Below are 131,911 nucleotides of genomic sequence, written 5' to 3'. Positions count from 1 at the left end.
AATTGTAAAGTTAAAGTAATCATCCTTTGTCAGATCTTGGAATGTATTTGTTATATTTTATTAAAAAGTGTTAATATATAGCCACATAATTCACATCTACTTATATGAAAAAGGACCAGGCTTTCATTAGGCCCTTCTAACACGTAATTATGATTTGATCTAAACCAATTGCTTGATACAAACCACTTTCAGCCTCTAACATTTTTTTCTTCCAGGCTTATCCTGTGCTTAGCTTCACGCATCCTCCCATCAACTCTGATTATTTTCCCTGTAAATGCTGACGAAATAAATCCTCACAAAATGATGCTGCAGTCATCATGTCTCATTGTGTTGAGCAGTTTTCTGTGTAATGTGTGGTTTTCATTGGTCCCATCTGACCACATGTTTCATACACAAATTGTGGCCAATTGGAAACTGTACTTCTCACCTCCGATTTTCCATTACAAACCTATTCAATAAACTATAATATAATTGAAAAGTTAGTTTATTTCAGTTACTCAATCACAAAATTAAACACACAGATTAATTAACCACAGGGTGTTTTTAAAGCAATTCTCTCTATTATGAGGATTTTTCCAATTTCAATCAATGATAAAAAAAATACATTTAAGATTAATATATTGCATCAAACCCTACATAAATTAATACAGAAAAGAATGTTTAATACCTGCCAAAAGATTGTTATTTACTGTTAATCTGACTAGGGAGCCTCAAAGGAAAGCACATTGTAGTAATGAATATGACTGCAGTGGCCAAACTCTGTGCTTTAAGGTAGTATAATATTGGATACTGTTGTACAAGATTCAGAAATATGATGTTATTCTTCTGGTTTTAGGTTTAAAATTCAAACTTTTACATATTCCAAAAAATTTTTTTAAAAACAATCCCAACAATCTTTCTTACGTAACATTTGGTGGTCCTGGTTTCCAAAAATGACATATAGTACATTGTTTTAAATTTTTTTGGTTCTTTTCTCTTATTTTTCATTATTTCTATAAGCAGAAAAGGTTTACACTTAAATTATTAAGGTTTTAAAGTGAGAGGTGCTGCTTTATCTTTACTTTTAAAAAGACTCAACTAGACAGATTTTCATGTAAGTTAGTTTTATTATCATGTAATTTTACCAAATTTCTAATAACATCTTTTTTTTTTTTCTTTTTTTTTATGAGACTTATAACAGAGAACTAATGTAGCGCAGCATTTTTAAATGAATAGGTGTTGCCTGTGGTTCTTAATTAATACATTTTCCTGTTTGGCTCTTTGCTACAGTAAATAAACCTGCACATTCCAATGCATGTGAAGGCTAATGAGATGCCAATGTCTCATTTCCTCCTTTACAAACAACCTTTGAAAGACATTTAATTTGAGGCTAGAATCTGATGGAAATAAATTGCTCTCCAGCTCATTATCTTATTTGCTATTAACTGTATTCTTGTTTTTTGTAGCTGCCACCAGGCACAGGAATCTCTCCTTAGCTCAGCGAGCGGTTACAGAAACTACAGAGGAGTGCTCAACTGGTGTGTGGTAATGTTGGTAAGAATTACTTGTGTTTTCACAACTGTAGGAACATTGTAACTAACAGCATTAAATCTTTTCTTCCTCAATGCTTGTTGGCTGTTAGGAATACAAATAATTCAGGGTTTGTTTCTTTTATAAACGTATAAAAACTATAATTGCTAACTGTTTTGATTAGCTTTTTTTAGGCATTGAGACATATGCTTTAATGGTGAAATTGCTAATATTATAATTTATTTAAAAAAAAAAATCCCATAATTAGAAGGTGCATTGTGGAAAATTTTAGTGCACTAGATTTTCACCCACTAGACATTTGGACAGCCCTACAAAATGGCATTAAATCAAAATAATTATATGTCTTTTCATGGCTGCAGAAGTTGAAAAACTATAAGATACTGCTACAGTGATGTTCTCTGTTCTGTTCTAGGTCCTGAGTAATGCTCGCCTTTTCTTAGAAAACATATTAAAGTGAGTACCTTTTAATATTATTACCTGTTATTTAAACAACTTTTCCCTGTTCTCTCTTTCCTAAAGGGTTTAGATTCAAATGAGACTATATTCTCATAAATTAAATCTAAACAATTATTTCTCACTTAGTTGATTTTATTAATTTTAAGATGTTGTCTTTTATTCTTGTTTTTTTTTCCATCCTGAAATAACAGATATATTTAATAATTTTATCAACAAAGGGTTAGTTTTGCTGTTGCAAAACTGTTTATATCCGTTCCATTAGAAAGCTGTTGAACACTCCTAATTCAGCTCTGATTTTAGCAGCGATTTTCACTTTGAATTGATAAGCTAAGTCTTTAAAGTCGTAGGGAAATCATATTTAAATGTCACATCATTCTCGCTTAAACATGTATATAAATTGACTCTTTATCAGAGGTTATTGTTCCCAAAAGTAAGACATTTCTATTTGAAAAAAAAATACTGTCTAAAAATCTTTTTTTTTTTTAAGTTATCTTATGCAGACTAGTTAGTTATACGTCAGCTTGTACACCTAATTTGGGCCAAACATATCATATATATCAACGGTCATCTGTCAATCAAATTTATTCGGTCATAGCATCTTGATTCATATCTCGCAGCTAATATACGCAAAGGTTGAAATAAGAAATAAGAAATAAGAATCATTTACTTTACCATTGAGTTCACGGGGATAGACGTCTGTTTCTTCGGCAGGCGTAGAGCTAACAGAACTGGCAGCGTTGCGAGGCAAGGGCTCAAACATGTACGGCTGTAAGCCTTCTACACCAAACCAAGCTTCTGCCGCCCTGGCGTCCTCTTCCACAACACCTTCCTCCCCGCTTTCCTTCGCTAAATAAAAATTGCATGATGGAAGAGACTCATCCAGTGTCATTGCTGAGTGCTACTTGGTCCCAATGTAATTTCCCATTGGGAACCTCCTAGCACTAAGTTGCTAACTGGTCAGCAAGATACTTCCGAGACACCGGCCACAACCAAACGTGCTTGCGAACCATCCGCCACAACAATCCCGCCCTCTTGATGGTTGACTAATCACATTCACTTTATTCACTCGTGTAAAGTCAGGCACCACTCAGGAGAATTCGGAAACGCAACCGTTTGAACAGTTGTTTCCCTACGACTTAAATCCAGTCATTACAGGACAGATGTGAAATATTTCCATGTATGAAACTGCAATTTCTAAGTATTTTAAATATTGTATATATGTTTCACAGCATTGATGACTTGTTTGCATATTTTTCCAGGTATGGTATTCTTGTGGACCCTATTCAAGTGATTTCCCTGTTTTTGAAAGACCCTTATAGCTGGCCTGCCGCATGCCTGGTGATTGGTAGGTTAAAAAAAACTTTTTTTTTTTTATTTCAATTAGTTGAAACATAATATTAAAACACACAGGATAATTTTAGACAGGTTTATGAAATATGCAAACTCATTCTATAATGGGATCATTGTTTGAAAATCAGACAACCAGTTGCATAAGTGAGGATAAAATGCTGCAAATGACTTTTTTTTTAATGTAAATTTCACCTCCAAGGCAAATTCGTGGATTTAATGCAGCATTTTTTTTACATTACAGTAGAAGAGAAAAGTTTCAGCGATTTCTTACTCAGGACTTGTCTCTGAGGGACTTGGTGAATGCTTTAAGATTGGTGAAGTTGAGAAAATCTTTGTAACAGAGGCCCATTGGTTGTGTGGATAATAAATGCATGAGTTAAGCCCAGCAGCAGAAAGGTGATGTTTGATTCCATATGAAAATAAACACCAGGTATAAAACTAAAAAAAAAGTTGAGCACATCTTCAGGACCTGTCTAATTATACTGCCTGGATTATTGAGATGCATTACGACACCACAGAGAACAGCCAGGCTTGAAAAGGAAACACGCATTTTATTACTGGTAATTTTGACATTTAGACAGAGTGATAGAGAGCTTCTAAAGGTTTGATCCAATCATGCATCAGCTAACATCTTTTCAGCCACTCCGTAAGATATATAAACTGGAGCGATGACTAGAAAATAATGCTGAACAAATAGCATAAAATTAAGCTTCTTGCTGTAAATTGAAAACAGAGACAAAGATTATGTAAAAGATTTAATATTTCACTAAACCTAATCACCACTTTGCAGAGATAAGGGAGCTGTAGTCAACAATTAATTATGTCATGTATTTGTTCTTCCCCGCCTGTGAACCAGGTGAGTCCAATCTGCACAGTTTAAACCAGATAAGAGTCACCTGGTTCAGTGGCTAGGCAGAAAAAATGACATGACATAGTTTGTGTCCGAACATCCACCCTAATCCCTAAATCAATATATAGAGCTGAGAATATATAGTAGACTTTATAATGAACTCAGTTAACTGACCATTCGGACAAATGATCACTACTTTTTACTTGCCATTGGTCACTTGACTCCCCCCGCACAGTGCCTGCGGCATATTTATTATCTGTCTCCACTGTCGGGTAGCGAAAGCTGTAGTCGACAGCGGGCTGCTGTGACAGCAAATCCCATAATGCTTTGTGAGGAAGGCTCTCCTCGCAAAGCATTATGGGATATATATGCTCATCTGGTGACCATGGATGATCACTACTTTTCAAGTTGCATTGTGGGAAATTTAGAGTCCACTACTTTTTCATCCACTAGATTTTCAGACACTCATCTAAAATGGCGTAACCATTATATAATGCCCTATATAGTGATTAGGGTGGACATTCGGATGCAGCCATAGAGATGATTTGTTGACTCCACATCTCGTATCTGTGCCACTTGAGAGAACTACTGTAAACAATATCCTGATTTTATGTAGATAGATGATTTTATTATTTGGACATCATCAAAGCTTTGACAAAAAATACTCAAAACCTACATTGAACACCTGCTCAGAGTATATTTTCAGAACCTAAACTGCTTGAAAATAATGTAGTGAAACAAACACAAAATGGTAAATTTAAATAGTTTTAGCCTTCTGTGCTGTTCCAAAAATTATACGTACTGCAGTGCAGCTACCCTTTGAGTTGTTGTGACCTATTTAGCTGAAATAGTTAAGTGAAACAAAAAATAAAATGTCTACCCTGCTTGTAATGACACTCTTGTTTTCCACTGTGAAGGACACTCACATGTTTCTTACCCAACTAGGTGCACATTGTAGTGTGCCTCATTGACAAAAATGAGTAGTTCTTCATAAAGAGAAGTACCACCTACTACTACTTGGCACCGTACACCATTATAAAATAATATGCCATCAGACATCTGGTATAGATTTAGTCTATCCATTAAATTTCAAATCCTCTATCTGAGCCATCACAGTAGAGTGGTTGAGGGGACGTTAGATATTCCTTTCTTATTCCTTGATGCAGTTGCCTGATGTTGGATTCCTGACCATGGAATGTTTGCTGCGTATCTTCTTCCTCTTTCTCTCTCGCATAAAAAATAAATAGATAAACTACATCTCTCCTTTATATTCTCTTTTGATTCTTGCTTTCTCCTAAATGTTGCTTGTGTCGCTATGGTTATTGTCAGTGCATGATTTGTTGCATCATTGCCACCACCTTAAAGATTTTGAAGCAAGTGATTATTATCAGATAATATAATATAAACATGCACAGTTCATATAATAGATTCATGCTTATAACTATAAGAAATATACAGTAAGAAATACAAAAGGACCTATGTAAGCCCGCTGTCAATTTACCATAAAAATTGCAACCATAAAAATTTTGTTTTTATGGTTGCAATTACTAACTAAAACTGAAGAACTGTTGCATAATTTTTCTGAAATGATAGAGTTATTAGGTTGATTCTACTACAAAACCAAAACTAATCTTTGCAACTGTGGGTGAAAACGATCATCAAACAAATCTAGAGGTTTTATGCAGTAGGCATTATATTTTGAAACATCAGGAAGTTAAGTCACAGTGTTTTTTAACTGGTACAAAGACATGTTGTGTTTTCTAGTATTTATTTTAGGTATTTTCACTAAGTAGTGTATGACATAAGATCAGTAACAGCAACACGCAGGTGCATGCTGTGCACTGCTGCAGTTTCTTCCATATTTATCCTTATGTTACATTGCAGTGAAGGTCTGCAGCAGTGCAGCTCACAGTGTCTCTAGTGGGACAATCAGCTGCCCTATATACTAACACTGGTATTCTCTTGCAGAGATGAGGAGAGCTTGGTAGGTGGTGAGTGACTAAGAGGGAAAAGAAGAGGTGGTAGTGGAGTCGGGGAAGTATTTAATGGAAGATTAAATTAGTTGGGTGAAGGTGTATGGAGAGCTGTGAAATGGGAAAGGGGTAAGAGATGGAAAGAGACATGGTAAAGTTCTACATCGAAACAGGGAAAGAGGTTGAAGAGAGGGAAAATAGATGGAGTTAAAGCAAATGACTGCAGAGAAAGGTGAGAATTGAAGTTTCTCAGTAGTAGCATGGACAGGAACAGAGCTAATTCCCCCACAGGGACAGTGAGTCACTGCAGCAGATTACACACACATTTTAACTCTCGAATGATGGTGCATGCCAGCAAAATGGATAAAGTTAGCAAGGCCAAGCTCAAAGTTTGCTTTTAAGAAAGTGGGCTATAAGTAGGCTTCTCTTGCTGCTCTATACGTGTTTTGCTCCAAAATGTAATATTCAACAGGTTTTACATGTGATGGAGGGCTTGGTTGTTACAGCTATAGACTTAAACAAACTTTTGTATGTATCATTAATTAGTACTGTGCTCATTTTGGGCTGAATATAATAGTTCTGCAATTTTATTTAGCTACGTGTATTGGCCAATTACAAAGAAAACTATCTGCTGTCATTTTTTTCTTGCTTCTTCTTTCTTAACACTTTACACCAGAGGTCTTCAACAGGGGGTCCGCGACCCCTAGGGGGTCCCCGGAGGTACTGCATGGGGGTCGTGAAAGTTTTGGTTGATTACTTTTTTTTTTATATTCCCTCCTGCAATTCTTTGCAGTAACTAAAATGTCTTTAAATACACATTAACATGAATTCTATATACTGTAGTAAACAGATAAATGGAAGCAGAAGATGTCTTTCAGTCATCAATGCACACATTCAGCGACACACAGGAGCTCTTTCAAACCTGGGCACCGTTTCATTCACACCTGTAACAGACACCTGTCCCATCAACCAGGAATCAGAATCAGAAATACTTTAATAATACCAGGGAGAAATTACTTTCGTTACATGACTCCATATGTAATAGAGTGACTATAGGACAAGTTTGAAATAACAAAATTTCATACAATATATATAATTAGGGGGTCCCCGCTCCATCTCGCAATCAGTTTGGGGGTCCTTGGCCTCGAAAACGTTGAAGACCCCTGCTTTGCACTAATGATAGATGATATAAAAATTTTCTTAAAACATAATGGTAATAATCAAGACTTTGATTAGGGCACTGTAATAAATTGACTTTAAAAGAATAATGTGTAACTTTTAGCCACCAGAGGTGCTTGACCCTAACTTCAAGTTTTAACTCCTGAAGATGACATTGCACTGTCACAAAATGAAATATTCTCGCTCCATGTTTTTAACTTGATAAAACGACAATGTGGACCAGCCGATTGAGAAGTCATGTAGTTACTTGTAAAGGCCAACCCACATTCATACCTCTATATATCACAAAACCAAAACTATGCCTGATCAGGTAAACATCATATCTGTTTTGTTGCCTACCAACAACTTTTAGCAGATTTAGCTGTGGTGTTTAAGGGAAGTTCAGACTGCTGAAAAGCGGCGCTCTGGGTCACATGACTCATTAAGCGATGGATCCAATAATCACAAGTTACATAGGTGAGCGCTTTTGAAAAGGGCAGCCTGCATGAAGCGTTGATATGCAGGGGTGGAGCTAGATGGGGGGCCAGGGGGGGCCATGCCCACCCTTAACCAATCATTGGCCACCCCTGTGGCCACCCTACCATTTTTTTCCTCTAACACAAACTGTGGCAGCAGTAATACTCTGAAGAGGAATGCTCAAACCTATTAAACATTTAAATTTTTCATATATTAACAACTACTTGACAACAGAAAAACTGCGGTTAATTATGCACATCAATATAAAAACATCAAAGATGACAGAATTCATGCTCTTTTCATGACTAAATTTTGAATTATTTGGGGTAAAGATAAAATTATGTGCCTCTGCAAGTCATCTAGGAGTCTTCAGTGAAATCATAGGTAATTTTTTTGCAAAATGATTATTGATAAAAGTAGGTAATGACAATGTAAAATATGTTTACCCCAGAACTCAAACCTGAAAGAATTTTTTCCAATATACCTTTTATTTACACAGCATAGATGTTTAAATATATGCATCTATTTGTTAGCAAAGGCTGCAGGAAAGGATAGTTTGTCTTTATTTAGAAAATGTGGATGTCGTGCTCGTTCCTGTTGGAAGAGTGTAGATTGACCCTGAGGTTCTGGTGCCTTTCGGCCTCCCCTCAATGTACATTGGTTATTGACTGGCCACCCTTATTAGGATTTTCTGGCTACGCCCATATCAATGATATGTACCAAGTGCTGTATATTGACCTAAAAAATTATTAGCTAAATATCAAATTAAGCTAAATATGGGGTCAAAAGTTATGCACTGTTGCTTTAATGTATAACACTTCTTTATACGTGGTTTGGCACTATGCTTAGGACCACTGTCTATTTGGAGGACCAATTTATCTTCAAGCTTTAAATTCTTGGCTCCTGTGTTAGGGTTTTACGACTATATTTCTCCATTCTTTTACTACACCTTTTGGCATTGGGTTCCTAGATCTTTTTTCCTCAGAATGTAACATCTGCTGTTGTAATCAAGTCTGCCTTTTTTTAATCTACTGTGCATTTCTTTAGTGACCTCTCAGAGATTCATCAGTTTCTAAACATGTTGTTTGAGTGACTTCTTTTTTTAGCACCAGATGGCACTAGAGCGTTTTATTATTCAAAGCCTAGGCCAGCTACAATCACCTGTCATTTGTATAATAGCAGCTATTTGGGACAGCTCTTAACTTGATTGGATAATTGTTTAAACTGATTAGATCCACCTGTATAATCGGCACGTCTCAGGAAGTCATTGATTTGCTTTCCTTCTTTCTAAGCATGGCCTTTGTGCAATGTGCACATTTTACTTTGTAAAATCACATTTTAGTTTGTTTTTGTTGGTGATTTTTTTTACAGGGCTTTGTACCTTTTTTTGAATGACTGAAATACTGAGTCATAATCAGTATAGTGTAGGAATCAAGAGAGAAAGACTAATTACCAGTTACCATTAGTAATGTGTAAGTGATCTATTACAAACAATTCTATCTGCTTTTTACATTGGATTGGAAAAATTGCAAAAAGAAAAAAAAATTGCTTGACTCATCTAATGTGGAAACTGTGTTTTTTTTGTCACTCTGGGTTTAAAACATGGAAGTAAAAATTACAATGAAGGAGGTTTCAGAACTTTGACTAGCTTAATTTCTATTTGTCAGAGATTACTGCATCAATGCAACGCACTTTGATTCAAACAACTATCCATCACCCCCTGCTGGCAAAAACTGGAAACTTCTTCCCCACCTGTCTGCATTGAAGCTGCTGATTTATTTAATCTGGATTAGATTTCACTCTCTTAATAACACATATTGTAGAAAAATTGGTCAATTTTATTTGCCTTTGGTAAGAAAGGCAGTTATTTCTTTTAGTGTCTGTTTTCTAAGAATCTATTGTAAGTTAATTATTACTGATTTGGATTAGTCTGTATAAATATATGTTACAATACTTCGGAAAAACAGAAAATTTTGACTACAATTTAGTTTTAAACCAACATGCTTGAGTTTCTACTGGTCTAAAGTTATTTAACAGCCTTAATGACATTATTCTCTTCATTTCTTCACAGTGTGCAATGTGTTCATTTTTGTGGCTCTCTATACTGAAAGGCAGCTGTCAAAGGTGAGTGTAGAAACTTTCTTTGCTTCTGAACATCAGAGAGCTTTGTAAGATTTAACTGGAATGGGCTTGTCAGCCTTTTGCTTTTCTCATAAGAAGTTTTTTAGAAAACAAGATGCCTGACTTAACCTTGCATGTCAGTATATGTTTAAGATACATGAGAGAATCCAACTTGTCTTGCTCTACCTTCCAAAATAATGGCAACAACAAAAGTTAGAAGTCTAAGGCAGTTTCTCTTGAGCAGTGGTTGAAAATGGAACAATGAATAAATGCTTTAAGTATTTAAAGTAAAAGCTCCAATGTTTTTTTTCTCTCTTTTTTAACCAGGGTTCATTCAGTGAATTCACTGGATTTGTGATCCACTTCATTAACTTGTTCATCCTGCTAACATTTCCTGCAGTTGTGGTGCTTCTGGTTCCCTCTATTACTCCAGGTAATTGTTGCTCACTATTCCTTGAATAACACAAAGCATTACCAAACATATATATATATATTATAAAACCAATCTTGCATGCATGTTATTGTAGTATATAGAAGTAAATGAAGTGATAACTTCACCCTCTCACAGAAACACTTAACCATTTAATAGCATATTAAAGGGTACGTCTTGGACCAAGTCATTATTGGAGTCGGTCAGCAGTAATGGTCTAGTTGGTCATGACTGGACTGCTTCCAGTTGGCTCTAAAGAGAGAGGGATGTCAAGTGGTGAAGATGGTGAACGGAAATGAAATGGAAGGAGAGAAAAGATGAGGAGGGAACAGAAAAGCTGCCAAAGTGGGTGTGGTTTTATTTTGTAGGGTCATCCAAGGGTCTTTGAGTCTGTCTTAATCAGGCAGCTTGGCAGGAAAAATGGCTGTTTTCCATGAGCTAAGCAGTCCCAATGGAAAACTGGGGACCAGTGTACTTGTTCTACAGATTGGATTGTCACTCACATAAAATTTTTATTTATTTATTTATTTGCAAATGTGAAGGTCTGCTATTATAACAGTGCATGTTTTATAAGTAAAATCTGAATTGAAAGCAGATATTTACAAAAACATATATTGGATATCATTTTCTTAACACTTAAAAATCATTATGCTGTCACCCGTCTTTCATAGTTGGGAGGATGCATCCAGACAAGCCTCGCCATTTTACCTCTAAATGTGACCAGTAGTCATTATAGAATACAATGTTAAGTTAATCAGTATACAGGATATTATTTTCCAAAAATATGGTCTTTGTCTCTTTGTGTTTGCAAACTTTAATCTGGCAGTTGATGGCTGGAAATTTCCATTCTGTTTAAACTCACAACTCTTTATCCGTAAAAAAACACACCTGTGACATGAAGTATTAGCATTGATGCCATAAATATATTTATTTCAATTTTCAATTAGTTGTTTAAGACTTTGTTTGCTGCTTTGGGTGTCGTTCTCTTCTGTTTTTCCTCTCATCTGTTCTCTCCCTGGGAGGTGAAGGAGCGAGGGAGTTGTTCCATCTGTCTGTAAGCCCTCCTGTCTCTGCTGCTGCTGTGCACACAGGAAGGGCAATGGCAGAGGGCAAGTGTATGTGCAGATATTTGTGTGTTTAGGTGATATTGTGTTTTAGAGACATTGATCTGTTTACATGATGACCTCAAAGGGCCTTTTAAAAAAATGTGAAGAAAATGAGGATAAGTGTGACAGTTTCTAAGAAATTGTAAAACTCTACATTGTCAATATCACTGGATAGCCAGAAAAGTAAAAGTGAATGTGACATAATTTCTTTAGGCACAACCAAACATGTCCCTGTCAGAGTATTGCCTACAGTAGGTTTGCTTTGGCTTAAATAGATAACACCCCGGGATCACCTTTGATACTTTAGCATACATCATTTGATTTGTAGCTGTGATAGATTGACCCTGAATCTATTCTGAACGTGTTGCAATGAAATGTATAAAATTAAGTGGGGTTCTAAAATTCAAATTATTTGGTAAAGTAATTTAATCTAATGCTGCACTGTCCAGACAAGGTTTGGGTTTGGTAAACCTTTAGTCCCTTTTTTTTAGTATGGTTCTGTTATCACAATAAATCTACTTTCGTTTTTTAATGTATCCTTTTAACTTTTCATAGCAAAGATTCAGTTTATTTAAATAGTTTTTATTTTTTATTTTATAACATTTCACACAAACATAGTACCTACAGTTGTTTAGTGCTACTTACCCTTATAGGCTACTTTCTTAGCTTCACCTTGTCAGAACTTGGTTTGGCCTTTTTTGTTTTTAGAAAAAATAGGCAAATTATTAGCAAAAATATATTTTCAGATACCTGTACCTATTTACAGATATTTTAAATTTAGCTTAAGTCGGCAACTTCTCATTCTCACTCAACCGTCTAACATGCATCTATATAGATAAATGAGAAAAACTATGTCAGCACAGAAAGATGCAGTTTGAAGCATTTTTGCCTTTGCATCCTATATAAGTAATGTAATGTTATTAAGTATGGAACAAATCCATAAAAATCTCAGTTGTGCTTAGTTTATTAAGATTCACTTAACTAAGTGAAAATCTGACATATTAACATTAAGGCGAGTGGGGGTCTAGTGGTTAGGGCATAGAGCTTGGAATCCTTAGGTTCTGAGTTTGAGCCCCACTTCCAAAGACTGCGACTCAGGGTCCCTGAGCAAAGGCTCTTAACCCGAACTGCTTCCTGGGTGCCGCACAATGGCAGCACACTGCTCCCCAAAGGGATGGGTTACATGCTGAAAGTGAATTTTGTTGCTCTGTCCTTGTGTCAGTGTAATGACAATAAACAAGCTGGAATGAAGGAATTTATTCAAGTGTTTATTAATGGTGTATAACTCATTAAGTTTGATGGAATATCTGTGTCTGAAGGAAGTCTTTCAGCTGCCTCATATATCCTACTAAAAGAGGATAGATTAAAATACATAATGATGGAGTAGGATTGAAGTTTTTTAATTCTTTGTTTATTCTTTGAATTTCTGCTTTTAAAACCAAAAACAGGATTGTGAACCTCTTTAGTCCTGATTTGAGTGGATGACTGTGAAAGACAAACTACTGGCTCCACTGGCATGTTTTCCCATTTCAGCTTTGTCCCCGCTGTGCGCCCATGATCGCAATCTACAGTTGCCGATTTGGACACGGTCTCACTGTTTAGAGACCACAGTGAGCAGGAGAGGCAGATGGTTAATGGATAAGATCTGCTGTAGTTAGGTGCCAGGTGTACTGCAGACCTCCTCATCTCTCTGCTGGCACATTATGGCTGTATTTATTTGTGTGATTCTGGGTGCATCCGAGTGTCTGTTTTTTCTCTGTTTAGTGTAGTCTCATTTTACAAAGGGTATGGTGGCTATTGATAAAGCTTTGGTATGAAAACCGCTCAGCTGGTGTTGAGCTACCTTTAAATCCCTTTCAACTCTGTAAACAGAAAACACAACTTGAAGTCATATGATAACTTATTTCCTGCCTCCTTTATGTTTTTATTCATTCTCTTGCCACGACAGACTTTTTCTGTCTCCGTCTGTCTTTATCCCGTCCACACCTAGACCATCAGTAAACACATGAGGCGTCTCTGCTGCTGCTGTCTCAAGAGGGTCACTTTGTTAACTGACACTTCTTCTTTTCTGCCCTTCCTGTCAGTTGGTGGTGCGTTTGCACTCGGCATTTACACAATCCTGTTCCTGAAGCTGTATTCATATAAAGACGTGAACCTGTGGTGCAGGGAGCTGAGCTCTGTGAAGGCCAAGAAGCTGGCCCGGTCACTGTCCTGTAAGTCAAACATATACAAGCAACCTGTGCATCTTATGGATTCATGAAGTCAGATTACTGTATTATGATAACATAATTGTATCATTAGTACAGATATGGATCAAATTTTAGCCACTTCTCAAATCATTGCAATGGCTCATAATGTTGCAGGGACACCTACTGGTAGACAGTATATCTGCAGCTTTTTGATCAATTATAAAGTCACATTTTGATTTATCATATTGGTATGTTTAAGACGTCATTTTAATGAATGACAATGATTTTATGCTCGCAGAAAATTAAAACAGCATTTTAAACAAGAAAAGTTACAATTGAATAATAGGAAAATAGCATTTTAATACAGAAATGTGTTTTTGACCCTTTTTCAAAACACCTAGTTGCTGTAGGTTTCTGGCATGTATTGTGATGAAGTTCAAAATGAGAAAACAATTCTTGGGCCTTTTTATAACCAATATTTATTTAATGATAAAAGACACCAGTTGTTGGATAGGCTGGGTTAATACACCTATTACATTGGCTGATGTAGCTCCAAAAATGTTTAATTTAAAATTTTGTTAAATCCAATTTTAAATGAGAATTTAACATTAATAACCATCAACAAATAAAAATTATTTTTCCCTCTATTTTTAGGAATTTGACAAATCATCTATTTCTTTAATGCCACAGCATAATTAAATGCAACCTGCAAAATTAACTTTTTAATCAAGATATGTTCTATATTATGTGATTCTGCTCAGTCATAATGCTAAATAACACTTTTCTTTTATTATAGAATATTAAAGAACATAATTTCCTTTCTATTTATTTAATTGTTGAACAAACGAACAAATAAAGTTTAAGCAAGGTACAAATATAACTATTTTAGAAGTTCTTTAGACTTTAGAAGTTCTTTATAGATGATGTATAAAAACCTACAGAGGAATTGTTAACAAAAAACAAACCTTTTCGTATTTTTCTGAATTCTGTAACTTTATTTCTCAATTATAACATTCCATATTTGGCTCTTGAGCTGCTGAATGCAGACCCCCAACCTGAACTCTCTGATTGTCTGGTACAGGTCCTTCACCGCAGCACTTTAAAGCAGCCGCACAGAAAGTATGTTACCCTGGCAACCTTACAATCAAAGGTAATGAAAAAAAAAAAAAAAAACACCTCCATTTTCCTGTTGAATGCCTGTGTCCATTAGTCTCATTCTCTGCCCCCCTCTCTACTTTCACAGATATGTACTACTTTGTGTTTGCTCCAACTCTCTGTTACGAGCTAAACTTTCCTCGATCTCCTAAAGTTCGCATTCACTTCCTTCTGAGGAGGCTGTTTGAGATGGTGAGAAAGAAATATCACTTAGCTACATTATTTTTCTGAAACAGTGCTGGATAAATGCACAGTGCAAAAGACAACAGTAGTAGACAAGTAAGCATGGCACAACGGTCTCTTAAATGTGGATTGAATTTTTAATGACTCTTCTGCCTCTCATATAAGATGGTAGAATTTCTAAACCTAATGCTTGGGTAAAGACGCATGTTAAGGACTGCTGCTCAGATTTGAAAAATGTGAAGAAATATACTCTTTAATTTATTTTTTCCCGGATTGATTGATTGAATTATAAAAAAATAAAGTTAGGAAAAAGCTGTATTCCTAGAGTTCCTCCAGATTTTAATTTATTTTTATGTGTTTCCTATGCCACATTTATCTGTCATTTAACAGATCATGTTAATCAGTGGAAAAATGTCTCTCTCTCCAGCTGTTTTTCATCCAGCTTTTAGTTGCTCTCACCCAACAGGTACAGTTTAATATTCTTTTTCTTTTTTCTTTTTTTTTAAATCTCAGATCATTTGAAATCTCTTTTAAACTAAAGCACAAGCTTTGTTACCTCACGTACAGTGCTTTGATTGGATTTCTTTCTTTCTTTTTTTATACATTAGAACCCTTTAAAGATATATTTTATATTCAAAATGTGATACATTTGAAACATGTGTAAAATGTATGTTTTTATCTTCTTGACAGTGGATGATCCCGATCATCCAGAGCTCAATGAAGCCCCTTGAAGTAAGGAAGCAAAATCGCATGTTTTAAGCACTGTTGCTCATATTTTCAACATTTGAAATCTGTTTTTAAATCTCCTCCAGGACATGGATCTTTCACTGATGACTGAGAGGCTGTTACGATTAGCTGTAAGTAAAGCAATTGTATGGCTACATTAAAGTTGTAAAACTTTGGAGATTTTTTTTTTAGTCTGTAATATTTGTGAAATATACTAATTAGGAATAGTCTATGAATAAACACGTGTATAGTAATGTTTTTACGTCTGACTATTAAACCTCGTCTTTTAGGTGCCGAATCACTTGTTATGGTTGATGTTTTTCTACTGGTTCTTCCACTCGTCTATGAATTTTACAGCCGAGCTGCTGCGGTTTGGAGACAGGCAGTTTTACAACGACTGGTGGTAGGTTTATATGTGTCTGTGTATTATCACTGAACTTAATGGATCCTTCAAGCTGCATATCAATGACCGGAAGCGTTAGTTGTGCAATGATGTGCTGTTGGTGCTGCGGTATATGCCAAAATCCTGGAAAAGGATTTGCTTAGCAATTTACACTTCAAAATTAAGATTTTAATATTATATGAATTCATTTATTTTCCAAAAATAATTATGTTTTTATTCTCTTTTGCAAGTGCTAAACCTTGTGTTTTCAAACAAAATAAACGTTTTTTTTTTTTTGTCAAAGGCATCGTCTTGAATCTCATACTATTGGAAAGTCTGTTTATCTCCTCAAAAAGGGGAAACAAACTAAATTTTTCAGCACAAATAAGATTTTGAGGTTTTAAACCATTCCAAATTATCTCTACCAATATCAACAAACTTTTGGTGAAGGTATGCAATTATATGGGACATCATCCCATTTAATCTCTTCATTTACTTTTCTAGAGCTTTAGATAAACTAAGTACCTTGCAGGACATCACAAACTGGCTCCAGAAGTGCAAAGAGACAATATAAGAGCCTGCCTGCAGTCCTGACAAGGTTCAGTTTGGGTGTACTGGTCACGCCACACTGGGTTACCTGCACCACATACTGTTTGGAGACTAGGGGTATCATCCCACTATAGCCTTAGATTAAACTGCTGACCAGAATAAATAGTTGGTATTTGGTACTGTTGCACACTTCTCTCAAGCTCCATCTGATGCCTTTAATTGTTCAACATATAAATTACTAAAGTGCCATTATGTCTCGTTTCATTAGATATCAGTCATCCAGTAGAAAAAATGAGGCTAAAGAAGAATCAAGAGCACAGTTAGCTCTATGGTACTGGGGAAAAGTATTTGAAAGTTACTTTAGGGTAAAAATCCAAATTCAGATCTTTATTTTACTGGCTTTATCCTCCTTTAGCGACTATTTCTAAGTATTAGTTGCTGGTATGACACTAAGCCTGATTCTTTTTTATGAACTGTGGTTAAATACTAAGAATTTGTTATTGAAGATGTGACGGATAGCTAATCTTTGTAAATCACCAACGTATCAATAGTTTTAGTTTCCCTCTCTCAGAAACAACATTCGGCCTGAGATGTTTTGTGGTTTCTAGAACCCATTGAAGCTTAGTTATGGTTTTGGAAAAGGCTTGAAATATTACATTTTTAAATAGCTGGTTAAACTTTAAAACCGGCCAATCCATTTATTTATTTAATCTTTATCTTAATAACACTATAGATTTTTTTTTTCTTTTTCCTTAGTTTATATAATGATGGACTTAACCTGTTGCTGTCTTTTAATATTTAATTGTTCCCTTCAGGAATTCAGAGACGGTGACTTATTTTTGGCAGAACTGGAACATCCCTGTACACAAGTGGTGTCTACGGTAAATCATCTACTCACTGAAACACATTCTAGCTGAAATAGATGTAAACATGCAGGCACAGACCTTAAGACTGACATTTTTCTGGCAATGATTTTAGCATAGATGTAGAACAGTCTCTGGATTCTCCTCTGGTTTTACTACAGAATCATGTAGGGAGTCAGTGGGGTTCATTAAATAAAGAATGCATCAAATATGTTTCACTTTCTGAGCAGGTGTTAGTGTTTTCTGTCATTTGTCCTTACAATTACCTCTGGATGTTAATTTATCTCTGTATCTGTTTCACCGTCTGTTAGTCATTTCTACAAACCTCTGCTAAGAAAAGGATTCAGTAAAATAGTCAGCCAGTCAGCTGTCTTCTTTCTCTCTGCATTCTTCCATGAGGTAAGACCATTATTCTAGATGCCACCTTCTGCTGACAGTGAAATGCCATGTCATGGATTTTTGTTCCCTGTCGGTTCCTGCATTAGTACCTGGTGAGTGTTCCTCTCAGGATGTTCAGACTGTGGGCCTTCACAGGAATGATGGCACAGGTGAGAAACCACACATCATTCATAATTGTACCCCAAAGCAAAGGTTGCAAAGCACACTAATCTTTGTTCATTGTAATTTGTTTTGAGAATTAAACAGAGAACGATATGTTTAAGCCAATGTCAGTATAGTTTTGATTATTTTATTGTCGTGTTACAGTCAAGAAAAATTCATGATACTCTTTTTAACTGCTGCCGGAGTCCAGCTGCAATATTATTCATTACAGTACAAACATGATTCCAGGTAGAATCTCCCATGGGTGATTGTTATTATCAGATTTATTATTATTGTTATTTGGGGTGGTTGATTATCATTTAAGAACTTTCATTTATTACTGTCATTTATAATTTTTATGACAAAATATTTTGTTAATTTCTTAACCAGTATGAATAGAAATCATGATGTCAATTAACTCCAAACACTAAATATAAATTATACCGTGTTACAATAAAAGCACAAATATAAATGTTTATAGCCTGATTAATTGGCTTTTATAAAATATCTACTTGCCTCTAAGCATTGCAATAAGATTTGTGATATTATTATTATTATTATTATTAATGATATCTTTATAATTACTTGAAATAGTACTAGTCTAATAATGCTATAGCAGCATTTATTTAACTTGGACACAGTGTTGGTTTTACCTTACTTTAAGAATAAAACAAATTGGTTTTGGTGGATTTATTTGTTCATTTGTATTTTTTTGTTTTGTTATTTTGTTGTTGTTGTTTTTTGCTAGGAATCAAAACGAGGGAAATGAAAACAAACTACCTGAGTAATCACACAGCCCTACTCAACAGTTTCTGTTTAATGTTGTCACTAAAATTATTCAATCTTTTACCAATTGTTGCGTTTTAAGGACAGTATTAAATCTGTGTTAACCTTTTGTTTTAATAGTCTAAGACCTTTATTTCTGAACTTAATAAAAGTTAGTAGCTTTTAATTTCAGACTAGGCTCTAACTAAGTGACCAAATATGTAATTAGGAACCTGATAAGGTTTAGTTGCTTACTTCTTTTTTAACTGTACTAAACAGTGTCTGACAGGAATGAATGGTTTTGGTAAATTATGAAGGAAATCTGGAATGTGAATTATTAACTCAGTGATTTATACATTTCATATGATTGTAGCCCTACAAACCAATCAGCTAAAGGAAATCCAGGAAACTGTAATTGTGGCTCACTAAAATATTTTTTTGGCTCCTCCTCAGCTTCCATTAGCCTGGTTTGTTGGCAACTTCCTGCGAGGTAACTACGGCAACGCTGCAGTGTGGATGTCAATCATCATCGGCCAGCCGTTCGCTGTCTTGATGTACGTCCACGACTACTACGTTATGCACTACAGGAATGGAGCGGAGTAGTACCTGCACAAGCCAGAACAGATTCCACTCCAACGTTTTTCTTCTCTTTCTTATACATGAACAAACATAAGAACTGCACTAATATATAGCCAGTTACAGATACTGTAGTCTATACCTCAGGATACTCTCATCAAATTAATGATTCTGCCATGTTTACATAAAACTTCTTATAGACTTTACTGAGGACAAAAATGTCATCATAATCTCTTAATCCTGAACTACCATTCTAACTGTAGGAGGGAACAGAAAAACTGCTGACCTCAGCTTTATACTCAGGTAATCGGTACTCTAGTGTCTTATTAGAACATATGATTGTGAGTCTGGGTTAAAACGTATGTGAATACGCAGTTCTTCCTTTGTTTTAAATGAACAGTATGATTTTTGAGGAGAATGTGTCATCATATGATTGCATAACAGGGTTTAAGTGTATTACTTCAAGTGTGGATGAAATTATCTTTCAAAGTAATATATCTAGGTTACTGTAATCCGTCCGATTTTAAAATGCAAGGATGGATGACTGTAGGGTTGCAGGATTCCGCTGTTTTTGTTTTGTTTCATGCTTTCTTTATCAGTTCCTGTGAGTCGATATGATTTCTTATTTTTAATATTATCAAAAGTGCCATATGAAAACAGTTTTTCAGGACTATTGCCAAGTCTTTTTTATAACTCTGATATAAAATAAATGTAGAAAGAAACAGGGTAGGATTTTATCCATGTTTCTACTTCACCTTTTTCACAAATTGTTTTTGTCTTTTCAGTGGTGATGAAAGTCTTTGTGTATAAAAGAGTTTGTGAATTTATAGGAAAAATAAAAATGATAATGGATTCTTACATTGCAAATGGAAAGAATGCTTTCAAGTGCTATTCTTATTTGGAATCACAGTAAAAAGGCAACCAAGAGGACAATTGTAACTGTGGAAGCGCTGCGTAGCACCACAACTCAGCCTGGAGTGTCTGTCTACAGAAAAACTGTCCATTATGCACTCCATAAAAGCTGCTTGTATGAAAAGGTTCAGAAATAAAACTGTTACTGAGAGAAAGAAGTCTAGTATGTAGTTTGACTTAAGTGACAGCTAAACATTTGGAAGAAGAGATAAACTAGGTGACACTAAAAACAGAAACACTGTGGATAGTGAAAAACCTACACTGTACATGATCTTGAACTCATCATATTTCAAAAGAAAATGAAGTAGCAGCATCCTGGCCATGTCTCTAAGATATACAGTATGGAGTTAAAGGGAATTCCAAACGAAAACATTTAGGGCTTCTACGTTTTTAAGGACGTAATTTGAAACCTTTAGATCTGTGTTAGCTTTAGCCTGATAAAATATAAAATGAAAAAAATACCATACTCAGGGATCTGTCTAAAGATTGCAGTTAGAAGCTGAAAAAGGTTTAAAACTGTGGTAGATGTTCCCGTTCCTGCAGGAAAACTTTCCACCCATCCAGAGTGGTAGATGTTCCCGTTGCTGCAGGACAACATTCCACCCATCCTGAGCTGCAATGAAATAGTTTATCACTGAATAGTGGCCTAATTACCATCCAGGTCACTCAGGAATTTAAATGAAAAATACAGTGCATGGAACACTTCACATGTTAAAAAGACTTGAAAAACATTTTAATTGATGTCCACTTTGTTGTTTTTCCAATGAAACATTGTGAGGTTTGCTGGTCCAAGGCGACAAAAGTTCAGCCTTTAGATTAAAAATGAAGAGAGTTTAATAAAAGTGGGAACTATAAATCATGAATAAACTTTGTCACATTCTCACTATCTTTATACTAAAAAGTTACCCATGTGTTATATTACAAGAAAATCTGTATGATTTGGCAGCTAATTGGTTTAAACATAACGGCAAACAACATATCACCCTGTGCTGGTGGGACACAAATCAGGTCACAGTCTGTTGCTTGCTTAGTCATTCAGGGGGATGAGGACAGAGCTGAAAACCTGCACTATGTCAGGTTGACAGAGATTTAAACAGCCAGTCTATGAGAAGCAACAATCTTCCTGCAGATGTGGGTGAGTCTCTATGAAAGGGATAGTTAAACAGTCTTAATAAGGATCAGTTCACTGATTGGAAGATCTATATTACACTAAAGGGTTGGTTTTTTTTGTTAAAATAAGATCATTTTCTCTTGAATCTCATTTTGTTCACAGGTTAACACCTAATTTAAGGAAAAAATGGTGTCTGGACAGCTAAGTAGTTCAATTTTTCAAAATAAAAGAAGAAATATTCATCCCTTGATTTGTTCTTTAGAAAAAGACAAACACCTGGGGTAAATGTCCATCTTCAATATCGGTATCAAGACTCACAGACGTGTTTCCCAACTTTTGTTCTGTTTCTGTTCCAGCCTTTCTTTTCATCCCCATCCTCTGTAGAAGATGATCCATTGACTTCTCCAGGTATCTGTTATTACGGATATTTCCCAGAAACGCTGACAGGTTGTGAGTAATGATGATCCTCCAGCCAGGAAACCAGGAGACACAAATCCATCTCATTCTGCAAGATAGATGGATCAAGGGCTATTTACAGAGGCAATGTAAAAGCCTGACTTTATGTCCTTTACTTACACAGTCTCACAGAAAACAAGAAACACGGCACAAACCTGCTTTATTGCATATATTAAATCTACTCAGATATGGAAATATTAAATGAGGTTCTTTACTTTTTAACTGTTTCTGTAGCTTAAACAAGAAGCGGTTGCTTCAGCTTGGCCAGAGCTTCTTTTAGCAAACCTGAAAGAAATTTTATTTCTTCAGATTTTTTATTTTTTTTTCCGTTTGTGAAACAGAAGATTGAGGGCTCATTTTTCCTATTTACACATCATATGGAAAACATTGTATTAAATCGTTCCTGTTTGTACTTAAGTAATTTAATACCCTTAATAATTATGAAAACCTATAATAAAATGTATAAAAGGGCTTAAGATAAACAAACTTTGTTGCATCAGAGTGAAACTAAAATATTTGCCACTCTTGGCTTCATAGCCTTTTTTAACATCCTAATCTAAAGCATGGCATATGCTGTGCGTTTTTTAAAATCACACATTGCAATGTTGATATGATTTTAATTTCTGTAGCAGCACGATATGAGATTTTAAACTGCATGCCTTGTTGCTGCTACAGGCCCATCAGAACAGTGACAGATATTAAACAATGAATGGAAAGTTACGTTTATATTTAAACTAAGGAGGAGAGAAGGGAAAGGATATCAGTTGAGGTAATCATGCCCGATGACAAAAATAAGTCAGGCTTATTTTCAAGCAAATTTTGACACTTTATGTTTGGCAAAGATGATTTTTTTTTTTTTTAATCAGAACAACCAGAGAACATTTAGCTTAGCAATTACACACTTTGGACCTGGCTTTACAAGAAAGACATTTTCTCTTTCCAATTTTAAATATGGGCTAAAATAAATGGTTAGTTGTTTGTAATCATATTTATTTTTTGACATGAAAACAAAAATATATTTTTTAAGAAAAGTTTCTATGAATTTAAAGAAATATATTTATTTTAAAAAAAATTAGACGCTTTTATTCTGGCACCATTTATTATGCAAAACTAAAATGTTCCCTTCCTAATAAGTTTATTAGGTGTCAGATTTTAACAGTGCAACAAAAGATAAACTAAATTTCTTTTTGCACATATTTTGCAGAGATCCCAACCAATGTAGAGGATGTATTACATGAATTTACCCCACTAAACTATTACTTTTTTGTAGGTATCTAAAATTGTCAGTGTCTAATAAAATAATTGAAATAAATGCACACAAAAATTCTGAATTTAAAATACAGAAGAGCCAGGCAAAAATAATCATAAATTTTAGGGGAGCATTAGTTGCCTTTTCATGTTTGCATGTTACCGGGAATTTTTTTTTTAAACTATTACATCATTTATTATTCTTTTAGTAAAGATATACTCCAACAACAGCCACTCTTATATTATGTGCGTGGATTGTGAACATGCCTTTGCAGAATGTAAACACTGCAGAGACTTCCTGTCTCAGCACCAAACAGAGGACTGCTCTAGAATTCGAGGGAGAAAAATTGGAAGGCAGGGACACTGAGAGAGACCAGAGCCTGAAAATGATGTTAACATGACAGGGGATAGAGGAAAAGAAGAATGTATGGTAAAATGAATGAGACCAGGAATCTAAAGCAGATGATCACAGGGATTTTAAATATTCCAATAGAGCAAGAAATGGTCGAGTAAGGAATCAGAAACAGTTTTCTACTGATGGGGAACATTTTTGTTGCAGCCTTTTAGGATGACTCAGAAATGTGATAAAAGAGTGTTGATTGATACACAGAGACAAGACATCAAATATTGTCTTAAAAACAAAGAGCATGAATGCTGTTGAATTGAGAATGATGCTTCTTTGGACTTTATCGAAGAACTTTTGGTTTTGGAGGAGAAGGCAACTTCATTAGGAAATAGATTTGAAGCCACGATAGGTAAGCCATTTTTTTTTTTAAATGATACTAAATTAACATAAAAATACGCTTGAAATACAGTTAGTCCTCATAGAATTGAATGTAGTCACAAACTAGCTGTTATTTGAATTACAGCAACAAGAAAACATTCATTTTGCCAAAAGGTGTCTCTAGTTACAGCTACAGTCTGATGATGTTAAATCAGCGTGAGATTTCCCTGACACTGTCTCACCCTTTGTTTCTCTTTCTCTCTGTATTTTCTGTCATTCATGCAGTCATAACACTCATCCAAACAGGACTCTCACACTGCTGGAATTTATTTGGACAGTGTTATTTTCAGTCTTCCCTTAGGCCCTCAGTTTTCCTCTCAGTAATGTTTGACAGCCACATACATTAATGATGCTGGATGTGCACTATTGTGTGGTGCATACAGTTTAAGGGGATGGGTTAAATGCTGAAAGTGAATTTTGTTACTTTGTACTTGTGAGAGCGTAATGACAATAAACTTGAATTCTTCTTCAATCAAATTATAATCATAACCAAACTGGTTGATTTAAGGGAGATAGTTTGGATCTTTGGAAAGTAAATTAATTTAAACAAAATGCAATTTGGTACCTTCTGTGAGTAATAGGGAAATTTCTATGAGTGTTTTAAATAGAAACAATAAAAAAATTTGTATAATACAAAGTGAAAATCAAATAACTGATTCAGGTTTTAAACTTCACAATTAAATATCTAGTCATTTTTTCCTTTTTTTATTATTAGTTTTCTTGTTTTACAGATCTTTTATCGCTTTTTTATGTTTTGTGTGATTTCTCTCCTGCATTCGAATCGTAATTTCCTCTTTTTAACAAACCTACCATGAAAGGTTTACAGAATGCAGAACTGCAGGCCCTATTTTTGCGTGTCACTCATTTCTCCAAAGCTTTTTTTGCAGCAGTACAGTATTACGATTTGCTCTTAAGTTATCTGTGTCTCAGGACCTCCCTCCTAAGTTACTCAATTTAGCTGGAAAGTCAATTTATTTTTAAGGCTACCGTGCTCCTGTGGGAGCTCAGTCCTTCAGAAATGAGTTCATACCCTTTCCTGATTTGTGCACTTCCACAATGTTTTTGTGAAGGACAGAGATTTACCAATAACTCAGTGAGAGGAATTTGCAACAGGCCTGTTCCACTCTTGGAAGTGCCATATTAGTTATGTTTCCCAGGTTTTACAAATAACCCTTACTAAATGAGAAAGAAAATCTATCAGAAAGAGTTCTGGTTAAGTGCCCTCATAAAATTAAAATGCTGTGCAAAAATACAGTAATAAAAAAGGTGTTTGTTATACAGCAGCATATCTATAAACTTCATATAACTACTTATCTTCCTGCTTAAACAGTTTTGCTTCTTGAGATTAAAACATCAAAGTTCAATGTTTTTGAGATTGGTAATTTGTGGTTGGAAAGCAAAGGTATTGCACAACTGTGTGGTGTGCATCTGATGGCATAGTTTGTAGAACTGTCTTTTGCTGCAGTTACAGCAGCAATATTTTGAGATCTCCCCCAGCTTTGGACATTTGGCACCACAGGAAGGACAGTATTTGGAAACAAATACTTTTGTCTTACCAAAGATTTCAAATTGGATTTATATTTAAAATGTAAGTTCGGGATTAATATGTTTGATCCGAACGAATCTGTTGTAGCTGTTTTATGTTTAACATCATGGTCCCAAGTCCGTTCAAGGATTTGGCAGGTTTTCTGTTTGGATTGCCTTTTACTGAGCCCTTCCACCTTCCCATCAGCTCTGATCAGTCTCGGCCCATTAAAGAAAGGCTTTCCCACATCAAAATCCCACAATGTTTCAATTTGAAACCTAAAGTGTTAGAAATTCAATTCTGGTTTAACCTGACCAGATCCAACTCTTCTGCATGTTCACTGCTCCCCCTATATGCAATATGGCAAACTTCAAACATAGCTTCTTTTGGCTGTCTTGCACACTAGTACTTTTCTTTGCAATGTCTTTTGAAGTGCATGACTAAAGTGTTTACAGGTCACATGTTCTCCTACCTGAGCTGTGAATTTTTGCAGCTCCTCCAGTGATTCTACTAGCCTCTTAGATGATTCTCTATTCAATGCTGACCTTGACTGTCTAGCATCCGCATTAGCTCAGCATTAGCTCAGTGACCCTGTGTTATTAAATTATTTTTCTTTTAACCTCTCTACAGCTGTCTTCTGTGTTCCTTGGTCGTTATTACATTATGCACTTAGGTTCTCTAACATATGTGCCCAAAGTGCGTCAACAAGTATGGTGTCTTGAGATCTTTTGTTGAAAGTGAAGGAAATTATGATGGTGAAGCATATGCAATGGAGATAAAAATATCACATATACATAGAAAAAAACTTGATAAATTGTCAAATAAATCTATTTGTTTTACTTTTATTATTGTCAATGTTAGTGGTTTTGTAGAGAAGTTTATACACTAACCCAATTCTTTGGATCATGAGTATATTTACATTTATTTTTGTGAGTCAGATCCTTAAAAGTTTGAGAACTCGAGTACCGGTAAGTAAACTGTATTTGTCATGCAGGAAAAATGTGATGTGATTGGCCTCTTGCCAGTGTTTGCCTAACATTTATGACAAAATTAGAATAAACTGAAATTCACACTAAAGCACCTTTCTTAATGAGTTATTCAGCTGATAAAGATACACAACTGGCAGTTTAATTCTGATAGTTGAATTATAAATATATTATCTTAAATCTTTGACAAAGACACTTTTTAAAGAGAATTTATCAAAAGCTGTGAAACTGAGAAATATGTCCTCGTGGAACATATGGGCATATGTTATCCCTTTTGCCTTGCTTTATATAACTCATTATTGTTTTTTTTATATCTTGTATCTGCCTTTATAAAAAATTATCCTTACCATAATAGCTGTCCTAGCACTAAAAAAGCTTTGGCCTATCTTATTTTGACATCAATGCGGCTTTTGCAGTTTCATCAGCCTCAGAAATGACTCTTTCCAGTGAATAATTGTAGACTAATAATCTGATATGGTACAAATTATGAATACGTAAATATCCTGTTAACACACAAACAAGTTCTGCTCAAATGCATTTGGTTTATTTCAGCTGTGAGAACAATTTACCACTTTTCTTAAAGTAAAATAAACACAACTAAGCAACTATTACTCAACAGGGCAGTTTGTTTTTAGTTACTTTAAGATGTGTAAATCTACAAAAATGGACTCAATTCAGTTTAGCATTTGGAAAAATTGATATTATATATTTTTTGTCATTCTGACAAAAAAGGAAATAAATGTGCCCATAACCCTTGAGAGATGGTTTCTGCTAGCAGGGAATGTTGTATTATATAAAAAATACCAAATAGCTCACAAATTGATTTTGAAGTGGTTCTGTCAGTGCAGCTGTGCCAACAACAACAAGCATTGTAGGGTCAAAGACGGAGAAGGACACGTCGAGGCGGAGGAATGAAAAAAAGCTATTCTTGCCTCTCTGCACATTCAACTCAAAATGCAATGGCAAGATAAAGCATTTATACCACTTGATTTTTCTTGCATTTTGTCAGATTACGACAACAAACTTGAGTGTATTTAAGTTTTATAGTAATAGACAGAGGTTGTGACTAATGTGGATGACAAACCAAACAATAGTTATAAAGAAACTTTAAAGATAAAAAGATAAAAAGTGTGCTGTGCATTTTCTATTCACTACTGAGCTCTAAAGAATCATGTTTTTGTTGTGATACCAGAGGCCTGTACCATGGAGGAAGCTCAATGTAGCAGGGTCACTTCCAGTTCATCCAGTTTAACCTATCCACAACAGTGGTAATCAGGATCAGCGGTGCCATGAAGCTGGTTATCAACTCGCCATCTCGATCCAGCTTTAACTGATCATGAATCTGTGAACGTAAACATATAAAGGGGCAGGTTCAAGGTAGCAGACCAATCACAATCATGAGTGTAGAAAGGAGAGCCCCATATCTCCCCTGTAAGGAGCAAAGACTCATCTTACAGAAATAAGAAAATAAAAAATAAGTCTCAACTAAAAGTCAAACCCAGTGGCAACAAGAAAGAAACAACAAAAGACATGGCAAATTACTGACTGTAAATGTGCAAGTTAAACTTCATTTACATTTAACACAGACTGCATCCCAATCACTGTACTGCATGTTAATCATGCCCCCCTCTGGAGTGAAGAGGAGCAGAAAACAATACAACACAAAAAAATCATTTAATGTGGTTAGTTGGACTCTTTTTGATTCAATAATGTTTGGGCTACAATAAAGCTGGAAGCTGATGTCATAACTGCATCGTATTAAATGTAATGTAATTCCCTTTATTGTCAGTGGGGAACTTCACTCCCTACATTTAACCCTTCCCCTTGGGGAGGAGTGGGCTGCCACTGTGTGGCACCCGGGGAGCAGTCTGGGATTAAGGGTCTTGCTCAGGGACCCAGAGTGGCAGTCTGTGGGAGTGAGTGGGGCTTGAACTCAGAACCTCTGGGACCTAAGCTTAATGCTCAAACTACTGGGCCAATTAATACAAGAAGTGTTCAGTCTGAGTGAAATCATCCTGAATTCTGATCTGTGTCAGAACTCAGCAGGACAAATGGTAAAATGCTCTGCTTTTAGAATTATGAAAGTCTTTGAATGCAGTTACAAAGTTACAGCCTTATTCTTGGTGGGTTTTTGTTGTTGGTTTTTTGGAAATTTTTCATAGCTCTGCCAGACTGGACAGAGAGTGTCTGTCTGTGCTTGTTTTCATAAATGAATTCAGGCCCAAAATTGACACAGCCACATAAAAAGCGGATATAATACATTGAAGGTTGTAGATGCAATGTGATAAAATGTGATAAATGCAAGGGGTGTGAATACTTTTGCAACAGAGAGTAGGAAGTTTTATTCCAGCAAGAGGTGAACAGTATAGCTTGGTAACAATAACTATTGAGATGCTGAATCCAACATTTAGAGGGATAAAAGAAAACCATTAAAAGTCATGCAGGCTGCTTTTTTAACAGATAATTTAATTGAGTGTTTTTCTCTGTTACAGTTTATGACCGAGCCACCAGCATCTCCACAATCATCTTTACCCCATCTTAATTTTCTTAATGTGTATCATCACATCTCCAACATGATGAACTGCAGCAATACTGAGTCCTGGCTTTCTATCAACACCTCATTTTCCACGCTGCCTCTAACAGCCAGACAATCAAACAGGAGTGACATGGGAGCTTATCTTGAAAGACTGGCTCACTTAGACGAAGGACTCTACAACGACTTTTACGGCCTCTGGATTGCACTGATGGTTATAAACTCTGTCATATTCCTGGTAGGAGGTCTCAACAAAACTTCTTCATAATGTTTATCCATTTGTCGCTGTTTGAAGTTTTTCCATTTGTAGTTAATAACTATTTGGCCTTCTTTATACTGATACTAGGTTAAATATAGAGTAACCAATAACATTTACTGAATATTAAAGAACAAACAGCATCATGAAGTCATACACTGCAAAACAATTACGGTAACAGTAAATTATTTTTTTTCTTAGAATAAGTGGATATTGTCTTGAGTTTAGGAGATGAGACAATTCACATTTAGAATAATAAAAGGAACATTTGCATTGTCTTATTTCAAGTGCATAAAGTTTAATTATATTATTTTAAGAGTGAAAATACTCATTCCATTGGTAGATTCTCTTATTTACCTACTCAAATTAGGGGTATATACACTTAATGTAAGACATGTTTTTCTTATTTCTAGATTGTTTTTGCAGTGTAGGGACCCAGAACACAGTTCATCAACCCTTAACATGTAGAAAGAGACAATGTAGTTTGCTAAAATATATTAACTTTACAACGTTTGTTATTGTTTAATTGATGTTTCAAATACAGTGTCTATAAAATTAATTGAAGGGTAGAGTTGCAACACGAGAAGCTGGAAAAGTCCTAGGGCATTTTCTGTTTGATTTTTTTTGTGAGGCATTTTATGTCCTCTATTTTTCCAGGTGGGTATGGTGCTCAACTCAGTTGCAATTTACGTCTTTTGCTACCGAACGAAGCAAAAGACCTCCTCTGTGATCTACACCATCAACCTGGCCGTAACCGACCTCTTGGTGAATCTCTCTCTGCCAACTCGCATCTCACTCTACTACAGTGGAGGAGCTTGTCTCACCTGCTCCTATTTGCACATCTTCAGTTACTTTGTGAACATGTACTGCAGTATCTTGTTTTTAACCTGCATATGTGTTGACCGTTACCTTGCCATTGTGCAGGTGAGTTAAACAAACATCTTTCTCAACTCAGTCTTTTAAGATAAATAGTGTCCTGCTAATCCCTTATCAGGATGTTAAAAACCTGCTGAACTTCTTTGTCTTTGCAGGTTGAAGCTTCCCGTCGTTGGAGGAACTCCAGCGTGGCCAAGCTGGTGTGCATTACGGTTTGGCTGTTTGCCATCGTGGTTACATACTCCTTCCTCTCCACTGCTTTCCAGCAAACAGAGTGCTGCATCTCAAAGCTCCTCTTCCTCACAATCACTGAGTTCTTCTTGCCCCTCATTGTCATTGTTGTCTTCACACTGCGCATTATGTGGGCTTTAACTGACCGCCATCTGATGCAACAGAGCAGGTAAAGGGCAACTGAAGAATAAAGTAAATCTGAACTTTTATACATCAGTTTAAGCTTGAGTTTCAAAAGGAGGGAAGAAGCCTGAAGAATAACTTTTGATGCTTTGAGATCCTTGATCGTTTGTTTACAGTTTTGCATTTCTCTTGTCTTAAGAAAAAGAAGGAGAAGAGCTGTCCAGCTGCTGATAACTGTGTTGATCATCTTCACCATCTGCTTCACTCCCTTTCACATCAGACAGGTGAGTCAGAGAAACATGTCTGTCCATCCATCCAGCCTTCCATCCATCCATCCATCCATCCATCCATCCATCCATCCATCCATCCATCCATCCATCCATCCATCCATCCATCCATCCATCCATCCATGCACTATATATATATATATATTTCTTTGTGTTTGTAGGTTTTGTTGTACTTCTACCCTGACATGCCCCATCAAGTGATCGTGTACCATTTAACCGTCACTCTAAGCAGCTTGAACAGCTGTATGGATCCTGTTGTGTACTGCTTTATTACAAATAATTTTAAGGTAAGTCTTGAAGTTCTGTCTTCCCACTCTTTCTCACTAACTGTATATGTCTTAACAACTGTTTATTATATTTTTGCTTTGTTACTAGTTAAATTATTTACCACTGTTTACTGTCTGTAGGCCACAATGAAACATATTTTGCGTCGTGCTGAGCCAGACCAGACCAGTGGTGACATTGTCAGTATGCAGCACAGCTCCAAGGCCTCTGGAGGGATAGTTAATGCCATCACCAATAGCAGGATCATGATGACCAGGATTCCCAGTGTACAGCAGGGGCGAATTTTGGAGAGTAATATCATACCATAAAACTGCTTTAACAAGAAGATTTAAGTTTGACATACATAAATGTTTTCTTTAAATGGTGAAAACAGCTTTACTGTGTTATGACTGATCTTCAGCTCAAGACTTTCAAAAGAATCCTAGTTTGCTGTGATCAGCTACATGGGCAGTGACACCTGACACAACTAAGCTTTACATCATGCTAAGGCATCCTCATCACCCAGGGCTTTGATTGGATGATGTTACTCAAGGACCTTTGTATCATAGCTTGTACAAAATACAGGATAACCAATAAAGTCTCATCGTTCCTTCAGACTTCCTGAGATATACCTACATCATTCACATTTAAAGGTAAAAAGACACATTTTCTTTGTATTACTTTGACTAAATACTTCCTAATGTTCATATTTAAATCCTGACTCTTGCAACTACTGAGTACAGTTATAGCAACTCTGTGAATATGCCTCAGTATTAAAATTTACCATTTAACAACAATTAAATGATGAACAGTGATGATATTGACATATTTTTAGCTGCAGATTTTAGACAATAGCCAGAAACAAACAAACAAAAAATGCTCCTGTAAAGATTATTAAGACTTTTTATATCTTCAATTCTTTTATGAGCTGATCATTGATTTTAAGTGACTAAGCACATTTCCTTACAGTATAGAAATATTGTCATATTGCAGTGTTCAGCCACATTTTTGTGTGATTTCAATATGTACAAATGGTGTTTAACAAATTTAAAAAATATTAAGGAGTGATATCTGCTGTTTTACAACTCAGGACTACCCTAAACTTTTTTATTTTTTAAGATTATTAAGGCACTTTACAGAATCACTTTAAATCATATGGTCTCACTGGTTAAAACATTTTCTATCCATAAATGCAGCACATTGCATCTAGTCAATAATTTTGCAGAATTTTCTTCTTCTAATGGGCACTTAGTAACAGTGGACAGACACCTCCATTATGTTATTGACTTTTGCAGCTCATAGCTGGCATGCATGAAGTGACATGTGGACAGGAAAACTCCCTTTTTAACAGGAAGAAACCTTACACGAAAACCAGGTCTAAGTGACCTGCCTTTTGTCAACACACACTGTTGGAACAGAGCTGACAAAAAAGAGGAATATAGTAGCACTGATTAAGTAATACTATATATATAGTAGACTAGCTCCATATATTGCTTTGTCTTGGAAAGAAAACAGTTAATCAAATGAACTCTGATCCGGTTCTCACTAAATGTGGAAAAGTTGATGCCAAACAACTTGGTCTGAGTACTTCTGAAACTCCCAATCTACTGGAATTTTGTCAACCATGTCTAAGGTTTACATATCAGGGTTTAAACATAAAATATCCAGTAAAGACCAGTAAGAAAGTGCCAGGCAGTTTGATTTGTATAGCACATTTCAGTAAGAAGAGAATTCAACATCATATACATAATCAGGACATAAGAAAATACATAGAAGACAGTACGTGGAAATGGCATAAAAGTTAGACTAGAAATTTATACTGAAGATGTTCAGATAATAGTCTAAATAACACAGCAAAATGCAGCACTAAAAGAAAAAGGTTTTTAATCTTGACTTAAGGCAAACCAGGATTTCAGCACTTTTATAGAATTCTGGACGTTTGTTCTAGATATGTGGAGTATAAAGAAACTAAACTCTGCTTCTCCATTTTTGGTTCTGGGTAGGCTTGAACTAGAAAACCTAATTTGTTTTGATGGTTGATACCCTAACAACAAGTCTGTAAAGTATTTTGTGGATTTGCAATTCAATAATTCATAAAATACCAGAAGTAGGTCTATGTTTCTCTGAAAATGGGAAGCCAGTTTAAGGACTTTAGAACTATGGCAATGTTCTTTACTTTGTAAGTTTTAGTGAAGAAGCAGGCAGCACTATCTCAGATCAACTGGAGCTGTGTGATACATTTATTTGGCAGATCCGTGAAGACACCACTGCAGTTATCAAGCTGACAAAAGGTAAATAATTGGGTAAGTTTTTAAAGATTGTGCTTCGATATTAAGCATTGAATCCTAGAAATGTTTGTCAGGTAATAGAAGGCAGACTTTTTCTTTTTCTCTATGTGTCTCTGAGGGTTCAGGTCTGAATCTATCAATACACCTGTATTTCAACCCTGATCAGTGGTATCAAGCTTAAGTAACAGAAACTAGAGATGCACTGAGAAAAATTACTCACAACGGAAAAGACGAAAAATTAAGAAGCCAAGGCCAAAAGCCGAAACCCTGAAAAGAATAATTATGGAATGATAGTGGCCTGGTAACATCATAATATAGAACTGTGTGTTTTTTGCATTATTATGGTTATATGTTTTTATTTCATAAACTAGGGTAGGAGGAGCATCATATGGATTAGGTTGGCCCCAAAGATGGAGTGCGGCATTTTATTTTTTTTTTGTGATATCAAGAGTAAAGTTACCCACTGTAAATGAAGAGTGTCCTTCAAGATGAATTAAACCGGTCAAGTGCTTTACCAGAAAGGCCAGTTGAGTTTTCCGGGTGCTCTAATAGAATCAAAAAAGACCAAAGCTGCACTAAGGTCCAACAATAAGAGCACTGTGGTTATTCCATTGTCTGAATTTATACAGCTGTACCGTAGTGTGGTTGCAAAAACCTTGATGAAATAACCCTGAGGGCATCAAGTCAACAGTGGTGAGCCTCTCATTGCATCCTAGGCCACTGTCATCCAAATTTACGTGAAATACCATCTTTTAGATTTCAATCTTTGAAGCAAATGGGTTGTGGCAGCAGAAAACAGCACAGGCTGTCAATGCACAGGAAACTGAGGCTAAAATCAGAATTAGACAATTACAGATTGTGATAATGTTGACTGGTCTGACGAATTTCAATTTTAGCTGCGACATATAGTAGTGCTAGAATTTGGTGTACACATCATATATTTATGGATTTATTTTCCCATGAATCAACAGTTGATGTTGACCCTGCTTCTGATTATGACCAGGGGGTATCTGTCCTTTTATGGCTATTTGCAGCAGGATCATTACTTGTGCCAGAAAATCTCAAAATACCTCAATGTGGTTTTTTTCAGCCAATGTTTTCATTGCACTTCAGTGACCTTCACATTTACTAAATCTCGCTGCATTTGAGAACAATAGAATAAAGGTCTCATCCAACAAAACTGCAGCTGTATTATGCTGTCAATATGGACCAAAGATTTTCAGAATATCTTGACTGCAGTCTTTATTTAATCCATGCCATGGAGGAATTCTAAAGGCAAAATAAGATCCTTGAAATCTCAGGGAAGCTCCACAGATTTTCTTATGTATAGAGTCAAACACACAGACATATACAAATTCCCATTTTACTAAGCTGTGATGACTATGTGTTGAAGCAGGTAGAGTACCCACATTTTTTTCTCAAAGGGTAGTCCTACTTTAACAACTATTTGATCAAATGTTAGAACTGTACATTTACAGTCATATGTTTACATTACTGTTTTTATATATATATATATTTTTACTATTTTTCAAGGCTGCACTTTTAAAAAAATCTAATTGTCCAGAGAGCTGTTCTAAACGAAATTTCTTTTTGTTTTACACTTGTGTAAAAAGAAAAAAAAGACAAATAAAGCTGTCTAAGTCTAAGTGTAAATAAAAGTAGTAAGTTGTCATCCAAGAAATTTTTCAAGAAAGAGTTAAAAGGTACTTGGTAAAACAGTCACTCAAATACTGGGTAAAGGTTTGCTCATAACATATGATTTGATATCTAAATTTTGTGACCTGACCAACAGTTATATGCAAATTCTAGTATTTCAAAGTATAAAATAAAATGCAAAAATGTAATTACAAGATAATATATTTGTGGATAAGGCAAACGTGTAAACACCTATCTTGGGACATTTTTGACTGAGTTATAAACTTCTCAATGTATCATATAACTGGGATTACATTCTTAATTGTATATTATTATACTGTGATAGTCTCAATGGCGTAACGACACAACCATAGGCCCGTAAGCAACATTATCTTGGTGGGCCCCATATGAAGTACAACACTCCATAACCCCCCATGTTTTTAATCGACACTATGGATTACCCATAATTCCAAGTCGTATTGTAAAAAATTAAATACTCAAATGCATTGTTCTTTTAAGATGTTTATTTCGGTTTGAAACATATTATAGGAGTGTATTTTTTTTTTTACCGACCGTCTAATGAACTATACACAGTTATTAACATAGTAATTAAAAGTACCACTGTCTGCTTTGCTATTGGTATCGTGTTTAAACGGCTCACCATCTTGTTGAAACCTGCCATTAGTTGGGGTATAAATAAGGGTCGGTCACTTGTCAAACTATCAGGTGTATTAAAGGTGAATTTTGTAAAGAGACATCCTAGTCCAGAATTGCGTAGGGATTTACCTTGGTGTCAATGGCAGCTGTTTAACATAAATTTGGTTGTACCGCCTTTACATTCAAGGTATCTCAAATTGTTTTATGACTAGACGTTTTAGACGTTTAGATATACCATTAACTTGTATGGACAAGTCAATTTAAGATATCTCGAATGAATTACTATCCGAAATACACATTTCAGATATCCACGTTACGATTAAATTACTACTAGTCATAAAGTAATTTCAAGATATCTCTATTTTAGTTTTGACTACTCACAATTCTAATTAAAGATATCTCAAATGCCACCATACTTCATGATATCGTAAATGTGTTTTAGGATAGGACATATGCAGTTTTGACTAGTGAAAACTAAATTATTGATATCTTAAAAGCAAATAATGACTAGACAAAACAAATTTAAAGATATCTTGAATTGTAATTTTGACTCTTTGAAATTCCTTTTAAGATATTTCTAAATGAATTAAACATATCTTGAATTACTCAGCTTTTTCAGTAAAGATATCTTAAATTGACATTCTGACTAGTCAAAATGTGTAATGATCTTTTTAATGGGCTTCCAGGAGAATCATTCCTTAAAAATTCCTTACTGTCAGTCTAATCCACAGGAGGAAAAAAAAAATCAGCGTGTGACGCTTTAAATGACAAATCCAGTGTCGTAATTTGAGATATCTTGAAAGGAATTTTGACTAGTCAAAATTTAAGATATCTTGAATTATTATTCTTCCTAATCAGAATGTATGGCAGTGCCCCAAAGCAACTGCACACTCTGCTTACTGATATTTACACTATCGGTTAGTGTACTGAGACCAAATATCCCCAAAATAAGCAAATCAATTGTTTGTATTCCATACGTGCGCAGTCAACCTCTAATTTATGAGGATTCAAGAAACAAATAGAGCGTATGGTAAGTAGTGCAATATGATATGGATTTGTTTCTTTACTTGACGTCACGTTAAACATCTTTGTCCACACCCCCTCCTTGTTACTGTGGAAACCATTGAAATGGATGAGTGGAGCGCGTGTGCCATACAGTCGCTGGTGAAGGTTAGCCCGGAACGCTAGCCCCATTTTGACGTTTTTATGGGGACATTTCCCGTGAAATTTTCAAAGTCCGGAAACAGCTCCGTGTCAGCAGAGATATGAGTTGTCTAGGTATGTCCTTTATTTATTGGTTTTCCAGAGACGAGTCGTAAACGTTTGCTGGCAGTTTTTATTTTAGCCTGTTTAGCTCGTCAAGGTAACATTAGCAAGTCAAACCTCAGTCAAGGTAGGGTTAACGTCAGCGTCCACCAATGAGCCGCTTTAATGGAATAACTTCTGCTGCTGTTGCCTGTTAAACAAAAAAAACTCTTGGCTTTAGTTGCGGTTAAGGATAGGCGGGATAGGTAAAGTTTGCCAAGGAGTTTTTTTTTCTTTCAGCAAAACAAGCCTTGACAAGTTACACAAGCGCTCCCCTGCATTCCTTTCAAAAGGAAACTTTAAATACTTTGTAATGAAAGTTAATGTTGTTTTTGCTTTTCGTATAGAACACGTTCTGGATATTATTCGCGCGGATCGAGCTCCTAATCTACAAGCAGCAGAAATCAAACGTCGCATATCCGCAGCTGGAAGTTAAAGCAGTGGCCTGCAGGGAAATATAGAAAAGAGTAGAAAAGCCTAATATCCTCAGAGTTAAATCACATCAGCATTCAAAGTACATGTGCTGTTTTTAGGCAGATCTTTCCATCTACATAGTCAACTCTTGCACAACAGTGTGTTGCAATAGTGGTTTATTTCTTTATGTGGCTTTTGTTGTGCCTCTGATGTAAGGTTTATTGGTTTACACCTATTAAAGGTTAGAATGTGAAGCAGCTCAAGCTTTAGTTTATGAATGGGAAAAATAAATTATGTAGCCAACCTCTGGATATATTCAGTTCCTTCTTCAAATCTACTGACATATTTTGTATGTTTATTATGAAGCAAAACTACATTTTCTTTTAAGCCTAGGAGGACTTCTTGTTTTCTATTGGGGATGCAAAAAGTACCAAATACTCGTGACACTTTATTGGAAAGTATTATGCAAAAGTATTTACACTCCCCTAGAACGTGTTCAGATGTTGCAATTCCAAATTGATTTGTTTCCTTCTCTGCTGGCTTGCAGGGGTGGAGCTAAATGGGGGGCCAGGGGTGGCCAACCCCTATCATTTTATTCCTTCTAAAGCCGGGTGTACACTGTGAGATTTTCGGGGCGATTTTCCTGTCGTGCAAGAATCTTTTGATCGGGCCGACTTTCAGCCTGATTGTGAGTCGTAGTGTTCAGGGGGTAAGGAGGGGCGATCAGCCTCTCATGAACAACTCCCGATCAGGAATCGTGAGGTCGTTGTGGGAAAATAGCTTAGTGGTCATGCGCAAACAAGGATTCTTCTTTTTCTTCTTCCTCCTCTCAGATGTAAACACAGAAGGATGGCGTAGGTGTAATAAGTAAAATAGAGTTCTTTCTGTGAAATTAACAGACCGTAGTAACCACGTTTGCTCAGTCATGTCTTTGTCCAAATATGTTGTCGCCTTTTCTTCTTTGGGCTTTCAGATCACAAAATTGCACAAATTGCCAAGGCAGTGCGTTTCACTCTAGTGAGCTTCATATTCCTCTTCTATTTGTTTGGCTTCTGGATAGACGAGTCAGAGCAGGTCCATCTCACTGCGGAGCTGAGTCCGACTTGGTTTTTTTTGTGGTTAATTACGCACATCAATATACTAACATTAAAGAACTACATTTGGTGTTATATGGGGTAAATAAAATGATGTCTCTGCAATTCATCTAGGAGTCTTTAGTGAAATCATAGATAAATAACAATTGTAATAAGAACTTAATTAATCAATTTGTGTAGATATTAGTACTTGAAAAAAGTAAGCCCCAGAATCTCAAACCTGAAAGAATTTTATCCACTATACCTTTTATCCAGAAAGCACGGATGTTTAAATATATGTGTCTATTTGTTAGCTAAGACTGTAGGAAAGTTTAGTTTGTTTTTATTTAGAAAATATGGATGTTTTGCTCATTAATTTTCCTGTAGGGACAGTGTAGATTGACCCTGAGGTTCTGGTGCCTATCTACTTTTGGCCACCCCTCAGTGTACATTGGTTTTTGTCTGGCCACCCTTATAAAACATTTTCTGGCTACGCTTCTGCTGGTTTGCCCATCTAGAGGCTGTATTTTTGCTCTGTCAGCTGTATAAAACAAATAGTTTCATTTTAGTTCTGACTCTATATTTAGCCCAATTTGTTTGTGGGAAGTTTATCCTCTGCCCCAATTACAAATTATTTGCTGCCTGTTATCTGGTTGTTTTTAAAGAATGCACATTGTTTATATCACTGATATTTCCATCAATTCTGTTGACAAAACGCATTATCATTGAATAATATCGTAATTGCCCTGCTTCACAGGGGATTTGCTTTGATGGTCTGCTACTGCAAAGCACTAAAGTTATGCTGAGGTTAAAATGCAATAAGATGGTCTACCTTGATTGCCTGGGTCACTTCTGAAGGGAGTTGATTGGTGATTTCCCTTTAGGGTATTAAGTTCTAACACCCACGTATGCAAGTCCTCTTAAGATTTTACTTGTACAAAACGGTTCTGAATACATCTATACTTTTTTTCAGTTATGTTCTACTAGAACTGAATTGGTTGATCTATCAGAGAAAAAAATCCACAAAAAAACCCCAAAAAAACATATGGCTACTATGTGACAAAATGTGAGTAAGTTCAAGAGGTATTCATATTTTTGCAAGAGACTGCATTTAAAATGTCATCTCTCCCCTACAGCGTGTTTATATATTAGCTTCTGTGCTACATGTTAAACCTTGTTAATGGTACAACTCATTTTGTTTTTTGTTTTTTTGCAGTCACCTACTGATTCCAGTCCAGCTGCATCTGCACAAATACCCCTTCAATTATTTGCTTGGTTTCTACAGACAAAACATCTGAAAATTAAAAGATGGCAACATCTTTACAAGTGTTTTTGTTTTTTTGAAAAAGCCTTTTGGATCCCTACCACTTTTAGATCACCATCAGAACCATCCTTGCTAACTTATCCCATTCTAATTTTTATTTTCCACTTATTTAGCTGATCTGCCATTTAAAAATAAAATGCATCTACTCCAATCAATGACCCAAGATGAATGTTATGGACCATTTTTTAAATTTGAATTTCTCTTGCTTCAATATACATTAGTGGAGCTTGTTTAGGGGGGATTTGCTAAAAGTTGTTAAACAAACTCACCAGAAATAATTCCAATAAAGTCCAGCCAGAAATGGAAGAAGCTGAGGAAAGTAAGGCCCTGGACCTGCCTGACAAAATAAATGCCAGCAATGTCGGGGAAGATGAAAATAGTGAGGATGAAGAGGGCAGAACAGATCCGATCCCCTGGTATCGCTGGGTGATGCATGCAGCTGTGATGTTTGGACGTGAGTTTTGCTATGCCATGGAAACTGCTCTAGTGACGCCAGTGCTTCTACAGATAGGTGGGTACAGCTCTAATCTCTATAACCAGTTCAGTAACCTTTTTTACTTTCACCAGAGAACTAATATAAGAGCTGAAAAAACACATGGTATTTTCTATTTCTCTTTATTTCCATACTTGTAATAGATGAAGAAGTTAGTCACTCTTCATCAGTAGCTAAATGTTTAGAAGAATATAAGTAGGATTACTGTATTTTACATTTAAAAGCTGTGCTCATAATTTCTTTGATGTATTTTAGTATGAAATTATGGCCGCATTCCTCTGAACTGTTTCAGGACATTAAAGCATTATGCCCACACTTTGCCACTTTGGGATTACTTTATCATCTGAATGATGGGGTTTGACTTTGTAGAGGACTATTATCATCAAAAAGACTTTGACATGTGCAGCTTGTCACCACAAAACGCCGAAAAATGTCATCTTTTTTTTAAGGTTACAGTTATCGTTAAATCTTAGACAGGCTGAATTAGTTTGTGTCCTTGGCTGCATATCTGTGTTATGTAACTTCCTTACCCAATGAGGGGCTACAGTTTGTCAACCCTGCCAGCGTAGCAGAAATAAAACAAAGGCGGCGTCCCCTGGCCAGGTATGAGAAGAATGCATGACACAGCACATTTTAGGTTTGCTGTTCTTTTCTTTTAATGTAATACATATCAAGTTAACTTCATTTACTGTGGTTATGAACAATTTTTGAAGCATCTGTTTGACTTTTCCAAAGGTTCCCTATTGGAGACCTACATTTTTGACTAAAGTTTTGACTCTTTATTCAGGATAACGTTTATAAAAAATCGTATGAGAATTTGCCATGCTTTTGTGGACAAGTCATTTCTGAGAGGAGCATTCATGGTAAAAGGAACATTTTTTTTTCATTTGCATTCATGATTGTTAATGTTTTTAACAGAAACATTAACATTGTTTGCCCAAAGGATCTAGTAACACATTAGGTTTGTGTTTTGTAAACTACAGGCATTTTTACTGCCAATTCTTTCTAAGTAAATTAACTACATGGGGGATTACCCTGGGATTACTTTTATGTTGTACAAAGTTAGGTAAAAGTTTTTTTTTTTTTTTTTAAAGAATATATTTCAGCATGACAAGTCTTAAAATGTCTGATACAAAGTAGTATTTTATGCTCGTCATGACCAAACTATAGGTGTATTTTTTGCCAAAGACCAGATCCACATAAGAGTTCTCTCACTACCAGCATGCCTCATTTGTACATGTTTATGTTTTATTTATGTATTGCTGTATTTTATAACAGTTGATGCTAAAGGTTTAACACATTCCTCAAGCTATTGATATTTAGTGAGGATAAGTGGTTCATTAGTTGTCTATGTCTTAAGAGGACAAAAATAATATGGAAAAAAGTACTATTTGTGAGGGAAATTAATATTTCATTAATTTCCCTCACAAATAGTACTTTTTTTTTTCCAGGGGATTTTTGCAGAATTCCTGACATGTAGGTCCACAACAAACTAAAATCCTATGCTTGTGTTAACCAGGCCAGCTATTCATTCACAAGGATGTTAGGTAGTCAGCTGGAAATGGGAGAAAATGCTGCACCTTATCTGGTTACTATGTCTGTATTCCGAATGTGCATGTTGGACAAACTTATTTTCCAATAGATTTTTAATGATTACCTTCCAGGAAGAAATGACATAGTTGTAAAATGAACATTTCCCTCCATTAATATTGTGCAGTTACAAACTAAAGTAGAAGACAGGATCTAAATGTGATGCTATACCAGTTCTAGAATGATCATAGGAAGATAAATTATGATGCAGGGTTTCACCGTAAACCTAGTTTAACTGCTGCGGCTGTCTTCTCTTGGCTATATTCTGAATTTTGATATGATTGACTCCATTTTGTTTTGTCTAGGTCTTCCTGAGAAGTATTATAGTTTAACCTGGTTTCTCAGTCCCATCCTGGGTCTCATCTTCACTCCACTGATTGGCTCAGCCAGTGACGGCTGCACTTTGCGATGGGGCCGGAGGAGACCATTCATTCTAGCTCTCTGCACAGGAGTGCTCCTCGGTGTGGCACTATTTCTAAACGGAGCGGTAATTGGTGAGACATAGTTTCAGAACAAAAACGCTGGTGCATCGATTACACGTCTGGCAGGTTAACTCGATGTGTGTGTTTGGATTTGTTTCAGGCCTTTCTATTGGTGACACACCAAACCAGCAGCATATTGGTATCGTCCTCACTGTTCTTGGTGTTGTGGTGCTGGATTTCTGTGCTGATGCTGCTGAGGGACCAATCACAGCTTACCTTCTTGACGTTGCTGATACTGATGAGCAAGACATGGCTTTGAATATACATGGCCTCTGTGCTGGTAAGACTTATATATAAGACTTTTTAAATGCATGTTTACTTTTTGTTTTTCTATTATTTGTTAACTTTTAAAATGAGGTATATGGCAAACACGTCAATCAATATCGTACAAGTACAACAAACTGAATAAAAAGTCACAAAGGGAATAAAACAAGAGTCCATTTATGGACAAACTATCTTTTAAGAAGTACTGGTTAATTTTGTCCAGTGCAGTTCTCAGAGATTTATAAAGGGCTGTTATTTAGCCTTCAGACTGAAAACATCTCATGTGCTTCAAAGAGGTCCAACACTTCAACCTGGATGGTTATGCACTTTGAAGTCAGAAGCACATCTAGAGCAGCGCGTCTCAACAAAAGTTTCCACAGATATGTCTGATGCTCGGTGGGAGAAGCTACCAGGTTCTTTTCCTTTGGTGGTCTATCCCATTTGGTATGATCTCACCGCTAGAGGCTGCCAGAGATTTAAAAGGAAAAGAAGTCCAGTCAGCAAGAAAGAATCAATGGATCATTATCTATACCTAAAACTAATACATTCCCGGTGATTTAATGAATTGCACGTTAATCAGTAAAAAAATTTAAATAATAATTTCTGTCGGGATCACCAAGTCTGGAAGCGGCCATTTTTGCCCAATTATAGTAACGCCTCACTCCTGATATCTCTGGCAGTGATGTCACGGTGCGGTAAGCCGAGCAACATTCGCCCCGCTTTACAAGCAAAATCAGTGGGAACTATTATACACTCCTTCAAATAAAAACAATTATTTTAGATTTCACCATTGAAATTTGCTAGAACTATAGTTAAAGTGATAATGCCCACGTGCATGGGAGTTGGATGTTTAAAGCACTTTCAGAAGTTTGAATTCAGAATATGAACAGACTTTTCTTTTAACACTGTGGTTGAGGTTCACCTTCCAGAAAGACTTACCCTAAACCTACAGCCAGAGTTTGGTAAATTAAAAGCTTCTGATCAAAGCATATGCATGCCATGCAAGTATTGTCTGAAAACAATAAAGCTACCAAAACCTGTCTCTTTATATTTTAACAGTCCTCAGATTACCGTAAGTTGATAGGAGCCACTGTGAGGGGCTCATAGAGCAACAGGTGGCAGATCCCTGAGGTATAGCATTCAATTCCAAATGATACAAAATAGTTTGTGGTTGAATTTTACACAATTAAAGGGGTCTGAATGCCTTTGCCAGGCAACAGTCTTGATCTAAAGGATTTCATTTACATTGAAGTTAGTCAGTTTTTATTTCTAATTTAGCATATCAGCATAAAAACAAAATCGAGTTGCAAATTAAGCTTTCCTTTTAAAATCCAGAACTGCTGCCAACCCTGTTGTGTTTTTGGTCTTTTAGGACTTGGTGGGGCTGTTGGCTACATGTTGGGAGGCCTCGACTGGACGGGCACAGCTCTGGGTAGAGCATTCAAATCACAAGAACAAGTCCTCTTCATGTTTGCAGCGGTTATCTTCATTATTTCTGTCACACTGCATATGTTCAGTATCCCTGAGAGGACCAATGCTTTATCCAGGCATGGGGTAGAATCCTCCAGTCAGTGGTCTTTAAAACTGCTTGGCCACACACAGACTTCTCTCGCGGCAATTGAAGAGGAGAACGCTTTTGGACCAGCCTCCTCCAAAGCAGAGAAAGAGTTGCATCCTGAGGGAGGGGAAATGGATTTCCTAGCCGTGGACAGAGTTCGAAGTAAAAGTGATTCAGTTCTCGCCATGCCAGATGCTACAATCGAGTTGGACTCGGACCTTCACCTAGACAGACAAGTTTTCTTGACTGAGACGAATTTCTTACCAAATGATCTGGACAATGCCTTCAAGCCGTCAGAAAACAGGGTGGAAGCGTCATCTCCTCCTGAAGACCCCACAGATGGGGTGGTTGTCGTAGAGTCTGAGAATACAGATGGGCCTCAGATAAAGGATCCAGCAAATGGTCAGCCTTCTATCCCTCAGATCAGTTCAGCGTCAGAGAATACACATGTAAGATCAGTAAAATCCTACACTGTGAATACAACTGCAATTTTTATGTGTGGTTAGAATCATTTTTAGAAATTGACTACTAAAGTGTGAGGATTATTCCTAAGCTTATTTGGCTAACTAAAACTAAAATACTCTGCAGAGGCATACAATCTCTGCTTGTAATTAATGTATTAACATTTAATTCATGTTTATTTATTTTTTTACCTCTTCTCTCTTCCCTTTTAGAATGATAGCGCTGCTAATGGCATTAATGCTGCATTCTATTCCTCTCGTGCCTCAAACGCTGTTAAAGATCACTCCTCCACCAAACCAGTGAACCGTACTGCCCATACTGCAGTTCCCTCACGGCCTCTTCGACCAACTTTCTATAGACAGGTACAGTTGTGTATATTTTGTTTTCACATCATTTTTCAGGGAATTGAGTTCTTAAATAAATGAGCCCCATTACAAAATCTGACTTCCCTTTGGGATTATTAAAGATGTATGTTGGTCTTTCTTCATCTTCAGCCCTCCTTTACCTTTTCATACTACGGTCGAGTGGGAACACAACGCTGTAAACTGCGACGCACAAGACCTGCAAGCCCTCGGCCAATCACCACCTCCCGCAGCTTGACAGATCTACGGAATATCCGGCAGCACATGTTCAAAAAAAAGAGGCTGCCATCTGTTAGCAGTCTTTCTTCTGAGGGCTCAAGCAGTGACGAGGAAACTGAGAGGGGCACAACTGTACGACTGCTTTGGCTCTCCATGTTCAAGGTGAAATAAATTTTGTACCTTTGTACTCTAGACCTGGCCTCCTTATACAATATTAGAGGGAAATATGCTAGTGTAGGTTAAAGGCATGAAAGAGGATTCTGTGGTGGAAGATATGTCCGACGGCTGTTTGTGTATTTTTGAATTGTGCGCATGCGTCAGTGCTCACAAAAGTTCTCTACGCTGAAAACACCTCTGCTGGTGTTATGCCAAGAAATACCTGCCTGAGAATTACCTCCCCTCTTGCATACTGCTGAGAAAACAGATTGAAATATGAAAAAAGGGAACTTTTGTAGAAACATATTATAGGAACATAATCTTAATGTTTTCGTATTTCTTTTGCATGGATGCCCAAAAATTGAGAGTTTTGATGGACAGATAAATTCTGAGAAATTTCTTGCCTGTCATAACTCTGGTGGTCTGTTTTGTTTATTTACAGTAGTACACTTGAAAATAACACCAGTTAAACTTTTACCAATACTGACATGTTATACATCCTTAGAAAGCTTAGGTTCTCCACATTTCAACCGACAAGTTCATTTTATGGACACCATGAGGACCAAAGCACAATTTATAAAGATATAGCAGCATGTTAAATCAGAATATCTTAAATAAAGCTCCGACTTCCAACCTTTGAAGCATTCCTGAGGTTGTATTATTAATCCAATCTTAGACTGTTTATATTCCATTTGTCCATAAGGATCTACGGATAAAACGCAATCCAGCATATTCGTAATAAAAACATTCCATGATGAGAAAGTGGCCACATAACTTCAGTTTTTTACCATCAGAAAAGTTAAATCATTTTAGTTGATGCTAACCGTCTTGCTAATTACCATAACTTCGACAAAAAGCTTTCTTTTACGTTTACGTTTTTCAGGATTCTTTTCGGCCATTGATGTTCAAGTTTACACAAAAAAGTGAAAAATAGCTTAAAAGAAAAAGAAAAAAAACGCAGCAGCAAACCAGCGTAGGAGTACTTCTTCATGCTTCGGCAAGGGGTTTATAAATGTTTTTTGTAAATATGGGCTTTAAACCCAGTCTAAAAGTTTAGTTCTTGTTCCACTCTTTCCACTCTTAAAGCTCATAGGTAATATTCATGATAAATTCACAATGGAGTTTTGTTTTAATTCTTTAAAGATTTTAATTTTCAACTTTAAAAATGTAGGAACTCTCTTTTCAGCTAAAAGGCTAATTGTCTCACTTTCCATCTCCTTTAGATGCCAAAGCAGCTCTGGAGACTATGTGTATGCCACCTCTTTACATGGTTCTCCATTATAGCTGAATCTGTATTTTACACTGATTTCATGGGTCAGGTCATTTACAGTGGAGACCCTCAGGTAAATGCACTCCTCCATGTGTTCACTTAACAGAGAAAACCACAACATCTGTGTGGGCTGTAATAAATTAAAATTGCATTTCAAGTATTTATTATGTTTTTCTTGTATTGAAGTGCCTGTATTCTTTCATCAGGCACCAGCCAATTCCACAGAGCTACTAAATTATCACAGGGGAGTACAGATGGGGTGCTGGGGGCTGGTGGTGTATGCTGCTACTGCTGCTGTCTGCTCTGGTAAACCAACTTTCTTAAGTCCAGAGTATGTAAGACTGTGCTAACTACTGCAATACACAAAAGGAAGTTGCACACAATGCAGTTGAGCTCCATGTTTTACATTTAGAATGTCTTGAGTAAACAAAAGCTTACCTCTTCTGTTCCAGGAATTCTTCAAAAGTCTCTGGATAATTTTGATCTGAGTATTAGGGTCATCTATGTTGTGGGCACTCTTGGGTTTTCAATAGGTAAGTCAAATGTGATGTATTATAGTTTAATGTGATGTTTGACCCCCCCTAACTGGACCTTTTTGGTTTCGTTTACATCATTTCCAGATCTAATAATTTCATTAGGGTAATGGAACACACAGATATTAATAAAACGTAATCCTAAGTTGGAAAAATATCCCATTGACATTCTCATCCGGGGACACTTAAAATGCTGTGGAAAGATATAACACTAAAAAATAAATAAATAAAATGCACATATTAAGGTCCACAAATATTTTCTTTGCTGTTACAGACTGTTGTTGAGGATTGACAGGTTTGTAACAAACTTAAACTGCTTTTTTTTAGGAACTGCAATTATGGCAATCTTCCCTAATGTTTATGTTGCCATGGTGATGATCAGTAGCATGGGAATCATTTCCATGAGTATCTCTTACTGTCCCTATGCTTTACTCGGACAGTACCATGAAATCAAAGAGGTAAGATTCCACACAGCTTCATTTAGTTTTTACATTAAAAATGGTTCAAACTGATCTTTATACAAAAAACTAAATTTAATACAAAAAAGGTTTAATGTTGACTTTTTCTTCTTTCACAGTATATCAACCATAGTCCAGCCAACACTCGAAGAGGCTTTGGTATAGACTGTGCTATATTAACCTGCCAGGCAAGCTTTACCTTTTACTTTCTATTCCTTTGTTTTAAATTAAAAGATGAACAAGCTTTAGCTCTAAAGTTAAGCATTGGATGTGAACAGAAGCCATGTACTTACAATTTTAACCTGTGCTCATGTTTTTGTTTTATTTCCAGGTTTATATCAGCCAGATTTTGGTGGCATCAGCTCTTGGATCTGTGGTTGAGGCTTTCGACAGTGTTCGTGTCATTCCAGTTGTGGCCTCTGGGGGCTCCTTCCTTGGCTTCCTCACTGCGTGTTTCCTTGTAATTTATCCCGACCCAGAGCCCGGCGGCTCTGAACAGGATCAAGACTCTGATGCTTTACCTGTAGAGGAGGATCAGAACGTTGAAAGGACGAACAACCAGAGACTAGCTCTGCTCAACCTTACAGATCACACCAGAGAAGCCTCTGCTGTCTAGGGGTAAAAAGATGCACAATGATGGGTTTTACTCTACAACTAAAACACCTGTGTGCATACATAAAGCCTTCTGGACCAGCAAAGAAACCAAAAAAGAAAAAAATTGCATAGAAATTACATTCCATCTAGTAAAATGTTGGAGATTGTATAATTAAGGGAATGTAAACGCAGTGCCAGCTTATCCTGCTCTGTTTGTGCAAACACTACCTCAACACTAAGAAAAATCATGTTAAGCTCATCAGATCACAACTAACCCCGTACAAAAAAAAAACATTGTCAAGCTGTCAAACTAGTGAAACTAATTTAGTTCAGACTTCTGGAAGCACAAAGCACTTTGTTTTTTTTAACAGTGCTGGCATGATAATGGTGCCAAATGTCACCAATGTGTCACATTTTACTTTTGCTGCTGCTACTGGACTAAGAAATGGACAATCATAATGTTGCAAAAAGGGTACTTTGTGCAACCCTGCATATTTTAAGAAGCATTACATAATGTTAATATTTCTTTTCTAGATCTAATTAATTGAAATTTTAAACGTATTTTTTCCTTTTTTTTCTTTTTTTTTTTTTTTACAAACACAAAAATAATGTTATAAGGTACCAACCTCCTGAAGTAAACTTAGTTGCAAAAACGTTATCCAATTAAACATAGGAGTTCTCTATAATTTTCAGTTGGTGTTCATAGTGGTACACTGGAGTTTTCAGAATTATTATAATTTTTTTTTTAATCAAATGTTCTAATTCAAGTTGATCTCAGGGTGTTTTGTTAAGAAAAAAAAAAGATGGACATGCCTGCTTGTTTTTTTCAGATCTTTTTGATAGCATGGCTCCTCTTGAATGCTGAAATTTTCATATCTGTAAACACTATTTTTGAAGATGAGCAAAAAAGGATGTATAGTTTTGGAGATGAATGTATTATATTTGAGAATTCCCTTGAACACCAAGTGACCTTTACCCTGCTGTATAAACAGATCAGCCGGTAGCTGTAAATCTGTCCTGTTCAAGAGAATTCACAAGGGAGTACAAAAATATGAGCATACACAAATGAGCATACAAGTCAAGAGAAACATGTTTTAACAGAAAGCAGCACATTTAATTTTTGAAGCAGGCTTTCACTCCCCAAAGTTCATTTAACAGGTCTGTGAGCTTTAGAAAAAAGTTTTTATATGGTGTAAATCCAGAAACTGTATTTCTAAACACTAAAAGTTGTTTTACAGAGTTTGTTTAGTTCAGAAATGTAAACTTCACACTTTGTGTCCTTTCAAAGAATCTGTATATGTGCTAAATGACAGTAAGGAGCAGTTTGCATGGCTGATAATCTGATAATAATCTGATAATCGCTCCATTCATGGCAACCCCAGATCTAATTCGCTGTTTAAGCATTCAGTTATTTTCTTTTGCTCTGATGGTTTCTATCAACAGTTCTCAAAGAATCTTTGTCTACTTTTTAGATGAGATCAGGATTATGAAAGAATATCCAATCAAAGAAAACATTTTTTACAAAACCTTAATTTTATTTTATTTTCCCCAAAAGAGGAAAAGATAAAGGTTTGCTAAATTGAGATCTTTGATTTATTTTCAATAATTTGAGAAAACAGAAGAATGTCTTAACTGCTGTTACTAAAGCTTTGGTTTATCTACTAGTTTTGATAAAGATTTTTTTTTGTCAAACATATTTTTGTGCCAAACTTCTGTACTTGGGCTGTGTATTGCAATCTTTCCTTTTTGAGATATTTTGTAATTTTTTTGACAAATGAGCATATTGTGTGTTAAGTAAAACTGGTAAAACTGATCTTTGCTTTTGAGTGCTGATGTACATAATTTTGTAAATTGTTCTTTGATTTAAGATAAAAAAAAAATGCAACAGTTTATCTTGAGGAGGAAAATATGAAAAAGATCAGATTTTATACCTAAAAGAGCCTCTACTAAGACAAAGTTGTTATTTCTGACCCCAGTGGTTACAGCCGTGTGTTTGATAAAAATCATACACCACCATGTAATGGCTATGACATTAGCCATTACATGGTGGTGTATTAAGTTTACAAGGATTCATCCTGAATATGAAAGTTGCTTGTTTCTTTTTATCCTTTTAAAGGTTGAAATATACAGATGACTCAGCTTATTTCACTGTAAAAAATCAAAATCGAGAAGTCATTTTTTTTCTTAAAATAAGAAATTTGTTCTTGGATTGAGGAGGTAAAAGAAACATTTTATCCATGGAAAAAGACAATTTACATTTAAAATAAAACACACATTGTCTTATTTCAAGTGCATGTTATGTAATTATCTTATTTTGAGAGTAAAAATACTCATTCCATTGGCAAACTCATTTACCTACTCAAATTTAGGGTATTTTTTCAGTGTTTAAAAATCAGGAATTGTTGGTTTTACTTCTCTACTTTCTCTAACTTTGTCAATATTTTAATAGGTCAATATAATCCATTATAAAGTGTCCGTTAGAAAGCTGCAGAGAAACTATACAGTTTTGTAGCCTGAAACTACGACCTGTTACATTTTTCCTTATACTGTTAAGAAAAATGAATAGAGTTTGCTTAAATTGGTTTGCTATGATTGACTCAGTTTTAAAGCCTAACTTTCAGTATAGTTGATGTTAGCTCTATTCCAGAGGCCTGAAATTAAATTGTCCATTCCAAAACTTGTTCTACTCTTTTACCTCTCAAAATGGGACAGAACCCTAGCATAATGCTACCACCACCATGCCTAACAGTGAAATTTTTATGGGACATGAAAGCCTCACCAAAAAACCTAAAAAAAACTATTTTGCCTAACCATGTGGCTACCTCACATTTTATTCCAGTTGTAAGGTTTTAATACCCTGACAGCATCTTATCAGTCTATTCTAGCCTTTAACCAGTAATACTCCTGTTTTTTAATCTTCACTTATGGTTGTTATGAGAAAGTTTTTCTGAAAGACCCTACCGATTTCAAACCACAATATTGTGGTTTGAGATCGCTTTGCCTCACTTTCACACAAAGATTTGGGAGTACATTTATAAGGTGTAGACATTTAAGGAAATCCTCTAACTCACAGTAAATGCTTTTGAAATCTTTTAAGACAAGTGGATAAAATATTCTATTTAAAAAATGATGCCAAAGCATGATTCTAACATACTAAGCCTATTATCGAGGGGCTTATTTTGATTAGAGTTGATTTGCAACTTCAACATTTTAAACCTTTTAACTTTTTAAATCTTGATCATACCATTGGTTTTAAAAAGGCTTAGTTCAGATTCTTGTCAACTGAAGTTTCCAAATGATCCACAGCAACCAAAGTAATGCAATGAGATCAAGTATGAAAGTAGAAATAACTCGACATTCCTTAGCAGACTGTGGTTATGCCAAAATAAAAGAATGATACAGACGGAAAACACACACACAGGGAAAGAAAGGGCGTAAGTTTGCTTTTGCGTGTGTTAAACTAACAGAAACTGGCCATGTCAAATATGCCGTCCCCTGCGTCATTTTAATTATTAAACGACCGCCATCTCCCGGCCAATTTCGGTAACTACACCACTTTCTGTTTCTCCTCCAGGTTCACGTGAGGCTGCAAAAAAAAAAAAAAAAAACGATTAAAGCGTGAACGTCTTAGTAGGTGATATAGATATATAACACGTATACATAATTATTAAGGTCCTTTATTTGAAAAATAAAGTTGTTACGTTTCCCTCCTGGATTACTTTAATTTATAGACCAAACCATGACATAACAGCCTGTATTGCCTGACAGAGGCGCTTCAGGTCACCTTTATTCTGCTCCATTGATCTGCGCACATGTTTGAGTTTAAAGAGAAACAGGAAGTTGGGAGAAAGTGACAGAGGCTCCTCACTCAGGGAGGAGCTCCACACACTTCAGATTTGTTTCTGTCCTGGAGGTGACAGTCATGTGAAGAGAAGATTTAGACAATCAGGGGCCAATAAACCATTGGAGACGGTGAGTAAAATTAGAACGACTTGATCAAGCTTTAAGGCGCATTGTGAGCAGATTATGTCTGAATGTTTGTTTTTATAATCTGCGTTGCCTGCAGGCTGAGCAGCATCAGCTCACCTGTTGGTACTGATAATCAATGCAATATTTAATTGGATTTCCCCCCCAAAAAACATCAAGTCTAATTCTTTGACTTACTTGTATTATTATTTTCCTATATCATTGTTTACTGATCATGAGACAGAAAATAAAGTTAAAGATAAAGATCGTGCTAATTTTTAGAGAAGTGCGCGAATTGCAGAAGAAAAATGACATATTTTTTTTTCTGCTGTTAGTTCAGAGGTTGTAATGTTTATTCTTTTTAGTTGTTAATTATTCCCTTCTTTTTCTCAGCTTGGACGCAAAGGTGCATTAACTTCTTATTCTAATAATCAGGCTTTTAGATGAGTAGGTATCTGTGGATCTTTTTAAAGCTTACTGTATGTTACTGTAACTTAATTCACACATGTAGAAAAACAAACTGATTTAAGCCAAATTTGAGAAGTTAGAATTCAAAAAAGGATCTAACACCTAAATAAACCTTTTATATTCTATATAAACCCACCTTCATAAGCAACCAGCTTCATGCTGCAAAAAAGCAATTAAACCTTAATCTTAGTCTGTGTTTTCTAAATGCCTAAACTAGGAAAGCCTTAACAGAGAGCCTGTTGTGGAGTAGCCAAAAGTACTCAAGTAAAAGTTGTGTTACTTTGATATTTTATGACTAGGCAGAAATAAAGAGTCATTTTCCAAAAGTTACTTCAGTAAATGTATAAAAAAAAAAATAAATCTTGTGTAAATAGAGCATCTGGATTAACCTGAAAATGAAAAAATGTGATCAGATACAACTATAAACTGTCTAATCCGCTTATCTTTCTTTTTTGATAAATAAGAATAAGCGAATAGAACAAAATATTCCCTTAAAAACAGCAGATTCAGGCATAGGATCTCTTATTCCCAATTTAAAAAGATTTCACGAAATGTAATGCTTTTTAAACCAGCATTTTAAAAGCAATGGTCTAATTTACGGAAATTATCAAAATTGGACAAATATGTTCCAAATGATTATAGAGATGGAAAGAGCAATGGCTTTTAAATAAAAATAGGTGCTTTATGCTTCATGCTATTGATAATGCCAGACTTTATACATTTTGTAATGAATATTAATATATTTCTATCACATCAAGCTAAAATAAACAGTCCAGCTTTTAATAAGTAACAGATGCAAGTGCATTGAGTAGCATATTTAATAGTTTTTATGTTTTGCATCTGTAGTATAAATAGATATGGAACAAATAGTTATTCCACACTATTTAATTCATTCAATTAATTCATTGAAAGTCTAATTTTAGTTCTGGACACGTCTAAAGAGAATAATTGCCAAGGGTTCAATCCTGCTCTGCATTCTTAATTAATTCATTACTAGGAAAATGTAATCATGTGAGCAGAGCATTTTTATCACTGCAGCATTTGTTTCTGCGATTAGCTGGAAAACATGGCTGTTTACACATTATAACGTATGACGAGTAATGATAAAAGATTTCGTCACACTGCGGGTAACTTTAACAACACTGTCCAGAAAAAATATCACTATTTTTCCTTCCATAAATCCTGTTTATGTGATTTAATCCATTTGATCAGAGCTAGAGCAGATGTTCACAGCCATTTGAATCTTGGATTTTGTTTTCTTTTTTCTCTCTCTCTCTCCTTAGTGATGACTGACTGTTTGCTGCCTTCTCTGCTGGAGGCCTGTGTGGTGGTCGGAGCATCCAGTGAAAAACTTCAGGAAGTCTACCAGGTTTCTGTATGGCAGTCTTGCTAGTAAACCTTGGGGAACTTATTTCTGACGTTTATAAAACTTGGTTTTTAACCAATGCTGTGCAGATTCAGCAGTCTGTCTGTTTTCTGACAGTCTATATGCATCAGGCAACATCTTTTCAGTGTTTCTTGGTAAATTGATCTCTTGAATTTGTTACTTTTAATCTTCTTCATCTTTGCATAAAAGTAAAAAAAAAAAACTCATTACTAAATACTTGTATTCTTTTCTAAAATGTGTGAATACAACATTTTCTGGGTGCAACTTGGCTAACAAATCTGGATAGAAGCAGACATTGATTGTAAAAGTGAACTAAACCTCAGATTAACATAAACTAAACAGTTTTTAGGTGGAATCCCAGCTAAATCAATAGATAAAACTGCCGTGTTACATTTTTATCTAAGTTAATTTTCAAACTTTTAGGATGTACAGAAGATTTCTATAGTGATGGACATGGGACGCTCTTGCTTCCAGGCACATAGATAAGATTTGTTAAAACACATCTGTCTGAAAGTGACACTATGTAAAAGGATCTAAATATCCTGGAAATTTAATAAACATATTGATAAATTATTGATTTCATAAAACTATGGAGTGTAGCTCATGTTGTGTATTTTTCTTCTATCCTATTAAGGCTTTTAAAAGCGATAGAAATGCAGAGTCTCTCCTGTTGGAGCCAGAGATTCTTCATGTTCTGGCACCACCGTTTCTTAGCAGGACAGCTGAGAATGAGGCCTTGAAGTCACGTGGAAAGCGACACCGTTCGTTTCTCAGAAAAAAGAAGGAACACCTTTCTTCAGGTGAAAAACCCCCAAAAAACTTGTTTACTATTGAGGCTTGTTCTCTGCAGACTAACACTGATCATTTCTAAAGTATAATGCAGGAAACATTTTCTGTGTTCCTAATATTTTATTTGCTAGCCTTGCTATTTGTTGAATTAGTTCACAATTCACAGTTTTACAAATTTAAATTCTTGCAGAACAAGATGCATCATATGGAAAAGGAGGAAGCCAAGATGTTAGTGTACCAAAAAATGTCGATCTCATGGCTTTGCCTCAACTCTGTTTTCCTGGTAAAATATTTATTTTCCTTTACACACACCCAAACACAAAGACCCCACCCATATGTACACACAGCTGAGACATCCCTTCACAAGTTAAATGATGGCTTTCTGTAATGCATATAACGCAAGTTTTGATTCTAGAGCAAATACTGAAAATGATAAAGACACTGATGTTAGTTGATTAAGCTGTATTTGAATCAATCTCTTGATCTCAGATTTCTTATTTAAAGAAATCTAATTTCAAAATAGCTGTTAATAACACAGAATGCTTCATTATTTGAATGTTCTGCAATCATAATCTGGATCTGAACTTTCAAAGATCTTTGTTACTTTAAGTTTTCAACCTTTAGTGATTACTTTTGCCTTCAGTGACAGCAGCATACATACTTCTGCTAGAGGCTTTGTGGGGATTGTACTCTCTGCACCACATAGGAACTGAAATCGATTCTAGCTCCATCAATGGTCTTTACAGACTCTTTGTTTTACTTTTTACTTTAGCTTAGACAAAGCTCTATTCAGTCCAGGCAATGTAGCACAAAACACCAGCAAATCCCTCCAAAAAACTTTAAAAGGTTCTTGTGACTGAAAGCATCAGAAACTCTTAGAATAATAAAGCTAAAGTTAAAGAAAGTCCACCATTTCAATCTGTTTTAAATCGGGAAACAATTTCTGTTTTTTATTAACTTTTATTTTACAGACGAATGAAAAAAATGCTACCTAGTCTTTGTAAGAGAGCCACGGTTGAACAGCTTTAGAAAGAAACATAAAATAACAGTTTATCTAGATCTAAGAATGTTCCCTTAAATCTGGCTTTAAAAGATTTCCATAAGTGTGTCACCTTATGCTAGTAAAGTTAATGTATAGACACAACAGTTAAATGTTGGAGTATTTTACCACTGTGGTTAAGGTCTATATGCACTTAAATTCATTAAACCAGTACTCACTGTGAACCAGGAGACTAGTTCCAGCTATACTTTTTCCTGAAAAAAAACCATCAACAAAGTTTTAAGGTTTGGGGCTCTATGCTACTAATCCCTTTATTGAAACAAAAAGGGCTTCTTTAAATAAACCTTGGCACTAAAATACTGTAAATGTTTTTGTCACCAGGAGGTCTGCGTGTCAGTGTGGAGGAGAAAACTGAGCAGTTCCACTTCCTGGTTTTTACTGACGTCTTCGGCAACAAGACCCACGGAGTAGTGATGCAGTATTATCGTCAAATACTGGTGTGCATATTTTACAAAGAATGCAGTAATATAACTTCTGCATACTCTAAAATATGGGAAGAGCTACCTACAACCAGAAATATCTGGAATTATGGAGGGACAATGGGCTTTGTTTTGTTGTTTACTATCATAAATGCAGTTTTATTTGAAAACTGTGGTATACATACTGTGTATGTGTATATATGTGTGTGTGTATATATATATATATACATATATATATATATATATATATATATATATTTATTTTTATTTTTTTTTTTATTTCTTTCAAAGGAAGGGTCGTCTTATCAGAATGGGGGTGGATCTTCAAAGTTCTCAAAGCTTTATTCTCCTTTTGGTGTCTGCATCATATCCAAGTATCCTTACTTTACTGCACTCAAGGATTGCCTGTCATGGTGAGAAACAGAAGTAATCTATAACATTTAATAGTACCGGATCATTGCCTGTCAGTGCAAATATTACATATGTACCATGGTTATAAGTTGGTCTCATTATTCAGTCTGGTTATCTGTTATGATAAAACCATATATTTTATCTATATCATCCATGTCTTCCATTGTTTTCTCATTTTTCGCCAGTCTTCTGTTTCAGCTGAGATCATGTCGGTTACCAGATTTGGAAGAAAGGCTGAAAGAATTTGCCATCAAGCTGAGCCTTTTACCAATTCCACCTCCTGGACACCTTCATCTGGTATGTTCCTCAAATATGATTGGACCGGTTTTGTAAGGTGTATGTTTGGCAAAGTTTAGTTTCAAGGTAGTTATTTTAATAGCCATTAATAACTACTGTAACTCAAGTGTAATGTTAAATCTTTCTGTAGACAAGACTGAAAGAAGGGCTTAAACATAATTACTTGCATGGGATAAATATCCCATCTTTAATTTGTCAAATTTGTTATAATTTAAATATATTATTAACTGAACCCTGGTTATTTCTAGTAATTCTTGTTTATAAAATGTTCATCAATGTTTTTGAAAGATCTTAGGGGTGATAGTGGCTCACTTGCATCAGAAACCAATAATATTGTATCAAATGGACCAAAGCAAAAGCCTAGCTAACACTATGCAGAGGATGGTTTTACTCTAAATAAAGCTTTTAATTCTCTTTTCCAGATGTTTCAATTTAATCCTTTGACTATAGTGTTACCTTCCAGAGAGGATAAAAATTTTCCAGCTATCGACTTGGAACTCCACCTGCCCTTCCTTTGCTTCCGACCACAGCAACTACTGCTGGTATTCAACCCTAATTTAGCATCTAAATGCAACAAGAGGAGTTCAGGCTGATGGTTACATCTCCTGTTTCTGTCTGCAGGTGCTTTCTTGCCTTCTTCAGGAACAGCGAGTGGTGTTGTTTTCTGCCGACTGGGCAAGACTAACGCTAATGGCAGAATGTCTGTTCATTTTCTTGCAGGTGTAGTATCAAAAAAATATCTGATCTGTCAACTGCAAATCAGTTTTGTTTTTGTTTTTAATTGTGGGCAAAAATTACATTTTTCAAAGTAGAACCAATGTTGATGACAATCAGCCTTATAAATGTAGCAAAATGTTAACTCTAGATGAAGACGCAGCCAGAAAGTGGTTGGAATAGTTGCTGTAACACTTGTGTAACTCTTTATCTTCGCCCCCAGCCTCTGACATGGCAGCATCCTTATGTTCCTGTGTTAGCCAGAGGAATGCTGGACTTTCTTATGGCTCCAACTGCCTTTCTTATGGGATGCCATCTGAGCCATCTTACTGAAGTTGCTACTGTCAGTATTTCATCTACCAAATCAACATAAATGAGTATTTTAAAAAAAAGTTTAAATATGTCTGTTTTAAATAATTTCTGATGATTTTTTTTTCTATCCTCTTCCTTTATTTGCACAGATGTAATTTAGTTCTTTATTTTTTGTGTTTTCAGGAAACAGATGATTTGATTTTAGTGAATATTGATCAAGGGAATGTTTCCACTTCTTTATCTGATGCTATTGATCTTCCAGAAATTCCTCTGGCTGCTGCAGACTGCTTCATACAGAGGTGCAATGAGTCAAAGATGAGCCACAGCAAAGCACCGATTTGCGCCTATTGAATGAAAATATGTTCTTTCTTTTATAGGAGTCAGTCATTGCAGATACATTTTGACCTGGATCAGTACCACAGTGCAAGCTGCATGGACATCAATGACCAGCGTGCACAAAGAAGGGCGTGGCAACAAAAACTCAATAATGAGATCCAGAGGATTGCCCTGGAACTGCTGGTCAACGTATTCAGGTTTTCTGAATATTAACGTCCAGATAGATCTGTTTCTTAAACCTGTGTCTGGTTATGGTATTTATGGTTATTTTATGTGTATTTATCAGGGATGTTAGCAGTCATCTGAATTATGAACATCGAGTTTTTCACAGTGAGGAGTTCCTGAAAAGCAGAGACCCAGATGAACAGCTTTTCTACAGAACGGTATGCCTCAACTTTAGATCAGAGTCATTTATTGCTGGTTGTAGATCTTTAATTACAGTTTATCTACAATTATTTAAAGATCTACGTTTTTGTCTTGTCTGTGTTGCAGGTGTTGGACACACACATTTTCCACTCCTTCTTGAGGGATCGCCTCAATAAAAAAATGGATATGTTTGCACAAATGGAGCTCAGCACTCGTTCGGAGATGCAGAAGTATGTTACTATGTTTGGATTTAATAGATTTTATTAAAAATCACAAGGTATGAGAGATGAGTCAAATATTACCTAATATTATGGTAAATATCCCATTTATATCACAAACGAATACGTATGCAAAAGAACAGGTATGATATGTGCACAAAAGAAAAATATATGCTTTACATTCTAATTTTTTTCCTACTCTACAAAATGAATAAATAATAAAAAAAGGAGGGAAAAGTGAGTTCAGGCTGAAACACCTAACTGTTCAGAAACAGGTTCTAGTTAACTGGATGTCCAAGTATAGCCACATGGGGTGAGGGTCTAATGGTCCCTGACAGAAACTTAGATGTAGTAACAAATAATTCTGCAAATAATAAACAAGCAACAAGAAAAAATTGAAGATGTCAGTCATATTGCAAGTACAAAGTTACAAAAAGATGCAGAGAAAGATGGAGCTCTTCTGACAGATCTGTTAAGTTACAGAAAAAAAATTTTGTTTTAAAAGTCACTGAAAAATAACATCCTCTTATTAACACATTTGAAAATCGTTCGATATGTAACCTAAATTTAAAACAAATGATTCCTCAATAAAGGAAATAATACAGACCCTGCATACAATTTAAAATGCTTCCTAAACTGATACCAAATTCTCAGTGTGAATCAGGTTATTTGTAAAAAGAGAGGAGTAGGAAGGAATGGGAGAAGTAAGCAAAGCACTTAGAGAGGATGAAATACAGGATTGAGCCTCCAATATAGACCAAAGATTTCAACCAAAGCGAGTTTTATCAATATGTGTTGCTGACTATTATAATTGAAAATTAGGGGGTGCCAATCCCCCACTGAACTTGCTTCTCTGAGGCCTGAAAAAAAGGTTTCACTTGCCATAGAAAGTGGAAATGTTTTGATTGTTTTAAAAGAAACTGCTTTGGCATTTTAACTCCCTTGATTTTTTCCGATAAGTGACGGAGGTAAATTTCCCCAGCTTTGGAAATCCAATTTAATTGTAGACCTTAAAGGCAATAGCAAAAAGAAGCATATTTATTGATCTTGTGACAATGATGCCTAGATTTTAAAGCCCGATGGGCTCTATTTCAAAGGATGATCAGAATGAGTGAACTGTAGTGCTGCAACATTAATTGGAAAACATTCACCTTGTGATTTTTCACTCTATAGTCTGAAAGCCTGTTCCTATGTCAACTGAGCTGCCTAACATCCTCTGGAAATTTTTGCACCTTTAAAAGTATTACTCCAGCTAAAGCAGTTTTGGATTTTGTAACTTTACTGTCACAAAAATCAGTTTATTGGAACCTAATAGGTTAAAATTATTGCTGTATTGTAAAGTACCGGTAAATGATAAATGCAGCTGTTCTGTGAAATCCTCAGTGGTTTTTCAGAGAACATGATGAAAGCCATAAGTTCTCCTAGTTAGAATCTGTAATAAATTCTGGAGGATATAAAGTAAAGATGTGGAAACATGGGCTCTGATAAGGTGAGGCCATATAAAAACTTCTGGCCTACATATAAAATGTTTGTTTGGCAAAAATATAATGGTTTGCATGACTATGAACTCACCATCCCTAAAGATAGGGGTTGCCCCATCAGGATGTGAGCAAAGATCGATTAGGCTAAATATTGGACAGTTCTGAAAGAAAAGCTATTGCAGTTACAGGCAGAGCAGGTTTATCTTCTATTAGGACAAAACTCCCTAAGCATAAAGCCTGGACTACAGTGTTGCATATTCAGACAGGTAAAAATGGCAAAGTCCGGAGGCAAATCCTATGTAGAATTTGTTGTAAACATTGAATGGGGTGTTCAGATGCTCTGCATTGATACTGCACTAAGCAGTTAAAAGGTTGATTTTTTTTTTTCTCCCCCTCATTCCTATTTTATTGTAACTGAGACTAAAGGCTGATTTATACTCAGAAACCAGGTCATCTGCATGTGTTCGAGTGAAAGCAAATGTGCCCTCGTCCCTTCCACAGACACTCTGCTGCACCTCTCCAAAATTCTAGACGACTGCAGACAGTACCACAGACAGGAGGCATTTGATTGGTCAAATCTACATCCACCTTACTCTATGCGCATTTCCTGTTTGGTACCTTACCGGCTTTTTTTGTTTGCATGACCTCCATTGTGGAAAATGACTCTTGAAGTTTGACCAGCCAGAAGAGTGAGGAGCCCTTTTTCCACCTGGATCCCTGCTCTTTTTTGCCCTCATGTCCCTCCGTTGTCACGCAAACTAGAGCTAGAAGCTAAAGATTCAGACCTTTAAACTTATTTAATTAATAGGAACCAGTTTATAATATTTAAACATTAATATTTTACAAGGAGAATTGTTATCATGTTGTGATTTAGCCCAATCATGGTGAGTCTACAAGGCACCTTGTTTTGTTTTTCTATCCATTTCATAGGATGATGTCTGCAGTTGAGCTTCAACGTAGACCCACCATGCAAGAGATTCTGACAAAGAGAAAGGGTTCTGTTCTCGGACTGAGTAAGAGACTTGGGATGAGCCTGCCTAATTTAAGAGGCTACCAAACACTCAGTTTTGACAGAAACTCACTGCTAACCAGGATCATGATGTCTAATTCAGGTGAGATGGATCGTCTATGTTGGACATGAGGCAGAACCTGCTTGGCCAAACTGCACTGAAGCTTTCAATATAGTTAAAACTAAAAAGTAGTTCAAACAAAATCATTATTAGAAATAAGTCTTATACTGTTTGTGGGTCTCCACATTTTATATTCTATATGCAAGTACGTGTGCATTACATAATCTGGATAATGTTGGCATTTAAATTTGGAATTATAAAAGTTCCAGATTGCTCATTAGACTAGGTTATTATCTTGCTTTATTAGATTCAAAATCTATTATTTAATCATTAATAGGCAGAATCTTTTGGTGTAGACACGGCTGGATATAATAAAATTGCAATCCTTTTATTTATTTTATAAGACCTTATCCTTCTTTTTTTATATAATTATGATTTGTCTCTTTTTGCATTCCCATCTGTTCTCTTTCCAGCTCTGAAATCACCACCAAATCCCATAACGGTTTTTAAACTCCCAGACTTTCCAGTGTCTCTTTCTTTCATCTCTGTCCATGCGTACTACAGTGAGCTCATCCAGTTGCTGGGAAAAGCAATTTTCTCGGTCCAAAATGAAAACTCTGCTTTGCTGGCCAGGTGCTATGATTTCTTTGTTCTTTTTTTTTTAGATAAAGTTCCAACTTTCTGAAAAGAGATCTTAGATTTTTTTATATAAAACTGTAATCCACCAGTTTGACTCCTGGTATGTCATTTCTCCAGATTCTACTATTTACGAGGGTTCATCAACACATTGTGCTCAAGGCGACTGGACGCTTTGAGTGATTTCCAGAATCTCAACAAAACTGACACCACAATCTTTCCCACACACTTGGTCTCATGGCTCGTGGACTCTCTGCAGCAAGACGAGGTGCAGCAAGCCCACAGAAGACCTGAGCTTAAGAGACTTATTTTCAAGGTCTGTCAGTAAACTCATGCATATTCTCTCCATATCAGCTGGTGAATGAGTGAAGTCATTTCCTTTTTCTTTTTTAGGTAAAAGTAGATAATGAGAAGCCGGTTGTCCAGGCAGAAAATCACATCAAGAAGTTTGAGCTTCCTCAGAATCCCTTGGATCGGGATGAGTTTGTGCGCTACATTCAGGAATGTGGAATTGTAAAGGATGCTGCAACGATACATCGTTTATTTGATGCACTTACTAATGGTAAGGGTTAAGATAGAATGCCTAAGTAACTTGAAGTGCATGAAACCTAACTTCTAACATAAAATTGTTTAAAATTTGCATGCATTTTAAGCAAATATCTGCATACACAGATCCATTCAGAAGTTGAAAAGCTATTTTATTTTTATGCTAATGGTGATTGAAGTCTTTCACAGATGATACCTGAAGCAAGATGATAGATCTGAGCAGCTTTTTTATAATTGGTTTCAAAAGTAAACTTTTTTGCTTTTTTTGTCAAATGGAATTTTTAAAGTGTCGAGAAAGTCTTAAATTTCTAAAAAATAACAAATACATTGGCTCAACATAGGTCACACACACGCACCCATACATATGTATGGGTGTGTGTGTGCATGCATGCATGCATCAACAAAACATGGCTAAAATGGTGCATCAAGTAGAGGCAGTGATGACTATTGAGGGCGAGCAACAAAGAGCACAGCATAACTGCAATTAGCTTTAACCCATAGATGGATCGATTAAGTCATTTACAACAAGATAGTGTCAGTTGATTTGTAAAACGAAGTTATGATAGAGGTTTACAGTTATTAGTCATTTACAAATCTTCTAAAGATGATGGGAAAATAAAGCATAGTAACTATGATCTTTCTTACCTTTGAACTTGGTCAAATTTAAGCATTTAGTCTTTTTACAATTTAAATACAACACGTTTCTAAATGAAATACTCAGTAACCTTTCAACCTTCATAAAATGTTTTCATAACTGTTGTGATTATACGACAACTTACAATTAGTTGAATAACACCTCTATAATGGCCCAAGGGGTCTGTATGGCTCTCAACGGCCTTAACTTTTAGGAGGGTAGCAGTAAGCCTGCCAAACAAAACCAAACCCCTGCCCTGCATGTTTTAGATACGTCTCTGTTCCAGCACACCTGATTTTTCAATTATGTACCCCACTCTGCAATCAAGGGCTGTGTTTGAATTTGGTAACTGCGTCCTCCAAAGGCTGGATTAGTTGGCCGATTACATCATAGCCTGGCGTCATGGTTGCTAGTTGACTGACTGTACACCGAGTGAGGGCCAATGACAGTTGGAGAAGGACCTGTTTGGACCGATAGCTCAACTCTTCCAGCCTTCTTATTTTCACAGCCTATAAAGGGGGATGTGGCCGCCGAAATCGAACACAGGTTCTGCAGAAGGCTGTTGATCATACATTCTTTTCTGGTGTGATGCACCAAGGAAACACCTTAAACATGCAGGACAAGGGTACCTGAGGAACAGGGTTAGGAACCACTGCTCTAATTCTTATTTCTAATCTGAATTTATTTTAAGACAACAGAATGGCTGATGCTAAAGCTAATAATAACTACTATTAACTTTTACAGCTGAGTCTGATGGTATATTTCTGTTACTGTCATGTTTATAATCAGACGGTATGAACAACAGAATACTTATTTTGCAGCTTACAAATCAGTCTGCTTTCTGCTTTAAAATTGAGGCACATTGAACATTTCCAAAGAAAGAAATTGATTAATTGCCCTTTCAAACAACTATTACCTCTGGGAAGCACAAGTGCATTTGATATGAGGTCATGACATCATCACATTATGTTCTCAGCCATGACCAACTTCTTAAAGAAGCTTTGTTTCCAGAAGAAAATATTGACTTTTTTTCTCAAAGTTTTTTTTTTTACTCTGTTGTAAAAAGAAAATCATGCAAAACTAAACACAAGAAAATGCACCATAACTTTGACAGAGCTTAACGCTGAAGTCAGTGTTGTGTTGCATCTTTTATGGGGAAAGTTTTTTTTTTTTCTTTTCCTTCTTTTTTTTGTTTTTGTTTTTTATTTACATGGAAACCAAATCGTGTGGTTCTAGTAGTGGCACAAGTTCAGCTCTTCATAATGAATCTACTCACTGTTGTTTTATTATGTTAAATATAAATAACCTTATATCACCTATGAACTCTGTCTTTGTTCCAGGACAACATAATCAGGTGGATCCAGAAGTTTTCCGAGTGTTTTACACCTTCTGGAAAGAGACAGAGGCCGAAGCACAAGATGTAAATCTCCCTTCTGAAGTCATCAGCGAACTCGACGACAGTGAATGTGTGTACAAGTTGTCATCCTGCGTTAAGACCTCGCACGGTGTTGGAAAAATAGCCCTCACTCAGAAACGTTTGTTTTTGCTCACTGAGGGACGACCGGGCTTCCTGGATATTACAAAATTCAGAGATATACAGGTTAGCTCTTCACATTTACATTTTTCTGATTATTATTTTTTGTCCATTTTTTTAATAGAATTGATTTCCCTTCCTTTCCCTCTCTAGGAGGTGAAGATAGCCACAGCCCCCTTTCTTCTGGTCCGTATTCCCTCTCTTCGCATCAGGACATCCAGCAGGCCAGAGCTCTTTGAGGCCAACCTTAAAATGGAAACTGAACTCTGGTACCTCATTATCACAGAGATGTGGGCAGGGCGCAAGATGGCTGACCAAGATAAGGTACCAAAATTAAACGACAAAACTCCATCCGTTTGTCTCTGGAGTCACCTGTTGTCCAACTATCCCTCCACCTCTCAATCCATCAGTTTTTTTGCCTTTCATGCATCCATTAATTTTCTATCTGATTATGCATTTAGCTTTAGCTCTTTGATTTAGTTTTCTTTTTCTTCAGGACCCTCACTACATGACTCAAGCTCTGACCAATGTCTTGTTAATGGATGCTGTTGTTGGCTGCCTGCACCCTCACAAGTCCATCTCTGCAGCTTCAAAGCTGGTTTACTTTAATAAAATCATACATGAAGGTTTGGACGGTCTTTCCTCTTTTTCCTCTGTTTTGTGGTACAATCCCTTTAATCAGACGTGTTTTTTTTTTTTTTTTTTTTTTAATCCGCACTTTGTTTGGGAAATTGATGTAAATACTTGGATAACCAATTTAATAACTCCGTAATTCTATAACACTTTACTGGGTGATATGTCTATTGTCCGTCTGGAATATATGTTTGTTGTGTGTACAGTAATTTATCCTTTTTTGTCTTTTACAAGTTCATATGATGGTTCCTAAAAGTACCTCGGAGACCCTAAAGCACAAAATCAACCCATCTCTGGACCTAGCAGAACCTCAGACTGTATCTGTGCTTCTTTACACACCAGGTATCTGAGGAACCAAAGTTAGGAAATGTGTAACTCTATTTCAGAAGTTTTTTAAACTTAATTTCCTAAATGTAAAACCTATGCATTTTACCCTAAATATTGTTTTTAACTTTTACTGAAGAGCTGTTTTTAAAAAAAAAATAATAAAAAAAAAGTTAACACTTCAAAAATCTTACATTGCATCTAGTATTGAATGCTGATACACCATTTTTATAAGGATGCTTATTACAGCTAAGCCTAGCATTAATGGTATTAAACTCTTGATTCTGAAAAATAGATAAGAAATGCTAATTTTCCTTTTGGAAACTAACTAAATGTACGTATCTAGGCTGAATGTGCACATGTGGAGCTCATAAACTCCTAGGACAAAATGAAGAAGGCCTCCTTTTCAAAGCCATGGCTGCAAAATAAGCCAAGGTTAGGTCTTGACTTTTAAATATAGCAAGAAGTACCTAAACAAAATCAACATGCACAAAAAAATATAATTACACCAAACTGCCGATGGTACATATTAAGTGTGAAATATTTAGATGAATAGAAATCATCATGTTCATAGAAATACATTATCAACATCTACATTGTCATGGCTTTGAACATTTTTTTTTTAAACTGATATAAAGTAAAATTGCATGAAAAGGCACAAAAAAAACTATAAGGTAACCTTGAACATTGACATGTTTGAATCTTCTTTAAAGAAGTAGTTTTTCTGTACTATCAATTTTAATTTTTTCCCCCTCAATTTCAGGACAGCTAAGGGGCAAAAATTCCCAGCGAGTAATGAACCCAAAGCTGTGGGTGGCTCTGAGTGGGGGCAGAGTGGTTGTGTTTGATGCAGCCAGCTGGTCAATGCAGCAGGATTGCTTACAGATTGGAGAGGCACAAGTGGTGAGAGCTGATTTATTTCACACATATCTGTCTAAATGTTTTAGTAATAATGCTGCTTATGTAGAAATGAATTCAAACATGTAGTCACCATGTAGTCACATGCTGACTGTATGGTGTTTTGAGATGTACTTTCTCCTTTAAAACTTCATAAAACTACTTTTTTTTTCACATAATCACATCAGATAAAGCAAGCCCACTGTCTCCATTGCATCCACTTTATACATAAGAGACCAACAAAGTGCATCAGATTTCCATGTGCACCAGTGACCAAGACTGATGTCTTTTTTTTTTTTCCTTCAAAATGCATTTGTTGTGAAAGCAGCATTTTACCTTAACACGACTGTTTCATTCATATTAAAATTGTACCATAGTTGTTAGAAAAGTTGTTTTAAGGTCAAGCTGCACAGTCGGGTATATTGGCTGCATGCATGATACATTTGCCAAATCCTGTCATTTCTGAAAAACTTATTCTGCTATTGGCTAATGTTTGGGGCCATTTATTTAAATCGATGTTCAAAGTTTGAATACAAATTTTTTGACGGTTTATCTATAAACTTTGTGGCCTCGTTTCTTCTCAGAATGATCCCTTTAAATAGAACTCAACTCAAGGTTTCTATTGAATTTTCACCATATTGTTCTGATCACTGTTGCACTTTAAAAATGGAAAGGTTCATTACACTGCTATAAGCTGCTCATTCACTGTTGAAAAGCTTTATTCATCGAAATTTCGTTTCTAAGACACTGTGTATACAGAAATGCAATAAAGTTTGTCTAAGTTTTTTGTTTTTTTGGTCGGTGTGGTGTGTGGTCACACATTAATTGGGAATGGCATATTTTTTGTTTATTTACCTTATTTTATTTTCATTTGTGGTAGGAAAGCTAGTGTAGTTGGGTTCTTTAATCTGACCTAAAAAACTTTTCCAAGATGACCCTACAAGTGTGGGATGAATGCTTGCTTTAAGTGTTTCTCAACAGATTTAGTTTCCATGGAAAGGATTTTGTGTGTTTTTGCCAAGAAGAATTGTTACAACATAGAAAACTTCGCCCTCACATTTTTTTTTTCTACTTTCTTTCGTACAAGGATTAGTTTCTGGGTCTATATTATCACAGGATCAGTTACAGTGCACTTCATGTTCTGTGCTAAAATACAAAGCATTGTTCTTTTTGAAATCTTATCTAACACTTATTTAAATAATCACAAAAGGCTATGAATGTATATTCAGTTTCTCCACCTTTAATATTTTTAATATATATATTTAAATTACTTTAAATTTTATTAAACTTTTCTATTGTAAATTTGAGTACCCTTCCTAACTAATGAGAATCTCATACAGTAAACGTGTAGATAAAGATATGAAAAGATCAGGTTTCATTTCATTATTCTGAATGCATTTTTCTGTGGCTGTTTATACCGTATATTGTTTACACATTGATTTGTTTTCTGTACAGACCTGCATGATGGGTCTAATCCAGGATCAGGTGTGGATGGGTTCCCTGGACTCTGTTATTTATATCATTGATACTAACAGCATGTCCTGCAACAAACAGCTGACTGAACACCGGCATGAAGTTACTGGCCTCTCTGTTGACACCAAAGAGCAAAACAACAGGTGCAAACTTGATAATTCTTAACCGGTTGATATCTCTATAAAAACCGTCTTAGTTAAATCTCACTACCTGGTCTCATGAAGCACTTTTTCACTTTGCTCTTTCTCCATTTTCTAGTCAACTTGCTTATTCCTGCAGCTGTGATGGAACTATCCTGCAGTGGGACTCAACCAGCCTCAAGGTAAAGCGCCAGTTCTACCTCAGCTGTGACCGTCTCTGCTCCATACGGTTCTATGATGGGATCCTTTGGTGCTGTGAGTAATCTTTTTCAGTGAGGTGTGATCAGATGTAGGCTCTTTAAGTCTAATTCTGTGAAGTTCTCTCACTCTACCTTTAAAAGTATAGTGTCTTGCAACAATACACGTAACAATGAAAGATTTTTCATTCTACACCAACTTAAGCCACCAAATGTTGATATTTAATTGGGATTTTCTGTGTAAATTGCCATACAAGTGTCAGGGAACGGAAAATGATACATGGTTGTATTTCTGTCCAACCCTCTTTATTTGTTTACCAAACAATAAAAGTCAGTGAGAACTTTGGAAAGATTAGCGTACTTTAATTTCAGTATAAATACAGCTGTATTGAAAGGCTTCACTATGTTACTGAACAAAAAGTGTCATGAAGACCAAGAGACACACCAGACATTTAAGAGATAAACATTTTTTCACGGAATTGCTGATAGAAAAAACTGAAGTCACCTGCCGCCATCTTGGTACTCCCCACTCTCATGGAGTTGCGCCATAAAAATGCCTGTAATGTACTGTAACTTCCATAGCAATGTAATCAATACATATATATTATATGTGCATCATCAATTTAGCTCTGTTAGCACATCAAAAGTGTATTTATGTGTGTGCGGGTGTAATATTCTTAATATCTGACTACATTCTTATTATGCTCCATTAACGCAATAATTATGTTGTGATCAATTTTGTATAATATGTTTTAGTACATGATTTATAGTCTCCATGGACTTTATACTTAATATGCAATGTGATGCACCTATTTTTTTTTACCATAAATTACAGTAATATACCGATGCTATGAAACAGTGTGTCAATGTGATGACTTTATCTTAAGCCTATCTTAAGATGACTCAGTCTTAAGCCGCCTGAAAATGTGAAAATCCTCGTTGCTCGATGCTGTAGTGCACTCATTGTTTACATTCCAGCAGGTCTAATTAAAGGGTACCAATATGGCAGCTGGTGAATCAACAGCACCGTGTACTACCACTGGCCTATCAGCAATGCAGTGAATAAACAGATCAGTGACCACCATTGTGAACTGCATGCTAACATTGGCCTGCCTTCCCTAAATTTATATTCTGAATAACTCTGGTTTACAAGTTTCTTGTTGGTTTGGTTTTTATTTGTTTATACAATATTCCTGTGAGAACTTACAGGTTACACTATTCTTAAGGGCCATTTGATAATTCTTTACCCCACGTGTTTAGTGTAAAACAGGAAAGAAAATGTTTAGTTTCTCTGCCTCCTCTGAACTGAAACCGTCAGAACTTGTTTCACTAAAGCCCTCTGCTCTGTTAAACGAAACCGACTATGGGGATCCTTGGAAAAGTGCCTTTGCTTTGAATCTTTATGTGTTACTTTTGGAATTTCATGCAGTTGCAATATAAAATTAAAAAAGAGGGAAATTGCTTACAATCTATTTATTTTTAATGCTTGTTTTTCTCTTGTCTGTATTGTTCACAAAATGTATACTACTGCCCTTTGTTTAATCAGTTCACCTTTCAGAAAAATGTCTAGATCTCAATTCTGCATTATTTTATCTAGTCACATAAAAGTATAAAAAAATGTCATAAAAATAAAACCTATGATCTTTCTACTGTACTTTCTAACAGTTACCTAGTTGATCAGTTTTAATATACATCTAAGAACAAAATATGACAGGCTGATGTCGCTCTGTACTTTTGAAAAAAAAAAAGTGGTGCATTGTTGAAAACTAAAACAAAAAAAGTTAAATCTTCATTAAGAGCAAATTTGATTAAGCAATAAAATACATTTCCCAGATCTAGCTTAAAGTCATATATCAAATTACTTTTGATTATAAAAATATGTGCATAAATGAAATGAGATTTAGAAAATCCCTCATTCTTTTTTTTAGAATTATCTCCTGCCTGCTCTTAAACAATCAGTAAATGGATACTAAAAGGTATTTCTTGTATAATCTGTTTTTGCATGTATAGGTTGTGGTGACAGCATTGTGGAACTGAAAAAGAGTGGCACACCACAGAGGAGGATAGTGCTTCCTGAGGATCTGCGCAGCATGCCCAGTTGCTTCAGCTGCTTTGTTGTCATTCCAGAGGTGACTTTGAAACTTTAAACCAATACAGCTGTGATTCCGAAAAAGTAAAAAAAAAAACAATCCACTGGACTTTGTTTCCAAGTTTGAAGACGTTTCGCTTCCCATCCAGGAAGCTTTTTTAATTCAAAATATCAGGAATAGTGTTGAGTTTGAGGTTTGAAGCGAAACGTCTTCAAACTTGGAAAAAAAGTTCAGTGGATTGTTTTATAACTTTTTTTTGGTAATGACTGTGACCTGGATGACTGAGAATGTTAACCAGTGCAATACAGCTGTGCCTTTCACACATTTATACAGTATTCTGTTATTTGGTAGGGCATAAAAGGAACCTGAACGTTATACAGTACTTGTTGCTGCTGAAAAATCTTATCTGCCAAGTGGTTTACGAGTTGATCTAACTAAAAAGATCTGTCTTTTGCAGCATGGGCAGGTATGGACAGGCTGCTCTGACTCGGTGGAATTGTGTCTCTGGCAGACAAACAACCTGAAACATCCTCACAAAAGAATCTCACTGCCAGGCACTTCAGGAGTCACGTGTATGATTAGAGTAAAAAGCCAGGTGAGTTCTGAATACACGTCAGTTTGCAAGGTTTATCTTTAATTATCTAAGAAATATTTTTCATATTGTAATCCCTTTAGAATTTATATATAATTGTAATAATCAACCCAAAAATCTATCTTATTCTAATTGGTTTAACTGAATGGAGAAATAACCTGCCACGGATTCATGAAACTAATAAGACACTGAAACAGTTCTAGGGTGCGTTTGCCTAATTTTGATGATGTGCTTCATTTAATCTCTCTAGATCTGGGTTGGCTGCAGAGGATGGAGCAGAGTTGGTGGTTTTTGTGATGGTCAGCTGAGAAGCCTGGTGTTGGTGGTAGACTTGGACAGTTTCACTGTGACGAAGGAGCTTCTAGCCCATTCAGACAGTATCCAAACTCTCTGCTCAGCCGAGGATCGTTATGTTTTAAGTGGTTCTGCTCGCCGGGATGGCAAGATTGCCATCTGGCAGGTTGAATAGAGTACATTTCAACTGGGGGGCGAAACGGCAATCAATAAGTAACAAAAGAGGATATAGGCACAACAGATGTCTATATATTCTCGTTTCAAACAGCTTTTAAAGGAAAAATGTTTTGATATTGACGTAATGAATGTTAGACAATTAAATTTGTACATTTTAATGTTTCTGTATATTTTAAATCGGGAAGAACGGCAGTAAAGTATTAAAATAAACTTTTTTTTAATAACAGCATTTCTAATAACATTTTCTTTATGTTTTTCTGCCATGTTTGTACGTGAAAAAATAAAGCATCGGTTTAATATCTTCTTCTTCTTTGATTCATTGGCGGTTGGCAAGAAGCATTTAGTTGCATTACCGCCACTTACTGGTATGGAGTGTCGTTCGTGATGGACTATCTACTAATAAACAAATTCTAAGGAAAAAAAAACTATAACTATATATATATATATATATATATATATATATACACACACAAATATGCTTATACATAACTTTGTATTCTACTGTCTATATCATACACACATTCGCCCTATCTTGCTTTTGAATTTTGGAAAGTGTATAATTAAGTCCTGTATGCCCAAATCTTAACCTCGTTATCACTCTCTCCTCCTTTCTATTCTGTCTTCAATTTTTTTCTTTTTCCAACCATTTTCTGAATTTTATAAAACCGTCTTCCTGTTTTTTCTTCACCCCACCTTTTTTTGTGCCATTTTTCCATCAGGTTTTCTTTAATACTCTTTCCCTCCGATTTTACTTGTTTTAACTGTAAAACTAATAGGATTTTGATTTGCATTTTATCTGCCTGTAAAAGTGCGGAAAGCCTGAGTTCCTTTAAATCAAGACTAAAAACACATTTGTTTAGGATTGCCTTCNAAGCATTTAGTTGCATTACCGCCACTTACTGGTATGGAGTGTGGTTCGTGATGGACTATCTACTAATAAACATAAATTCTAAGGGGAAAAAAACAACTATATATATATATATATATATATATATATATATATATATATATATATATATATATATATATATACACACTATACACACACACAAATATGCTTATACATAACTTTGTATTCTACAGTCTATATCATACACACATTCGCCCTCTCTCGCTTTTGAATTTTGAAGTGTATAATTAAGTCCTGTATGCCCAAATCTTAACCTCATTATCACTCTCTCCTCCTTTCTATTCTGTCTTCAATTTCTTCTTTTTCCAACCATCTTCTGAATTTTATAAAACCGTCTTCCTGTTTTTTCTTCACCCCACCTTTTTTGTGTGTGCCATTTTTCCATCAGGTTTTCTTTAATACTCTTTCCCTCCGATTTTACTTGTTTTAACTGTAAAACTAATAGGATTTTGATTAGCATATAATCTGCCTGTAAAAGTGCGGAAAGCCTGAGTTCCTTTAAATCAAGACTAAAAACACATTTGTTTAGGATTGCCTTCAACTGTTCTAGTTAAACAGTTCAACTAAAACATATTTTTTGTAGTCCAACTGTTTTTAATATTCTTTTTTGTTTTTGCGTTTTTTTACTTAATTTTTTTTATGTTTTCCTACTTGCTTTGATTCTGTATTATCTTTCTGTATTTGAATCATGTAAAGCACTTTGCATTGTCTTTGTACTGAATTGTGCTATACAAATACATACATTTGCCTTGCCTTGCTCGTTTCCTTCTACTCCAATATGTACTGGAATCTACACAATACAACTATCTAACCGATATTTTTATTCTGAATAATATATTTCTAATAGAATGTCCATCCTACTATCTGATCCGTTTAGAAAAAGGACCAATCGCTGGCTCATCCGTGGGTCACATGACAATGGATTATGACGTCAATTTCCTGCGACGAGTGTTTCCGCCAGACATTTCTTCACACGGTCGCTTATCTCTAATATATATCCACAGTTTTAGGTAAGTAACTATTCGCCTTCATTGATTTTGATTTTGTGTTTATTCAGACTTCATGATTTTAGTGCTAGAATAGAAAACGAGGAGGATAGCGTCGGTTTGTGCGTCCCTTCTTTCCCACACAAGGTCAGGATCCGGTGTTACATGACAGGAACATGTTCAGTCTCAGTTTTTCCTTTTGGAAAACTAAATGAAGAACTTTTCGATGCATACACTTGGAAATCCGCACTAAAACTGATTCAGTTTGTATACCGTGCATGTCTCCAATCTTACAAGAACTTCATGCTTCCAATACCTCTGTGATGCTAATGTGGAGATCTGGCTCTTTATCATCCAGGACATAAAAGTTGGCATTTACTGAATTCTGACAGATTCATGCAAACTCACATGTCTGATTCCTCACTACAAAACTTTACCATGTTATGACGGGCATTATTATTATTATTCGATTATCATGCTTCTAGTTGTATAAACGATTTGAGCAGCTGCTCATTTCGGATACTGTAGATGATTTCCACTCAGTGGCTCATTCCTCTGATTTAACTATTAATCTACACTTTGTTCACTGTGTTCTGTTCAAACCTGCTCTGATGCTTTTTCAGACAATTGAGGTTTATTTACCCTGTTTAGAAAGCTATTAAATTTCACTAAAAAATAATCAAAGAAAATTGCTAATTATTTGTTGAAGTAGTATGTTTATCTAATTGAAAATAAATGAGTGGAAGTGTTTCTCTACCTCATTTAGCCTTTTTAATCAAAGTCATTCTGCAGTATAATGATCAAATGATCCTCAGTTTTACCTGGAAGAAAAACTGCAACCCTGGCTTGAAATAAATGTTTTGTAGACTTTTATTATCACTCTTAATTTCATTCTGTGGCAGAGCAGTTGGCTTTTTTTTTTATTTTTTTTATTATTCTGTTGTTTTTTGTGTCTGTTATATATACTTGTCACATGTAAAGTTAGAAACATTTCTAAAAATCTGTCCGAATCTTAACTCACTTCTTTAACAGCTAATTATCGTTTAATATGACAAAGATATGGATAATTGTTACCAGGCTTAATCTTTACCTCAGCGGAAGCAAATCAAAATGTAAGATTAATCTTTGTACAGTCAAAGCAGTTAGTGGTGTTAAAAACATTGCATTTGCTTCATCCACCCAATTACTCTTTGGAAGAGTTTTTTTTTTTTTTTTTTTGCTGCATTAGGAAATGGAATTCTACTTGACATAGTTGCAATGATGATAGTTGAGTCTATTCTATTTCTGTAATTAAAAATCAGCCTGCCCACCCCTTCCTCTTTCCCCAAACATAAATTGGACATTTTAGTTCACTTTTGCAGGGCCAGTTTCCGTTGTCCTCCTCTTCACCTGGGACCGGTAAGCAGGGACAGCAGTCTCAGCAGAGAATCCCAGACCTTCCTCTTCACAGACACTTCCAGCTCTGCCAGGAGAAGCCTAAGATGCTCCCAGGCCAGCTAGGAGACATAGTCCCTATGGTTTGTCTTGGGACCCCGGTTGCACTTTCCTGAAATGCCTCCTGAGGGCGGCGTCCAGAACAGACGTCTGAGCCATCTCAGCAGACTCCTCCTGATGTGGAGGAGAATCGGCTGTACTCCAAGGTCCTCATCCTGTCTCTGAGAAAGAGCCCAGCCACATTGGGAGGAAGCTCATTTCAGCTGCTTGTATCCGGGATCTAGGTTCTTTGGGTCACAATCCAGATTTCATGACCATAGGTGAGGGTAAGAATGTAGACAGACAGATAAATTGAGAGCTTTGCCTTTTCACTCAGCTCTCCACGACACATTGGAGAAATGTATCTCTGCATTTAACCCATCCCAGACCATAAGCGCACTGCCCTAACCACTAGGCCCTCATTCCCTCAATGCATGTATGCATTATAGCTGCTGCTGCTGCTCTGATCTATCAATCTCCTTATCTATTCTCCACTAACTCCTGAACAGGACCCCAAGATGCTTAAAATCCTCCACTTTAGGCAGGGAATCTCCTCCAACCTGAATAGACCAAGCCACCTTTTTCCAGTCCAGAATAAAGGCCTCGGACTTTTAAGAGCCGATTCTCATCCTAGCTGCTTCACACCCAGCTGCTAACCGCCGCTGTGCATCCTGTCAATCAATTTGACTGTATGATCTGGTTGAATCGTCTCTGTAAAGGGCCTTGAGATGGCATTTTTTGTGAATTGGCGCTACATAAATAAACTGAATTAAATTTAATTGTCGGTCTTGGAAGGAGGGAGCCAGCCTGCAGAGCCATGTCATCTGCATAAAGCAGGGATAAGATCTGCCAGTCCCCAAACCAGACCCCTCTGCCCCTTTGCTGTGCCTAGAAATCCCGGCCATAAAGGTTATAAACAGCACCAGTGACAGAGAGCAGCTCTGTCGGGAGTCCAACATACACCAGGCCCAATTTAATGCCTTTTTCCAGTCCATTATCTTTAAATCCAATAGGTGGTTATACGTTAAAATCCCTATAGATCAGTTCTGTGTCAGTTTCTTATACCCTCCATCATATTTGGTCACCCAAATCCCCTTTCATCTCATTCATTTGGTTTATCTGAACCAAATCAGTTCGTATTCTCCCTGACAAAATACATTTGAGTTGTTACCAAGTGAATAGCTGAATGATTTATGTATTTTTACACGATCAGATAATGTACCTATTATAGGGATATGGGTTAGTTTGTCCTTTAATCAAAACCAGTTTGAAAATATCTGTTCTTATGAGTTTAATGTACTAGAATGCTTGAAAATGGCTACAACAAACTGGAGTTTGGATGATATTTTGAACCATTTAATAAAATTAATATACAGCTGAAAAATGACGGGAATATGTTCAAGGATGGTATTAATGAAGGGTCAAGATATGCCCTGTTTTCATTTTATTTAACTGATTAATTAAACACAACAGAAAGAAGTTGGTGGATTCCTGCATCTCGACAAGTCAACTAACTTCAACAAAACAAGCCAGATTTAATTTTGCTAACTCTGATTTTTACAGCTCTACGGTGGGATGTTGGTTTTTAGATTGTGAGGACTTCTACTCTCCAGTCCCACCTCTCTGACCCAATGGCCAACCGCCTGCTAGGCAGATGTGCCCGCCTGATCTGCAAGTCCTCCTCTCAGGCTGTGTCGGCTGTCAGCACTGTTCGCTTCCATCCGCCGTTGGGCGGATCAGTAGAGGTACCAAGGATTAGAAGCTGGCTATGGGTCACTGAGAGGCTGCTCTGTGAAAGCCCTGTAACCAAAGATGAACCTTATCCCAGTGCTCCTCCTCGCACCCAGCTGGATGAGACGATGGAGAAGGCGACAGCTCCAGAGGACATCCTGTCCACTTGGGAAGCATATGGAGGTAATGGTAATCAGGCGGCTGTGGCCCTGATGAAGTGGACTCAGCTAATGCTTAAGACAAAGGGAAAGTTTAAGGGAGACCAAACGGAAATCCTGACAGATTCAAGGCTCATGGATATAATGGACACTCTGTCAAAACAGGTAAGGATTCCTCTGTTTATCACTCCTCCTCTTATATAGTATTTGTGTCAGTTTATATCTGATATCTGTACATTCTTTTACTCCAGGTGTCGCTGGTGTGGAATGGCAATCTGGTGACCGTTTTAAGGACCCTCTGGATCATGAGGATTCCCCCTACCCATCCGTTACTGGCTTCAGTCCAGACGGAAATCCTCTGGAGAGTCCGCAGGCTATCCTACAAGCAACTGGGCTTCTTGATAGACTGGGGAGTAGCCAGGAAATCTCCACAAGATGTAGCGATTGTGAACGCTGCCCTTAAACAGATGGAGCTGCGATGGACTGAAATCGCAGATGCTAAAACTGTCACTGCTTTGTTATCCAAAGGAGAACACATGCCACCTACCTTGATGGATAAACTTGAAGACAAGGTTTCATCTATTTTACTTACATATAATATAAACTGAAATTAATGACAATAAGTTAGAATATAATTGAAAATGAAATTTTATTTAAATGTTATTACAATTTATATAGAATGAATTTATCATCTGCATAGGGAAAACTGATGACAAATGTTTGTCGCTTTACAAGCTGGCTGTTTGTAGTATTTTGTGCAGAGAATTGTACCATCTTTTAAATAATATTTTAATTTATTAAGAGCTGCTTATATCAGTGATGTATCTCGTGACAAATTTGAATCCCATTTCTATTGTTTTTAGGCTTTGGAGCTCTCGGAAAGCTTTTCAGCAGAAGATATTAGGAAGGTCTGTGTAGCTTTGGCAGCACAGAGCCGTAGAAGTGTCCCATTACTCAGGGCTGTGTCTTACCACCTCCTCCAGAAGCCCTCATCTGAGTACACCACTCCATTAATAATGGATCTGGCCTTCGCATTTGGTAAGACCTCTGAAAATGAAAAAATGTCTGTCGTGTTTTAATGTTTGTATAGGAATATCTGCCCCTTATTCAGGTAAATGTTTGACCTTTCACATTTTAATTTGGGCCGGGACTTTAACACATTCATTTCAATTATTAAATTATAAAATTTTACTGCTTTAAAAAAATATATATGCAATTAATTGCATTTTCTTATATACTAAAATATGGGAGAGGGAGCCTGTTTTAATTCATGAAATCGATGTGCAAATACAATAATGTATCTTTAGATTTTATTAAACTTTATAGTAGGCTAAATGAGACCCTATATGCAGCTTGTTGGGGGTTTTTTTTACCTAAAATTTCTCTCTGCTCAGTTCAGCCCTCAGTTTTCCCCCCCTTCACTGAGTTGGAGACAACATGTCCGCTATAAAAAATATTGTGGGGGCAAAAAGGCTGAGCGTCTCTAAACTGATGTAGCAAAATGTGCAGAAAAATAAGGATATATTTAGGGCAACAAGTGCAGCAGAAGTGCTAGCATCAGAGCGGAGTGAGAGCAGGATGTCAGGTGATAAACAACAGAGGAAGAGAAGGATGCCTGAATAATCCTAACAGACTGGTAAGAACTAAATGAAGGTGTTAGAAGGAGCAGACTGGATTTAAAAACAAAGAATATAATTTTGTCTTCAAGGAATATTTTCACCATTACAGCAGCATCGGTAATTGATTGGAATACTGGCATAATATAGATTATATTTCTGTAAATTAACAGAGTAGCTCTGCTTAAACATAGTTTTACTCAAGTAAAAGTTGGAATTGTCGTTTACAAACATATTTAAGAATAGAAAATGGTTTGGTTAAAAAGGCTGCTCTTGTCTACTACATGTGAATTAAATGTTTAAACATGCTTAAAATGAAATGGACACATAATATCATATGCAATCTTAGAATTTTAAAGCTTAAAATAACAAAAGGTTAGAAAAATACCAGAATTTCACAATTCAGGCAGAACTAATCCCCCTCAAATAAATATAAATATTTGGATTAAAATCAGTGAATAATAATAAAGAGAATAATAATAACTGTGTTGTACGCATATAAACCTTGTAATTAAGTCAATATTTTAATCACATCCAACAACTATTTAAACTCATATTGTCCCTGAAAACATAAAAAAGTTGTAAAGATTCATATTGGGTGTAATTTATAGAAGATTGTGCAAATCCTTATAACTAAAAGTCTTATTTTTCTGTTAATTCTTTGTAGGAAAGCTGAATTTCAACCATTCCCAGGTTTTTCAACGAATTGCCGGCGAGTTGCTCCCCAGAGTTCCTGAGCTCATTTCCACTGATGTTACACGCTGTGCCAAGTCATTGGGCTTTCTTAAATGGCTCCACATTCCTCTCTTTGAAGCCTTTGCTGAGGTCAGTTGCCTCTTTTCCAGTGTCTCATCTATTTCTCAGTTTATTTTTTCCCCTCTCTTGTTTCTTACTCACTGTCCTTTGTTTTGTGTCCCCCAGCATTACATAGCAAACAGTGAGAAGTATAGCACCCTCCAGCTCTGCAATCTTCTCATGACGTTTGCCAGACTTGGCTTCCAGCCGAGCAAAGGAGAGGAGTTTTTTAGCAAGGTACTAATGAGTTAAGTGGCTGCTGTTCTCTCAGCTGTGCACTGTTGGTTCCACTTACCTGTGTTCTGTGTTTCTCGGTAGGTTCATGTTGTGCTGAAAGAGTCTCTCGCGAGCCTGGAGCCTTTTTTGCAGACGGATGTGGTGTGGTCTCTGTGTATTTTACAGCAGGCCAAGCCTCATTATCTCATCCCTCTGACTCAAACAAGTCATGTTGCAAAGCTATCGGGTAAGATGGTGTTAAGAGTCTTTGTTGAAAATGACAAGCCTTCGGCAGGATCTTAATTTTCCGAAGATTTTTTACACTAAATTTACGTAAAAAGCTCCTGAAAGGGAGGTAAATTCTGAAATTGTAACTATTTTGGGAAAGATATCAAGAAAACGAAGCTTTATTAAATGATCTTCATGTGCTTCATCTAGGCAGGAGATGATAGTAACAAAACAACTTTGTAAATATGCAATAAGTATCAGTTCACTTACCCCCCCCCTCCTTTGCAGTTCAGCCGATTTTTTTTTTAACACCTTAATTTATTGTCCTGTTTCCTTCATCCCTCTTATATTATGTTTTTATGTTAAATGCAATGATGATTCTTGTAATAAATGTTAAATAGATGCTCAGGTAGCTAAAAAAGAAAAGCAAACGAATAGTTGATCCCAAAGGAACGTTTAACTCTAGACTTAAGTACAAAAAGATGGTGAATTAAAAAAGAATTGAGTATCACTTCAGGTATCAACTCTGATTTCCAAGTGAAACTAATGTTATTTTTTTAGCCTTTCAATATTCAGTTTCAAATACACTCTGAATTATGTTAGAAACCATATATGCAACCCCCAACACCCACATGAGGCAAGGCCAATAAAAGTAATATTGAACATAGAGAAGTAGAAATCAGTATCCTCTGTGCACCGGAAATTGCATTCGGGGAACATTGGCAGGAATTTTTTTCTCTGCAAGTCAAAGTATATTAACAAACTCACCAAATTGTCTTTGCACAAATTAGAAAAAAACCTCCCTATTCTTATCCTGTCACAGAGGGAAGCTGTTGTATTCATGACCCATTCTTATCATCATGAAACATGTTGTGACCAACTATCCATTTAGATTAATGTTGAATATTTGATTATTTAAAACCCAATTATGAGTTATTTATCTTTTGTGTAAAGTACGGTAGGTGTGTTTTTCAAAACAAAAGACGGACTGCTTAAAAAGAAAAAAAATTGTCCTTTACCTTACATATTTCCCAATTTTAAACTATCTGGTATTTTATTGAACGTCTCAAATGAAGTCAAATATCTTGGTCACGTGTTGACAGACCGTATGTCTGATGATGAGGACATTTACCGTCAGGTCCGAATGATATACGCTCAGGCAAATATCCTTGTCCGGATGTTTGGATTCTGTTCTGACGAAGTGAAACTGAACTTGTTCAGATCATATTGCACATCACTGTATACAGCACATTTGTGGTGCAACTTTAAAAAGCCAGTCTTCATAAGTTGAAGGTGGCTTATAATGATGCACTAAGACTTATGTTAAATAAGCCCAGATGGACCAGTGCCAGTGAATTGTTTATATCTGTTAGTGTCAGGACTTTTATGGCCGTTTTGAGAAAGCTTATGTATAAATTTATTTGTCGTCTAAATGAGTCTGATAATAGAATTATTTTACTGATGACCAATGTCAAATATAGTGCAGTTAAATACTCATCTGTGCTTTGGAGACATTGGTATAATTGCCTCCTGAAGGGTTAGGCACTTTCTCTGTTGTACTCTTATTCTTTTTTATTCTTAGTGTATCTGTTTTCTTTTAATGTGTATAGGACCTTGAGTCTGTAATAATAATAAAAATCAACCAATCAATCATATTATAACATTAGTTGCTAAACACAAAACCTCTGTATTCCAGCTTATGTTATTGAGAAACATTTGATTAAACCTCAATTTCTGCTCCAGAATGTCACCTTATACTGGAAAAAAAGACATTCCCAAAGCTGATATTTCCACACGGGTTATCCATAGATCCATTAGTGTATGAGGAGGAAAAGCTCATATTTAATGGGGGAGATGTAAAGTTGTCTCCACCAAACTAGAGAATGTGGGTAATGTGTTCATGTTTGTACACTCTCATCAGGACTCTAGCTTCAGAGTTTGGGATGCATTAAAACCTCTGTAGACTCTTTTTAGGGATCCTGATGAGAATTGTGTTACAGTAGTCTGGTCATGAGGAGGCTCAGTTATGGACCAGCTTTTCGGTATCTGATGGGGAAAGGATAGGGTGGAGTTAAGAGATTTCCTGAGGTGATCGAAGCAGGTCTTGGTGTAAAAATGAACATCTCCAAGATTGTTTTCCACTGATGAAATGGAACCAGCAAGCTGATATAAATTAGCTTGTTTAATCAAGCACTTGATTTCCTGGCTCAAGAGAGATTGTGTCTATCGAACATGAGCTAAGGAACAGTTATTCTTTCAGTTTCAAAAAAATTGTCTAATTCCTTCAATGCCTCAATAGATGGCAGTATTGCCTTGTAACAGTCCTGCTATAACTTATCTCTGTTGAAGGTTATGATTGTTGAAGAATTATTGGAAGCCATTTCTTTTAATAATGTATTTTCATTCTTCTGTTTGCAGAAGGGAGCCCAGTTCGAGTGGAGAATTATAAACTGAAGCTGCTGCACATTGCTGCCACTCTCCTCTTGGAGCATCCCGGCTCCTCGGACACCGTCCCGTCTCTCAGCGTCCTGTCTGTCCCAGCCACCAGCTCCTCTTTAACGGAGCTGCAGAGCAGCCTGCGAGAAGTGTTGCAGAGCTTGGTGGGTGGGAATGAGGGGGCCCTTCGCACAGGTGTCGACACAGTGTTTGGGTGGAGAATTGGTGAGCGGGAGGTTATAAATTTGTCCAGTTGAAGACTTTTTTACCTTTTTATAAATTGAATCTTTTTTTACTGATACCTATTATTTTTCTCATTAGATGGAGAGATTGTTGTCGACTGCGACAACAAACCAGTTGACATATCAATGTTAAAAGCCCCTCATCTTCCACATGGAGGAGGTGACCAGGATTTGCCTGCAGGGGCAAGACGGTGAGTCATGGGGGGGAGAATAACTGATTCATTAAAAGGTATCACTTTTACTTTTGTTTCTAAAGCTTTTGCTTTTTCTGTTTCTGTTTTTTTATTTTTTAGATTAGCTTTTTTAGGATGGGAATTCCCTAATTTTGGCTCTAAGAGCAGAGACCTTCTGGGACGCTTTGTCATGATGAAGAGACATCTTCAGTTGGCTGGTTTCATCCTAGTGGAGGTATGGAGGCTAAGACAGTATATCCAGTCTCTACTCTAAAGCTGCTAGCAACAATAATCAGGTTTGCTGAGTTGAAGCAGTATTTCATTTTAAAAGGGCAGAGCAAGCAGATCTGTGCTGCTGCATCTGACAGACAGAGAACGTGCATAAAATGGACCAAATGGTTTTCTAGGACTGCATGTAAGGTGCATCCTGCTGCATTCTGTGGTATTAATAGAGCTCCAGCCACAGCTCTTTCATCTAGGCCAATCCAAGCTCTGCCCTCCTTCACATCTAGGACAATCTCGTTACTTCCCAGTAGCTTAAATTCCCTCAAAGGTTGGCTGTTTTGCAAGATATTTAAACTTCTATGTCTGAAAATGTCCTCATTATTATTATTTACAAATTTTTGATCATAAAGCCTCTAAATTAAATAAAACTTTGGTGATTTGACCCTTGAGTAATTGTATTAAGTCTCGGTTATATTCTGTTTTATGATCACTTAAAGAGCTGACTTCCTGAATAGAATTTGTAGTTTATCAAAAGGAAATCTTTCTCAGAAATGAACACTATGAGCTAGTTTATTTTATGTAAAGTATTAAAAAAGTATAATTATTCCAATTTCTGTTAAAATGTTAAAAATATATCAGTTTTAATATCTTACATTCATCAGTTTTTATAACATCACATGAAACTTTAAAAAAGATTTAGTAGTTGAATGATGAGCTATAAAGCGTCAGAATCAGAATTACTTTATTAATCCCTTGCGGGAAATTCTTTTCCTGTAGTGTGCCAACCAAGAAAAGTTAGATTATCAGCATGAGCCCGACACTTGATGTTGATTTGCTCAGCCTCTAGGTCAATAGGGGACAGATTTATTTAGATTTATTCTTTGTGAGAAATTATTACAGTCTGGTTTTCTACTTTATTAGAAATTATTAACATCTACCTGTTGTAGAAGTCCCTACAGGAGTTACTACAATGTTTATTTTCTGTTTTATATCAATAAAGTATTTTTGTATTGAGAACTGAAATACCTCAAAGGAAAAATATAATTAGCATTCATTTTGAGTCTGGTTGGTTTAAAAAGAAACTCAGAAATTTCAGCTAAAATTTTAACTTAATTTACAGGATGTTGTGTAAAACTTCCAAGTCTGACTGAGAGACCCAAGACTTAAGTTTTAATGAACCATGAAGCATACTTTATATAAGTGTATAATCACTGGTGCTTGTCTAATAACAACCCCCCCCATTCTTTTACTTCAAGTACCTAAAATAAAAAGATATCAAATATAAAGAGAAGGTGAGGGTATGTTAAGTCTTAAGCTATTGAAAACCTCCATTTCATCCTCTTTAAGGTGCCATACTATGAGTGGCTGGAGCTGAAGACGGAGAGGCAGAAACTAGCATACCTGAAGGACAAAATGGGGAAGGCTGTGGCGGAGGACATGGCCAAGTGAACCGAGGAACACTTTCAAAGCCTTAGAGCTTTCTCAATCCAGCGGGACCCACAGGGAATGCACACATCCACCCACGTTCACTCTCGGGTTGGAGCAAGATCGCATGTTTTCTCTCTCGTTCCCCTGGCAACATGTGGGGCTTTCCCTGTTTCCATGGTAATGGCGAGTAAAGAGTTTAGGATGAGAAGAGAGGTTGAAATAAACACAACAGAGATATGATCTGATCAAGGACTTTGTCTTTAAATGTATAAGTGGTTTGCTGCAACAGAGGTTCTGGAGTTAAGTAAATTATTTGGATGAAGAATGTAACTATCAGAATATATTATATCTGATGATGTGTCAACTAATAATAAAATAAATAGTTTATTACAATTGTTCTAAGTGTTTTTGATTGAATCCAACAGGAAGCTACACATGTATACATGTTAATTCATGTATACAGTTTCAGTATTATAAAATCATCATTTGAAAAATATCTCTTCAAAGTAAAAAACTCAATTTGAAGCTTTATGAAATTTAAAACACCTAAAGATTATACTTTTTTTTTTACAAAGTTGTTGGTTGATATGCATGTTTGTGGGATAGCACAGCCATGGAGAGACGGCGAGAACCAGAGATGAAGAGTGCCGCCCAGAAACCGCTTGCATAACCTCAGGGACAGCAGTGCATTCAGACTTCAGATGCTGTGAGGCAGAGAAAAAGCGGATTACCCACAGAACATCCCTTGAATCAGGACAAAGGCTATATGTTTCTTTTTTTCTTCTATGAAGCTACATTTCTGCAAAATAGTTGAGGCATAAATGCTAAAAAGTACTGCAAAAACCTGAGGTGAACCTGAGAAACACTTCATTTTGAACCTCCAGAATTGTTTTGTTAAAGGTATGAGTGTTTCATGAAGGTTATTAGATTCTATCTATAAAAGCGTCGATCTCTTCTGCTGAACTAGCACTCTGGCCGTGGGAAGTTTTGGGTTGCCATGGAAACTACAGTTGCAGATCCTCTGGCACTAGATATATAAGTCTTTGTATCTCTGCTCCTGCTCTTTACTGCTGCACCATTCCTCTGTTTGTATTTAATCAATCCTGTCTTTATCAAATGGGGAGTGAGAGTGCAAATATTCAGATTCTAATTTAAAGATTCACACCAAGACTGGACTTGATTTACTCTGAAGTAGGCCTGTTTTATGCTATGGGTTTATAAAGATTTTAGCTGAAATCTCTGCATTAGCTTTATTTGAAAAAAGCTGTCGTATGTCAAAAAAAATATACAAGTTAACTTACAGAGCATGTTAAAATAAGAGAACCTTTAGAAAGGGGGTCTTTAAAAATAACCTGTTTAAGTCTGTTTAAAACACAAAAACAAATTTATTTTATAAAGCTTATCAAAATCCTACAGGAATTTTATTGAACTAACTTTATAGTGATTCTGGACATAAGGTTATGAACACAATAAAAAAGTGTAGTTTAACAAAGAAACTGGTAAACTGGTTTAAAATGTCAAAAATGTGGTTTTCTGAGCATTTTGTCCATTTAAGTGAAGGGCTCTAATCGTTTTAGCATTTTCTGTGGTTCTTGCATTGTTTTCAGATGTAGGGAATTTAATTTTAGCAATTCTGAAGTGCCTAATCTAATTCAGGTGATCCTGTTTGATAAAGATTGACACAAGCCACGAAAGTGGCAATAAAGCATAATTTATGCTTGTTTCACCCCTTTTCAATATAAAACAACTGGTTTTATAGTTCACCAGAGAGTCTGAAATAATCTAAATATTTTTTTCTGAAATTGTGTGGGTGAGCATATTTTTGTTGATGTACAGGATAAACAGCAAAGTTCTCTTGATTTGCTAAGATCTTGCTTCCAGAGTAAACATTGTTGACAAGGAAAGTATATTAACAAACATAATCTGAGGAATACAGCAAATGATAAAGTAAATTCAATTTTATAATTGCTGGCTTCAGAATTTGGATGTTGGATTTGGATCAAAATGTGTTAATTTTTCATATCCAAGTCTCTTCTTTGAGTAGCTTTTGTATTATATCAAATTATGACTAAATAAGATCAGAGTGCTCAGGGGAAATATTCTCCCTGATGACACCTCGAGGACACAATTTGAGCAGAAGGCAAACGGCATAATGAGGGGAATACTCTTAAGATTTTTCTTTTATCCTCTGGTCATTTTGTGTCTTTGGTTTCTCTTTCTCCTCTTATTATTTGATTTCCTTGAAACCCCCTTCCTCACATTTCTGCTTAACTCTTGTTTTTGCAGTACTGGTCCTTTCCTTCAAGCTTGGGGGGGCAGCACTGAGAAACCAGAACAAATTTGCTGACATCATCTTCTAAGATCCAGTCATTGCTTGGCTTCAAGCAAAAGAGGGTAAGGTTGGAAGAGGGAGATACAGGAAAAATGAGGCAGGAGGAGGGGTGGAGGAGGGGTAGCAGTGATTGGGCATCAGGAGTGAATACTGCAGCGCCCTCTCAGAGTCAACACACATATTCAGATAAGCAGCATCAGGAGGCTTTGAAGTCCACACCCACCACAGCAGCATCATGGTGCTGCACCACAGAAAGGACCCAACACACACACACACCCTTTCTCTCTGACTCCCAGTCTTTCACTATTGCTGTCCGCGTTGCTCAGTCTCACATACACGTGCTGCAAGGGAGATTTGAGCACAGGGTTGCACTCAGATCAACCCCCCTCCCTTCTCTCTCTCTCTCTGTTCTTCCTCCTTCTTCACTTTCCCTATTCACCTTGCCTCCTCAGTCTACATGGTACATTATTGCGTCAGAGCCACACAGATCCTGCAAGAAGCATGCCAGGGGAGAGCAGTCATAGATCTGTCCCCGGCGACAAGCATCAGGACCTGGGAGATGAGGAGACGGGGCTTCCGGGACCAGGTAGGAGCTCTTGATTTGGAGAGAGTATAAAGATGAGGTCATTAAGCCTGTAGATAGAAATGAAGACAGAGAGACGGGTATGAGTGTGTCAGGAAGTACCTTTAAACAAATCACATTAAATGTTGGCTGTATGGGAAGAGAAATTGTGCCTGACAAGAAGAAAGAACTTGTAAGGATAGAAATACTTGAGGATTATTTATTTTTATCTAAATGTGCCACTCAAGAAAGCTCTTATTCAACTGCTTGTTTGCCTCCTCACTGAACTGCATGTTTTCCCTCTGCCCTGATCTGGGCAGCGAACGTGCTCTTAACTGACCTCACCCATGTTATTAACAAACTCAAACAGATATTTTTCTAAATTCTACCTAAAGACCTCCAAATCCTTTTTTATTGTCTTATTCCATCCTTATTGAAGCCCCAACCCTAAAGCTGCCCTACTCCCCCTCATCCCTCCTCCCTCCAGCATCTTTTCACATCCACTGCTTTAGTGAGCTGTAAGAGGGAAGCAGAACCCATTAGTATCTCCCTTCCCCCAGCAGTAAAGGGAACATGACACAGCAGCATGGAAGCACACTCTCCAATGCACAAACATCAACTTGCATCACCCAGGTCTTGGACGTTTTTTTATTTATTTAGAACTTTTTAGAAATAATGTGCTGTATATGATGGCTCAGTTAGGCAGGTCTTGCCTGTTTATTGAGTATATTTTTTTTTATTGTTTATCATAGATATTTTTACACACATGAAGTTTTTTTTCATTAGCATGTAGTTGACCCAAACTTTGACACCATACTTGACCCAGTGCATGATAAAGAGGGCTCAGACATCTATTAAATGCCTGTTCTTCATCTAACAACCTTAGCAGCTAAAATAGAGGCACCCCTGGGGGGGCCGGCGCTGCAGCGTCTGTGACGCAGCTCCAGTGTGCTGCGGCCTGCTTTTCACATGGCAAATTGGTGCACAGTTTTACTGCGTTTCTTCTGACCTGAAAAAGACAAAGACAGATTTATTGGTTCATGTTGCCAAATATATTGTAATGATCTGTTTTCTGGTTCAGAACCTTGACTGCATGCTCTATGTAATACCAATACACTTGTTGTTCATGAGTTTGACTTTGCTGAGCTAATTAATGCATGATTACTGTGTTGCTAAGTAAAAAGTCTGACATTTAAAATCTAAATATAAATTACATTTTTAAATATCCACTTAGGAAGACAATAGTTATTGAAACTTGGATGGATGTACTTGATAAACAAATAATACTATAGTGATAACTATACACAAGTTGGCATTTCACACAGATGAAATCCTCTACCCACAGTATTTAGAGAAAAAACTTATATCCCAAAATAAAGGAATGTTCTGTTTTCTGCTGACACATTAAAGAGTTATTAAAGCATTTTCTAATGATACTGCTAACTATGGCCAAAACATGGAACTGCAGCACTTTTCTGCTTGTTCTCGTACCTTGCGGTTGTACTTGCAGGTTTTTTTTTTCTTCTAAATTTTTTATATAATACTGTAGAGTTGCCTTTGGTGTCTGAGTTGAGCTGGATGCCGTTCGTTTCTGAGTATCAGCGAAATCGATCTTGAAGTTTGTATTGATCAACATGCTGTAGACTTAAAAAAGAAATAATTTATTGGCATATAATAGGAACATAAGCTGTTAAATTAGGTCACCAATATGTTTTAGTAGAAGGATTTCATTCCATTCAGGATCGGGAAACATATTCTGTAGGCGATCAGCTTTTATGTCTTTACACCCAGTCCTTTCTTAATTTATGTTGTTGTGAGTTGCATAATAACCAACATATTAACACCAGCATATTAACTGACATGTGAGTCTGGTAAAACTGCTTATATAGAGTTAAAATCAACCTTTAAAAACAAGAGAACAACCCTCAAACAATTGTCCATCGTAGGCACCTCTACATGTGAAGAAGTTCAGATAAATGATTTTATTGTTTTTCTCTTTTTTTCTTCTGTCTTGCAAAAATGATCAAGTATCTATAATCTTCTGACTAAGCATTGGTAAGAAACCAGGGTACAGAGTACATTAAAATGTTGCGCTGGGGTTGCCTTTTGTGCTTGCTGTAATGCGCATATTTTTTTACTAGTTCTTACCTCTGGGAAATTACTCAGCACAAACACAAACATCCATTTAACGTAGTAACATAGCAGCAATAAGGAAAAAATGCTAATTGCTGATGTGCACACCTGTCACAATCTCAGGCTTGGCAGGGATGCAGCATGGAGGAAAGGCAAAAACCATGGAATCCCTGAAATAACAGAGCAAGATAAAATGAGGGGATGCTTTCTCAAAAGCACACACTGATATTCGATTTGACATTTTGCAAACCCCATGTGAGAATATCTATAGCTGTGTTTGTGTCTTGCACCAGTTCTGTTTGGCACCAATTCAACCAATTGTTAGGTGTCATAATAGCCAATGACCGGGGAGGCAGTTGAGGTCATCATTGCTATTGCTAATTTGGTAGAGCAAATGAAGAGTCTGTTGTGTTAATCAAGAAATGTGCTTCTTCTGTGGGATTCAGTAAAACACTTTCCAGGGAAAAAGATCAAGAGAAAAAGGGCAAATGAAACAGAAAAAAAAGAGGTAATGCATTCCAAGTTTTCAGTTTGGGAATTTATTCCCCTCATGAATTGTCAGAAAATAACCTCTCTCAGCTTCTGTGACCCAGGTTTCTTCACCTTCCCTGTCATTTCATTCCACTGGTTTTTGATTTCTAATCATGCTCCCAGAAGAACAGGTTTTATTTAGGTAGAACTGACTTATCTTTCCAGGGTTGTGGGATGGCTGCTTCCTCTAGCGTTCAGTGGGCAAAAGCTGAAGGTCAACCTATCCATAACAGGACAAACAGCCATGCACACACATACATGAGGACACCATTTAATATTACAGTCATGTTTTTGGACTCTGAGAGGAAGTTGGCATAGACTGTTACTGACAGATGTTAGTAACAGTCTATGCAATCCACACATAGAAAGAAATCAAATAATAGATTAACAGAAATGAAATTATTTGTAATAAAGTTAAATGACACAGGGAAAAGGTATTGAGCACACTGATATTTTTTTAAGGATCCTTTGAGGTCCATGAAAATAAGGAGACTAGAAGAATTTGGCTATTCCAACAGGTCCAGCCTTCTCTGGCTTCCACGCCCCTCACTCAGTGTAAACTCTGTCACCTAGCAACTGGGACAATTGATAAACAAAGCAGGCAAAAAAATGGATACCAAACTTCTCACTACGGTTGTAGGTGTTAACTACATTTTCAAGGAGTTTCAGCAGCATTACAGTCACCACGAATATTAGGTTTACAGTTCCCACACTGCACAGATATTGGAATCTGTGCTTAAATGTCAGCCAAACTTATTTGCACAGGGACAGAAAAGACCTTTCAATTAACCAAACATTACCTGCAACATATCTCACACAATAACCACTTAAAACAACTATTTACATTCATTTCGGTTGGAACTATTCATATACTTGTATTATGTTAAACTGCACTTAAAATATTCATCACTATTTGGCGCTCCTTCCCTTTTTCCTCTGAGCATGGAGCAGCCGGCTTGCTTGGATTCACAATGAATCAGGGGATACCCAAGGCTATAAAGGATACACCGGACCCATCCTTCATATCGGGCAAGAAGAAGGCTGCATTTGCCAGCTGAGTAATGAGGAGTCTACCAATCCAAACAGGCCACAGCGCCGCGCTATGAGGTAATCGGCTGATGAATCTGGCCTTCGGAGGACGCAGCCCCCGAAATTCACACTCAAAAAAAGTCTTCAAATCTTGAAGATATCATGGGCCTCTTCTATTAACTTTGATTTTTAGTTCTTTCCATTGATTTTCTACTGGATTAAAGTCAGGGGATAGGCTGGGCCATTGCAGCAGCTTTATTTTCTTTCTCTGAAACCAATTGAGAGTTTCCTTTGCTGTACGTTTGGGCTCATTGTCTTGCTGAAATATCCACCCATGTTTCATCTTCATCATCCTGGTAGATGGCAGCGGGTAATGTGCAGTGCCATTTGACATGCAAACATGATGTGTAATATTGCATTCAAAGAGTTAAATTTTGATCTCATCTGACCAGACTATATTTTTTTACAGTATTTTTACAGTCTTGTCTAAATGCTTTGCAGCAAACATAAAACTAGCTTCAACATGCTTTTTCCATCAGCAATGGAATCTTGGTGAGCGTGCATACAAGCCATGTTTGTTGAATGTATTACTTGTTTTCTTTGAAACAATTGTATCTGCTGATTCCAGGTCTTTGTGAAGCTCTCCATGGGTGGTCTTTGTCTCTTGGACGACTCTTCTGATCATTCTTTTCACTCCTCTGTCAGAAACTTTGCGAGAAACACTTGGTTGTGGTCGGTTTATGGTGAAATCATTCTCTTTCCACTTTCCGATTATGCCCCCAACAGTGCTCACAGGAACATTCAGAAGTTTAGAAATCCTTCTGTAACCAATGCCATCATTATGATTTGCAACAATAAGGTTGCAAAGGTCTTGAAACAGCTGTTTACTTTTACTAATCATGAGATGTGTCTTGTTTGATACCAGAGACATCTTTTTATTGGCCACCATTTGGGAATGAACCAGCTGATATTAATTAGCACTGACAATGGAGAGGATTGCTTTCTAATTACTTAGAGATTTTGTCTGGTGTCTTGGCTTTCCATGCTTTTTTCCAACACCCTTTCTTCATGTGTTCAATACTTTTTCCCTGTGCCATTCCACATTACTACACAACTTAATTTCTGGACATCTATAGTTTGATTTCTTTATGAGTGAGGATTGTAACCAATATCTGGTGAAAAATGTCATGTCAATAGCACCTCTAGAAATATATATGTACTGAGAAAAATGGTGGCTCGTCTAAACACTTATTTCACCCACTGTGTGTGTGTTTCATTAATTATTATTAAGGTCTAAGAACAATTAATACGAGAGGATGTTTCATCACGCATATTTCCCCCTGTTTTAAATTTGGTTCTGTTAAATTGCTCAGATTAAGACTCTTTCTATTTTAAACTGCTGTTAATACTACATTGTCTTTTCATACTTAAAGTTTTTTAAAATAATGTTTGTTATCCTCAGGCATGACAAGACATCCATCTACAGAATCTACTCCAAGTGATAGTGGTTCCTCTCCGAACGATAGTGGATCGAGCCCGTCTCCCAGCACTCCACAAAAGCTTCTCCCAGGATCCTCCTCTCCATTTGGGCCAAGACTATTTCATGTGAAACCCAGCTCCTCTGGTACTCCAAGACCACAGCCCGAAGGGTCAGATAATCGCATTAACCCAGCCAGACTATTGGGAAAACTGGGTGGTCATGGTCCATTCAACCGCCACATTCCTGTTAAGATGGAACGAATAAAGGTGTGCTCTTTATTTAGAGTGCCTGTAGTTTTGCCATATTGATAATGCAAAATACATTTATAACCTGTAGTTATATGTTGAATTTCTTACAAACAGGTTCTTACTGGATCTGAGGTGGAAAGTGACTATCCAGAGTCACAGACTATCGACACAAGAGTTGTGATGGGTGAAGAGACGCTGCTCAAAACAACAGAAGTTCTTCAAGGGGAGGTCCCCACTCAGCCTAAAGCTCAAGCTATCCCTTTGCCATATCTCCCAAGTTTTCCATGTTCTCAGCTGCAAACAAGAGAGTTAAAACTAGATAGCATCAACAAAGAAATCAGATCTGAAATCCCCCAGAAACCAGAGGATCAGGAAAAGGAACATGCACAGGACGTAATTAAAAACATTTCCTCCCTATCTCCTAAATCAGTTACAAAATTTGATGAAATAAAAAAAGACAGCAGAAAAGACAAGGAGACCCTCTCTCTAGATGAAGTGCCTTCACTCCCTTTTCCAGAGCTGTCTTGTCCAGTTGCGCTGTCCTTTACTGAACCAACCTGTCCCGTTGACCCCCTTCGAGTTGGCATTCCCTCATCTATTGACCCAGATCTTTACTATACAGCTCCATCCACTCCAATCAAGATGGCTACTCACTGCTTGCACCTTAAACATCATTCCTACCCTGGCTCCCCTGCATCTCCTCTTTCCCCTGGTACTCCATCTGACAGTGAAGACCTTTATTCCCCTCTTACTTCTCCATCTGGCTCTTACATAACAGCAGAAGGAGGCAGCTGTAGATCTTCTTATACATCCTCCACCTCCCCATCCACTTCTCCCAACCTCCTCCTTATAGAAGAAACACAAGAGGCACCTGCTTGCTTTGTGAGCTCTTTGTCAGAAATTGGAGATGAGGTTGCAGAGGAGAGGGGGCGATTGGTCACAGCACAAGAGGAGGAAAGGACAGAGGACTTCAGTTTGTACCATCCTGGGGAATTTGTTATAAATTCACAGATAGATATAGCAGAGACCATCATTTCTGAAGATGATGATACCCCAAAAGGAGAAGAGGCTAAGATTTCCAGAACTAGTCGCCCATGCTGGGTGACAGAGAATATCCCCTCTGCAAAAAGCAGTAGCAGCAGTGACTCCCAGGATGATGAAGTTGAATCAGAAAGCTCCTTTTACCCTTTAGATGAGACAACTGTAAACAGAGCTGGGTACTTTAGACCCACTCAATCAGGCCTGAAACTAATTCTTGAGGGTTGCTTATCAGAAGAACATTTTAGACAGATGCAGGCCCACCAAGATATCCCCAACTCTGCATTGACCCCTGACAAAGAGAACATGGCTATGGCATCTTCAAGCCTTGGTCCTGACTCACCATTCCTTCCCCTGGATGATTTCTGCCCTGGAGCATTCGAAAGGCTTGGCCAAAGCTCCTTCATGCTCTCACAGGGTGCATGTTCTGAAGATATAAATGATGAGGAGAGGATGATACCTGCTTCCCTCATCTCCTTTCCACTTCATACAAGCCTAATCTTTAAGGCTGACTCGATGGAAATCACCCTTTTCCCTACAGAAGAAGAAAATGAAATAGATGTCAGTGACAGAAATGAAAGACAAGATGTTGATGCGTATGCTGCAGGAGAGGAAGAGGCAGATGTAGAAGATCATGATGAAGATGATGAACTGGATCATTATGATTATCATAATGAGGGTGACAATACTGACTCCATACCAGATGATGGTGAAAGGGAAGAACCTAATGACAGTGGGGATGCAAACAGGCAGCCAGAGCTAGGTGAGAAAGCTGAGGTAGAAGTGAAAGCTGTGGAAGAAGAGGAAGAAGGGAGAGAGGAGAGGGAAGATGAGCTAGAAGAAGAAGATGATGATGATGATGTTGACGATGGATGTGATAGCAAAGCTGTGGTAGATGAAGCTGAGGAAAGCTCAGCATCCCTCCTTCATTCACTTTCAGAAATGTCGATCAATGAAGGGTTAGATGAATCATTCTGCTACCAAGATAACACAGATGACTCTTTAGATTCCGCCTCTTATAATGGGGAGGAAGATGAACGACTGTACAGCACTGAGAGACATGCACAATCTCTGGAACCTCTACCAGCAGACAGCTCAGATCTAGCTGAAATCCAATCAGAGACTGAACAGGATCCTTTGCACACACAAGTAAACATTGTCAAAGAAGAGGATCAATCCAAATCTACTGATCTGTCTGAAACCATTGTAGCCCACCCTAAAGATGACAGCCTACAATTGGTACCTTGGGAAGTGCCTATGGGCCCTAAGCCTCAAGATGGTGTGAAACCTACCATTAGAGAAAATGAAATAAAAAACTCAGATAGTCAGCAACCACTTGAACCTTCAAAAGTTAACTCTTTCCAACAAGACTTCCAATCTGAACTTAATAATAGAGATGGGAAAAGCCAAATAAGTACTGGTGTCTCTTTAAACCCTCTGGCAAAGCCTCTAGATAACCCCTGTTCTTTTGTATCCGCTATTCCTGTTACTATTCATACATCACCTGATTCTGCAACTGAGTACACTAGTTTTCCTCCTTCTCTCACCTGTGTTGAGGAGAGAAAAAAAGATTTAGCTGAAGAGATTCTTAGGGCAAAAGATGTTGATTTGAAACTACCTTCAACTCAGACTGAGCACACAAGAAAACCTGAAAGAGATTCCTTCAAACTGCTCATAAAGCCTCGTCAGGGCCACTCTGAAAGCCAAAGGACTGTTGGGGCAAGCAGAGTTGCCCTGTCAAAGTCTTTCTGTGGTAAAAACGATGTGCCCGGTGAAGGAAGATCTCTTTGTAGGCCAGGTCTTAACAGGGACTCTGATTTCAAGCTCGATCATAGTACTAAGCATGCCTCAGCTGATTCAGGGAGCGTAGAGTTTAAAAAAAAGGATTCTTCTCCACCACGGAATATTGTTACTCCTACCAATGACTTGAATAAAGGCTTTGTTCTGCTGTCCTCTCCCAAAGATCCAAATTCCAACCCGAGTAATATCCCTGTTTCTACTTCCCAAGAAAAGATTTCAGAACTTGGCGATAACTTAGCCCTCACTCCTGAACACTGCCCAAGAGACTCTTCCCTGGAGAACCTAAGAGAGAATACTTTAAGTACAGATGATGGGGTACTAGGAGCTGTAGGATCTTTACACTCCCCCCTAGCAATCTCTCCCAAAAGAGAGAATTCAGAGACAGATATCAGCAGAGATACAGTTTCTGAATCTGGGGCGTGGTGTGATGCCAGAGTTGGTTTAGGTTTTGGTCTTGGATTTGGATCAGGGTCAGAGTTTGGTGTTTGGGGTGGGGGGGAATCACTTTCTTTGTCCCTGGGTAAGAAGTATGAGTTAGAGGCAGATAGTCTTCTTATGTGTGACACAGAAGGCCAAAGAACAGAGACGGCTTTGGTTTCTAACATGAGCAGTGAACTATGTGAAAACTATGACAATGTTCTTGGTTCTATTCTAGATGAGGAAGATAACAACAGTCAGAGTGGTAAAAATGACCAAATTTTGGATAAAGAGTTGGTAGAAGAGGGAATATCAGAGTCCAACTTAGTCCACTGGAAATCTATTGAAGAGATTTCAGAGGCAGGTGGAGGAGAGGACGGAAGTGCCAGATTTCTGGAGGACATAAGCAATTTGAACCCAGGCAATAATAATGATAAAAAGGAAACACAAATACAAGACGATTGGAAGAGTTCGACTGAATCTGCCTATGAGTACTTTGATAAAGGCATGTATGGGAGCCTAAATGCTCTGTCAGGTGAAATGAGACACCAGAGTGTCAGTGTCACTGCCAAAGAATCTGTGTCTAATATTCCACTTGAAGAGGTGCCACTCCAGATTTCTGACAGGACTCTTAAAGAAGAAGCAAAACCATCAGAGGATCCCATTAATAAAATGGCAGACACAAAGGATAGTATTTATATAATCTCAGCAAACAATAACACTGATATGACTGCAAAACCCAAAAATGCTGATTTCCTGTATGAAGCGGAGTCAAGATATGACACTATTCCAGAGCATCAGTCCAGTTATGTAGGGAATAATGCATTTTCTTTGCCAGAGGGATCATTTGGATATTTCCCCCTTAAATGCAGATCTAACATCACTAGACTGAGGAGCACACATAAAGATGACACAGAGATGTTGCAGCATCAGAGCCACAATCAAAAAAATTGTAACATCAGCCCTGAAATGAACAGCACTATGGACGAACCAAAGATTACTGATGCCTTTTTACAAAGGCATGATGTTGTTTGTTACTCAATGGAAGAGGGTGCGGAGGTCAAACAAAAACAAAGAGGTGATGAAAATAAAAAAATGGGTGAAAATCAAAGAAATCAAAAAATGTCTTCTGCTACACTGATTGACTCACAACACTTTGAGAGACTCGTACAAAAAGGCAAACTTTGCACTGATACACAAGCGGCTTCTGCAAAAGGGAAGAAAAGAAAGCAAAATAAACTTCGGACATCTCAGGCAGGTGGTAGCAAAGACTTTAGCCCTGAGCCTGTCCAAGATCCAAAGCAATGCTCCACCCAACCAAACTCTACACTAGGGGGATGCTCAGACGGGTCTCCAGACATTATTAAAATTGAGCCAGACTGCAAAGCTAACATGTTTTCATCACCAGATTTACAGCAAGGAACATCTGGGCCACACAAAGGTGAATCCATTTCAAAGTCGGAGGGACATAAGTTCAGCAGTACTGACGAAAAATCTCCAAGACAAGAGCAATGCAAATTCAACAAAGGTAGAACAGATAACCTTAATGCAATGATGTCGATTAACCAAGACTCACACCAGAAACAAGAAGTACTTGATAACAGACCATTGTGTGATAGTCAGAGAGAAGGAACAGTGGACTTTAATGACAACAACATAGACAATGGCCCCAGCAAACCTCAAAATATCACCTCATACTCTCTGCCCCTGCAATCCCCACCTTCCTCCCCACCTTGTGCCTCAATAGAGTCACTGGATGACCTTTCTACACCTGTCCAGGAATCCCAGCCTATCTTCCCAACCCAGCAACAATCATTACAGTCCGGGGGTTCAGGAATCCCCCCAAACACAAATCCCCAAGTGATCAATGATATCTTTTTAACACCATCATCTAAAAGTGTCTCTTCTCCCCCAATGCCTTCCAACATGCCGATAGCCTTGTCCAAAGCTACCCAAGAAACGGAGAGTCTAGATTCAGCATATGTTACAGATTATTCTCAACCAAATTTACAATCTGTTGTCAGCACCCAGTCCCAGAAGCAGGTGAAGGATGAATTTACCCGGTTATCCCCAGACAATTGTAGAGGTGAGTGAAACATTTCTCACTTGCATTTCCTTGGTCCCTTATTTACAACCAGTGGTGAACCAGTAAAATAAGAACATAATCTGCTCTTTTATGAATGGATGAGAAAAAGTTAAAATGTTTTAAGATTGAATTATGTTAATGAATCTGTGTCATGTAAGGTACTAGTGTAACTGAAGAGGAACCAGGCAGGGAGGATTGTTGTGGGGGACTCAAGCAGGATCACACAAATAATCCTAAGGGAGCTGGAGAAGACAGAAATGGATCTCTGAAAAATGAGTCTGGTCCAGCAGATGAGCAAGAAATCCAATCCTTCTCCAGCCACCGCCCAACTGGCACACCATCAATCAGCCATGACCTCAGCATTTGTGAAGAGATTGATCTGTCTGTTAAAAACAACAGTGAGTCTTTTTTTTATTTCCCATTTGTCCTGTGGGATGACATTTCCTTTGCTCTCTGTTATACCAGCCCACTACCATTGTTTTTGGTAATTGCTTGTTTAGTAAAAATTTAACTAATGACAATGAAAAGGAAAAAACAAATAACAAAACAACTGTTATCACTGGTATAAATTATGACTATTTTTGGGTGCTGTTGCGTTCTGTTTTTTGGTGCTTGTCTTGTCAAGGTTCCACTTTGGCTTCCTGCAATGAATCTGAGAGTGAAGGTTCGATGCCTGATCTTGAGGAGCTAGAGCCTCTCAGACCATCTGAGCCACCAGTGAGTTTGCATAAAAGTTTTATAAGTGAATAAAGCTTTATCATACCATATTATGACTCTTAAACGCTGAGTTCCTACATATCCTAAATGGAACGATACAAGATTAATATTAATACTAAAGGAAGGAAGGAAGGAAGGAAGGAAGGAAGGAAGGAAGGAAGGAAGGAAGGAAGGAAGGAAGGTTTCAGAGGAAATTGATAAAAACAATAATGACTCAATGACCATAGTATACATTGTAGTATTTGTTGATTTACCTTGTAATATTTGCTTATTTTTTCATAAAAAAAGGCTTGATAGAGCTTTCAACTGCTTCCCAATAGACAATAAACAGATTATTGCTATTTATCTACCTGTTGCTAAAAAGACAGTAAAAAGGCAGTAATTTGGGAAATGAGCAAATTTTCTAAACAGATGAAGTTTTATTTATTTTATTAACACTACTGAACTTTTTTTCCCCAGTGTATTTCCAGTGCAGATGATGGCTTGAACAGACCAAAACAAAGTCGCAGTGAAAAGAAGGCACGCAAGGTCAGACTATTGCCATTGAATGTTTGTAGACCTGATGTAAAGCTCTAGCAGAGACATAAAATGGTGTTTGCCTCAATTTCCACATTCATTTTCACAAAATTGTGAACAGTGATCAGATAAAAAAAACTTACAAGAGTTATATAAAAAAAATATCTGTATTTCTACCTTGACACAAAATATTCAGCTCATTATAACTGTTTTGAAAACAAGTGTAGCTATGAAATAATCTTTCGGAAATTAGTACATACAATTAAAGGACTGCTGCAGGTGTGTTTGAAATATTCATTTTTATAAAAATTCTTGTTTTGAGTTAAATATCAATACATCCAAACACATGGCAAAGAATATGACATCCAAAATCCCTGTTTGCCAAAAAATCAGGCGTTGGACCTAAGGGGTTGCTTTGAAAAAAAATCACAAAACATTCAATATTGTCCAACAAGAAACAGGACTCTTTTAAGTCTGTTTCACATTGGCAGCAGGTGTACAGTGATTTATAAAGGTTCTCTAAACCTGTCAGACAGGAAGAACATCTCTTGGTTGAACCCCCAGGTTTACAATCAGAGATATATTTTTATATTATTGCTGACTTTGATGCTGAAAAATGAAATCATTTTTTAAATTCAGACTTCTGGCAAATGTTTCTGGGTTAAAACCGAGTTGTGGAAATTTAAAGAAAAGCAACATCAGAAGCTTTTTATCATAGCTTTTTTTTCTTAGTTTTTTTTTTTTGTATCATTTTGGCCTTAAAGATCAAATTCTTATAATTAAAGTGCATGAGAGTATTCACAGTCTCTAATCTGGGTTATTCCATTTTAGCAGGAGAAGGGATTGATAGCCATGGATATAGCAGAGTACATGCATTCTAATGGAGGCTGCAAGTACCCAGTTCAGTCCCCACAGACCTTGGGTCTCTAAAGAAGATTGATCAGTGTCCCAGGTTGTTCCCTGCGTATCTCTTCTCACTGCTCCCTAAAGCTGATGTGCAAAAGACAATTTTGGGTGATATGCACAATTAGAATGACAAAGATTATCAATATTTCAAAGTTTTCCTCTTTTTCTATCAGATTTATTTCAGGCAAGTTGTACAGGATGTAAGTCAAAATAAAGGTGGAAAATTGACCATCCCGGAGGCCATTTCACAAAATCTGAATTAAAAAAAATCCCAGGGTAACAGATAAAGTCAGGTTTGACCTATCTTGATAAGGGCTGTATGGCTTAATCTCTTTTATAAATAGCCTAAAATTTGGTAATACATGTATGTGTTTGACAATAGACCTAACCATACACCACTCTAACCTGAACATTGCAATTGTTTCTCTTAACAAAATCACCCTAACAGTGTGGAGTTTTTGCCTATTGTGTGTGCAGTCAGCGCACAAACCACATAAGGAAATGCTATGTTAAAAAAGTTAAATAAAGTAGTCAAGAAATTTAAAATGTATCATTGTGATATGTAGTCTAATGCATTTTACATGCAATACTATAGAATCCCCCTTGATGAAGCTCATTCTAAGGTAGGAAGGTTCTGAAATGTGTGTGTAAGCCTGATTATGCGCTTCTGATAGTATGGCATCGGCAAATAGTAGCTTTGTTGAGACTTTAGCATCTCAGACAGCATACAGGAGCATAACATGAAAGCTTGTCACAGTCAGTCAAGGTATAGCTCTGTTCCAGTGCTATATTCTGACACCCCACAGTCTGCAAAGATGGTGGATACTATCCCCAGAAAAGCAGTGATGCTCATGTTAGCATTGTTAAGAAAAATGTAAATATGGGCAAACCATTGTAAAAGAGGATGTGTTTTGAGTGTTTATATATGATTTGTTAGATGTTTTTATTTTTTTTATTTTTAATAAATAAATTCAAAAGAAGCATTGTTTAATTTGTATTCCTAACTCTGGTATTCTGTCTACAGGCCATGTCTAAACTGGGTCTGAAGCCAGTCCATGGTGTGACCAGAATTACGATCAGGAAGTCCAAGAGTATCTTGTTTGTTATCAGCAGGCCAGATGTTTTCAAAAGTCCTATGTCTGATATTTATATCGTATTTGGAGAGGCAAAGGTATATCTTCAATAACCAGCTGATAATTTGAATTTTCATTAAATTTGGACCTGCATCCAGATATCCTGTTCTATTCTTCATTTGTTGCAGATTGAGGACTTATCTCAGCAGGCTCACAAAGCAGCTGCAGAGAAATTCAAGGTGCCTGTCTCCCCCTCTCCATTGGCTCCCCCTGCTCCACCAAGCCTTACCATCAAGGAGGAGAGTGAAGAGGAGGAAGAGGAGGTACATACAATCTAAAGTTTTATTTTTCAGCACCTGTCAAACAGTCAGGGTTGCAATAAATATTGTATCAAATATAATATTGCCAACATTGTTCCTTTCTGCAAATCAGGTGGATGACGGAGGTCTGGAGCAGAGAGACATTGAACTGGTGATGGCTCAGGCCAATGTGTCACGAGCCAAGGCCATCCGCGCACTCAAACACAACAAGAACGACATTGTGAATGCTATTATGGTAAGGACAAAGGAGAGATGGAGGGAAGGCAGGCTGGGAGGGGGCGGGTAAATGGCAAACAAAACAATGAGTCATAGCCATGGAACAGGCTGGGAAGAAGAGAAGGCTGACAAGAGAGAACAGAGGACAAATATGAGGAATCCTACTGTTGTCACTGAGAAACCCCTTAATGTTAAGTACTATGTCCACTAGATGGCAGCACAGGATCATGCTAAGTTACTTACATGCTTTTCTTGTTTTTTTCTGCCTTGCTTCTATTTTCATTTTTTATTTTTTTTATTATAGGAGCTGACCATGTGAAGACAGAGGACAGTTGATTCCCAGCACCCTTTCTCCTGCCTATAAAGCCCAAGTACCACATACTCTTCTCTATCGCTGCTGCTGTATGTTGTATCCCCACTCTGCTCAATAAAGTCTAAGAAAAGTTCCAGTGTGAACTCTGTAAGCAATAAGGCTTGTTCTTCCAGGAAGACTCAAAACAGAGCTACATACAGCAAAACATGGTGACAAAATCATTTTGCCAGGTTTAAACTACAAATAAGCCAATAATGTGATTTATGTGTGATAAACAGTAGTTAATAACTGTGAACTGGAAATTTAAAAAGAAAAATTGTAGATTAAATCTAGATTAATGCTCCTTTTCCCAAGTTTCCAGACTGATAATTCCATTAACCATCTGGCTGTACCTTCAGGCTCCATTATCCTGTTAGGTTGGAACTCTTACTACAGTCCTAAGTATTTTGTTGCTTTTAACAAGCATGTTTCTTTACCCTCCCCGTTATGGGCAGCCACAGATTGGTCGGATTGAAACTATATCATGCTCTTTTCCATTTCTGTGTAATTTTCAAATATTGTTTTGTAACCTTCCTTTAAATTTCCCCACTTCCTTCCCATAGACTTGTGTCTGCTGTGTTTCTACTACGCTCTTGGTTAATGTCCTCTGACAAACCTCTAAGGCCTTTAATGAACAGGTTAAGTTATAGATTGAATCACACAGGTGGGCTTTACTTACTAATTAGGTGAATTCTGATGATAAATCAGTTGTGAAGGATTTGATTTTATGTTCTCAGAGCAACAGGGGCTAAAAAGCATGCCTGCAGAAATAATGGAAATCCCTGTATCTTTTTCCTTCCATTTCAGATATTTGTTATAGTTTGTGTTGGTCAAACACAAAAAACACAACAGGATTTGAGGGTGATTAAATGTAAAAAAAAAAAAAAAAAGGTAGTGAATTTGATCTTTTGCAAGGTAGGTTATCAGTTTGATTCTTTGTTTGAGACACAATTTAATATACTTGCTTTAAAGGTTTTTCATAAATCTTTAATATTTACACAATGAAACACACTTGATGGTAAAAGAAAATCTTTGTGTAGTCCAAAGAAAACTGATTTTTCAGGGCCGCGGATACGTTGCCTCATCTCAAACTGAAATGTGTTAGGGTGTGAATACACAGAACAAGCCTGCAGCGTCTTCACGGACAAAAAGGAGCAACAACAAGGACATTCCAGGGGTGTGCAGTCATCAGCTTCAAATTTAAGCAATGTCTGCATTTTGGTGACCTTTTCTCTGAATTGACTAAAACTTAAAACAGGAAACAGGAAAAAAAATATGTTAGTGTGCAAATTTAGGGTAAAATCTCATTCATGATACAAAACAACTATGGTTGTAAACAAATAAACTGCTGGGTACTTTGAACACTCTGCCTTACAATCCTTTGCAGTCAAAAGGTAAGGTAAATTCCTTTCAAAATTTTACAAGCCCATAGTTTGGTTTTCTATTCAGCCAAATGTGCTGCTGTTTTCTCCAGGGAGTCTGCATGAAAGGAAGCTTTAAATATGAAGAAATGTTTTTGGGTCCAGAAGGATCAACAGGTCCTAAGAGCCAGTTTAAGGTGGGAGGACATTATTCTCAAAGTGTCCCTGGTTTGTAATATTCCCTGCTGGGAAATATCTTGCAACAACAAAGGAAGATCCATCGGAAGCTGTGGCTTTTCCCACACCCAGCTTCTTGCTGCTCTTCCACACCATCGCAGTGAAATGGCCTGAGGGTATAAAAAAAAGAAAAAAATAAGATCAAACCTTGAAAGAAACAAAAGTACATGGAACAAGAGTGAAGAACATTTTGTTCAAACATGTCTGCAGCTGAGTACTCACACTTAGGTTCAGCCAAACATTTACAAGAGGTGGATGTTTTTTTTTTTTGTCCACCATTAATCTGAACCCCTACCCATGTCCCTAACAGTTTACATCCCCTCCCTCTCTTGCAATAAATGCTACATAAATTTGTGCAAGCCACTGGGATTTCTGATAGTCACCCTCCTTATGTGCTATTTATTTTACACCAACACACATTCCAGCATCTGGAAACCATGAGGAGGAATTTGAGCAGACTGGATGGGGAATGTGGCTTCATGAGCTCTGAATATGACTTTGGAATCTCCCTCAGTTTCCCATTGGATGGATACCAAGTCACACAGTGGCATTAGCTCAGAAATAGCGCCCAACTTTGTGACGCTTTTACACGAGTGTGACATTGAGAGAAAGCAAGAGAAACAGTACGCAAACAGAAAGCGACACTGCAGGCGAACAAGCTGTTGAAAACTAAGAAAAGAAAATATGAGATGAGATAGAAAAAAAAAAAAACGTGTGAATCTCACCAGTGCCACTAGAGAATCCAGGACGGTTGAAGTTGTATTGCTTTACTTCTTCATACCAGCGATCTGCCACATCCTTCCCTAAATCAGCATTGAATTTTTTAAAAATGACACCCGTTAATAGGTCACTCAGATTAATACTGCTTTTTCTAAATGTCAGAAAAATCTATGCCAACTCTCATTGTGAGACAACTTCCTAGGCTCATGAGGTCTCTGTTGCCACTTCTTACAGTATGTCAACAAGTACTGAACTGTTTTATCAATAATTTCCCTCTGCTGACATATTTGTGCAGTGAGTCATAGTCTGAAGTGGAGAGAAAATAGAGTCCAGCTGTTCAGCAACATCAACTGCATGTCAGTGCATAGCATTTACTCTAGGTGACTTACTATACTACACTGACCCGGTTGATGTGTTTTTTGATTTTAATCAGAGGGATAATATTTAAAGCACAAACAAAGTTACATCTAAAATGCTGCATGGCTTCAGCCTCTGTGGTTGGAGTGGTTAATAAAAATAAGATTTTATTGCGGCTGTATTTACCAGTTTGGTCATAGGAAGCCCAAGCCAAGTTCTCTCCACAGCTCCCCCTGCTGGACTCCACGCTGTGCTTCAGGATTCGTGTGCTAGCCAGACTTTCAGCATAACTAAAACCAAAAAAAAAAAGAAAAGGAAAAAAAAATTTTGACACAAAATTTTTTTGTACTTCTTTTAAATCATAGATCTTAATACAGTAGAAATAGATTTCTGCACACAGAAAGTGTTTTTAAAGTTTAGTTACAGCAAACGTCATCTAAATGTAAGGATTCTTATGCCATTCTGTAAATGAAGCATTCAATTAAATTAAAAAATTCTCACACTGCAGAAATTTACCTCTGCATCTTAACCCATTCCCTTGGGCTGCAGTGGGCTGCCATTGTGCGGCACCCGTGGAGCAGTGTGGGGTTAAGGGTCTTGCTCAGGGACCCATAGTGCAGGTTGTGGGGATCAAACCAGTTATGCAACCTTTTCAGAGCACAAGCGCACTGCTCTAACCAAGCATCTGCACGCTATGGCAGTAATTGCTTATCTAAATATAATCCAGAGGAAAAATAACTAAAAGTTGGTCTGTTTTGCCTTCTCATTCACCTGAATTAGGCTTATTACTGCTGGTTTAATTTTAGCATCCTAATGAAGCTGCAGCCAAATTATCAAATCACCTGTATTAAGCTTAGAAATTTAGATATTAGGGGGTAAATTTAAAACTAAGTAATAAATTTAGGTTAGGTTTGGTTTACGTGTTACTGGGTAGGATTAGGGATAAGGTCTGGATTAGAAAATGAATAGCAGTCATCAGAAATCCCCCATAAGTATAGCAGAATATGACCTGTGTGTGTGTTTCATTACCCACCGTGCAGCCTCTCTGCTCAGTTTACTGCACAGCTTTAGTGGGGGAGCCTGGTGCTTCTTCCTGTACTCATTATGGCACTGCAGCACCTCTTCAGCAAACTGCTTGGAGGCTGAGTGGCACAAAAAGAAAGGAGCAGTAAGACATCTGATTAGAGCAGGAATGCAAGGATACAACACAGAGACTTGTGTATGAGCATAAAAACAGAGGCTGGTGTATGAGTGTTAAGGCTAATGCATGAGTGTTAAAAACAGAAGTGTGTGTGACCTTGGAGCCAAAATGACAAGACTGACTGACCTCATACCATGAATAAGAAAACATTAGCTAGATCAGCCCTTTTGTCACTCTCTGCTCCACACAGCCACTCAGTGCCTACCACTCACTGGGCTTTTCATTACTCTCAAAATCTCCAGTCCTAAAATAATAGACCCATTCAGATATTTATACAAAGGAGAGATTCTGTGATTGTTTATCAACTATCTAATGAGAATTAAAGCAGTTAAAGATGGTAAATTTAAGAGAAGGAACACAGCTTTTACTGCAGGTTTGTATCCTTCTATTGCTCTACTTTACAGTACTACTTCAACATTATCAAACTATGCTCATGCACTTTTGTGTTTTTCTGTGTTGGAATGTTGTAAATTTGAGGAATCAAACCAAGCATAAAGAAATGAAATGATGTGTGTAATAACCAGGCAGCAATTTCAACTTACCTGATTTTCCCATCTTGCTGAATCACTCGATTCTCGGTGTAGAGTTGGGTGAGCCCAGCCTTTTTTTTTTTGTTGTTGTCTGCTCTTCTTTTTAATGTGTTTCCACTCTTCTTATACTTTTAAAGATCATCTGAAACAGCTCCCGATCCATGCGTTTAAAGTCTTTCTTGCCTCTCTTTCACAGGATTCATGTTACAAAGGGTTCACAGTTCCTCTTCAGATATTCCTCTTTTTGCAATACTCATTGCACAACATTTGTTCCTAATCTACAGTTTACCTCACTCAGCACAACCTGGAACGCCTTCCTGCTAGCCGCAGAGTCCTCTATCTACAGGCCATCAGCTATCTTTATTGCTCAGAGGCAAACACACCCACTCTCTTGTTTCTGCAAATGAAAGGGGAGCCCATTCAATCACTGATGACCTCATCAGTATGAGACACACTCCCTTATATGGCTTTTGAAGAAACTAGTGTGGGAAATCCCTATCCATGCCAGCTGTGGCCTGAACCACATGGTCAATTACTGCATGATGCAGCATTGGGAGGTATTATGTAGAGCTGGGACAAATGAGTAATGCCACTTTTAGTGCATTGCTTTAGGGTGGTAACCTTTTTGCATAAATAAGTTATCAGCAAAACTCTCAAGAGTAGCAACAATATTTTGAGTCTGGATGGAAAGGCTTTGATTGAGCAATTCACCAACTGCATCTGACATGAGAAAGAGAAATGAATCACATTGGATCAAGCTGAAGTGCAAGTTAAAACTCTTTGTTTTGTCCGTATGAGTTATGCTACCTGTTAAAAATAAATTACTTTTCCAAGCTCAAAATAAACATACAGCTCGAATTGTTCTCAGTGACAAGTCATAATTCACTTTACATCTCATAACTCAGATCTTCAAAAGTCTGTATTTGCACTTTTGGAAAACATTATTCTTATGTATATGTGCCTGTGTAAATTCTCTGTCATTCGGGTCCTGGCGACCACAAAACAGGCTTAAAATGGGAATCAACTGGACTTTTGCTCAGTTTTCTTTATGTTTTGACACCTATCCATGGTGTCGAAACGTCTTCTAAAAAAACTAAGCGTAACTCTGGTTGCCTTTCAGTTTAAGCCTGTGATGTGATTTTTATGTAAACAATAAATGTTAAAAGAAGACAAGCTACCATACAATTCCAAAATGACTAAACTATGTGATGCGAACACAGCTGGGCTTTCATGAAAAAGATCAATTTCCTATCAGTGAGCATAAGTATATTTTCAGTTTGTTGGTCTAATATCATACAGAAACTAGTGATTCACTCCACTGACATTACAAACTGTGCTTAAAGGTTTATGATTTCTATTATGGCAAAGAATGCAGTCCTGTTGAGGCAGAACAACAGCTGCACAAACAAATGGCAGAACACAAGTGACCCAGCTCATTCATTCAAGACTTAACAGTTAGTCGACATCTCAAAGACAACAACTTTTCTAAGTACTGGTCAATTAAAATAATTTGAAAAGTAAAGAAATACATCAGTTTCTTTACATTTTTTAGGTCAGGGTGATCAAGCTCCTGCTTTTAAATAGCCTACAGTATGATTCTGTTAGCACAATTTTGCTTGTTTGATTTTCCATTTTTGTTGTGACTAAATAATTCGAATGATTAAATCCATTATTTAATTAGGCCAACATATCGTTAGTAAACAAAAAGATGTTCTCCAGTGAGCATTTCAAGGACAATCCCCAACAAAACAAAACTGGTCGTATGTAAAACCTAAATGCCCCCTTTAAGAAATAAATTTGACAAGCCACATCAGAGGACTTATTACTCCAAGATTTGTAATCATGGGTCATTTATTTGTATGGTAACACAAATTAGGCTAAAAATCCAGAAGGTGGCATATCCCTCTCTGATCTAAAGAAATTCAGTAAGAAAAGGAAGAAAAACTTTTTTGACATCTAGAAGTCTTAAAATGCAAAGCTACTTCAAAGACTTCTGGACTTTGGTGGACAACAGTGAGGTAAGTGATGAACCCTTGCAGAAAAACAGTATAACTCCCTCTATTTAAAGTTATGGTGTTATTCCTGCTGCTATCTCTGCCCTTATTTCAGCCTCCCTGTAATAAAAAGACAATATCAGGTCAAATTGCTCTGTTTGTTACACACCTTATGGCCTGAGTTGACTTTCAGTTTCAGCTATTTAAGACAGAGATGCTGTTGCTCAAGTGCAACACCCAGTGGTTTTACAAGGTATGAAAGGTAGGGCCAAAGGGTGAACAGATGGGTGAAGTGATTTAATTAGAGTGTGGAAGTGTCGAGACAAAGCAGCACAGAGGAGAAGAAAATGTGTTTTAAAGAACAGAACTCAGTGAAAGTCACAGGGCTGGAACCCAGCCAACAAACCATTTCTGTGGTTCATGGTTTATGGTGCTAAAAAATAGTTAGAGTGAAGGTTTCATCCCAGTTAGCTTGACATAATTTTGATGTAAAAACTATTGGGTCCATAATATGTCTATTTTTATTAAAGTAAATTTGGTTTAACTGAACCTGCCAGTGCAGCGCCAGTAGTGCAGCAAAGCCTTCCACCGGCAGCAGAGATTTCCAGCAAAGTTTTTCACAAGCTGGAGAAGAAGCATCACGCTCCTATGTTCACCACTGTCTATCATCGCACCCTGTTATAAAAAGTCCAGTTTTCTGTTTTGTTATAATATATATAGAAACACTTTCTACTTAAGAAATGTAGTAAGAAATGTAATCAGCTGAATTTACTAGATATTTGATTCAATAGAGACATTCCTTGGGTCCAAATGGTTTTAGGGGAGTGTTGGCCTAGTGGTTGGAGCAGTGCACTTGTGCTCTAAGTCCCCTGTCTGATCCACACAGCCTCCACTCTTGGTTCCTGAGGAAGACCCTTAACACTGCTCCCCAGGTACCGCACAGTGGCAGCACTGCTCCCTTAAGGGAGCTATTCTAGTCTAGATTGATTAGTTTAAAAAGCGCACATCTTCTACATGCTCTTACATTAAAATGAGAAATTCTTTTTATTACCTATTTGTTAGTTTCATTCAGACAAGGGGCTTTTACTTTGAAGAAAAACACCTTGTCTAAAAGTATTTAAGATCAGACTGTAAATTGGTTAATTAAAATGCTGAATGTGCTGACAACTGCTCAGTAACTTTTTGATTTGATTTATTTTAGGAGTATAACAAATATGTCATGTCATGTTGCGTTAACAATATCAAAGAGCCCAAACTGTATATGACTGCAAAAAGGAGTGAGTCTAAAGTTAACTATGATGAAATATTTACTAATTTGTACTGTACTGACAGACTAATTTATTTTATAAAGAAACTTGTCAAACAATTTAGATGTGCAGTGATGTGATAACACTTTTTTAAATACCAAGCTGAACCAACAAACTGTTTGTAAAAGAGTTGATTGCAGCAAAGTAAAAAAGCAGCACTGACACAATACCACTAAAGCCCACAAAGCTCATAATATTGACATACTGCAAGCAAGAAGGTCCTGGGTTCAATTCCTGGTCTCTCAGGGAACTCTAGCTTCCCCCCAAAGTCCAAAAAACTGTTCAAGGGTTTACAGTGCATTTTGCTCATAGACTGCTCAAGGCACCAGCCAACTGAGGACCCTGACAGAAAAGCTGAAAAAGATGTAAAATTGGAAAAACAAAAAAACTTTTTGAAACCACAATAATAAATGATAAAAAGAGTATTTTTTTAATGCTCAGTGTAAGGGCATTATGAGTTATCAGTGGGTATTTAAGTTGAGACTTGTAGCAGATGTACACTTTTTAAAGTGTACTTTTTAATATTGACTAGAATCTTTCTAGATTTGGACAAAACCAACTCTAGATGTTAAATTATCAAATCAAATATCTACCAAATTCAGCTGAGACATTTCTTAAACATTTAAGCTTTTTTTTAATTATTTAAAAAAATATATTTTTTAAAACAGAAAACTGGACTTTATATAAAAGGATGGGAGGGCAGACAGCAAGGAAAGTAGGAGTGTGATTACATCTTCTCCAGCTCCAGGCTGCCAATGGAGGGCCTTGCTGCACCACTGATGTTGCACTGGCAAATGCAGTTATATTTATTACTTATCTACAGTAGCAGTCATTCAAAATGGCCCTTCATAGTTAAACACCAGCCGAATGGCAGCCCACTTCCCTCCAAATCCCACCGAAATCCCCTCCACTGGAGTGACCCCCTCTTGTATATATTTTTTTACTCTGACTCCACCCTTTCACTGAATTACAGGGTCTAACTAGGAGATGACACTTCCCTGTAGATCTTAATATCCAGTACAGAGATTGATGCTTAAAAAGAAATTGTAGGAGAGCAGCCCGAGGAAAGTGGGGAAATGTTGATTGGTTACTGCTGTATGTTCTTTTGTGTTTTTTAACCTCAAGAATCAAGAATCTTTATTATCATTATATAATTGTAATTATTATTATCATAATAATTAGTTTTGCAAAGATTCTTGGCTTAGAATGCACAATAAGAGAGGAAATTAAAGACATACAAAATAGAAATAAAAATATACATTTCTGGAAAATATAAAATATAAAAAAACATGAAAAATCAAAAATTTGAAGAAAAAATAAAACAAGAAAATTTAGAAGAACAACTAAAACACATAAAACATCTACATGTACATGGACTCGAGGCTTTGGTATGTACATCAAGTTTATTATTATGAAATAAAAAAAAAAAACTGTAGTAACAAAAATCCTTAAACATATGGACATATTAAGTTATTCTTATAATGTGATTCTCTTTGTTGCTCTTTTATTTATCTTATACTTTGCTTCCAATTTATAATGATTATCTGTTATTGTTCATAAGCAAAATTTCCATTCATCAATAGTGCATGTTAGATCCAGATAAATATGAAACATCTTACTTGTCTTTGTATTGTGATCATGTTGTTTAAATGTATGATGTGAACTGGTTTCTGTGCACCATCTGAAAGCCCCTGTAAGCTTTTCCTGAGTGTTATTTCCCTTTGGCAGTTTCTCCTCCTGGCAGCCGATGTGGAAGTTCATTCTGTAAACACAATAAGTCATAATTCCAGAGACAAGCATTAAACTGCATGTAGAATTTAAAGCTAAGTCATCACCCTTATAATTTGGTCCCCTGCAAAAAAAAGGATAATCGTGTCAATCCTAACAGTAATAAACGTTATAAGGAAATAATCTCCATACAATGAATCTATACTTTAATGTTTTTTTATGGTAGATTTTGAACCTATGAATTGTATGATGCATATGTAGGTGAGATTGTTTGGACCAGGAAATTCCTTTTCGATCTGTTAACTTTGAACCTCTGTAAAGCATTGCCTAAGTTTAGCAATAATTTGTGACAAAAGTGGCAGTATGGTCCTCTGCTAGTGTAGTCTGTCTCCTGCAAGGTTTCAGAGATGATATGTTATGAAGATTGGTTAATTAAGTTACTGTTACTTCATCATTTTATCAGTCCATTCACCTCACACATATGACATCTACAATGCATTATCACTGACTATATTTTAATACATTTTGCACCAGTAAGCTAAAGATATGATATGCATGAACATTCCTGTAGATCAGCTGTCTAGGTACCTCAACATGTAGATGCCTCAACGCATTGAGTTTGTAACAAGTTCTGTTTGAGTCTCTGTTTGAGGTAACCAGCAACTAATAAACAGGTGCACCAGCCAGCACCTATACACACATGGTTTCACTGTAATAACCAATATGCATGCAAGGCCTAAGATGGTTAAATGTTTTTACAGAGGTTGGGGGCTGTGGGCAATTCAACTTAGATTATAACTGTTATTACCTAGTTACAACCCTTTTAGGTGTAATTTCTCACCTCACCACAAGGTGGAACTGTTAGCAAAGACTCCTCTGTTCAAATCCTGGTCTCTCTGTGTTAATGGCCCCCTGGTTTCTTGATGTGAGTGACAAGATTGGATTCATGTCGAAAGTCAAGCCACTTGATTTCTCATTAGCCTGATATTGCTATCTTAACAAATTGATTTTGTCCTCGCCTCCCACTACCATCTGCATAATGATGGGACTGGGCAGCTGGGGGAAGACATTTACAGAGTGGTCTTCAGACACTCCAACTGCACAGCCATACATCTTAATTCTTTCTAATTGTGGAAGGTGTGTATTTCAGCGTGAAAGGGTGTGCGTTTGGAGCAACTCTCGTTTAATTTATATAGCGAGAGAGCCCCTTTTAGATAGAAGGCACCGACATTGATCCATGCAGATATTACATCATTTATCTTTTCACATTGGCTATATCTGCTGTAGTTATTGCTTGGCTCCGCTCCCTGTCAGCTGTCACACCGTTCCTGCACTTTTCCTCTCCTCCCAATCACTTTCCCTGTGCCTCCCCATCCCTTGCTCCCTCCCCCATCCAATCTGTAATTTTCATTTTTCCTCACCTGAAGCTCCTCATGAAAATCTTTCTGCAGATGTCTTATGAAAAGCACTCCAAATCCTTCCTGAGCTAAAAATAATTTTCCACTTCCGCCACAACTGTAGTGGAAAGTGGATTTATTGCAACAGAAATGTGAAATAACTCTAACCCGTCTTGTAAGTGCACTTGGTCGCATATAATTCCTCTTTAATGGTCCCAGGGGGGAGGTGAGGACCTTTTAATAACTCCTTCCATTCACCTTCATTCTCATTAGGAGGCTGAGATGAGGGATCTAAAGTAAGAGAAAAGAAAGTGAGTGGGATGCATGATTTTTGGAGGGAGTTGTTGAACCTCTTTTTCTCTCTCTCTGGTGCTGCACTCAAGAATTTGACACATCAAGAAGCTTTTTATGGTGTCATTAGTGCAACTATTCCACCGAGGACAAATGATTCTGTGGGTTAAGAGGAGTTAATCACCTGCCAGTCAAAGCTCATCACGCCGCCTCTGCGGATAAGCCGCTATACAAATCTCATCATATTAACAGAGCCTCAATTAAGCAGACACAGGCTGGGAGGCGCACAGAGCAACAAGAGAGTGACGGGGCGAGGAGAGCTACAGCAGAAATAGAAGGAGACAGAGACAGTGAACGGAGCTGGACGACTCCTGTCTGACACTAAGAAGCAGAAATGTAATGTCTTAAAAGGCCATCGCAGTCAATAAACTTCCTAATGTGCTTAAAGCAATTACAGTGTCCGGAGAGGAGAAGAGTGCATGCTGGATATTAACCTCAGTAACCCGCTCTATCTGGTCTGTAATTAAATTATCCTCACATCCTCATTCTCCTACGAATACACACGCACAAGCCCCAAGCCACACACTTGTGCAACCAGGCGTTTTTTTGTGTGGTTCCAGAAAGTGTTTGAACTGCAACTCGGATGATATCCAGCTTTAAAAGCAGAGATGAAGAAAAACAAGACAGTGGAATAGATATAAGAAGTAAAAAAAAAACTGTTGAGGTTCCCTCAACCTATACATGCTTTATTATGTTTCAATTACAAACAACAAAACATGTTTTGGGACTTCATGTGATAGACCCACACAAAGTTGCACATAAATGGCAAATGTGGTGGTATCAGCATTTTTCTGGTCCGGCATGTTTTCTAAGCCAAAACAAGGCTTTGTTTTTGGTCCACTCTATACATCCTTAAACTCAATGCTATTTCTGACATTTTCAATTGAAAAAGCTTCCTGGATGGGAAAGGAAACGACTTACAACTTGGAAACAAAGTCCTGTGGATTGTTTCACCCACATGTTCCTTCAGGAGCTGCTGAATAAATCCACAAAAAACTTGGAATTTTAATTGAAGGTCCAATTCCAACAGAGCTGCAATTAAAGGGCTTAAATTAAGGTGTTAGGATGGTCCGTTCAAAAATAGGCCTACTTCAGAATCTGCAAGAAGACTGGACTACTTCTCTTTGATGCTTTTCATACAATCTTACAAAATCTGATATGAGACAATCCTCTGAATGTGTAAGATATGTTTGTTTCATTGTACAAAATTCCAACAAAAGGAATATGAACACAAGACAATTTTGTACTTTTACTGGCCTCTCTTTATTCTAACATTTGTTTTATACAAAAAGATTGAAGTTTTTAATACATTTTAAATACACATTATGTATAATCATATTAATATATATAATTTTATAATTACAGGTTCCCCCTAAGTTGGCTCCTTGCAACAAACCACCCACTGAAAGTAGAAAGACAACAAGCACTCCAACATCAATTAAGAGATTACGTTTTTAAAACTATTTTCTCCCTGCATGGACGGCAAGCTGTTGAGGATGAAAGTACTTTATGATTAGAAACATTTTCATGACAACCTACTTTGATTAGTTTTATTTTATGGGAAGACATGCAGCAGGTTAGAGGATTTATGCACGTGTTTATCGGTTTCAAAAATAAATTTATACAAAAATGAAATTAATAAAGCCTAAAAAGAACAATTTGGTAAAAAGGCTTCTTAAATGTTGAAAAACTGATTATATCACCTGATTTGTTATCCAAAATATTATTTTATCAAACAAACACAAGGTTATGGGAAAATATTGGTATTAACTTTATTAAAGTTGAAGAAATGTTTCATTTATCACCATTGAGGTGAATCTTATTTATTTTTAAAGATTATCATTTGATTATCATCTAAAATAAATCTATTAGATAAATAGTAAAAAAAATGTTGTTAATTACATTATGACAGCCCTAGGCCGGCCCAAAAATGGGTGTCAGCCCATCAGGCAAATGCCCTGTATACCCCCTGTATACCTTTAAATTTGATATTTGTTCAGATTCCGATTTTTTTTTTATCACGTCCTCCCTGTAAAACCATAAGCACTTAAAAAACCCCACATATAACATAATCTGACTAGCTGAATATTATCTCTAGTTTAAAAGAAAAACATACAGGTTTATATATATATATTTTGCTACATATACTATACTATATACTATACTATATACTATATATAGTACATGCTCTGTTGACATATCACATGAATAAGTGATTAATTTCAAATTCTGGATAAAAGTAAACATTTTTTTTCTATCTTCACTCTTAAAAAGCTTGCATTTAAAAAGTCCTCCTTTTCTTGCCTTCTGTTGAATTGAGGTTAGTAAATCTTTCAGACATTTGATCCTCCTTCTCCAGAATTTTTTCTGTCCCTCTTCTCTTTTTGTTAAGCATATTTAAATTTAAATATGTCCAAGCAGTAATATTAATATGCTTTCCAAGATGATTTAATGGCATTTAATAGTTGTTAAACTGAATGCTTTTTTAGAGGCGGAGAGAAATCTTTACTCTCAGACCCTAATCATTGCTTCTGAAAATAACTACCACCCTTAAGCGAAGTGCATGGGCCTCTCGACGTACTTTTCTTAGCATCTGGGGCAGTTTTCGTGGTGGGGATGGGAACCATAATAATTCTCTGCATGGTCTGTATAATCAAATAAAGCTTTCTGACCTTGCCAATTCTTAAGTGACAGTTTTGGTCTAAAAGCTATGAAATCTAAGTTAGATTGTTCCATTCTGTTTTTGCCTGTGTTTGTGTCTGGGTAATGTGGCTTTTATTTGTCCAGGTGTGGATTGTTTATTATGCTGAGGAGGTTTCAGCTGCTGTGACAAGACAGTAAAAGAACATAGGCTGTCTGTAAAGAGGACGTTAGCCCATGAGGAGACTGCCAACGACAAACATGCACCACAACTGCCAAGATCTGCAGATGGAAAGTAATATCTGCTTCCTATTCATGTGAATTTCTCCCATCTATCTGCATGGATGCATGTATAAGAACACCCTCTCCACACAAACATACCTGCAAGTAAGTTTTTTACATATGGGTAACAATCTGTCACCCTGTGCTTGGTGTCATAAAGAGCAGAGTGTGAGTGAGACGAACTGAGTTGACGCATTGAATATAGTCAAATGAGCTCTTTCTATCCCAGCAGGAATTAACACCACTTTACAACCACTTTTCACAAATTCGTGCCTAGTCCTTGAGGTGTTTGAAAATCACGTGGTAATGATTGCTTATTAATTAATGCTGAAACCATTGAGCAGACTTAATTTTAGAGCATGCATCACTGCATATCTGAAGTGGTTTCTCAGTGTTAACCGGTAGAGAATGATGATATTAATCAGTACATGTCAAGCTCTATTCATGCTTCCCTTTGCAGCGCCTTGGTGCTGTAAACTGATTACCTCCTCAACGTACTGAGGTAAATTAGAAAGGCAGAGAGAGTTAATGAAAAGTGTAGTTGCATTATCCTGGCGTAATTTACTGAAGAATTTTAATCATATTGAGGTGGATGTTATATTTGTTCCACTTCCCAAGAAAAGCAAGCATAAATGTTTTGTTGATCAGAGATGGCTTCAAGTATGGATAGTAAGAAAGCAACTTCATTGTTGGGTTTATTCATTTCAGATCCTTGATTTAATCTGTGGAGTGGAGACGCACTTTACTGTCCGTGTGACACCAATTAGCCTGGCTGAGCCATAGGGCATTATGGGGAAGTTCATTTAAGTTGAAAGGAGGCTCATAGCAAAAAGTTATTAAGGAATAAATAAATAAGTACAAAACTGTGAATATAATTGTAGAGACTCCATATTAAGAAAACAATATTAATGTTTCATGGTAAATTAGTACAGTTCAAGAGAAATCATTAACTGACAACCTTATTTTGTATTTTTTTTAAATTACCTTAATTGTGATGTAGCATTAATTCTTGTTTGCAAAATCTTAACAAATGTATTGATAAACCCATTTTCAGTAAACTGGCAAACAACAGAGCTTGATTTTTCAGCTTCACTAAATGAATGACCGTTACACAAGAGTGATGGTGTAATCTTGACGTTAAAGCTTTTTCTTTACTTTTCTAAAGTTTTGGTGCATAACTTTAAGATGTTACTCTTCTGCACTGCATTAAGTGTTAAAAAGCTTTAGCTTAAACTATATCTGTAGACCTCTAATGTTGGATCTAACATCATCGTTTCACTAGACATTCCATGTTTGATGTTTCATCTGGGACGGAGAAAGCTCTTAAATTGGTTGTTTTTTTTAAAAACGGTAATAGGACACTATGATTCATGTCTCTGTTCAGCTCATTATTAAGTGACCCCTAATGTCAGGTCATAAATCTATTCATACTGTAAACATGCACTTCCAATTTTTATTGATAATGCAATAATTGATGACTCATACGACTAAATGCAAATGTATCTGTGCATAAACAGGTTTGTGAACTAAAATCTTATTGTGATATCCATCTTCTTGTAACAGGTTTTGCTGACACAGACAGATAGCCTCCTGCAGACACAGCTACCCAGCAGAGGCAGAGCAAAAGTGTTTACCTTCTGTTAGACTTAAATATTGCATCAAATGCTGGAGAAACATGATCAAATATTTACTGTCAACCTCAATTTCTGTTCCACCTTTAGTGTTTCGTTTTGTTAAATTGTGAAGTCACTTGAGTAACAACGGTTACCATCTGGTTAGGCATTCTACTAAACTAAATCACATTTTTTTCAAATCAGTTCCTTAGGAAATTAATCATGGCATTTGAATTTTTGTACCAAAATTAAAATCACCTTGGCCTTTTATGTTGTTACAAAGTATTGTAACTTGATCTTTTTTTTTTTCCCTCACGAGTTGGAGATTATAATCTAACTCAGTAAGTAAAGCTTGTTTCTTTGTGCTTATGAAAGACAAATAAAATCAAGACCTCCTCATTTTGTTTAGATAATAATATTTTGAATTTTCACTCTCACCTCAACATTTTCCTTTACTGTGTGATACAAAAGTAGAATCATTCTTGTATCGCTGTTTTTCTTTATCACAACTTATTTAATTTATCACTGGAGACTATATATTATTGAGGAGAGGAATAATGAAATGTACTCTTGCAGTATTGGAGAGCTCCTTCATTGACCAAATGTTGCATCCTTAATGCACAGAGAAGCGTTATTGTGGCTTTATCCTCGTAACAGCTGTTAGACTTTGTACTGCTCCCAACAAACTCAACAAGTGTTTACATCTCTCCTATATTTACACAGTTTTAGATACTCTTGTACAGAGCCTGCAGTTTTTCATGCGCAAATACGCATACACGTATTTCAAATGATTCTACTCATTTGCACATATATATGTGTGAACAATTTTTAACTACTGTACAGTATTTTCTTCTTATTTGTAAATTTGTTCTTACTGAAAATTCTCTTACTTTAATTTGTGCTTTTATTTTTATCTTTGAATCAATCTCAATTCATCAACTTGCCTGTCATTTTACAGCTGGTGTATCTGAACTTCGATAAAGGATATTTCAATTTCTTTGTTGTATCAAAGGAAAAACAAATATATCCCATAACTAAGATATAGTATTTTTTCTACTAACAAGGTATTCATAAAAATTTTTTGCTGAAAAATTTGTCAGGCCTTTTTCTTAAATCTTCTATTGTTCCTTCACAGATATGACTTTCAGAAACCTTAATTTGCAGCATATTTCCTCCTGTCCTCCACTTTACCATTTTATCTATTAAAGACACAATGTGCAAAATGGCATGGTGAGATGAAAGCATTTACAGAAGATGAGCAAAAATGTAGACCTCTTGAAAGCCTGGGAATCTACTGATCGAGGTCACTTCAGATGAATACAAGAAAGTTGGAGTCCTTATCAACGTAGAAATAAACCAGAAAAGCACTTGGAGAATGCAGACATTCACCAAGCAGCGAACTTTAATCTAAATTCTGACACCTATAGGTAAAACTCTCACATGATCTGGATCATTAGCAAATATAAATGTATTGTTACTGGGCATGAGGTACAACTCTGGTAAAAGATTTCCATACACTCAGCTCATAAGTTTTCAATTGATCCTGCTACCAAACCAGTAAAGGTCCATTTTTTTTTGTTCTTGTCTGCGGTAAAATACCTTCAGACTTTTTGATTCCGATGCCAAAGCAGTCAATAGTCACTGCTGCCATCCTCTGGTTTTATGGTGAACTGCTTGTTCTGTGAAATCCCTATCTCATAATGTTAGTCTATAAAAAAATTTCCAAATCAATTTTATAATCAAGATAATCACCAAAATGTTATGGATTGTTCCTTGGCATGAGGTGCACCTCTGATAAAATTTTTATTATAATCCGTCCATAACTTTTCAAGGTGTCCCGTTCACATGCTGGTAAAGATTCTCAGTCATGCAGGTCATACTCACTCCATAAAAATGTAAAAAAAAAAAAAAATCCACTGGACTTAGTTACCAAGTTTGAAGATGTTTTGCTTCCCATCTAGGAAGCTTTTTTCAATTCAATTCATTTTTCAATTAAATTTGAAATGAAAAAGCTTCCAGGATGGGAAGCAAAACATCTTTACACTTGGAAACTAAGTCCAGTGGATTGTTTTTTTTTACTTTTTTGGAATGAGTATCAGCACCCCTCGCGACCCCACTTGGGACAAGCATGTAAAGAAAATGGATGGATGGATGGATGGAATGAGTATCCTGTACACAGACAGACATAACGAAAAGCACACACAAAATCTCTCCTAAAAACATAACTTCCTTAGCGGAGATATTAATAGATTGTTTATATAGTTTTTATTTTATATTTTATATTGTTTATATTTATTTTTTTTAACTGTTTTCATAGCTGAACTTTAAAAAAGAAATGAAATTGTCTAGAGAGCTGTTCTTAATGAAATTTCTTTTTGTTTACACTTGTGTATACAAAATGACAATAAATCTCTCTAAGTCAAATTTTTTCGGCTTTGGATAGCAGTATTTGGGTGATATACTTGGCCGCTCACCCTTACATGTGACACCACTACCTTACTGATTAGTCCTTTTCTCCTAAATGATAAAGAAAATTATGTAAATATCTATTGAATGTATATGGAGGAAATTGAGAAGCTCAACAAAGTGCAGCTCAACCTTAAATGAATCAGAGGTGCCTTTTTTAAGCAAGAAGGAGGACATACATAGTGTGAAGCAAAAGGTAAAGAGGGACAACAAGGATGTATGATCACAAAAAAGCTGACAACAGCACACCTTAACTGAATAAAAGGCTTATCATTTGGGGAAACTTGTTGAACTTCTGCACTGCCATCACTCTAACCTGACAAAAAAAAAAAACTTTCAGAGAGTCTCCTGTGGAAATGAGAGCAGCCATCTAGGCCAAAACCCTGAGCCTCTGTCAAACACTGATGGGCTACACAGCATGCTTTCACACCCCATGCGCACTATCCAGTGTCCACCTCACTCTATCAACGTGACTATGCCGACACGCACACGCATCATACACACATATATACGCAGGGACAGGCATGCCAAGGTGGTAGACAGTCAGCAGAGAGATGGATGGAGGAGGTAAATAGGGGTGTCATGGCAGTGTGATGGAAAGAGGCAAAGGAGAATTCATCCTGTGTTTCCTGTAGCCTGTGTCCTGCTGCTGACAGCATCCTGAAATAGGGCCCTCTGTGCCTGGATATACTTTTGTATGTGCAGGGCTGTATGGGTGTGTGTGCGCATGTGTGTGTGTTGGAAGGCTGCATCTCTTTTGTGCATGCTTCCTTTTTATTTTCTTGTGTGTTTTAACTCCTCTGTGAGTGTCTGTGTGTTGTGGATATCCACAGCAGGATGAAAGAAGCCAGTGTGGAAAGAGATAACAAAAGGAGAACAGAAAAAGAAGGAGCTCCCCTGGGTAAATCAGACATCCATCTTGTTTCGTTTTCATGTTCAGATCCTACTTGAACTAAAACCCCAATGGGTCAGTAAAGTGTTATTCGAACCCTTAGGGTATTTTTTTGTGTTTTGTGAGTGGAAACTACCTAGAGGTAATCATGTTTAGGATCTTGCTGCCAAAACCCTTAAGGGATGTAGCTGTAAATGTGTTGGAGATTTACTGGACGTTTATCCTTTTTTGTACCACTGAGACATTATTGTATCCCTGTGTCAGGAAAGCAAAGGAATCTGGAATATTATTTAAAATGCAAAATTTCAGCAGCAACATGTTGTCATCAAATTGGTGCATGTACCCCTTCTTCCAATGTTTTAATAATTGCTGTAAAACAGATTTATTTCTGCTGCACATTATGTTTTCCCTGTCTTCCTTCCCACTTGTATGACCAAGAATGACTGTGATGTTAATGAATTATTTGTGTTTGGCAGACATGCCTCTGCCCTCTTGAAGTATGCATGCCAAAAGCAGCATCACTGAAGCAGAAAAAAGGATTTAATGGAGCAGCTAAAAAAGTGCAGATGAGTGAGACACCCCGCAGAGGCAGAAGCAAAATTTGGCTTGGGGCAATACTGTAGGAATCAATAAGGGATTACTTTGTTGTGCAGTGCTCTAAGCAAATGGGAAAAAATGCCTTAGAGGCACTAGTGTGTAGGAGTTTTTGATTGTGCAGGGCGGGCACATTTAAAATAAACAATAAAATAATGGCTCTGTTTTTTTTTTGTTTTGGAGAAAAAGGAAAAAAAGGAACCAACAATTGTTTTTCTACTACTGTTATAGTTAGCAGCATTGTCTACCTGCTCTGGTGTCTGTGACGGCGGGTGTGCCGTTTTTGGGCGGTGGTGTTTGGGGCTACACCTGGGCTATGCTGCTGCTGTCCTCCCCTTGGAGGCACCCGATCCCAGCCCTTTTTTTCTTTGGAGCTCAAGCTACCTGCCCTTTCCCACACTGAGGGTCCTCCTGGGTCTATGGGCCTGTTCCCCCTAGGGGGGTTGATCCCTAGACCTGGGAGTAATATGTATGTATAGGAGTGTAAGAGTAGTGTCTGCCCTTGTGTACGTTTCCGTTGAGTGGTTGTATATGTCCGTATGGGTGGGATTTTTGTGATTGTGACTAGATGAATGTGAAGTTGTCTTGTCTACTCCGCAGGTTGAATATTTGCCTCCTCCCCATTCTCATGCTCCCAATGAGAGGTGCCTATATCTGCTGGTGCTCTGTTGGTTCTCTAGGTGCACGGTGTGGTACTTCAGTGGGTGCTTTCAGAAAGCTAGAATGTCTCAGCAGTCAACAAACAAGAGGAGGCGTATGCCCTGGAGAGATCATCACAACCAACACATGGGCATTCTAGGTATAGAATTTAAAATGTACCTAACATGTAGTTTTTCGAAGAGAAACAATTACCAGGGTAAGCAACACAGGAACAGGGAAATAATGCAAACACCTTACACAAAGCCCTTTGTTAAGATCAAAACTAGCTCTAAGGCATCAGTGTCCATCATTCAAAAACCTTTCTGTCCTGGCTGCAGCCCATCACTAATATTTCACCTAAAGTCAGGAGCTTCAGGCAAACTTCTGAAAATTATCTAAAATTCAGGAGGATAAGCTCAAAAGGAATATTTTCTCATCTCCTAGAAAATTATTGTTTTTCAGATAAATGTATCTGCTATTATTGGAGTGATTATTTTTTAGACAGCTTTTTACTCCCACTCCTTAAATTTTAAAAGTAGATTTGTTGGTTTTGTTTCATTTAAGCTCATTTTTTTTATGGCCTGTTGTTATAAAAAAAAATCAAAACATCAAAAATAATTAGTTTCACACATAGTTTCTTTGTGTTTAGATTCTGGTACTGCACCAACTTGTTGTTAGCCACATACCAAAATCAATTGTTTTTAAAGACTATCCAAAGTTAAATTTGACACGGTTACCAGAAGATATAAAACTAAGAAACTTAAATATAAGGAAGTTAACATTTTTTATATTTTATAGTTTTATACTTAAAGTAGTTTTAAAAATGCTATTTTTACACTTTTACCTGAGTGTAAAGCTTGATACTCAAACTTTTATTAAACAAAAAAAAAAACACAGTTTTTTTAAACAGTAGGATTTATACTTCTACTTGAGTAAAATATAAATATAGTAAATATAAATATATTTGACACCCCAGTTTGCATCCAGTTTAACTCATAAGCTATTTACGTAATTACATGTTGATGAAGTGCATGGGACTGGTCAGGCCACACATGGTTCTGTGCAACTGTGCTTTCATAGTTCCGCTTGCGGTAGACTCCTGGTCTATTTTGGTTGGACCTACACAGAAACTTTGCAGGAATGTTACTAGTCTGACAGGAAGAGATACGCAGTGGCAAATAAAAACAAATCCACTGTGAGGAAAATACTGAGTAAAATTTCTGAATCTGAAGGCAAATCAACCTGGAATAAACCCATATAGGTTTGTCTGGGAACACAGTATAGCAGGCAGCGCAGACTCAGAAATATAAAATAAAAAATAAAAAAACATCTCAATAAACTGTGTACTGTACCCATGGTAAAATCTCAGGTGTACAAAAAACAGATCATATGAAGCAGCGATCTTCTTTGAGCTTGTCAGCGCATCAACCACACTTCCACGTTAGCTGGCTTCTTACTGCTGGAAGAATCTGAGATAAACTCTCTCCTGAATGCCTGGTGATGTGTGGTGGAACCCTTGATGTAAATGAAATGAATAAATAAATCAGATAGTTCCGGCCTTTACCTGTAAAAAAATAATTTGCGTTTTGTTACATAATTAATAGTTTGCTTAATAAATCAATTTCATTTGTCACTTTGCTACAAATTTAAGTAATTTACATTCAATGGGCCTCATGCAACAACATTTTTATAACCTTGTCATACATTTCTCTTCCATTTTTTCCCATCAGGGCCTTTTACGAATGTGACACATTAGATTTAACAAACATTCTTAACTTTAGTAAATTATCATACGGTCCACCTGTGCGTAACTGAGCATGTGTCCCAAGATTTAAATTTGCATAAATACTGCTATTTAATGCAATTCATAGTGCTGTTTAAGGGTACATATACAGTAAGTAGGAGGGTGTTGACTTCCCACACGTTTATTCATAGAAATGGCAAAAAATACAAAGAAAAAAAAACTTTAAGAGTTCGAAGTTTAAGGATCTGCTGACTGATAGCTGAGCATGTATCTTCAGACCACATTGTCATCTCTTTATCCACTCTCCATTTCTCTCATACATACACATAAAAATCTTAATGGCAAAACTCTAATTTGATTCATTCAGACAGACCCAAACCTAAACATTCCACATGATATGTAATATAAAGCCGAGGAGCTTCCATGGAGTGAAATTAATGCAAGTGTTACTATGTGGCTGAACTTTCTATTCAATATCTGTTACAGATGTTATATTAATAGAAGCTTGATTTCACATAGAACTCACAGGTTGTCCTTTCTTTTAACAAAATAAAAACAAATTAAACCATTGACCCCTGATTACAAACATGCCAGCTGCAGGTGTAGTGACCAATGGTTCTGTCATCAGCGAATAAAAATGTAATTTACAATAGCTTTTGAATATTATATAATGATGCAGCCTAATAAAATGCTTCTAAGTTACAACAAATGTAGTCATTTAAGGAAAACTAGGTTTGATTAATGCTGATTGATTGCACAGAGACTCCTATGTGATGTCTGGAGCACTCTCAAAATGTATTCATACCCAATAGATTAGAAATAGCAGAAAAATTATGAATGTGACATTTTCTCCTAAGTCACTCGAACGAATGATTTAAGAAATAAAATTGTTTGCATGAACGCTTCTTGATTGAGGCTCATTGTTCTTAAACAATTAGAGCCCACCCCACTAGAGCTGAATTTCATCTCAATGTTCTTATAAATAGGATTTTTTAATGTGCTTTTGCTGACACGTCTTCTCAAAAAATAAGCTTCAAACCTTTACCAGGAGCACTATTTGCTTGTATGTTATTTTCATCTAAAAATCCATGCATGTCAGCTTCCAACATAAAAATGCTGAAAAAGGAATTGCAGTCACCCTCCTTTTACTTTTCTTGCCCAGTCTTCCTTTGTCTTCTACTCTTTGAGGTTTTCTAAGAAAAAGGAATAGAACAGCCTGGTCAAAAGCTCGCTGAAGCTTGTCTGTAGTAATTAAAATTAGAGTATTAAAGTTTGAAAAGGGAAGTTAGACTTAATTTATTTAAAGTCATGAACATAATTCAACACTGCCAAGAGTTTCCATAGCTTTCAATATAATCCTCCATTTTAGACATTTAACTTGAATTTTTATTTATTTATGCACCACAATTTTCAGAAACACAATCTCAGGATTTGAAAGTATTCAAAGTAAATGTTAAAGGGCCTGTCATGCCCTTCAACTTTTGATTATACATACCCAGCCTTCTTTCCACAGCAAGCGTTTAAATATGTTATAATGCTTTTCCTTCATCAAAATCCTGCACAAAGAGGCATCCCAATAGAGTTGAATACAATAAATATGTATCTCGTTTTTGAAACAGAATCAATGATTTTAAAATGCACTATACTGACAAAAAAAGAGCCCTTTTAATCATTCCCACAAAACCATAAGTGCACTTATATATATGGATGATGATTAAGAATCCGTAATCCAGTCTGTGGCTTGTCAGTCTAATTGGCTATAGAAAGAATATCCATTGTTCTTTCTTTTTTCACAAAAAAACCAAAAAACTATATAAATAAACGGAACATGTTGTACTGAATGGGTTACTATTTATAGGCAATACAGAAATTAAGAATTGACTTTTGCTTCAAAGATAATCTATTCAGGATGAACCCTGTGGAAGTTATACGGGTGAAGAGATTTCTCTTGACTTTCCAATGAAAAATATTTTGTGCTAGAAATACTTCTGGCCCAAACATCCTGAATTAATTGGAATCTTCAATTTATGGAACAGAACAATGTAAACCTTAGAAAGAATTAATCTAATAGCAGAGATAAATAGCTTGAGCATCGTCCACAGTCTACCATAGATTGGTTGTTGTTGTTTTTTAACATACACCAAGGAGGCATTTTTGTCTTTCTACTTTCTTCTGCTTATACAAAATATTTATTGGATGTCCATATCAATGTCTCATCAAAGGACATTTCTATGATATTTTATCCTATTAGCCACAATAATTAGCTTTAAGTATTTGCTTTCTAAACAAAATCAAGAAGGAAACATGAAGAGGCAGTCAGATTGTATATCAGTATTTTTACTTCTCTTCCATCCACCACATAGCTTAAAGTGACTTTTTTGAAAGAACAGGAAACAAGGAGCTCCTACCAGACATTTCCCATATTCCTCCTAAATTCATATTTTAATCAGACATTACAAAAAGCTTATAGAGTGAAATTTCCCTATCACTGATTGGTTCTTAGGTGGACATTTGGTGTGTTCGAATCCAGCGACTGTGTCCACAAAAGGCTAGATCCGTCGACTGATTACGTCATACCGCGGCGCCATGGCCTATTCAGATTGGACAACTCCTAATGATGCGGTTGACAAACGCATCCTTCTTTTCGCAGTTTTGAAAGACAGGTCCTCTGTGGCCTTGGGTATCCCGTGATTCATTGTGAGTAAAAGCAAGCCAGATTATCCTAGCTGTTGTAAGAGTAACTGTAGCATTAAGTGAGTTTGTCTGTTATTGTTATTCTGACCTGTAGTTTGCTTTGGATATTCAGGTTTTTGCCTTGTCCTTGTCTTCTCTGTCTGCTGTGGTTTTTTGTACCGTTTTTCTGGATCCTGCTGGTAACCGAACCTAGACTGTTTCACTGACCTCGGCTTGGATTCTCCTTACGGACATTGTTGCTCCCTCGGGGTCGGCTGGCGTCAGCTCATCATCACTCGGGGCTCTGGAAGGGGCTATGGGATAAAACAGCATACAATCTCCCTCACGGATTCAGAATCAGAATCAGAATCAGACATACTTTAATAATCCCAGAGGGAAATTACTTTTGTTACACGCTCCAGATATACAATTATTCACTGGTAAATGGTGAATGTTCTGACAACAAAATCCAAAAAAATAAAAAAAAAAGTCATTGAAGATTTTATTGATGTCACAGGGGAGAAGTTTACTCATCATCAGCTCAAATAGTCAAAAAGAAGAATAATGGAATATATACAGTATATACAGTGCATCCACATATGACAGCTTTTTTTTTCTAGAAGTATTATTATATGGGTTTATTGCACACAGCATTTACATGTGTATTTATATAGATGGATATATATATATATATATATTGCTATTGCACTGGGTGTCAAATATAAAGAAGAAGGTTATTGCACAGGGTATTAAATGGTTAATGCACATTATACATTGCACAAGTTATTGCAGTTAGAGTGTTGCATTGTAGAGCCTGGTGGCAGCAGGGATGAATCAAATTTATCAACCAATAGAGGCCTGGAGTTGGAGTCACAAACAAAATTAAATTGGAAAAACACACTAAAGGCTGATCCAACCAAACCAACAGGTCATAATTAGGATCAGTATTATGTGGGGGCTCCACATGCCCTGCTAACTCCTGGACAGTCTGTGGCAAAATCTGACGTAGATGGCTGGATCAAGACATTATTTCCCAGATGTGCTCAATCACATTCAGGTCCGAGGAAGGGGCGGACAAGTCCATAGCTGCTGACACATTCCAGCCACATGAGGTCTAGCTTTTTCCTGGATTAGGGGGAACCCAAGTCCAACCGCACCAGCATATGATCTCACAAGAGATCTGAGGATCTCATCTCGGTGCCTAATGACAATCATGCTACCCATGGCGAGTACATGGAGGACTGTGCAGCCCTCCAAATAAATGCCACCCCACACCAACACTGACCCACTGCCAAACGGGTCATGCTGAAGGATGTTGTAGGCAGCAAATCCCTCTCAACGGTGTCTCCAGACTCTGTCACTTCTGTCATAGGTGCTCAGTGTGAACCTGCTTTCATCTGTGAAGTGCACATGTCACCAGAGGCAAATCTGGCAATCATGGTGTTCTCTGACAAATGGCAGTGTCCTGCAGGTGTTGGGCTGTGAGCACACCCCCATCCATGAACATCGGGCCTTCATACCATCCTCATGGAGTCTGTTTCTAACCTTTTCTGCAGACATATGAACAATTGTGGCCTGCTGGCGGTCATTTTGCAGGGCTCTGGCAGTGCTCCTACTATTCTTCCTTGCGCAATGATGGAGGAAGCGATCCTACCTGTCAAATTGATTGTCAATCAGTGTGCTTCCTAAGTTGATATCACAGAAGTTTGATGTAATTGAAGTTATATTGAGTTTTTTACAAGTTGCCTTTATTTTTTATTTTTTGCAGTGTATATATACACACAATATCCACATTCATATATTTATATATATATATAGAGAGACATAGATAGATAGATATCAAAGACAAAAAAAGCAGCTGCCAGTAAAATAAATTGAAATCTTCCCATACAGTGTCATACCATTTTTACACCTCAGCCCTTCTGACCACTTCACTTCTTTTGAACATCCCTCATCAAACAGCCTCATCACAGGTAACACTCGCCAAGAACTAATTAACTGTTGCTAAGCGAAGAAGGCTTGAAAGAAAAAACGGCTTCAAACATTCAACACGTGACACTCTGAGCTTGTACAACCCTCAGAGTTGAAAATCAAAGACAGGGAACCTTCAGCATGGCTTATGATTAAAATGAAAAAAAAGTTGTAGCAATCTAATATCAGAGCTGAGATAGGTGATTAAGCAATAATTTGTTCTCATTCCAGTGTTTTCTCTATGTTCACCCAACTTTGTCAGGCTTTATCCTTTATTGTAGATGTAGTAGATTTCCCAGCACATCTATACAGTTTAACCACATTAACTCTCATTAGGTTTTATGAACCCCTCATTAGAAACAATGCAATCAGCTTCTTTAGTATTTTTTTTAAACTACAGGATATGCATTATGTTAAAATCTTCCCAGCATTGTTTTATATACTGTGAGCTTTTATGTTTTCTTCAAAAGACAGACCAGAAGTAAAAGATAGGTTGCCACTCAACACCTGACAGTAATTGAGCCATCTGACAACCTCTGCAAAAAGAGAAGGTAGCCTGTAATTCCAAGGAAACTATTTTCTGACAGCTGAAAGCCTGTATTTAAAAAAAAAAAAAAAAAACAGCACTGCCACTGGAGTGGCAGCATGATACAAAGTCAACTATAATTATACAAGACTCTCAGAGTGAAATATTCAGCAGTGTGTGGTCATGGTCATGGACTGATAAATTATATATGCTGTACCAGAAAAGGGGGTATATTGTTTTTAAGGAGAGCAGGAGAGATACAGATTGGGTTAGACCAGCAAGAAGTTAAATTTACACTAAATTCTCTGAAGGTTTAAAATATATAAGTTGCACACTCTGACTAACATCTTTAAAGATACATTTGTTTTCTCTCATAAATGTTTAATTTACTAATTCCAAATATAAATGTTTTGGGTCAACTATCGTTCTCGTCAGTAAGGCTTTAAAAAACAAGTTATTCTGCCCGGGCAACTCCCTTGTTTAAACCAGTTAAATGATCACCATCACCCAGTTTTTTTTTTCCAGTTTTTTTTTTCCGGTTTTCTTTGTTTCACTTCATGTTTTTAGTTTGGCTAAATCAGATATTTCCACATTACAACCAGAAAAAAAGTTTTAGTGGTAAATTGTCATGTTTTAAGAAGACAGACTCTGAATGAGTGCAATCACTGAGGCAGAGATTAGTTAAGAGTTTTATTGAAGGTTGTGGTCTGGACACAGAGTGGACAGGCAGATGAGCTCAGGCAGGACTGCTTTAAACAGAAAAGAGACCAGAGGCCTCAAGGATTCTAGGAGGGAGACTGGGAGTGCCTCAGGCGAGTGTCCTGAGTGAAGTGGGTTCTGAGCAGTGGTCTCCAGCTGGGAATCCAGGGTTCTATGAAGGAGGAAACAGAGAGTGGGGTTAGGTTCAGGTTAAAAGAGGAAGCAAGGCTGGGAAGACGATCAGTCTGTACCACACAGAAGCACTAACGAACTGACGCCCTCCTCCTGGTTCCAGCTCCTTACAAAGGGTGTTAATCAGCTCAGATGTAAAACACCTGCCTGCCCAGCCCTGCTGAGGGGAGAGTAAGGGAAAAACAGACCTGTACCCAGACCTACAGTAGGAGTATGACAGCACCCCCCTTTAACGGACGCCCCCTGGGGGCCATCCGGACGAGGAGGCTTCGAAAGCTGCAATAAGAGGCGGGTCAAGAATAAACGAGTGAGGAACCCAGGAGCATCCTCGGGGCCATAACCTGCCCAATCCACCAGTATACTGGTGGCCCTGACCACAGCGTGTAGAGGCCACAATCTTTTGGACCGTTCACTTCAATCAGAGCTCAACTGAATTTTCTGGATTATTTTTGATTATTTTCTTTTGAATGGGCTATATTCTGTTCTGTCTATTCTATTCTAATAGAGTATGGTTGTTTGACTTCTTCAAGCTACATCCTTATACAAGTCTGCACTTTAGAATAGCTGCTATAGTTAAGCATTAAAATATTGTGCTCAGAAGCTCCTGTAAAAGATGATGTAGTTTCTGTCAGAGTCCCTCTAATATTGGCTAGATAAGTGAGCGTTATAGGGTCTATTGTACAATATTCCATTCTAGTTTTATTACCATTGTGATTAGGTTTCATATAAAGCTGAGAACATATCCTAATGCTACTCTGCATTGCTGGAGATATAAGAGTCAGAATGATAAGTGGGATTAGGAGGGTTCACATATGTGTATTAGAGAGAGAGGAGAAGTGTGCTACAAGGAAAGATTGGATCTGATCCATTAACTTTACAGTTCATTCATTGAGCACAAGAGCAGCAGGGGTCAGCAGGGAGGATTCTCTGTAAATCTCTTAAATGATCACAGTGATGGACCAGAGTGGTAGAACAGAGAGTTTGCAGAAAGAAGAAGCTCAGTTTGCAATATTCTTCCCCAGTCTTTCCAAAGTCATTTTAGGTTTCACTGTTGATATCATATGCTGCAAACCAGACAGCTGGACTGTAATGTTTTCTTATAATCATATTTACAAAAAGTGGCTTTGATTGTCAAATCATATTCTGGTAGAATTACGTAAGTATTGCATGGTTGTTTTTAGACAGATCTTTTCGTGTTACTGCCAAAAGAAAATACAAATGTTAGACGTGGCCTTTCTGGCTGTGTTGGCTTATGTCCTGGAATGCAAAGTTCCAGGACATAAGCCAACATGAGACAACACAAGCTCTGAGAAGGTTCATATGAGGACATTCAGGACCTTAAGGCAAAAAACCCATTAAGCAGCAGGCATGTTATCCAGAGGGAGTGAGAGCAAGACTAACACAAAGCCTCTCTACAAACTAAATATTGAAATTGGTCACTGTGATGAGTATTATACATAGTTTAAACACAAAACAGAACGCAATTTAAGCTGTTTTATAGCTGTAAAGGTTCACTGACTGACACCAAATGTAATGCTTTGTAACACATCAAAGTAAACAGAATTGACTCCCAGTAGGATATGGTTTTGTGCAGGAGAAATTTTATGTGAAGTCAGGTTGCAACCAACTGCAGTCAGTGCAGTTTCATAGAAATTCTATGTATTGGACCAAAACGTAATACTTGATTGTGAGGAACAAGGAAAACTGCAGTTTTAAGGAAAAAAAGTTGATTCAAGATTCAAAGTAGGTTTTTCAATACTAGTCAGCCCCTTAAAGGGAAACGAATGAATAGAAAGGTTAGAGCGTAGCCGCCTGTCACAACTCCAGTCCGGCGCGCGGATGATGTCATACACGC

General features: G+C 36.8%; 7 protein-coding genes across 7 annotated transcripts in view; 6 read left to right on the top strand and 1 right to left on the bottom strand.

Moving 5' to 3' along the window:
* Nucleotides 1-20,370, top strand: part of LOC107102649 (diacylglycerol O-acyltransferase 1-like) — a 22,529-nt gene extending 2,159 nt beyond the window's left edge. The window contains exons 2-17 of the mRNA XM_015402074.1: nt 1,446-1,533; nt 1,943-1,983; nt 3,246-3,331; nt 9,866-9,918; nt 10,243-10,348; nt 13,536-13,664; nt 14,722-14,790; nt 14,884-14,987; nt 15,406-15,444; nt 15,669-15,710; nt 15,791-15,835; nt 15,995-16,107; nt 17,451-17,516; nt 17,810-17,897; nt 17,984-18,046; nt 19,257-20,370. Coding sequence (XP_015257560.1) covers nt 1,446-1,533; nt 1,943-1,983; nt 3,246-3,331; nt 9,866-9,918; nt 10,243-10,348; nt 13,536-13,664; nt 14,722-14,790; nt 14,884-14,987; nt 15,406-15,444; nt 15,669-15,710; nt 15,791-15,835; nt 15,995-16,107; nt 17,451-17,516; nt 17,810-17,897; nt 17,984-18,046; nt 19,257-19,406 — 1,282 coding nt within the window. The 3' untranslated portion in view covers nt 19,407-20,370. The remainder of the gene's footprint in view (nt 1-1,445; nt 1,534-1,942; nt 1,984-3,245; nt 3,332-9,865; nt 9,919-10,242; nt 10,349-13,535; nt 13,665-14,721; nt 14,791-14,883; nt 14,988-15,405; nt 15,445-15,668; nt 15,711-15,790; nt 15,836-15,994; nt 16,108-17,450; nt 17,517-17,809; nt 17,898-17,983; nt 18,047-19,256) is intronic.
* Nucleotides 20,371-28,918: 8,548 nt separating this feature from the next.
* LOC107081373 (G-protein coupled receptor 20-like) lies at nt 28,919-31,300 on the top strand. The gene is made up of 6 exons (XM_015369593.1): nt 28,919-29,172; nt 29,848-30,114; nt 30,222-30,466; nt 30,620-30,704; nt 30,869-30,994; nt 31,115-31,300. The coding sequence occupies exons 1-6, from the start codon at nt 28,975-28,977 to the stop codon at nt 31,298-31,300; spliced, it is 1,107 nt and encodes a 368-aa protein (XP_015225079.1). The 5' UTR covers nt 28,919-28,974.
* Nucleotides 31,301-36,689: 5,389 nt separating this feature from the next.
* On the top strand, nt 36,690-49,938 carry LOC107082429 (solute carrier family 45 member 4-like). Its single transcript, XM_015371115.1, has 13 exons — nt 36,690-36,829; nt 39,560-40,178; nt 42,056-42,244; nt 42,333-42,512; nt 43,869-44,503; nt 44,729-44,878; nt 45,011-45,259; nt 46,477-46,596; nt 46,730-46,829; nt 46,976-47,056; nt 47,384-47,514; nt 47,634-47,702; nt 47,846-49,938. Exons 2-13 carry the CDS (start codon nt 39,968-39,970, stop codon nt 48,128-48,130), a joined length of 2,400 nt encoding a protein of 799 aa, XP_015226601.1. The 5' UTR covers nt 36,690-36,829; nt 39,560-39,967; the 3' UTR covers nt 48,131-49,938.
* Nucleotides 49,939-52,002: 2,064 nt separating this feature from the next.
* On the top strand, nt 52,003-71,782 carry LOC107081690 (DENN domain-containing protein 3-like). The gene is made up of 28 exons (XM_015369884.1): nt 52,003-52,080; nt 53,826-53,911; nt 54,564-54,729; nt 54,909-55,001; nt 56,100-56,215; nt 56,489-56,610; nt 56,794-56,905; nt 57,328-57,447; nt 57,527-57,625; nt 57,843-57,962; nt 58,115-58,230; nt 58,309-58,464; nt 58,554-58,650; nt 58,760-58,863; nt 61,263-61,444; nt 61,876-62,035; nt 62,159-62,354; nt 62,432-62,600; nt 64,559-64,818; nt 64,906-65,076; nt 65,249-65,378; nt 65,620-65,727; nt 66,473-66,612; nt 68,062-68,222; nt 68,338-68,474; nt 70,427-70,545; nt 70,964-71,101; nt 71,349-71,782. Exons 2-28 carry the CDS (start codon nt 53,828-53,830, stop codon nt 71,565-71,567), a joined length of 3,795 nt encoding a protein of 1,264 aa, XP_015225370.1. The 5' UTR covers nt 52,003-52,080; nt 53,826-53,827; the 3' UTR covers nt 71,568-71,782.
* Nucleotides 71,783-73,374: 1,592 nt separating this feature from the next.
* tbrg4 (transforming growth factor beta regulator 4) lies at nt 73,375-84,568 on the top strand. Its single transcript, XM_015402993.1, has 11 exons — nt 73,375-73,489; nt 76,502-76,992; nt 77,079-77,399; nt 77,691-77,865; nt 79,111-79,268; nt 79,365-79,475; nt 79,557-79,701; nt 82,101-82,343; nt 82,440-82,551; nt 82,654-82,768; nt 84,106-84,568. Exons 2-11 carry the CDS (start codon nt 76,570-76,572, stop codon nt 84,205-84,207), a joined length of 1,905 nt encoding a protein of 634 aa, XP_015258479.1. The 5' UTR covers nt 73,375-73,489; nt 76,502-76,569; the 3' UTR covers nt 84,208-84,568.
* A 2,172-nt stretch (nt 84,569-86,740) lies between these two features.
* On the top strand, nt 86,741-102,595 carry LOC107082106. The gene is made up of 10 exons (XM_015370595.1): nt 86,741-87,104; nt 92,236-92,519; nt 92,616-97,842; nt 98,001-98,240; nt 98,468-98,559; nt 99,019-99,087; nt 101,006-101,152; nt 101,243-101,377; nt 101,487-101,609; nt 101,895-102,595. The coding sequence occupies exons 1-10, from the start codon at nt 87,020-87,022 to the stop codon at nt 101,907-101,909; spliced, it is 6,417 nt and encodes a 2,138-aa protein (XP_015226081.1). The 5' UTR covers nt 86,741-87,019; the 3' UTR covers nt 101,910-102,595.
* A 321-nt stretch (nt 102,596-102,916) lies between these two features.
* Nucleotides 102,917-106,710, bottom strand: glipr2 (GLI pathogenesis-related 2). The gene is made up of 5 exons (XM_015369821.1): nt 106,361-106,710; nt 105,651-105,759; nt 104,804-104,907; nt 104,266-104,343; nt 102,917-103,650 (listed from the first exon to the last, which is right to left on the bottom strand). Exons 1-5 carry the CDS (start codon nt 106,371-106,373, stop codon nt 103,496-103,498), a joined length of 459 nt encoding a protein of 152 aa, XP_015225307.1. The 5' UTR covers nt 106,374-106,710; the 3' UTR covers nt 102,917-103,495.
* Between the last annotated feature and the right edge of the window lie 25,201 nt (nt 106,711-131,911).

The sequence above is a fragment of the Cyprinodon variegatus genome, unplaced genomic scaffold, assembly GCF_000732505.1.
Source record: "Cyprinodon variegatus isolate N-32 unplaced genomic scaffold, C_variegatus-1.0 Scaffold2, whole genome shotgun sequence".
Taxonomy (NCBI): domain Eukaryota; kingdom Metazoa; phylum Chordata; class Actinopteri; order Cyprinodontiformes; family Cyprinodontidae; genus Cyprinodon; species Cyprinodon variegatus.
This window is presented reverse-complemented; position numbering and strand designations above follow the sequence as displayed.

Bases quoted from the DNA above. Each gene is read 5' to 3' on its own strand.
- LOC107081373 (XM_015369593.1), top strand. From the start codon at position 28,975: ATGATGAACTGCAGCAATACTGAGTCCTGGCTTTCTATCAACACCTCA. The intron at 29,173-29,847 runs GTAGGAGGTCTC...CTATTTTTCCAG, and splicing joins TAAACTCTGTCATATTCCTG to GTGGGTATGGTGCTCAACTC. The intron at 30,115-30,221 runs GTGAGTTAAACA...TTGTCTTTGCAG, and splicing joins GTTACCTTGCCATTGTGCAG to GTTGAAGCTTCCCGTCGTTG.
- LOC107082429 (XM_015371115.1), top strand. From the start codon at position 39,968: ATGGAAGAAGCTGAGGAAAGTAAGGCCCTGGACCTGCCTGACAAAATA. The intron at 40,179-42,055 runs GTGGGTACAGCT...TGTTTTGTCTAG, and splicing joins GCCAGTGCTTCTACAGATAG to GTCTTCCTGAGAAGTATTAT. The intron at 46,830-46,975 runs GTAAACCAACTT...CTTCTGTTCCAG, and splicing joins TACTGCTGCTGTCTGCTCTG to GAATTCTTCAAAAGTCTCTG.
- LOC107081690 (XM_015369884.1), top strand. From the start codon at position 53,828: ATGACTGACTGTTTGCTGCCTTCTCTGCTGGAGGCCTGTGTGGTGGTC. The intron at 58,864-61,262 runs GTATGTTACTAT...TCCATTTCATAG, and splicing joins ACTCGTTCGGAGATGCAGAA to GATGATGTCTGCAGTTGAGC. The intron at 70,546-70,963 runs GTGACTTTGAAA...TGTCTTTTGCAG, and splicing joins GCTTTGTTGTCATTCCAGAG to CATGGGCAGGTATGGACAGG.
- tbrg4 (XM_015402993.1), top strand. From the start codon at position 76,570: ATGGCCAACCGCCTGCTAGGCAGATGTGCCCGCCTGATCTGCAAGTCC. The intron at 77,400-77,690 runs GTTTCATCTATT...TATTGTTTTTAG, and splicing joins TGGATAAACTTGAAGACAAG to GCTTTGGAGCTCTCGGAAAG. The intron at 82,552-82,653 runs GTGAGTCATGGG...TTTATTTTTTAG, and splicing joins TTGCCTGCAGGGGCAAGACG to ATTAGCTTTTTTAGGATGGG.
- LOC107082106 (XM_015370595.1), top strand. From the start codon at position 87,020: ATGCCAGGGGAGAGCAGTCATAGATCTGTCCCCGGCGACAAGCATCAG. The intron at 87,105-92,235 runs GTAGGAGCTCTT...TGTTATCCTCAG, and splicing joins GACGGGGCTTCCGGGACCAG to GCATGACAAGACATCCATCT. The intron at 98,241-98,467 runs GTGAGTCTTTTT...TGTCTTGTCAAG, and splicing joins TCTGTCTGTTAAAAACAACA to GTTCCACTTTGGCTTCCTGC.
- glipr2 (XM_015369821.1), bottom strand. The intron at 104,908-105,650 runs GTGGGTAATGAA...TTTTGGTTTTAG, and splicing joins CTGAGCAGAGAGGCTGCACG to TTATGCTGAAAGTCTGGCTA. The intron at 103,651-104,265 runs GTGAGATTCACA...TTATACCCTCAG, and splicing joins TGGATTCTCTAGTGGCACTG to GCCATTTCACTGCGATGGTG.